This window comes from Papio anubis, chromosome 1 (genome assembly GCF_008728515.1).
Source record: "Papio anubis isolate 15944 chromosome 1, Panubis1.0, whole genome shotgun sequence".
Lineage (NCBI taxonomy): Eukaryota > Metazoa > Chordata > Mammalia > Primates > Cercopithecidae > Papio > Papio anubis.
Window position 1 is genome coordinate 7,841,632 of NC_044976.1, and position 121,522 is coordinate 7,963,153.

General features: G+C 48.7%; 2 protein-coding genes, 1 long non-coding RNA gene and 1 other non-coding gene across 7 annotated transcripts; 1 reads left to right on the forward strand and 3 right to left on the reverse strand.

Annotated features, from left to right (window-relative positions):
- Window positions 1-22,939: 22,939 nt before the first annotated feature.
- On the reverse strand, window positions 22,940-47,776 carry SLC2A7 (solute carrier family 2 member 7). Its single transcript, XM_021935744.2, has 11 exons — window positions 47,284-47,776; window positions 45,956-46,054; window positions 43,918-44,078; window positions 40,212-40,336; window positions 39,223-39,375; window positions 35,552-36,114; window positions 34,401-34,511; window positions 30,412-30,513; window positions 27,570-27,645; window positions 24,714-24,841; window positions 22,940-23,476 (listed from the first exon to the last, which is right to left on the reverse strand). Exons 1-11 carry the CDS (start codon window positions 47,332-47,334, stop codon window positions 23,255-23,257), a joined length of 1,791 nt encoding a protein of 596 aa, XP_021791436.1. The 5' UTR covers window positions 47,335-47,776; the 3' UTR covers window positions 22,940-23,254.
- Window positions 47,777-56,090: 8,314 nt separating this feature from the next.
- SLC2A5 (solute carrier family 2 member 5) lies at window positions 56,091-93,091 on the reverse strand. Of its 3 annotated transcripts, none has more exons than XM_009187851.3 (13): window positions 91,081-91,229; window positions 90,887-90,977; window positions 78,619-78,717; window positions 77,919-78,079; window positions 68,143-68,267; window positions 62,826-62,978; window positions 60,991-61,116; window positions 60,727-60,914; window positions 60,492-60,602; window positions 59,772-59,873; window positions 59,374-59,449; window positions 58,843-58,970; window positions 56,091-58,738 (listed from the first exon to the last, which is right to left on the reverse strand). In XM_009187851.3, exons 2-13 carry the CDS (start codon window positions 90,920-90,922, stop codon window positions 58,535-58,537), a joined length of 1,509 nt encoding a protein of 502 aa, XP_009186115.1. In that variant the 5' UTR covers window positions 90,923-90,977; window positions 91,081-91,229; the 3' UTR covers window positions 56,091-58,534. The 3 variants fall into 3 exon arrangements, with proteins under 3 accessions (XP_009186115.1, XP_031520080.1, XP_009186009.1); XM_009187745.2 differs by lacking the exon at window positions 91,081-91,229 and adding an exon at window positions 93,005-93,091 and having other exon boundaries at window positions 57,916-58,738; XM_031664220.1 differs by having other exon boundaries at window positions 90,887-91,228.
- Window positions 93,092-104,293: 11,202 nt separating this feature from the next.
- Window positions 104,294-110,021, reverse strand: LOC110742810. Of its 2 annotated transcripts, none has more exons than XR_002520921.2 (3): window positions 109,816-110,021; window positions 106,470-106,624; window positions 104,294-104,733 (listed from the first exon to the last, which is right to left on the reverse strand). It is a non-coding gene; the product is annotated as an uncharacterized LOC110742810 (long non-coding RNA). The 2 variants fall into 2 exon arrangements; XR_002520919.2 differs by having other exon boundaries at window positions 106,127-106,624.
- LOC116272346 lies at window positions 104,487-104,656 on the forward strand. The gene has a single exon (XR_004181049.1).
- Window positions 110,022-121,522: the final 11,501 nt, after the last annotated feature.

A 121,522-nucleotide genomic window follows, 5' to 3' on the forward strand; every position in this document is an offset into this window, starting at 1 on the left:
TCTTTGCCCTTCCCTTTCCCTCCCTCCCTTCTTTCTTCCTTGCCTTTCCTTTTCTCTTTCTTTCTTTCTTCTTTCTTTTTCCTTCCTTCCTTCTTTCTTTCTCTCTCTCTTTCTCTTTCTTTCTTTCTTTCTCTCTTTCTTTCCCTCCCTCCCTCCCTTCCTTCCCTCCTCTTGCTTTCTCAGTTTTTCTTTTTTTTTTTTCTTTCTTTCAAGATGTGGTCTCCCTCTGTTGCCTAGGCTAGAGGACAGTGACACAATCGTATCTCACTGCATCCTCAACCTCTCAACCTCCCAGGCTCAAGTGAGCCTCCCAAATCAGCCTCCCAGGTGGCTGGGACTACAGGCACGCTCAACCACACCCAGCTTATTAAACCAGTTTTTTGTTTTGTTTTGTTTTGTTTTTTAATAGAGACAGGGTTTCTTCGCCTTATTGCCCAGGCTGGTCTGGAACTCCTGAGCTCAAGTGATTTGCCCTCCTTGGCCTCCCAAAAGCTGGGAGTACAGGCATGAGCCGCCCCACCCAGCCCCCTTTTTCTGAATAAGGTCACATTCACAGGTTCTAGGGGGACACTCTTTTGGGGTGGCCACTGTTCTACCCTATACAGTTGGTGAGGATGAGTTCTTCTCGGAGGAATTCCAGTTAGTGTATTCAGAAGGAGTCATTTTGCAACCTCAATGAAATAATGGACCCAGAAAATGATCATGATTGGTTTCCAACACTGTTAGATGGGAGATTGATGGGATCTTTACACTATATTGCATTCTATTCTATTCTATTCTATTCTATTCTATTCTATTCTATTCTATTCTATGGATCAGGGACAACCTTTGGAAACACTGAGCAGTGTTAACATCACTGAACACAAAATACGAGTACACCCTGTGCTTCCGGAAACTCAGGCCACAGAAGAATGTGTAATTTGCCATGAAGCAGTAAGCTCCATGAGGAAGACGGGATTTTTGTTTTCTTTTTCACAATAAACTCCAACACCCTGAGAAGACTATCTGGTACGTACAATGCTCAGTGAAAATGTGCTGAATGAATGAATTAGCACTCATATGTAGAAATGCTAAAAATCAAAAACAATTAACAACTCAAGAGAAAAATCATAAGGAGCAGGCAATGGACAATTTACAGGAGGAGAAATAGGAATGACCAATAGTAATTAAGGCAGTGAAAATGAAAACCACAATGAGATACCATTTCACAACCTCAGATTGGCAAAAACTTTAAGGTCTGGTGCTACCAAGTGCAACTGAGGATGTGAAAAATGAAGCAATCTTCATCCAGTGCTGGGAGTGTGAACAGGTACAACCGCTCTGAAAGCAGTTTGGCAAGACCTCATAAAGTTCAACAGGGGCATCTCCTAGAACCCAGAGATTCCACTCCTAGGTATTTACTTTACAGAGACTTGCATGAATGCATAAGAAACAAACATGCTCATCGCAGCATTACTTGTAATGGAAAAATACAGGAAACAACCTAAAAGTTTGTCAATAGGTGAATGTAAAATAATGATGTTTTAGAGATCATATTATGCAGCGGTAAAGACAAATGAACTAGAAAATGAAAATTAGAAATATTAGCATGAAGCCGGGTGCGGTGACTCAAGCCTGTAATCCCAGCACCAAAGTGGGAGGCTGAGGCGGGTGGATCACGAAGTCAAAAGATCAAGACCATCCTGGCCAACATGGTGAAACCCCGTCTCTACTAAAAATACAAAAATTAGCTGGGCGTGATGGCGCATGCCTATAGTCCCAGCTACTCGGGAGCCTGAGGCAGGAGAATGACTTGAACCTGGGAGGTGGAGGTTGCAGTGAGCCAAGATCGTGCCACTGCACTCCAGCCTGGCGACAGTGCAAGACTCCGTCTCAAAAAATAAAAAAAGAAAAGGAAAGAAATATGAGCATGATAGAAATTTACAAACATGGCCGGGCATGGTAGCTCATGCTTATAATCCTAGTACTTTGGGAGGCCAAGCTGGGCCGATCTCTTGAGCTCACGAGTTCGAGATCAACATGGAGAAACCCTGCCTCTACAAAAAATACAAAAATTAGCTAGGCGTGGTGGAGTACGCCTGTAGTCCCAGCTACTCAGGAGGCTGAGGTGGGAATACAGCTTGAGCTGGGAGGCAGAGGTTGCTGTGAGCCAAAATCGCACCATTGCACTCCAACCTGGGCGATAAAGCCAGACCTTGCCTCGGAAAACAAAACAAAAAAACAAAAAACAAAAAAAGAAAGTTACAAACATGTTGAGCAACAAAAGCAAGTCCAGGAAAAGTAGCATAGCATTTATAAAAAGTTGAATAACAAAATAATGATGTACATACACAGTTAGGTGCCAAATCACAATGTTTCAGTCAATGATGGATAGTGTAGTCAATGGCGGTCCCATAAGATGATAACACTGTATTTTCACTGTGCCTTTTCCATTTTGGAATATGTTTAGACCAGAGGAATCACCCAGCATTGTGTTACAATAACACAGTATTCAGTAGAGTAACATGCTGTGAAGCTTTGTAACCCAGGAGCAGTAGGCTACACCACAGAGCCTAGTGTGGGTAGGCTATGCCATCTGGGTTTGTGCAAGTACACACTACAGTGTTCACACAGTGACTCATGACACGTTTCTTAGCACATATCCCTATTGTTTACTGACACATGACTGTATAATGTCAAGGAGACACAACACACAGTAAAGGTAATTAATAAGAAAAACGCCAGGCAGGGGGAAGTGAGTCATGCCTGTAATCCCAGCACTTTGGGAGGCCTAGGTGGGAGGATCACTTGAGCCCAGGAGTTCAAGACCAGCCTGGGCAACATGGTGAGACTCTGTACAAAAAAATACAAAAATTAGCTGGGTGTGCTGGCGGGCACCTGTAGTCCCAGCTACTTGGGAGGCTGAGGGAGGAGAATCACCTGAGCCTGAAAGGCTGAGGCTGCAGTGAGTGTGGTGAACGGATCGGTCGGATCGGATCCGGCGGGCAGGCGGGCGGGCGGGCGCCGGGCGGGCGGCGGGCAGGCCGACCGCTGGCGCCCGCCGGTTTTCCGCCGCCAAAAGAAAAGGCAGGCGATGAGGTGTCCATGCTCAATCAACTAACCTTTGGGAGGCCAGAGACCAGGGGAAGTAGGATCCACAAAAGGTCAGGAGAATCCGGGATCCCTGAGTGAAACCGATCTCTACTAAAATAAAAAGAATTAACCGGTGGTGCGACATGGTCTTCAGGAGGCTAGAACAGGAATCGTGGCGTGACCAGGTGAACTGATAGGCGAATCAGCGCTCCACTCAACCAGGCGGCGGCGACAAAGCGAACCGTCTAAAAGAAAAGATAAAGCAAACAAGCAAGAAGAAAGACGCGAGAATTAGGTATTGCTGTTTATCCCCTTCCCAAAATAAAAATCTGATTACATCATTTTCCTACTTCAAAACTTCCGGTGTTTCCCATTACACTTTTTAAAAAAAATTAATCTTTTATTCAATGTTATAATATAGGTAGTATTAAAAAGTGTGCTATAATCTCTCTCTCTCTCTCTTTTTTTTGAGACTGAGTCTTACTCTGTTGCCCAGGCTGGAGCGAAACAGACCTGTCGATCTTGGCCCACTGCAACTTCCACCTCCCAGGTTCAAGCAGTTCTTGTGTGTCAGCCTCCCGAGTGGCTGGGATTACAGGCATGCACCACCATGCCTGGCTAATTTTTGTATTTTTAGTAGAGACAGGGTTTCACCATGTTGGTCAGGCTGGTCTTGAACTCCTGACCTCAGGTGATCCACCCGCCTCAGCCTCCCAAAGTGCTGGGATTAGAGGCGTGAGCCACCACCCTTGGCCCTCATTACACTTCGAATGAATTCCGAAGCCCTAGCTGTGGTCTGCCTTGTTGGCCCTGGCCGCTTTCTGGGCATCCTCTGTTTCTGCCCTCCCTTGTCTTACTGAGCTCTGGCTGCAGTGTTCCGCAGAGACACCACGTGTGCTCTGGCCACAGGGCCTTTGCACATGCCATTCTCTGCACTGAACATGGGGCACGGATCTCTCCTCCTTCTTGCTGTGTTCTTCACCCACCTCACAAAGGCCACCTGACCATCTTCTGTTTTACCCCAGGAATGACAATGAGCTTGAGAGGATGGCTTCTTTACCCTTGTGCCCTGAGCTGTGAGCCCAGAGCTGAGCCAACTGCTCCCATTATGCTCCTGTTCAGGGAAGGCTCGCCTATGGAAGTGGCTGCACCATGGCTCTAGAAAGAGTGTGTCCAGTAGGAGGGAAGGGCTGCCCTCTGGGTGGAATCATGGTGGTCTCCAGAAATCTCCTCCACTGGATTCCTGGGCTGGAGGAGCCACGTGCTCCCTGCAGCCACCTGGGGCCACTGGGAGATTCTGTTCTGAGGCAGGAGTGCAGTTGCAAATGCAGAAAGCGAGGCTGGGTGTCTGGGATGAGGCAGGCGGGAACTGGGCTCGGCACCAAGCTAGCTCTTGGGACGTTTTATTTACCAGGGTCACTCACATTTATGTTGTGCTTCAAAAGTTCCTGAAAGTTCTTGGGCATGGTGGCTCATGCCTGTAATCCCAGCACCTCAGGAGGCCAAGACAGGAGAATTGCTTGAGCCCCGGAGTTCAAGACCACCTTGGGCAACATAATGAGACCTTGTCTCTACGATAATGAAAATAAAAATAATTTAAATAAACATTCCCGAAAATTCCCATGGATCAGCAACGCCATGAGGGGGGGGATCTCTGATCGCCAAGTTACAGGTAGAGAAACTGGGGCCCAGCTTTCATTAGCAACAGAGCCAGGATTTGAACTCAGGTCTCAGACTCTAAGCCGGTCATCTTCCCACCATTCTATGAGTCCTCCCTTTGCGTTGAAGGAGGAGGACCCAGGCAATACTCCCATATGACTAAAGGATCCAGAAAAACCATTACTTTCAGCACTTACAAAAATAACTTTGAGGACAAACAGCTTGGGTTTCTGAAGCACCCTCAGCCCTGAGCAATCCTAGCACTTTAGGAGCACCGAGCAAGCTGTCATTTTCCCTGCACTTCTCGAAGACCTGGAAGCACAATTGTTCCAACAGTCACAGTTTACAGGGTGTTCACCGGCACTCAGTGTGGTTCTCATGGAGGAATGGCGGGTCTGGCGCTTAGCCTGGGAGAGTCTGCTTTCTGGAAAGGCAAATATGAGCCAGGAAGCTGCTGGTTGGACTGAATCATGCAATGTGAATTTCCTGGGGCCAGGCACGGTGGCTCACACTCATAATCCCAGTACTTTGGGAGGCTGAGGCAGTACGACTGCTTGAGCCCAGGAGTTTGAGACCAGTCTGGGCAACATAGCAAGACCCTGTCTCTACAAAAAATAAACAATTAGCTGGGCATGGTGCTGCACACCTGTGGTCCCAGCTACTCCGGAGGCTGGGGTGGAAGGATCACTTGAGCACTGGAGGCGGAGGTTGCAGTGAGCTGAGACTGTACCACTGCACTCCAGCCTGGGTGACAGAGCGAGACCCTGCCACAAACAGACAAACAAACAAACAAACAAACAGTTTCCTGAGGCGCTACTGTGGCAGACACCCCTCCCGCAGGTCAGGGTTGGGCGGGAGGCAGGTGGTCCCTGTTACTGCCGTGTGAGTGCCTCCAGGTGTGCATTCTGGGAGTGGGTCCCACCTGGGGCAGCAAGGAGGGGGAGTCTAGGGGAACAGCAGGTATTTCCCAGATGCGGAGGCTCAAGCAGGATGAGAGAGAGGTGGGGAGGCCAGGGCAGGTGGAGCAACAGGAAGTGAACAAGGGCCTTTTTTTTTTTTTTTTGAGATAGGATCTCACTCTGTCTCCCTCACTGGAGTACAATGGTATGATCACAACTCACTGCTGCCTCAGCCTCCTGTGCTCCAGCAATCCTCCTGCCTCAGCCTCCCGAGCAGCTGGGACCACAGGTGCACACCACCACGCCTGGCTAATTTTTGTATTTTTCGTAAAGACAGGATCTTGCTATATTGCCCAAGCTGGTCTGGAACTCCTGGGCTCAAGGAATCCTCCCCACCTCGGCCTCACAAAGTGCTGGGATTATAGGTGTGAGCCACCATGCCTGACCCTGAATTTAGTTTAAAAACTAAAACTAAGGGACCGGGCATGGTGGGTCACTCCTGTAACCACAGCACTTTGGGAGGCTGAGGTGGGAGGATCACCTAAGTTCAGGAGTTTGAGACCAGACTGGCCAACATGGTGAAGCCCCATCTCCTCTAAAATTACAAAAATCAGCTGGGTGTGGTAACGCGTGCCTGTAATCCCAGCTAATCGCGAGGCTGAGGCAGGAGAATTGCTTGAACCCGGGAGGTGGAGGCCGCAGTAAGCCGAGATCGCGCCACTGTACTCCAGCCTGGGCGACAGAGAGAGACTCTGACTCAAAAAACAAAAAACAAAAAACAAAAAACTAAAACTAAAAGCAAACCCAAGAAGAAACAGAAGGCCTTCCAGTGCTATTACTTTTGGGCAAACGTTCACTTTAGAAACTACATTGCTGAGGCCAATTTTGTTTTCTACAAACCTCCTAGAAGCTGGAGGGCTCGCGTGGGCCCCCAGCCACAACGGGGCATCCTCTCCTAGGGACAGCAGAAAGAATCGTGTTCTTTAAACAGCCACAAAACCACGTTGTCAGTGGGAAGGAAGTCACTGAGCAACGGCTTCTGGGGAGCAGAAGCTGGGCAGACCCTAGCGGGACCTGGGATCTTGATGCTCCAGTATTGGTTCCTGCAAATTCATGTTGCTCAATAAACGTTTTGAGAAACAAAACATCCCTTAGAAACAGCCGTTAGCTGTTCCATGGTGCCGGCAGTGGGTGTTCCCCTCACTAGTGCCAGAAATTCTGTGAAAGACCTTCTTTGTTGGTGCCATTTTGTAAACAAAAACAAAAAACCCCCCAAAACCTAAAGCAAGGAAGGTTCTTGAACAGATTGGAGGGGCGGAGCAGAACCGGCAGCCTGGACAGAGGAGGTGCTGCCCTCCAGTGGCCTCTGTGAGGACAGCAGGGGCTGTGCCCAGGAGACCTAGGAGATCCATCCACTCCACCCCCTCCCATTTTTCATAGTGCTAAACTGAGGCACAGAGGATCTATAGAGCTCTCCAGGTAAGTTAATAGCATATCAAGGACAAAGGGCAGATTGCATGTCCCTGGACTGTTCCAGTGGGATGTGGGGGGCTCTGGGCATGGGGGTGTTGGTCCCTGTTGCCTCTATGCACTGCTTAAGGAATTTCCAAAGCACCCTGACACCTGGATGATGGGGGTCCTCCACCCCACCCACAGCTGAAGGGACGGTGGGCCAGCGGCCACTCAGGTGCCCCCTCTCAGGCCTCAGTAAGGGACATCTGAATGCCAAGGCTGTGCAGAGGGGACCACGATTGGCACCTGGCCACCCTAAAACTCACACAAGTGCACGCTGGGGAGCAGGCGCTCAGCCCTTCCCAGGAGCGCCGCTGTCCGGGGAGAAGGATGCAGGGCTGGAGAGAAGCAGAGGAGGGCCTCCGGGCTTCAGAGGGGGTCGGCGTCGCGGGGCTGGTGGACGATGACCTGCTGACGAACACTGGACCGGGCTGTACGTCCTGCCCTTGACTTCCACAGAAATTCCCTGCAGCCCTTGCTCGCTTTTCTGCTTTTCCACAAATACACAGTTCCCAACTAAGACAGCACGCCTTTGATTTTGTTGGAGCCTCAGGGACAGGCTTTGCTATCTCCACGTCCTGACAAGGACACTGGGACAAGACGGTGTGCTCGGATACAGCCTCTCAGCGGGGTGCTGGGACCCAGCTCCAATTCCTGCTCTCCCATCGGCCCCTCGGCGCTCTGGAGCTGGACTATGGGACACATCAGCGAGAGGCGGAGGGTGGGGTGCATTTTCCAGGTGGCTCCAGGTAGTCTCAGCTCCACCAAGGCAGGCCCCAGGGCTGAGTTTGAGGGTATCAGGACCCCAGCATCTTCCAAACATGGGGCAAATGCCCCCCACAGTCTGTGTGTCAGAGCTTCCCACCCTCCCCTGACGGCATATTGGGCTTCTGTGGGTGGAGGCTGAGAGAGGCCCCGGACGGCACCGGGCTCAGGGGTGCTGCTCACGCGTTGGCCTGTCTTTGAGAGGGGCCCTGAGAGACGCCTGCTTGTGTACGTCTTAGAGGCAAAGATCCAGATGGTTGGGCACGCTGGCTCACGCCTGTAATCCTTGGGGGGCCAAGGCAGGTGGATCGCCTGAGCTCAGGAGTTCGAGATCAGCCTGGCCAACATGGTGAAACCGTCTCTACTAAAATACAAAAATTAGCCGGGCGTGGTGGCAGGTGCCTATAATCCCAGCTACTCAGGAGGCTGAGGCAGGAGAATCACTTTAACCTTGGAGGCTGAGGTTGCAGCGAGCTGAGATCCCACCACTACACTCCAGCCTGGGTGACAGAATGAGACTCTGTCTTTAAAAACAAAATCCCTTATGGCCTCTAAGCTTCTCTTTGAACATAAAAACACTACAGGGAAAGTTAATTGATGAAGCATTATCACTTAATTAAATCTTAGTGTGAATTAAACAACGGATAGCAAGCAGTTTTATTGTGATGCCTTTGTTTTGGGTTTAGGATGGTGGATGTGATAAGGAGGAAAGGAGTATTAGAGGCAGCTGACTGAGGGAGGCCTGAGGTTGTTGGCTGAGTCACTGTTTCATCTGGGGTAGGCCGGGACCTCAATGTGAAACCAAGTGTTTGCAGAGCCCAGTGGGCCATGTGGCTGCATCTGAGAACTGCTGGGAGCTGCGGATTTGCTGGGGCATCAGCCCAGCTGTCCCCAGGAGGATGGTGGGGGCGGAGGAGGGACACAGAGGAGTGTCCTTCCATGTAGCAATGACACGGGACATCAAGGTCAGCCAGCTCAGGGACTGTGCTCCTTGGGGAGAGGAAGGGCTGGCTCTGGGACCTCTGGGCTCCCTGGGGAGAGGCAGGGCTGGCTCTGCGACCTCTGGGAGCCTGCGTGCAATGGTCAACCTGTGGGGCCCCCCATCACAGGAGGACGGAGCCATACCAGGGATTCCTAAGTACCAGCAAGGGTCTCCAGGGCTCTGTAGGCAATTATTTTTTTCTTTTTTTCTGAGACAGAGTTTGGCTCTGTCACCCAGGCTGGGGTACGATGGCACGATCTCAGCTCATTGCAACCTCCACCTCACAGGCTCAATCACTTCAACCTCCAGAGTAGCTGGGACTACAGGCACAGCCCAGGCACCATGCCCAGCTAATTTTTGTATTTTTTGTCAAGACAGGGTTTCACCATGTTGCCCAGGCTGGTCTCGAACTCCTGACCTCAAGTGATCCTCCTGCCTTGGCCTCCCAAAGTGTTGCGATGACAGGCGTAAGCCACGATGCCCAGCCTGTAGGTACTATTAATAAAATACAAATAGAATGTAAAACCTCAAATCATGGATATAAAAATTAAGCAAAGTTAATCAATACAGCCAAAGAAAAGAAAAATTAAAAAATAGCAAGAACATGTAAGAAAAAAGCATAAAATAAGATGAAGAAGAAAAAACATCAATTGTAAGATAAAAATGGATTAAACTCTGCTATTCAAGGGCAAATATTCTCAGATGGGATCAAAGAATAAAAAACTAGGGCATAGCTAAAACAAGCTGGGTGTGGTGGCTCATGCCTGTAATCCCAGCACTTTAGGAGGCTGAGGCAGGAGGATCTGTTGAGGCCAGGAGTTTAAGACCAGCCTGGGCAACATAGTGAGACCCTATCCCTACAAAAAATACAACAATTAGGTAGGGATGGTAGTGTGCGCCTGTAATCCCAGCTACTCAGGAGGCTGAGGCAGGAGGATCACTTGAGCGCAGGAGTTGGAGGCTGCAGTGAGTCATGACTGCACCACTCCCCTCCAGCCTGGGTGGCAGAGTGAGACCCAGTCTCCAAAACAACTAGTACAATACAAAGTGAAAATAAAAAATATAAAACAACAGACAGGTTGATTTAAATGCAACTGTCATCCAGGCTGAAGTGCAGTGGCACGATCTCAGCTCACCGCAACCTCCACCTCCTGAGTTCAACCAATTCTCCTGCCTCAGCCTCCTGAGTAGCTGGAACTACAGGTGCATGCTACCACGTCTGGCTAATTTTTGTATTTTTGGTAGAGAAGGAGTTTCACCATGTTGGCCATGCTGGTCTCAAACTCCTGACCTCAAGTGATCCACCCGCTTCAGCCTCCCAAGGTGCTGGGATTACAGGCAAGAGCCCCTGTGCCCAGCCAACATCAACATTAATGCAGAACCCAAGGCTAAGAGTAGTAAAGATAGGTTGAAAGAGCAGAAGTAGCACACCTTTGGAATGTGGAGGTTTGATCAAGTTGACATTTCAATGGCACTAAGGATGGCAAGAACACCCAAATCCTAACCTGGAACACCCTTTTCTCCCAGATCTCTGTGAGGGACAGCAGCTGCTCTCCATCCTCCCCAGTTCTCAGTCCGTGTGCTTTGAGTGGGATGTGTCAGCGTGCTACAACCTGTTAGCTACAAGGATTGTTTTCAGGGATAGATGTGATCAAGGAGCCCTATCAAGTCCCATCCCAGAATGTGGGAGGACTCAACCACAACATGCACAAAACTAAATGCATGGTTTCCCCAAAAAGCCTGGTACTTTCCCTGTGACCCCAGATTCAGTAAGTGGTACCACCATCCATCCAATGAAGGAAGTAAAAACCAGCAAACATTTGTAACCTCTCCCTCCCCATCACCCACTCTCCAGTCCATTACTGAGCTCCATTGATTTCACCTCCTAAACGTCTCTCAATTATAGTCTTAACAATCTCCAGCAATCTCCATTTTTCACTGATCTCTCTGTCATCAACCCACCAGCATCTCTTCCCTGGTCTATGGAAGTGGCCCGCTAACTCATCTCCTTACTTCCACACTTGCTTCTCTCTACATTCTCTACATTTGTCTATTCCAGCCCATTAACCAAGCTGGGGTCACAGTCATCTTTTTTTTTTTTTTTTTTTTTTGAGACAGGTCTTGCTCTGTTGCCCAGGCTAACGTGCAGTGGCATGAACTGCACTCAACCTCCTGGGCTCAGGCGATCCTCCCACCTTAGACTCCTGGGTAGTTGGGAGTACAGGCACATGCCACCACACCGAACTAATTTTTATATATATATATTTTTTGTAGAGATGGGGGTCTTGCTATGTTGCCCAGGCTAGTCTCAAACTCCTGGGGTCAAGTGATCCTCCTGCCTTGGCCTCCGAAAGTGTGGGGATTACAGGCTTGAGTCACAGCACCTGGCTCTTTTCTTTTTTCTTTTCTTTTCTTTTCTCTCTCTCTTTCTCTCTCTCCCTCTCTTTCTTTCTTTCTTCCCATTAACCATCCCCACCTTCCTGCTGCTTTGTTCTTTAATGAACTATTTTATTCAAGACCTTTGTTTTCAGAGACAGAAAACCCAGAACACACAGGTTTTAGCAACACAAGGAACCCATTGTTTCACCTACCAGAAGAATCCAGGGGAGGCCTGGCTTCCAGTACAGCCGGAGCCCAGGATCCAGAGCGCAGTGTCAGATGTGCGGTCAGCCTGTCTTGGCTCTGCCTCCTGTCTGCAGGCTTTGCTCTCAGGTGACCAATCCCCTGAGTGGATCCCTGAAGCTCCAGGATTCCAGCCTTGCAGCCCAGCCATCCAAGAGCACTGGCATAGAGATCCCTTCTCTGAGGTGGGACCCTGAAGACAGTACCATGGGTAAAAGATTAGGGAAGAAGCCTACCCAATAAAGGGAGATGGCAAGGAAACCTGACATCAGGTTGCAGATCTGGGTAAAGCACGCTGCTGATAAAGACATACCTGAGACTGGGCAACTTACAAAAGAAAGAGGTTTAGTTGGACTTACAGTTCCATGTGGCTGGGGAAGCCTCACAATCATGGTGGAAGGCAAGGAGGAGCAAGTCACATCTTACATGGATGGCAGCAGGCAAAGAGAGAGAGCTTGTGCAGGGCAACTCCTCTTTTTAAAACCATCAGATCTCATGAGACATATTCACTATTATGAGAAAAGCTTGGGAAAGACCTGCCCCCATGATTCAATTACCTCTACCAGGTCCCTCCCACAACATGTGGGAATTCAAGATGAGATTTGGGTGGGGACACAGTCAACCCATATCAAGGGAGAAAGGTAGCCTTTGAGCATTTGTAAACACCAGCTGGTCCTTCCCTGGCTTTACGGTTCAAATCCACATGGCTGCAATTTAAAAAGGGCATAAAAACAAACCCTAAACTAAAACCTCAATGGCACCTCCTGGTGTCTAACAGAAGCAATCACAAAAACATTTTGGGGCCGCTGTAGATATTTGAATATGATGGGGCTATTAGATGATATTAAGGAATTATTTTAACTTTTGGTATGTGAAATGAAAGTATTATATAAAAACATGACTTTTTATTTATTTATTTAGAGACAGAGTCTCACTCTGTTGCCCAGGCTGGAGTGCAGTGGCGTGATCTCAGCTCACTGCAACCTCTGCCTACTGGGTTCAAGTGATTCTCCTGCCTCAGCCTCCTGAGTAGCTGGGATTACAGGCATGCACCACCACACCCGAATAATTTTTGTATTTTTAGCCTTGTGATCTGCCAACCTCAGCCTCCCAAAGTGCTGGGATTACAGGTGTGAGCCACTGCACCCAGCCCATGACTTTATTTTTTAGAGATCCATAGTAAGATATTTAGGGATAAGATGTCATAATGTCTATGACTTACTTTACAGTATTTGAGCAAAAGAGGATAGGGAGAAGGGGAGGAAATATGGCACATTTCATTTTTTTAATTAAAAATATGTTTTTAAAAAACGAGATGGGATCTTGCTATGTTGGCCAGGCTGGCCTTGAACTCCTGGCTGCAAGCAATCCTTCACCTTGGCCTCCCAAAGTGCTGAGATTATAGGAATGAGCCACTGTGCCCGGCCCAAAATGTTTCTAAGGTTTGGTTTTTAAAGGAACCATTACTAAGAGCAGGTTTTCATGAAAGGGAAGTTTCTAAGAGCTTGAGGAGACTGGGGCTTTTTGAAGCCTGAGAAAAGAGGCCAGCCACAGGTAAAAAAAAGACAAAGAAATGAAGTCTGGGCTGAGTGTGGTGGCTCATGCCTATAATCCTAGCACTTTGGGAGGCTGAGGTGGGAGGATCGCTTGAGCTCAGGAGTTCAAGACTAGCCTGGGCAACATAGTGAGACCTTGTCTCTACAAAAGATACAAAATATTAGCCGGGTGTGGTGGCACGTGCCTGTAGTCCCAGCTACTCAGGAGACTGAGATGCAAGGATGGTTTGAGCCTGAAAGACAGAGGCTGCAGTGAGCTGAGATCGCATGACTGCCTCCAGCCTGGGCCACAGAGCGAGACCTCAAGTGGCGTGTGCCTGTAATCCCAGCTACTCGGGAGGCTGAGGCAGGAGAATTGCTTGAACTGGGAAGGGGGAGGTTGCAGTGAGCTATGGTGGCACCACTGCACTCCAGCTTCGGCAACAGAGCAAGGCTCTGTCAAAAAAAAAAAAAAAAAACATATATATATATATATGTATATGAGAATGTTGAAAGAAGTATTCCTACTGGAGGCAGAAAGTGAAAAACAGCTAAGGTCTCTTCCAATGTTGAAACCCAGGATCTTCTGAAGAGGCAGGGGGAGTATCTGAAAAGTGACTGAGTCAGTCAACCCAGGAGGCTCTGATGCCAGAAGTTTGGGGGAGTTCCCCGAAAGAAACCTCCACTGTGTGGGATCTACCAGTTCCCTGGGCACATTCCCCACAAGCTCCACGGAGGACTCACCAGGCAGTTAACTGACATGCAGACTGGCTTTCTGAGTGGCCCGGCCACCAGCCAGGGAATAAGGGCTGCCTCATCCAACTTGGAGGGGGCTGCCCATTAGAGCGCAACAGCCCCAAGGCCCTGCTCCCTACCCCTTCCTGACCAGGAGGCCTGTCAGCCTTGGCAAGGCTGGGACTGTCGGAACCCCGCTGGGCAACGCTGGCTCCATCAAATTCCTGGGCTCAGGCTCTTCATCTGCAAAATGGGGTGGTGACGCCATCGCCCCTGAGGCTCCTCCACCACCCAAGTGCTGTAATTGTGGATTTCAGACAAGGAAGTGGAGGCCAAGCCTAGAACAATTTAATCACTAGAACTGTTCTAGAACAGCCCAATCACTCTGGGTCGAGCTGAAAACAGCACAATCTGGATGACAAGAAAGCCTGAATTATATCGTAATTACACTCCAGAGAATGTTTTCTTTTTGTTTTTGAGACGGAGTCTTGCTCTGTCATCAGGCTAGAGTGCTCACTCTAACCTCTGCCTCCCAGGTTCAAGTGATTCCCCTGCCTCAGCCTCCCGAGTAGCTGGGACTACAGGTGTACACCACCACGCCCGGCTAATTGTTTGTATTTTATTACAGACGGGGTTTCACTATGTTGGCCAGGATGGTCTCAATCTCCTGACCTTGTGATCCACCTGCCTCGGCCTCCCAAAGTGCTGGGATTATAGGCTTGAGCCACTGTGCCCAGCCACCCAGAGAATGTTCTCTTTATTCAAGGATACAACTTATGGCAAATTAATTGTTGATCAAGTTATTCACAAGAAGAGGTCCTATGACTCCTGCATTAATATATACTGAATTTTCAATCAGCACTATTTTCTTCTATGCCTAAAAATGGAATTGCTCTGGTTTTTTGAGTGACATTTTCACTGGAGGGCTTCCAGTCACTCCTGCAAACTGCCTAACCTGGCACACCACGCCCAGGTGTAATCGTGAATCCGAATGAGTGGGCTGAACTAAGAGAACGCCACCAGGCCTCGCCCTGAGCCCAGGCTCACGCTTTGCCCTCCTGGGAACCTTGGCCTGTGCATCTTTCCTTATCTGTGGAGTCACGTCTTTGGAGCACCTGGGCTTAGGAAGAACGATTAGTGAATCCGTGTGAGCCAAGCAAAGTTCAAAGACCTGCCCAGTCTTCATTTCCAAACAATCTCATATCTATGAGACTGTGGCCGGCAGAGTGACTCAGCCTGACCCCAGCCTCAGTAACAAACTCTGACAAGGACACGTGGGGAGAGGCTGCAGCTCTCAGAACTTGGAGCCATGGCCACCTGACCCCCAAAGGACACCCGATAAACAAGCATTTAGTGAACACCCACTGGAAGTGCTTACAAGGCACTAAGCTGAGCACCGTCAGGAACCTTGATCTCCAAGGCTGCACCACCTCTGTGGTAGGTGACGGAAGGGAATGCTTTTCCCATGCAACGGCCTAGGAAAGAAATCCCAGAGACATTTAGGGACCGGCTTTAAGGTCATGATGACTGTGGCCAAGCGGAGACCAGATTTCGTATCTCCTGATTTTCTTTTCTTTTTCTGTTTGTTTTGTTTTGTTTTGAGATGGAAGTCTTGCTCCATCACCCAGGCTGGAGTGCAGTAGCACGATCTCGGCTCACTGGAGCCTCTGCCTCCTGGGTTCAAGCGATTCTCCCCACCTCAGCCTCCCAAGTAGCTGGGGTTACAGGGACTCACCACCACACCCAGCTAATTTTTACATTTTTAGTAGAGATGGGGTTTCACCATGTTGCCCAGACTGGTCTCGAACTCCTGACCTCAGGTGATTCACCTGCCTCAGCCTCCCAAAGTGCTGGGATTACACGTGTGAGCCACCACACCTGGCCAGATCTCCTGATTTTCAAGGTCACACGTCTCCCCACTAGGTGCACAAACGCCAAGAGACAGCGTGGCTTACTAGCATATATTTTAAAAATATTGGCCGGGCGCGGTGGCTCACACCTGTAATCCCAGTACTTTGGGAGGCCCAGATGGGTGGATCACGAGGTCAGGAGATGGAGACCATCCTGGCTAATACCGTGAAACCCTGTCTCTACTAAACATATAAAAAATTAGCCGGGCATGGTGGTGGGTGCCTGTAGTCCCAGCTACTCAGGAGGCTGAGGCAGGAGAATGGCGTGAACCCGGGAGGCGGGGCTTGCAGTGAACCAAGATCGCGCCACTACACTCCAGCCTGGGCAACAAAGTGAGACTCTGTCTCTAAATAAATAAATTTTTTTGGCCAGACGCAGTGGCTTATGCCTGTAATCCCAGCACTTTGGGATGCCAAGGCAGGCAGATCACAAGGTCAGGAGTTCGAGATCAGCCTGGCCAACATGGTAAAACCTTGTCTCTACTAAAAATACAAAAATTATCCTGGCATGGTGGCAGGTGCCTGTAATCCGAGCTACTCAGGAGGCTGAGGCAGGAGAATCGCTTGAAACCAGAAGGTGGAGGTTGCAGTGAGGTGAGATCGTGCCACTGCATTCCAGCCTGGGCAAAAAGGGTGAAACTCTGTCTCAAAAAAATATATTTTTTTGTTTAATTAATTTATTTTTTAGACACACAGTCTTGCTTTGTGACCCACGCTGGAGTGCAGGGGTGTGATCATAGCTCACTGCTGCCTCAAATTCCTGAGATCAAGGGATCCTTCAGCCTCAGCCTCCCAAGTAGCTGGGACTACAGGCGTGTGCCATGACACTTTCCCAATTTTTAGATTATTTGCAGAGACAGGGTCTCATCATCTCAGCCAGGCTGGTCTTAAACTCCCAGGCTCAAGTGATCTGCCCGCCTCAGCCTTCCAAAGTGCTGGAGTTACAGGTATGAGCCACCATACTTAGCCTAGAAAATATTTTTACAGTTTTTTCTCTAATTTAAAATGTACATGTGATATTTTGACATATACACACATTCATGAAATGATCACCTCAGCAAGATAATAAATATTTCATTGCCCCCAAAAGTTTCCCCAGAGAAACACTGATTTGTTTTCTGTTACTGCAGATTAGTTTGCATTTCCTGGAATTTTATACAATTGAAATAATATAGTGGGCACTTTCGGGGGGTGTTTCTCCTTTCCCTTGGCAGAAGTGCTTTGAGATTCACGCAGGTTGCAGAGCATGTCAATAGTTCATGTCTTTTTATTGCTGAATACAATTCTCCCGTGTGGCTAGGTCACCGTTTGTTTATCCATTCACCCTGATGTACTTTGGTGGTGCTTCCAGTTCTTTGGCTATTCTAAATGAAGCTGCTACGAGCATTTGTGTACCTGTCTTTGTTTAGACATCTGCTTTGGTTTCTTTGGGTTAATACCTAGGATTGGAATGGCTGTGTCATGTGGTAGATGTACACTTAACTGTTTAACAGACTGGCAAGCTGTTTTTGGAAGTGGTTGGACCATTTTACATTTCTACCAGGCATGGACCCGCGTTCCAGTTGCCCCTCGTTTTTATCAAAACTTGTAGTCAGTATTTTAAATTTTAGGCATCCTATAAGATGTGCAGTGGTGTCTCATCGTGATTTTAATTTACATAATTACATAATTACTAATAATGTTGAGCATCTTTTTTTTTTTTTTTGAGATGGAGTTTCACTCTTGTTGCCCAGGCTGGAGTGCAATGGCGCAATCTCGGCTCACTGCAACCTTCGCCTCCTGGGTTCAAGTGATTCTCCTGCCTCAGCCTCCCTACTAGCTGAGATCACAGTCGCCCACCATCAAGCCAGCTAATTTTTGTATTTTTAGTAGAGATGGAGTTTCACCATGTTGACCAGGCTAGTCTCGAACTCCTGACTTGGTGATCTGCCCGCCTCGGCCTCCCAAAGTGCTGGGATTACAGGCATGAGTCACTGTGCCCGGCCAGCTTTGAGATTTTCTTATGCATTGTACATTTGTACTTCTAGATACTAGTGCTTTCTTAGATATGTGATTTGCAAATTTTTTGTGCCTGTCTGTGGCTTGTCTTTTCATTCTTATAACAACTTTTCAAATAGAAAATTTTATTAATTTTGTTGAAGTCCAATTTATCAACTTTTTCTTTTATGGATTGTGCTTTTAGTGTGTTGTGTAACCTGAGTTCACAAAGATTTATCTCCTATTTAGAAGTTTTATAATTTAAGGTTTTAATTTGGTCTCTGTTCCAGTTTGTGTTCATTTGTTTATAGGATGTGAGGTAGGAATTGCAGTTGATTTTTTTGCATATGACATAATCACTCCAGCACATTTGTTGGATATGCTGTCCTTTCACCACTCAATTGCTTTTGTTGGAAAATCAGTTGTCTGAGGCCGGGTGTGGTGGTTCACCCCTGTAATCCCAGAACTTTGGGAGGCCGAGGTGGGTGGATCATTGAGGTCAGGAGTTCAAGACCAGCCTGGCCAACATGGCGAAACTCTGTCTCTACTAAAAATACAAAAAATTAGCCTGGTGTGGTGGTGGGCAACTGCAATCCCAGTTACTTAGAAGGCTGAGGCAGGAGAATTGCTTGAACCCGGGAGGTGGAGGTTGCAGTGAGCCGAGATCATACCACTGCGCTCTAGCCTGGGCAACAGAGCAAGACTTTGTCCCAAAATAAATAAATAAATAGGAAAGTCAGTTGTCTGTATAGGTGTGGATCTATTTCTGGATTCTTCCTGGCGTTCCATTATCTATTCACTATTGTTGCATTAATACCACAAATGGTTTTGATTACTCTAGCTTTACGATAAGCCTTGAGGTCAAGTAATATTATTCCCCCAAATTCAACTCTCTCAAAGTTGTTTTGGTTATTCTAGTTTCTTTGCATTTCCATATAAATAATAGAATCAGTTTGTCAATTTCTAACCCCACCATCCACCACCTCCCCACCCTCTGCCAAAAAAACCCTGCTGGAATTTTGATGGAAATTGTTTTTAGCTGGAATAGATCAATTTGGGGAGGATTAAGCCAATCTTGCATTCCTGAGATAAACCCTACTTGGTTAAGATATATTATTGTCCTTATATTATTGGAGTCTGCTTGCTAAAATATAGTTACTAATTTTTGTATCTCTGTTCATGAGTGATATTGGGTTGTAGTTTTCTTGTAATGTCTTTAGTGCCGTTTTGGTATCAGAGTAATTCTGGCTTCATAGAATGAATTGAGAAGGGTTCCTTCCTCTTTAATTTTCTGGTAGAATTTGTGTTAAATGAGTATTATGTCTTCTTTAAACGTTTGGTAGAATTTACCAGTGAAGCCATATGGGCCTGAAGTTTTCTTCCCTTCTGGGAAGGTTTTCAAATTATAAATTCAATTTGTTTAACTGGCTTAAGACTATTCAGGTTATCGATTTATTTTTTGTTTGTTTTTTTGCCCGGCTAATTTTTGTATTTTTTAGTAGAGACAGGGTTTCACCATGTTGGCCAGGCTGGTCTCGAACTCCTGACCTCAAGTGATCCCCAAAGTGCTGTGATTACAGGCATGAGCTACTGCACCCAGCCCAGGTTATCTACTTCTTACTGAGTAAGCTTTGGTCCTCTGTGTTTTTCAAGGAGTTTGTCCATTTCATCTAAGTTGTCAAATTTATTGGCATTCCAGTGTTCATAACACCCCCTTACTATCCTGTCCCGTGGCTGTATTCTACTGGGCAGAAGCCAGTTAGCTTTGTCCAGGCCCAGAACCTATTTCTCCACTCACACCAACTACAAAGACCACCAGATCATCTTCTGTTTTACTCCAGAGCGCAGCAAATGTATTTGGGTGGCCCTGGGCTCACTCAGCCAACACTCTGGTGGTGACTTCTTCACTGATTTGCTCTCATACCATTCACTGGGTTACTATGAGACCTGGACATTCCCTTCTGTGGACTACAGGAAAGGCTGTGGGAGCAGACGTCCAGCAGGGTATGTGACCCAGGAGGGAGGCATCCTCATTCGGGAGAGGAATCACATGGACTCCTGGAATTCCTGGATGAAGACACCTAGGGTGCCTCAGCCACAGGACCTGCTGGAGCCACACCTCGGACCTGCTGGGGACTCAGTCATTGGTGCAGGGCTCTGTACAGATCCAGACAGAGAATGGGCCCAGTGGAGGCTCTGGAATGATCATGCAGGGGACGCAGCTGTCAGATCCATTTCTAACAGCAGCCATGAAGATGAACCCTGACCTTTGTGAAATGCTTCATACTTACCAAGCATTTCCACCTGGTTTATGTGAGGCAAAGATTATTGGCCTCAATTAGAAATGTGCAAAGTGAAATTAAAAGACCTTAAGTAACTTAGGGACTGAATGGGTGAAAAATGTGAGACCCAAAGAAAGATATTGAGATGATTTCAACTATCTCTGCAAATTCTTCTGACACACTCCTCTATTCAAAAGAGGCCAGGTGCGGGGGCTCACTCCTGTAATCTTCAGTGCTTTGGGAGGCTGAGGTGGGAGGATCGCTTGAGCCCAGAAGTTTGAGGCTGCCATGAGCCATGATTGTCACTGCACTCCAGCCTGGACAACAGAATGAGACCCTGTCTCTAAAAGGGGTGGTCTAGGCTGGGCGTGGTGGCTCATGCCTGTAATCCCAGCACTTTGGGAGGCCAAGGCAGATGGATTACCTGAGGTTGGGAGTTCAAAACCAGCCTGGCCAACATGGTGAAACCCTATCTCTACTAAAAATAGAAAAACTAGCTGGGCATGGTGGTGCACACCTGTAATCCCAGCTACTTGGGAGGCTGAGGCAACTGAATCACTTGGATCTGGGAGGTAGAGGTTGCAGTGAGCCGAGATTGTGCCACTGTACTGCAGCCTGGGCAACAGAGCAAGATTCTGTCTCAAAATAAATAAATAAATAAATAAAAATAAAAGGGGTGGTCTAATTCTCATCACAACCATCCTTCCCGCCACTATTGTGGGCTGGAGTGACTGACTAGCATCTAGCAAACAGCATGTGACTTTCTTGGTGTGTGCATGACTCTGTCTCCCCTGCCCCGTCACCCCCAGGAATGCAGCTCCCCAGGTGTGAGGAGCCCAGGCTGCGTGTCAGTTTCGCTGCCCTCCAGCACCAGCGATCAGAAGCAGAAGGAGCCTCTAGACAGCTCTGCTCCTGGGCTTCCGAGTCTTCCAACTGAAGCCCCAGATGTCAAAGAGCAGAGACAAGCCATTCCCACGGAGTCCTATCTGAATTCCTGACCCACAGGAACCAGGAGACACAACAGCTGTCATTGTTTTAAGCCACTAAGTTTGGAGGCTACAGGGCAACAGGTAGCCTATAATATGCAAAGTGACAAGCCCGCCAACGGGAAAAGACGCACAGTGATTCCAGAGCCCAGAGGTGAGAGGACCTCCCACTGGACAGGACAGGAGACGTTCTTAAGGCTCATTCGAGCTGGGGTTTGAAGGCAGGGTAGGGCTGTGATTGTTTGGAGGAAAGGCATATGAAAGCACCCCAGGGAGAAAGGCACAGAGGATTGAAAGTACTTGGGGTGGTGGCGGGAAACCCACGTTATGACAATGGGGTTCCAGCCTTATCATCTCAAGTGACAGAGTCAGCCTAGGATTCCAGCAGGCAGTGACATGGTCAGGCCAGAAGGCAAGTGCTTTTTTATTTTTATTATTATTATTTTTTGAGACAGGGTCTCACTCTGTCACCCAGGCTGGAATGCAGTGGCATTATCATGGCTCACTGCAACCTCTGCCTCTCCGGCTCAAGCAATTCTCCTGCCTCAGCCTCCCCGAGCAGCTGGGACTATAGGTGCACATGACCGCGCTGGTCAATTTTTGTATTTTCAGTAGAGACAGGTTTTCACTGTGTTGCCCAGGCTGGTCTCGAACTCCTGAGCCCGGGTGACCCACCCACTTCGGCCTCCCAAAGCGCTGGGTTTACAGGTGTGAGCCACCGCACCCAGCCCTGCACCTTGTTTTCAAGGAAGATATCATCTGCCCTGTCGGAGGGAGAGGAGGAGAGAGAGTGGACTGGGAATGGTCTTACTCCCTCGCCTGCGGCCCCCGTTGTGGGGGAAAGAAAGACAGATCAGACTGTTACTGTGTCTATGTAGAAAAAAGAAGACATAAGAAACTCCATTTTGTTCTGTACTGAGAAAAATTCTTCTGCCTTGAGATGCTGTTAATCTGTAACCCTAGCCCCAACCCTGTGCTCGCAGAGACATGTGCTGTGTTGACTCAAGGTTTAAAGGATTTAGGGCTGCGCAGGACGTGCTTTGTTAAAAATGTGTTTGCAGGCAGTATGCTTGGTAAAAGTCATCGCCATTCTCCAGTCTCGAGTACCCAGGGACACAATGCACTGTGGAAGGCTGCGGGGACCTCTGCCCAAGAAAACCTGGGTGTTGTCCAAGGTTTCTCCCCACTGAGACAGCCTGAGATATGGCCTTGTAGGAAGGGAAAGACCTGACCGTCCCCTAACCCGACACGTGTAAAGGGTCTGTGCTGAGGAGGATCAGTGAAAGAGGAAGGCCTCTTTGTAATTGAGCTAAGAGGAAGGCATCTGTCTCCTGCTCGTCCCTGGGAATGGAATGTCTCGGTGTAAAACCCGATCGTACATTCTATTTACTGAGATAGGAGAAAACCGCCTTATGGCTGGAGATGGAGACATGCTGGCGCCAATACTGCTCTTTACTGCACTGAGATGTTGGTGTGAAGTCAAACATCAATCTGGCCGATGCGCACATCGAGGCACAGCACCTTTCCTTAAACTTATTTATGACACAGAGCCCTTCGTTCACGTTTTCCTGCTGACCCTCTCCCCACCATTACCCTATAGTCCTGCCACATCTCCCTCACCAAGATAGTAGAGATAGTAATCAATAAATACTGAGAGAACTCAGAGACCAGTGCCGGCGCGGGTCCTCCATATGCTGAGCGCCAGTCCCCTGGGCCCACTGTTCTTTCTCTATACTTTGTCTCTGTGTCTTATTTCTTTTCTCAGGCTGTCGTCCCACTTGACAAGAAATACCCCACAGGTATGGAGGGGCTGGCCCCCTTAACCCTGTGATCGACAGGACAGAGCTAGGCACGCGGGCTGGGATTCACAGTGCAACCTGCAACCACAGGGTGGAGAAAGGAAGCCACATCGCCAGGAAGGCAATGGCATTCAGACCCTTGGACTCCCTGATCGATGCCATGATGGCAGTTTGGGTCTCCATAGCAATTGTGGAACTTGAAAAGTTTTACTTTAAAAAAATGCCTCTATACATCAATTAAATTTTGGTGCCAATGTAGAATTGGAAAATCGAGTCTTAACCAATCAAAATTCACGTACCTGCCCCTTCCCCCAGGTCATTCGTCAGCGGTTAGCCTTGGAACTTCTCAGCTTAATGTGCATGATTGCGGGTATTTAATAATATCCATAATTAAATTAAATGGGGGCAACAACAAAAGCCTCAGTGCTACTATCCTCCCCAGAGCCTGGGGCTAGGAGGTCCATTCTCATAGAAGGAAGCCTGAAATATGGGCTCCCGTCCGTCCGTCATGCAGGGCCACTAAAAGAGAGTTTCCTTGGCAGGAGAGAGTGTGGGAGGCCCAGCATCAATGGTTTCTTCTTTCTTCTCCTCTGGAAGCTTCACCCTGTTTCTCTTGGCAAAAATGCGGTTTATCTCCACAAATGTTTTGCCCTTGGTCTCAGGAATAACCACGTAGATGTAAACCGCAGTGAGGAGGCAGATTCCGGCAAATATGATGAAACTGTAGGCACCGATGGCCTCCTAGACCAGGAGACGAGAAAGAGAGGAGGGGGCAGAGAAAGACAGGGCTGATCCAGCCAGGCACGGTGGCTCACGCCTGTAATCCCAGCACTTTGGGAGGCCAAGGCAGGTGGATTACCTGAGGTCAGGACTTTGAGACCAACCTGGCCAACATGATGAAACCCTATCTCTATTAAAAATACAAATATCAGCTGGGCCTGGTGGTATACACCTGTAGTCCCAGCTACTCGGGAGGCTGAGGCAGGAGAATCGCTTGAACCCAGGAGGTAGAGGTTGCAGTGAGCCAAGATTGCGCTATTGCACTCCAGCCTGGGCAACAGAGCGTGACTCTGTTCCCAAAAAACAAAAACAAAAACCCTCAAACAAACAACTACAAATAACCAGTGCTGGTCGAGGCCTTTGTGAGTCCATAAAGGAGTTGCTTGGTGGCCAGTTTTGTTTCGCTCCTGGAGGAATGATATAGCTAGAAAATTGTGATAACTAAAGATTGTTTACAGAAAAAAAAAATCTAGAAAATTGGATCCCCCTCACCCTATTATCAAAAAGAAGCTGGTCAGGTGCTGTGGCTCACACCCATCATCCCAGTGCTTTGGAAGTTTGAGACCAGCCTGGGCAATATAGCAAGACCCCATCCCTAAAAAAAAATTAAAACAATAGCCAAGTGTGGTAGCCCATGCCTGTGGTCCCAGCGACTTGGGAGGCTGAGGTGAGAGGATCACTTAAGCCTGGGAGTCGAGGCTGCTGTGAGCTGTGTTTGCACCACTGCATTCCAGCCTGGGTGACAGAGCAAGGCCCTGTCTTTAAAAAAAAAAAAAAAAAAAAAAAAAAAAAGACGCTTAACCTTTTGACAATAGGAGTTTAAGGCCTCTGTGCCCTGAAGGTGCTGAGAGCGCAGAGTTTGTGGCCCAGCTTGTCTTTGGAACGAGGAAGGAGGCGGTGGGGGATGTGCTCCCTGGCTCTGGCTTTGTTTGCTTTCTGCTACCTTTGAGCTCCGCGGACCAGAGCCCCTAAGCAACAGCCCTTTACAATTTCAGTGGGGGATCACCCTTCAGTAACTGGGAAACCCGTGTCTTCAAGCGTTTGGAGGCAGTGGGGCCACGTGTGTCTGTGGACCCTTGGATGTGTCTGAGAGCCCGTCCCCACCTTGCTGGATTCCCAGATGTGCTTAGCGGAAGGGGAATACAGCTTACTCCCTGGAGGCCGGGTGGAGCGGACTGGGAAAGGGGCCCTCGCTCACCTGGATGGACGGGAACAGGAAGCCCACGATGAAGTTGGTGAGCCAGTGCACCGCCCCGTCCACCATGAACGCTGCCCGCCGGGAGGACTGCAGGAAGATCTCGGTCCTCACCACCGAGGGGACAGGACCTGGAGGTCGGAACAGGATGGGTGGGGCGGAGAAGGACCCAGGGGTCCCCCAGGGCCGGCGGGGCGCGGCCCACTCTGGCCTCAGACCTAGGTCCCTTAAGAGCCCCAGCTGGGATTGCGGACTGGAAAAGAACTCTGCCTTTACCCACAAAACCAGGGTGTGATCAGGGCAGGAGCTGGAAAGGTCCACTTTGCAAAGGCTGGTTGGAGAGCCTAGAATTGAATTTCCATTGCTGCTGCTTCAAGGCCAATGACCTCCACGAAGGTTTGCAGAAAGTTAATGGATGGGAAGCTTCGTGGGAGCAGCGGGAGTGAGGCGGCTCCAGCTCACAGGCAGAGCTTTCTCAAAGAGCTTCCTCTGCGCTGGCGTCACTGTGACTTCAGACGGCCCGCGCTTGGGAAGTGCCGCCCTCCTATGGCGGATCTGGGTATGGCAGCGCCTGAGGCCTACACCTTTTCTTGGGCAACTGTTTTTCATTATCGCCTCCTTAAACAGCCTTGTCTAGGCCGGGCGCAGTGACTCACTCCTGTAATCCCAGCACTTTGGGAGGCAGAGGCGGGCGGATCACGAGGTCAGGAGATCGAGACCATCCTGGATAACACGGTGACACCCCATCTCTACCAAAAAAAAAAAAAAAAAAAAAAGACCTAGCCGGGCGTAGTGGCGGGGGCCTGTAGTCCCAGCTACTGGGGAGGCTGAGGCAGGAGAATAGCTTGAACCCGGGAGGTGGAGCTTGCAGTGAGCCGAGATGGCGCCACTGCACTCCAGCCTGGGCGACAGAGTGAGACTCCATCTCAAAAAAAAACAAAAAAAGAAGCTTTGTCTAGAATGTCTAAAGCCATTTTTGTTCCCTAATCGCCACTCCCATGAAATTTTAATACTGTGTGTCTGTTTAGGTCCTGCATATATACATATCTGTAGCTTTACGCAAAGAAAGAGGAAGATTCTGTCCCTCCTCTTCCAAGCTTCCCACCCACGGTTAGGTGGTGAAATGGCCTCATTGAAAAGGCCGGGTCTCACGGATCACTTGAGGTCAGGAGTTTGAAACCAGCCTGACTGACATGGTGAAATCCTGTCTCTACCAAAAATACAAAAATTAGTACAGCGTGGTGGCGTGCGCCTGTAGTCCCAGCTACTCAGAAGGCTGAGGCAGGAGAATCCCTTGAACCCGGGAGATGGAGGTTGTGCTCCAGCCAGGGCAACAGAGTGAGACTCCGACTCTAAAGAAAAAAAAGAAAAGAAAAGAAAAGAAAAGAAAAGAAAGAAAAGAAAAGGCCTGATCTCCCTGGATGGCCATGGAGAAGAATTCAAAGCCCCTGAATGAAGCTGGGAAATTAAAAGCAAACTCTTGCAGCCCAGTGAGGTGGGGCCCGGGCCCCTTCTCCAGGGCCCTGCCCCCAAGGGATGCCATCTGTCCTGCCTCCCTCCTGTCCACCACAACAGCAGCAGCCAACAGTCCTTAGGCCTAAGTTGAATGTCAGATCAGCCCATGCTCTGACCTCGCATCTGCTGGCACACCTGATCACCCCTGTTCTTGGAGAAGAATCATGGCTTGCTCCAGGTGACACACAGGCAGTGGGGGCAGAATGGCTTGGAACCCGGCCAGGTCTCCTACACACACTAGCGCTTTTCCTTCGAGGTTCTGCTGCCTCCACGTTTGAGGTACACTGGGAAGGCGTCTTGCTCTAAATCCCACCCCCGCAACACTTTTTTTTTTAGACAGAGTCTTGCTCTCTTGCCCAACCTGGAGTGCAGTGGTGGAGCTCAGCTCACTGCAAACTCTGCCTTCTGGGTTCAAGTGATTCTCCTGCCTCAGGCTGGGACTACAGGCGCCCGCCACCACACCTGGCTAATTTTTGCATTTTTAGTAGAAACAGTTTCACCTTGTTGGCCAGGCTGCTCTCGAACTTCTGACCTTAAGTGATCCGCCTGCCTCTACCTCTCAAAATGTTGGGATTACAGGCATGAGCCACCGTGCCAGGCCTAAATCCCACTTCTTAAATACCCTTAATATAACTATGTGGTCTCGTTCACGTGCCTGACACAGCACAGTGTAAAGAGGTATTCCGCCAATGGGTGTTGAATGAATTAATACCTTCATTTTGGTTTATGGACAGTGCCTTCAAAATGAACATTCTTCAGGGAATGTTATTAGAGTCTTCACAGTCAGGGGTGTCTCTTCCCAGGCAGGGAGAAGGAGGTTCAAGTCTCAGGACACACTGGGGAAGGAGTCTGGAGTCTCAGAGGCTGCCCAAGAGGTGGGCCCAGGTGGAAGCCCGAAGCCACTGGCAACAGGACATTGGGGACAGTGTAATAAGGGACTGTAGCTGGTGGTCAGCAGGGACCGAAGGCAGTTGAGGCTTGGGTGTGCTGTGGGCTTGGAGGCTAAAGTGAGTGTCTGGAGGGTATGGATGTAAACGGAGGTGCCCCAGGGGGGTCTGGACGGCACAAGCTCCCTCTCTGCAAAAGCTCATCTCCTTGTTGGGTGCCAAACCTGAGTCTGGGGGCCCCTGGGAGCCACAGATGATCAGTGGGGCACTGGCCTGGCTGACGCTGGTTGAATGAATGAACATGGCCTGGAGTGCCATCAAGGCTTAGAGCTAAGAACGGGTGGGATCTGCATGAGCACGTCCATTCACTCAGCAAATATGTGTCGAGCATCGACTGCGTGCCAGGCCCAGGAATGGACCAGGATGGCCAGGGCGAGGGCAGCATGCAGGTACTCACTGGGCCCAATGGAATGTCCCGCGATGTAGGCAAAGACACAGATGATGCCGAGATAGGACAGCTCGGAGACCTTGTTCTGTGGGGAGAGGTAGGGTTGTCTGGGCTGAGGCCAGGAGCCCCACGTGCAGAGGGGTCCACCTGCAGGTCCCACCTTCCTGCCCCAGGGAAGAGCCGCACCTAGATGTCTGGGCACCTACATGGACCTCAAGGGCTCTGTGGGCAAGAGAGGAAGGCCAGTGAGAACCAGGCCTTCTCGCCTCCCAGAGGGCTCCCTCCAGCCTCACCTGATGAGCGTCATGGAGAACGAGGGACACCTACCTTTGAGTTATTTTCCTGCCAGGTGCTATTCTCCGCACTTTACAAATCACAAATATTAACTCATCTCATCTTTGTGATACTCCTCTGCCCTCTGAGCGACTCTATGATTATTTCTTATTTCTTCTTTTTGAGACAGACTCTCACTCTGTCGCCCAGGGTGAAGTGCAGTGGCGCAATCTTGGGTCACTGCAGCCTCTGCCTCCCGGTTCAAGATTCTCCTGCCTCAGCCTCCTGTGGCTGGGACTAGAGGCGTGCACCACTACGCCCAGCCTATATAATTGCTTCAATCCCACAATCACGGAACCAGAGCACAAAGGGCTCTGAACACAGACTATGAGGAATCTTAGTCCCTCAGGCATCAAGCAACGGCTGAAGTCACCCAGTCAACATAAGTGAGCTGAGGTCCGGACTTTCTCTACCACTCTCTGGAGACTCCTAGGACCCCCGGACCAGTGGAGCCGGCAGATCACCATCTCTGCTCCCAACTGCCGGGAGAACAGCCAATGCAAAACCAGGTCAACGGACTTCAGCCAAACTAACCAGGTGCCCCCAGATGAACTTCCCAGGGAACCCTGTAGTCACAGTTATGAGACAGCCTCAAGGGACAAGCGAGCTGGATGGTGAGGTGAGAGAGGAGGCCCTGGGAGCTTCCAAGCAGAGAAGCAACACGATCTGATTCATTTTCAACATAAAGAGAAGGCGGGTGGGTTGGGGGCCATTCAACACATCAAACAAAAGCGAGGCTGGCTGGGTTGGTGGGGCCACCCTGGACCCAGTGTGAAGCCGGCAGCTGCTGGTGCATTTTCAGGCAGAGCCCCTGGTCGGACAGAAGGAGTGAAAGAGCCACCGGGGATGTCCCTAGGTTTCGGAAATGTCACTGGCGGTGGTCTCTGCAGGTGGCGCTCAGTCGTGATCACCTCTTTTCACTTCCTAGAATCCCTATCTACTAAGAACTTACTTTTTTTTTTTTTTTAGATAGAGTCTCGCTCTGTCACCCAGGCTGGAGCAGTGCTGCGATCTCGGCTCATTGCAACCTCTGCCTCCCGGGTTCAAGTGATTCTCCTGCCTCAGCTTCCCGAGTAGCTGGGATTACAGGCACATGCCACCACACCCGACTAATTTTTGTATTTTTAATAGAGACGGGGTTTCACCATGTGGCCAGGCTGCTCTCGAACTCCTGACCTCAGGTGATCCACCTGCTTTGGCCTCCCAAAGTGCTGGGATTACAGGTGTGAGCCACCGTGTCTGGCTGAGAACTTACACTGGTTTTAAAATTAGAGAAGGAAGTTCTTTCCAAGGGAAACTTTAATTAAATTGATTTATGAGCGTCACTAACACTGTTCCTCTCCAGGCCTTGCTTTCCCCGCAGGCCCTGGCCTCCTGGTGATTCCCTGAATCCTCCCAGTTCTTTGCTGCATGAAGCTCTCTGCACTCCCTGGTGGTTAAGGACAAAGTCATTGCAGAGAGGGCAGCTTGGAAAAGAAGGAAAAGAGCAAAGATCTTGTCTCTAAATGACAGAATGAGCTCCTCACACATTCTTGTACTCATGTGCAATTGCATTGCTGATATATTTTCCATTTGAAAGGGTTCAGGGCAATGCTGCGGTTCCTGCACAAGCAACAAGAGCAGAGAGGCTGCCTCAGAGACACGGAATGCTGATTGCTTTTTAAAGATTTTGTATCATGCCACACCATGTATTTTCCTCACTTCCGTAGAACGTGGCTAATACATACAGGCTGAGAACACTGCAAATTAAAATGATGTACTTCTTGTTTGGGTGGTCTGCTGTGTTTTAGTCTTACTGAAATATGATTCCCAGTTTTTTGGGTTTTTTTGTTTGTTTCTTTGTTTTTGAGACAAGGTCTCACTGTCTCCCAGGCTAGAGTACAATGCTGCGATCATGGCTCACTGCAGCCTTGACCTCCCAGGCTCAGGTGATCCTCCTACCTCAGCTTCCTGAGTAGCTGGGACTACAGGTGCACACCACCACACCCAGATAACGTTTTGTATTTTTTGTAGAGATGGGGTCTCACCGTGTTGCTCAGACTGGTCTTGAACCCTTGGGCTCAATGGATCCTCCTGCCTTGGCCTCCCAAAGTGCTAGGATTGCAGGAGTGAGCCACTGTGCTCAGCCTCCTTCTACCTCTTGAATGGGATGACTTCTGGTCTTACCTCTCCTCAATCCACACCTGTTCACTGCCCACAGATGTTTTCTAATGCGATTGAACCCTTGCATGTATGCATTGAAGCACGTACTTTATTGCACACTGTCCTCCTTGTTTCTCTTTCCCATGACAGCTGGACCATCTGTCTAGTTACTTATTTGCATGTGCAGGTGTAGGTGAGTGAAGCCACCTGTGACATTCACTTCAGGATGGGGCATTGCAAAGTACGTTTCCAGGCAGGACGCACGCCATCAGTGGGACGCAGAACCAACCACTTGGTGCAGCGGGCGCAGTTCAGTCAGGGGATCTCCTACCCCCGCCATGACTCCCCACCCAGGGGGCAGGAAATGAGGTCAGACCTGAAATAGGAGCACCACCGTCAGCACCAGGCAGGCAGAGCCGCAGATACCATAGCCGGCCAGCAGGAGGCGCCGCCGTCCCAGCCGCTCCACCAGGATAGCCTGGAGGGGAAGGGGGGCGGTGAGGAGCTACGTTGGCCTGGCGCCCAGGATTCTTGGGCAGAGCCTCCACTTCCTTTTGCAGGCCCCTCTTAGGTGACCCTTTCTTTCTTCTTTCTTTCTTTTTTTTTAAACGGAGTTTCGCGCTTGCTGCCCAGGCTGAGTGCAAGCAACAGCGTGATCTTGGCTCACTGCAACCTTCGCCTCCGGGGTTCAAGTGATTCTCCTGCCTCAGCCTCCCAAGTAGCTGGGATTACAGGCATCTGCCGCCACGCCCAGCTAATTTTTGTATTTTTCGTAGAGACGAGATTTCACCATGTTGGCCAGGCTGGTCTCGAACTCCTGACCTCAAGTGATCCTCCCACCTCAGCCTCCCAAAGTGCTGGGATTACAGGAGTGAGCCACCTCGCCCCACCTTTTAGGTGTCCCTTTCTTACCCCTGCTGCCTGCATGTGGGATGGAGGCTGCTCATTTGACATGGGTCAGACATTCATGCTCTTCACCGCCACCCTTCCTTGTTCTGGTCATTTCCAGATCTCCTGGATCTTGGCTCCCTGCACCTCTGCCACCCACTGGAATAACCACCTTTTCTATTTTCTGTGTTTGATGCTTTGACATCTTGGGACCTTGATGGCCCTGGAGGGACTACCCTTCCCACCCCACCGATAGCAAACAAACCGCTGTCTGGGAGTGCCTCTTTCATCTGCAAACCAATAATGCAGGCCCACACCCCAGGTCCTCCTTTGCTGAACTTTCACACTCAAGGCCAGCACCACTTGCCCTAACACCCTGGGGCCCAGGGGCCAGGCAGCTGGGACAGTCCCTGTGGCCCCCAGCCTGAGGAAATTATTCACACCAGCTACTCCTAAACCTGCTCACCCTGCCTCACCCGTTCCTTTCTGTGGGAACCACAGTAAAGGTTCATCCTCACACTTCCCCTTCATGCCTCTGCTTCCTGACCAACCCTGGGGCTTCCCCGCAGGCCCTGCATGGCGTGGACTGCGCCCTCTTCATGGGATCTGTGAGGAACAAACTGTCTTTCCAGCAGCAGCCACCTCCTGATCTATTGGCCTCACCACACCTGAATAGGAATAAAATCCACATTTAAAAATAGCCCCTGGGCTGGGCACAGTGGCTCACACCTGTAATCTCAGCACTTCGGGAGGCCAAGACAGGAGGACTGCTTGAGCTCAGGAGTTCGAAACCAGCTGGGTCAACACAGTGAGACCCTGTCTCTCCGTTTAAAGAAATACATAAATAGGCCAGGCGCGGTGGCTCAAGCCTGTAATCCCAGCACTTTGGGAGGCCGAGGCAGGCGGATCACGAGGTCAGGAGATCAAGACCATCCTGGCTAACACGGTGAAACCCCATCTCTACTAAAAAATACAAAAAAACTAGCTGGGTGAGATGGCGGGCGCCTGTAGTCCCAGCTACTCGGGAGGCTGAGGCAGGAGAATGGCTTAAACCCAGGAGGCGGAGCTTGCAGTGAGCTGAGATCCGGCCACTGCACTCCAGCCTGGGCGACAGAGTGAGACTCCGTCTCAAAAAAAAAAAAAAAAAAACATAAATAAAAAGAATAAGAATAAAAATAGCCCCCTCCTATTCGCTGAGGCTCGACATTGAGGCCATCTGGAATCTGGGCTCACATCATGGGGGGCCCCTCATCTCCCCACTTTTCCTGATGGACTGGCCCCTCCACTCAGCCAGCTCCTTCTCCAACATCCAAGCCCAGACCACACTCCCTGTGACCAGCATTCTTTCGACTTCTTCCTTCCTTTTCCATTTCTATTTTTTTTTTTTTTTTGATGGAGTCTCACTTTGTCACCCAGGCTGGAGTGCTGTGGCGCAACCTTGGCTCACTGCAACCTCCACCTCCTGGGTACAAGCAATTCTCCTGCCTCAGTCTCCCGAGTAGCTGGGATTACAGGCGTGTGCTACCACGCCTGGCTAATTTTTATATTTTCAGTAGAGATGGAGTTTCACCATGTTGGCCAGGCTGGTCTGGAACTCCTGACCTCAGGTGATCCGCCCACCTCTGCCTCCCAAAGTGCAGGGATTACAGGCGTGAGCCACCACACCCGGCTCCTTTTCTATTTCTAATACCATTTCCATTCTACTCCATCCCTAATGGCTGACCCAGTGCCAGCCCTGTACAGCCCCTTGACTCATGTTAACTGACTCATGTTCTCCCAACATCCCAACAGACAGACTATCACTGCCATTCAGGAGGGCCAGATGGGAGCAAAGTGCACCCCCAAAATCGGAGAAATACTGTCAATTTCACGCTCTACGCCTGGTTCCCAGACGCTGTTCCTTCAGGGAGAGGGGAGCTGTATTTTTCTGGCGTGGGTTGCTCCAGGTAGGATGATGGGGAAGCAGGTCCTAGTTATGGTCATTTATCCCCAAGGAGGAGGACTCTGAGGATAAAGGATGGATCCTGCCCCAGAGGAAAACCGAGGATGGGGCCACGGAAATCCAGCAGGAGGAAGGGGCTGAGACTTCAGCCTGGGGACCTCCGTCCTCTTCCCTTAATTTTCCTATAGGCCTCTCCCGCTATTTTCCTTAACTTCTCCCTCCCTGCCCTTCTAAATCTTCTGAGAGTTGATTGGAACTTAAACTAGCTCTGGGGAAAATATAAATAATAGATAACTTTATTAAAAATGTTTACCATCACTGGCAACTCAAGAAACAGGAATCAAAATAATCAGAAGATAACTTGAAAATGGCCTAGGGAAAGGAATGCCATGATCATCTCACCCTTTTCTTTCTTTCTTTCTTTCTTTCTTTTTTTTTTTCTTTTTGAGACGGAGTCTCACTCTGTTGCCCAGGCTGGAGTGCAGTGGCACAATCTCGGCTCACTGCCAGCTCCGCCTCCCGGGTTCATGCCATTCTCCTGCCTCAGCCTCCTGAGTAGCTGGGACTACAGGTGCCCACCACCTCACCCAGCTCATTTTTTGTATTTTCAGTAGAGACGGGGTTTCACCGTGTTAGCCAGGATGGTGTTGATCTCCTGACCACGTGATCCACCCACCTTGGCCTCCCAAAGTGCTGGGATTACAGGCGTGAGCCACCGCACCCGGCCCATCTGACCCCTTTTCATACAACATATGTATCAAAGCACAAGTAGCTCAGATTTTAAATACTGAACTCTGAAATAATGATATTGCACCAACGAAAAGTGTTATCTGCATTCGAATACCATGTATTGCAGTCACCATAATGATTTCTACAAAGGAAGAAACTTGGATCTGAAGGTTTGTTGTTGTTGTTTTTAAGACAGAGTCTTGCTCTTGTCACCCAGGCTGGAGCGCCGTGGCGCCATCTCAGCTCACTGCAATCTCCACCTCCCAAGTTCAAGTGATTTTCCTGCCTCGGCCTCCCAAGTAGCTGACATTACAGGTGCCTACGACCATGCCTGGCTAATTTTTGTATAGAGATGGGGTTTCACCATGTTGACCAGACTGGTCTTGAACTCCTGACCTCAAGTGATCCACCCACCTCAGTCTCCCAAAGTGCTGGGATTACAAGTGTGTGCCAGCACACCCAGATAATTTTTTTTTTTTTTTGTATTTTTAGTAGAGACTGGGTTTCACCAGGTTGGCCAGGCTGGTCTCAAACTCCCTGACCTCAAGTGATCCGCTCGCCTTGGACTTCCAAAGTGCTGGGATTACAGGCGTGAGCTGCTGCGCCTGGCCAGATCTGAAGGAATTTTGAGTTTTCTGGTCAAAGTCATGCAGGTAATTAGTATGTGTGCATCCTAAAGTCCATGTCCCTTAAGTGACCCCGGGACCAGGGCCACCGGCACTCAGTTGACTCTGTGGGGCTCCTGTCTGCCGGGGGGCACCTGCCCAGAGACCCTCCTGCAGGAAAGATGCCTCCTGCTCACTCACCGAGGTAAGGGTCATCACTATGTTGACCACGCCAGAACCCACTGTTACATACTGGGAGTAGGCGGCCTCCACGCCCGCAGATGCATAGATGGTGTCCGCATAGTAGTTGATCTAAGCAAAAACACAGGGCTGTCAGGAGAGGCCTGAAGACCCAGGACACTGGCTTAACTTTCTCAACTCAAGCCACACACAGTTCTGCAAGCCTGGGTTGGGGACCCTGGGACAGGAAGGAGGCAGCAGGTGGCGGAAAAAAAGAGGCCTGACCTGGAGTTGGGACACCAGGGTGGAGCCCAGCGCTGCCCTGGCATCCGGGGTCACAGCTCCTCCCTCTCTGAGCCTCAGGTTCCGCGTCTATAAAACGGGAGTCGGACCACACGACCTCCAAGAGCACTTGTCCCTCCATCGTTCAGTTACTCTAAGAGCTCACATCCCAAAGCATGACTTCTTACCTCTCACTCTGGGCCAAGCCAACTGTAAGTTCCGTCTGTCTTCTGGCCCAGTGCCAAGGACACTGGCATACACAGCCCTTTGAAAAGCCACGTGTGCCATTCCACATCTGGTGGCTCCCACCTGGGCCGTCCACCCTCCCATGATCACGGGTTAAACATCCATGAATCCCTGGGGCCAAGGCCACCTCTTCCTGACACGCCACTGGAGTAACCGGGTCACCCACCCAATCTCCAGTGGTTTAGCTTCTGCCAGATCTCCACCCTTCCCCCACACCATGGTTAGATACAGTTATGGCCAAAGAGCCACGGTCGCAGAAAGCGATGCCACAAACATCACAGCCAAGCGGGCCCAAGGTGGGCTCCTGACCCAGGCTGGGCCTACCAACCCTGGCCTGGTGACCTGAGCTTGGACCCAGGAGACCTCAGCTCATCTCAGTCTAGTTGGTCTCTTGTATAGAGGGGAAAGGACTATTGGCAGGAGGCATTCCTTCTGGGGAAACAGAGAAAAATGAAGGTGGCATGTGGGGAGAGGCAGAGCAGGGAGGCAGAGAGGACTGAGTTTTCTTCCTGACATCTGGCCCTGCCTGGGCTGATCCTGACCCTGCTGCCAGGCCAGGCCTCTGTGGGTGGAACTGTGTTGCTATCCATGAAGGGTCTGGGTCTGCTTCATCTGTCTCCCCGCCTGGCCACCGTCCCACGTACCGCGTTGATGCCCGACAGCTGCTGGCCGGCCATGAGCACGATGATGGAGAGGAGCTGCCAGCGCAGGGACTGCAGGGCGCAGAGACGCAGCACAGACAGGTGGCCCTCAGCGCGCTCAGCCTGGGCCTCCGCACGCATGTCCTCCACCTCGGCCTCCAGGTCCATGTGGCCTCTCAGCCTCCTCAGGGCTGCAGAGAGCAGAACCACCCCCTCAGAGGGCCGTCTCCCTGCAGGCTGGGCCCCAGGTCCCCATGCTGGCCCTGAGCTCACCATTCCCTGACCTGACCTTGGCCGTGCCCCCAATTGCCACCCCCACACCCTGTTCAGCTCCCAGCTCTCACCCCTGACCCATGGCAACCCTGCCTCTGGCCCTGACTGTGGCTCTACCCGGCCCCCGGGGTGGGCAGGGCCTGGGAGAGTGGCCTGCAACTTCATACCTTGTCGTGCTGCAGCTTCATCTCCTTTCTGAATCAAGGAGTAGCGAGGGCTCTCGGGGAAGAAGGGCAGGGTCAGCAGCTGCAGCAGGGCGGGCACCCCTGTGAGTGCCAGAAGCACCGGCCAGCCTGCAAGGAGCCAAGGACTCAGGATCCCGGGGCCTGGGCACCCACTGGCCCACCCACCGCTGTGCTTGGAAAGTCACGCTCCTACGTGTGAACCAAGGACTGTGGGGACTTCGTTCCCACCAGGGTCCTCCTACAAACAGGTTCCACATTCAAAACAGAGGAAATCATTATCATTATAAAAATTTATGTGTCATTAATTATTTTGCAGGAAGAACACCGTTTCTCTAAAGAATAGGCAATGATTTAAACACTTGAATCCCGGAGAAAATGAGCTCAGTCTTGTTCCTACTTTTATAGCTGGAAAGGGGATAATCTCTGCCTCATTAGGGCCATGGTAGGGCAGGGCCATGGTAGGGCAGGGCCTGGACCCTGCGCTGGGTCTGAGTGAGCTCCTTCTGGATGGCTTGGGCTAAGGAGGGGAACTGAGATTCCACTAAGAGAACAGGGTCTCCACCCGCCTCCCACCTGCTGGTATGGTGGGAAGTGGACAAGTTCTTTTTTTTTTTGTTTTGTTTTAGACAGGGTCTAGCTCTATCAGCCAAGCTAGAGTGCAATGCAGTGATCATAGCCCACTGCAGCCTCAATCTCCCAGGCTCATGCGATCCTCTCACCACAGCCTCCTGAGTGGCTGAAACTACAAGCATGCATTACTGCACCTGGCTGGGTTTTTGTTTTTTGTTTTTTTTTTTAATTTTTAGTAGAGACAGGGTCTTGCTATGTTGCCCAGGCTGGTTGTGAACTCTTGGGCTCAAATGATCCTCCTGCCTTGGCCTCTCAAAATGCTGGGCATGAGCCACTGCACCCAGATGACAAGTTCTTTAACATCTCTGAGCCTCAGGCAAGAAGTGGCGAGGGATAAATGAGACGCAGGCACTAAGCGTCGTGCACCATGCCTTCCCCAGCTGATGTCTCTCTAATTGACAGTTTCATATTCAGTCGCTCTGGGCGGTTTAGGAATCATTTCTGCTAATGATCTTTCGTGGAGCACCCACCAGGTTCTGAGTCTCTGAACCTTTTCAGGGTACTGTGGGGATCACAAAGACATAAATCCGCCCATTAAGGAATATGTGCAGAATTTGGGTCACTCAGAAATGTGTATAAAAAACCCCGGCCAGGCACAGTGGCTCACGCCTGTAATCCCTTCACTTTGGGAGGCTGAAGCAGGAGGATTACTTGAGCCCAGGAGTTAGAGACCAGCCTGGACAACATAGTGAGACCCTTGTCTCTACAACAAAAATAGAAAAAAAGAGCTGGGCATGGTGGTGCGTGCCTGTAGTCCCAGCAACTTGGGAAGCTGAGGCGGGAGGATCGCTTGAGCCTGGGAAGTCAAGGCTGCAGTGAGCTATGACTGCACCACTGCAGTCCAGCCCAGGTGATAGTGAGACCAAGAAGGAAGGAAGGAAGAAAGGAGGGAAGGAGGGAAGGAGGGAAGCAGGGAAGGAAGGAAGAAAGGAGGGAAGGAGGGAAGGAAGGAAAGAAGGAAGGAAGGAAGGAAGGAAGGAAGGAAGGAAGGAGGAAGGAAGAAAGAGAGAGAGAGGAAGAAAGGAAGGAAGAAAGGAAGGAAGGAAGGAAGAAAGAAAGAAAGAAAGAGAGAGAAACAGAGAAAGAAAGAGAAAGAAGAAAGAAAGGAGAAACCCCACTGGGTTCATGGGGCTTTTATTGCTGGCTGCATTCATTCAGGCCTGCTTGGTGGTCCATCCTCTTATCCTCTTTCTCTCCACCCTCCATGAGTGTCTCTCACTTTCTCCTGGTGGGGCTCTAAAAACAATACCCCAAATGAAGGCCTCAGCAGCACCCTCAGAAGGAAAATTTTTCTCTGACTTTCTCCTGTCCCCCTGTCTCAGTCCCATTTCCCCTGAGGCTAACCCTAGAAACCAGCATCCCTAGGCAGGATTCCTGGACAGGTCATACAAACCAGATTCCCTTTCCTCAAAACCAGTTCCATAAAACCTAAAAATATTCTATGTAAAAACTGGCCATATGGGTGGATCACCTGAGGTCAAGAGTTCGAGACCATCCTGGCCAACATGGAGAAACCCCATCTTTACTAAAAATACAAAATTAGCCAGGCGTGGTGGCTCATGCTTGTCATCCCAGCTACTCAGGAGGCTGAGGCAGGAGAATTGCTTGAACCCGGGAGGCAGAAGTTGCAGTGAGCTGAGATCGCACCACTGCACTCCAGCCTGGGCGACAGAGTGAGCCTCTGTCTCAAAACAACAACAACAAGAACAACAAGAACTGGCCGGAAGGAAGATCTCCGACCAATGCTGTTGGCTGTAGGTCATAAGAGGCCCCCATTCTGCAGAGGGTCCGGCCCCACACTCAGAAGGAAGGAAGGCTGCACAGAGACCAAGAAGAACCTACACAGACTGGCCCCGAGGGGTCTCCCCACTCGTCCATTCACGTCGGATCAGACCCTTTTTGTCCAATTCTATTTCTACTTGGCTGTCCATACTGTGTTGAGCCTGGACTAAAACAGACAATTTCCCCTCTGTCTCTGGATCTTCACTCTGAAGGCTCCGCGAATCTGGTTAAATACGTTTGCATGCCTTTTCTATTAATCAATCCGCTTCGTGTCAGTGATTTTTCAGCAGACCTTTAGACGGCCACGTACCTCTCTCCTAAATCTCCACCACGACCCCCACTCGCTCTCAGGCATCGATCTTGCCTCCTAATTCACTGGGAAGATAGAGGGTGCCAGAAGAAAACAGCCACCCAGAGACAGGGATGGCGGCTGCGAACCTGCTTGCCCCCCATTGACGTCCCTCTGTACTGGGCCATTCCTATGGCAGCCGAATTACGCTGACATTTTTCGCGGCTTGAAAGAAACCTGTTCTCTTGACCTCGCTTCCCCAACTTCTCTCCTTCCCTTTATAGCAAAACCTCTACCTGCCTGGAAGCCCCTGATTCCCATTCCCAAGCACGATTCGTCCCTATCACTCACCAAAACAGCCCCGAACAAGATCACCCATCCCGTTGCCCACCACACTACCCAACACCTGACCCTAAAGTCACCTCTCAGGCCTCATCTGACTCGATCCGTCAGTAACACCCGGCACAGCTGAACGAGGGACTGGACCTAGTGTGACCTCTGCGGCTGCCGGTTACCTTCCGGGTTGCCCAAGATGACCTGGAGGCTGAAGATCTGTGCTAGGAAGACTCCAACGATGACGAAAACCTCGGTCATTGTTCCCAACAGGCCTCTCAGGTTCTTGGGGGCCAGTTCTCCCAGGTACATGGGAAGGGCGCTGTAGGAGATGCCTGGTTTGGGCACAGCAGAAATCAGGGCAGGCAAACTGCAAACACGGGAACCTGAGATGCAATTCAATTCCATTTCCTAATCCCGGGGCTTCTCCGTGCTGTCAGCCTCTCCGTGGAGATGGAGCTAGGCCAACCTTGACTGTTTAGTTTGGTCTTATACCAAAATCCCTCCAGAATCCTCAGCCCCCATGGAGGCATCACCAGGATGTGATGAGACCTTTTCCTTTCTAGCCGCTGGGCTGGGCCGCTTGTTACAGGGGAGGAGCCTAGGCCTCCGTGTATCCCTGGCACTTAACGATCAAACTTCTGCTTTGGTCTATTTTCTGATTTTTCTAAAGCACAGACTGCTTGTCTAACTTTTATTAATAGAAGAAATTACTGTAGTTAAGAAACTACTGAGTTTAAATTGTCCATCTTGCTTGGAAGATACCTTGTAAAACCTTATTGGTTATTTGTACTTCAAGGTGAAAGTGTGTTTCTAAAGATCCTTAAATAAAGGGAAGGGGCCAGTAAGCATGAGGCTTGACCAGGTACAGTGTCTCATACCTGTAATCCCAGGACTTTGGGAGGCCGAGGCAGGAGGATCACTTGAGCCCAGGAGTTTGAGATCAGCCTGGGCAACTTAGTGAGGCTCTGTCTCTAAAAAAAAAAAATTATTTAATTAATTAACAAAAGCAAGCACGAGGCTTGCAAGGTCCTGGGAATGCAGATGGGAGGATGTCTTGAAATGAAAAGAGGCAGACAGAGCCAGCCAGACACCTCGTCTGCTCCTGCTTCCAGCCTTGGCCAAAGAGACTCTTCCCCCAAGGCTGAGCCGGAGCCTGGGCCCCAGGTACCTGCACAGACTCCCAGCACCACTCGGGAAAAGATGATCAGCTCAAAAGCCTTGGCCACTTTGCTGACTCCCATCAGGATGGCGGGGACGATGGCAAAGATGTTGTTGATCAGCAGGGTCCCCTTTCTGCAAAGACAGCGAGCCCAGAGGGCAGGGGTGCGTGGACGCCGTGGAAGCTCTCCCAACACCAGCTCCTATTCCGCAGGCGGTCATTACAGAGGCACGGGAATGTGCCCGAGAAAGAGCTGAAGCAGGGGGCTGTAGACTGAAGAGTGTCCCCCAAATTCCTATGTTGAAGGCCTTAACCCCAGTGTGATGGGATCAGGAAGAGGGGCCTCTGGGAGGTGAATGGGTCATGTGGGGCCCTCACCATGGGATAGGAAGAGACATATAAGAAACCACTCTCTTTTTCTGCCCTGTGAAGACACAGCCAGGCTGGGCGTGGTGGATCAAGCCTGTAATCCCAGCACTTTGGAGGCTGAGGCGAGCGTATCACTTGAGGCTAAGAGTTCGAGACCAGCCTGGCCAACATGGTGAAACCCCATTTCTACTAAAAAAACAAAAGTCAGCCAGGCATGGTGGCACATGCCTGTAATCCCAGTTACTTGGGAGGCTGAGGCAGGAGAATCACTTGAATCCAGGAGGCAGAGGTTGCAGCGAGCCGAGATCGTGCCACTGCACTCCATCCAGAGCCACAGAGCAAGACTCCATCTCAAAAAAGAAAAAGAAAAAGAAAAAAGACACAGCGAGAAGAAAGCTGTCTGCAAGCCAGGAAGAATGCCCTCCCCAGGAAACAGATCTTGAATTTCTATCCTGCAGAACTGTGAGAAGATAAAAGTCTGTTTACGTCTGTGGTTGTAGCAGCCGGAGCGGATTAAGACAGATTGGGAAGAAAGGGCGAATGGGCAGACGTCCCGGGAAGGAAGACTTGGGGTCAGCGGGGGTGGGAGTTGGGGAGGGGAGCATTCTAACGATTGGAGCTGCCTGAAAAGGGGAGGGCAGGAACAAAGAATGGGGCTGCCCCGGGAGGTAGAGAGCTTCCCGTCACTGGTGGTATTCAAGCTGTCGCTGGTGGTTTCTAGACTAGACACGATGACTGTCAGGAATGTTGAACAGGGAATTCCTACAACGAGTGGGGTGCGGAATGGGACTACGTGATTTCTAAGATCCCCTCCAAGGCTGAAAAACCACAAGCCTGAGAAGGGCAGGGAGTGCCTGAGAAACAGCACTACGCTGGGTGCGTCCTGCTGCCTCCACGATCCACTCATCTGCTTGACTCCATGCTCTAGGTCCTATGCCAACCTGCAGCAATGGCTCCCGTGCCCCCCTCCCTTGCCTTTGGCTTGGGTTTTGCACAGGAGAAGAATGGCAGTGGACCAGAAAGAGGGCAGAGAGCTCCTGAGCTGTGGGGTTGCTGGCTGGTGCATCCTGATATTCTTTTTTTGTTTGTTTGTTTTTGAGATGGAGTCTTGCTCTGTCGCCCAGGCTAGAGTGCGGTGGTGGGATGTCGGCTCACATGATATGGTTTGGCTGTGTCCTCACCCAAATCTCATCTTAAATTCCCACGTGTTGTGGGAGGGACCTGGTGGCAGGTCTTCCCAGTGCTGATCTTGTGGTAGTGAGTAAGTCTCACCAGGTCTGATGGTTTTATAAGGAAGAGTGTTTCTGCACAAGCTCTCTCTTTGCCTGCTGCCATTCATGGAAGATGTGGCTTTGCTCCTCCTCTGCCTTCCGCCATGACTATGCCTTCCGCCATGACTCCTCCTCTGACTTCCACCTCCCCAGCGACGTGGAACCGTGAGTCCATTAAACCTCTTTCTTTTGTAAATTGCCCAGTCTTGGGTATGTCTTTATCAGCAGAGTGAAAATGGACTAATACACTCTGCCTCCCGAGTTCAAGTGATTCTCCTGCCTCAGCCTCCCAAGTAGCTGGGATTACTGGCACGTACCACCATGCCCAGCTAATTTTTGTATTTTTTAGTAGAGACGGAGTTTCACCACGTTGGCCTGGCTGGTCTCGAACTCTTAGCCTCGAGAGATTCGCTCACCTCAGCCTCCCAAAGTGCTGGAATTACAGGTGCAAGCCCCCATGCCCAGCCTGGTATTCATTTTTTATTTCCTCTCTCCACCTCCAGGGGGAGGTGCTCCCTCCTTGCACCCCGACAGGTCTGGGGGTGATGAAGCTGTCAGCAACCCCAGGACTACCTTTGTGATTGTCTCACACTTTGCACACATCTTTGAGGGCCGCTGGGACCCTGAGTGAGTGTGCTGAGTGAGCCAGCCAGGAAGGTGGGGTTTTGGTGCCAAGAGGAGGGAGCGGGTGGTAAGGACTCTATGAAAATATCCCAGGTTGGCAACACTGAAGACTGGCCAGGGCATCCACAGATAAGCAGGCTGGTGTTCTCAGGCCACTTTTCTCTCCCTGGGGCTGCCACAGCCTTCAGGAGCAGCCACCAGAGCCCAGGCCCTGATGGGGGAGAGTCGGCCAGCCAGGAGGCCCAAAAAGACTAAGCAGCCCAGACACGTTCCCACCCTTCTCCGGACTCCCAGCCCTTCCTGGTGACTAGGAGGGGAGGCTGGGGCTGTCAGGACCCCAGTGGGCAAGGCTGGCACCACCACATTCCTGGGCTCAGGCTCCTCATCCGGAAAATGGGTTCAGACAAGGAAGTGGAGGCCAAGCCTGGGCTTCCAGAACAGTCCAATCACTCTCGGTCTAGATGAGGACATCACAGTCTGGATGACCAAAAAAAAAAGCTTGAATTATGGTATAATTACATTAGAGTCAACAGTTTCTTCATTCCAGTGCATAATGTATAGCAAATTAATTGTCAATCAAGTATTCGCAAGAAGAGATCCTGTGAGTCTTGCATTAATTAATAGATAATTAATTTTCAATCAGCACTATTTTTTTTCTATGCCCAAAAATGAAATTGCTCTGGTTTTTTGATTGACTTTTTCACTGGAGGGCCTTCCAGTCACTCCTGCAAACTGCTTAACCTGGCACACCACGCCCAGGTGTAACCGTGAATCCGAATGAGTGGGCTGAACTAAGAGAACGCCACCAGGCCTCGCCCTGAGCCCAGGCTCACGCTTTGCCCTCCTGGGAACCTTGGCCTGTGCATCTTTCCTTATCTGTGGAGTCACGTCTTTGGAGCACCTGGGCTTAGGAAGAACGATTAGTGAATCCGTGTGAGCCAAGCAAAGTTCAAAGACCTGCCCAGTCTTCATTTCCAAACAATCTCATATCTATGAGACTGTGGCCGGCAGAGTGACTCAGCCTGACCCCAGCCTCAGTAACAAACTCTGACAAGGACACGTGGGGAGAGGCTGCAGCTCTCAGAACTTGGAGCCATGGCCACCTGACCCCCAAAGGACACCCGATAAACAAGCATTTAGTGAACACCCACTGGAAGTGCTTACAAGGCACTAAGCTGAGCACCGTCAGGAACCTTGATCTCCAAGGCTGCACCACCTCTGTGGTAGGTGACGGAAGGGAATGCTTTTCCCATGCAACGGCCTAGGATAGAAATCCCAGAGACATTTAGGGACTGGCTTTAAGGTCATGATGACTGTGGCCAAGCAGAGACCAGACTTCGGATCTCCTGATTTTCAGGGTCACACATCTCCCCACCAGGTGCACAAATGCCCAGAGACAGTGTGGCTTACTAGCGTGAATTGTAAGTGGGAGCAGTGAACCTTCTGTTTACCTGCCACAGCTATCAACCAGCAGGCCCACGATCAATGACCCCAACAAGCCGCCCAGAGGAAACATGGAGACGGTGCAAGACCATAGAAGCAGCATGAGCTTCCCGTCCATGAATGTTGCATGTCGCTCAAAGTAGGTTTCATTATAAAATGACTTGAAGACCTGCAAAACATTGCCCCATCCACAGCTAAGAATATTGGGCAATTCATGAGAACGAGAAAGTGTTCTCAGTGGTCACCTGTCATTGTACAGAGAGGTTTTTCTGCTAACAACTGTAAGACACAGTTAAACCCGCTGATTCCCTACTATTACCTGAGAATCAAAAAAGCTACTGTATGGTGGATTGAGATGAGAAACTAGGCTAAACAAAAAGATTGTTACAAATTCACTGTTAAAAAAATTTACTTTTGGCCGGATGCGGTGGCTCACGCCTGTAATCCCAGCACTTTGGAAGGCCAAGGTGGGCGAATCATGAAGTCAGGAGATCGAGACCACCCTGGCAAACACGGTGAAACCCCGTTTCAACTAAAAATACAAAAAATTAGCAGGGCATGGTAGCGGGCGCCTGCAGTCCCAGCTCCTTAGGATGCTGAGGTAGGAGAATGGCGTGAACCTGGGAAGCGGAGCTTGCAGTGAGCCGAGATTGCAGCACTGCACTCCAGCCTGGGCGACAGAGCGAGACTCTGTCTCAAAAAAAAAAAAAGAAAAAAATTTACTTTTGGCTGGGAATGGTGCCTCACATCTGTAATCCTAGCACTTTGGGAAGCCAAGGCGGGAGGATTGCTTGAGGCCAAGAGTTCAAGATCAACCTGGTCAACATAGGGAGACCCTGTCTCTATTAAAAAAATAGAAAAAAGAAAAAAGAAAAAAAATTTAAATTTACTTTTGAGAGACTTACTCTGCCAGAGGCACCACAGGAAATATTCTTCTTCTTTTCTTTCTTTTTTTTTTGAGATGGAGTCTCGCTCTGTCACCCAGGCTAGAGAGAATGGCGTGATCTTGGCTCACTGCAACCTCTGCCTCCTGGGTTCAAGTGATTCTCCTGTCTCAGCCTACTGAGTAGCTGGAATTACAGAGACCCGCCATCATACCTGGCTATTTTTTGTATTTTTAGTAGAGATGAGGTTTCACCATGTTGGCCAGGCTGGTCTTGAACTCCAGATTTCAGGTGATGAGGTGATCTACCCGCCTTGGCCTCCCAAAGTGCTGGGATTACAGATGTAAGCCACCACGCCCAGTCCAGGAAATATTTTTACTAATTGTGTGACTTCAGGCAAGTTATAGAAACTCCAGAAACCTTAATTTCCTCATCAGTTATGGAAATAAGATGTACCTTATAAGGAATGTGTTAGCATCAAATGTGATTAAGTCGATGGTACATTGCTTGACTTAGAGGTTCCATCCATGGTAAAAATTGTAAGTACACTAATATATGTATCTATATGTAATACACACATAAATATAATACAGTGTATGTAGACATGCTAATATATGTATGCAAGCTTAAGCATATACACATACCAAGGTTATGCCTGTGGTCAGTTCTCAGTCCCCATCTGAACTCATCAGCACAGGCTGTCCCTCCCTCCTTAACTCTCATCCTTTACTAGACTTTGGGGACACTCTGCCCTCAGGTTCTTCCACACCTGACAAGGGCCCCTTCTCTTTTTCCTTTTTTCCCCTTTGCCCCAATCCCTAAGTGCCACTGAGTTCAACCTTTGACCCCATTCTCTTTCCAATCAACAAGGGGCCTACCCAAGGTGAGGGCAGTGGGACCTGAGGCCCAAAAAGACTGGGCTGGGAATCCAGGTCCCCCAGCATCCCAATGTGCCTGGAAAGGACGACACTCCAGGGGGAAACACCTCCTGCCACACCCTGGTCTCCAGGGGTGGGCATCCAGGGTACTAGGACAAGATGGCTGCTCCCAAAGGCAAGATGGCACCTCCTAGAGGCAATATGGCGGCCTCCACAGAGGAAGATGGTCGCTAGCTTCCACCCACAACCACAGTCAGTTGCTGTCCGGTCCACCTTGTGCCCACCTTGTGCGGAGTGTTGACCACAGAGAGGTTGTAGCCGTACTGGAAGGCTGAGCCAAAGGCGGCGCTCAGTGTCGCCAGCAACAGCGTGGGCTGGAGCCGCTGTGGGAGACAAGTCCAAGGTCGGGACGCTGTGGGCTTGGGCCTCAGGAAGTGGAGTGGCTGGGCCTCCACCTCCCTCCAGCCTGGGCTGGAAGTGGGGGACGGGAGAGCCCAGGCTGTGCCCCAGAAAAGAGGAGGAGGTGGCGCAGAGCTGGGGCTTTTCAGGGCTGAGAGGCATGAGGTCTCTGTGTGCATTCATTCCCTCCTTGAGGATGTATCTGAGCATCTCCTATGTGCCTGGCCCTGTGCTAGGCCCTGGAGGCCAAGTGTGAAGTAGGAGATGCTTTAGGAAAAAGGCCCAGCAAAGCACTGCCTTTAAGAAGCTCACTTTCTAGTGAGGGGAGCCCACCCTGTCTGAAAAAGACAAAGATGGTAATTCCAAATAGCTAGAATGCTGTGAGGATAATAAAACAGGGTGATGGATGGGGTAGCAGCCTGTGGGGAATGAGGGACTGTGTTCAATAGAGTGGGCAGGGCAGGGAACCCTCTCTGAGCAGATGCCCTTTGAGCCGGAACCAGAGTGGATGAGAGGGAGCAGCCGCGTGAGCATCGTGGGGAAGAGCATCCCAGACAGAGAGACTCACTGCTTGCCTCTGGCTCTAGAACAGACCCTTAGGAAAACCCAGGCAATCCCCTGTGCTCAGGGCCAGGGCTTTCCATGGTTGCCACAACACCCAGGGCAGCTTGGAGGGGAACTGGCCTGAGGTCCAAAGTCTGAGGAGCAGGTGGGTGGGGTCGGTGACCATATCCTAGAGCCAAGGCCCTGGTGCATGCCCCGCCGCACTGCCCCCTCCACCCCCAACTCCTGTGCCGCATGTCCTCACCCCAATCCTCACACTTAGCTCCCTGGCTGCCCACAACCCATAGCTCTTCACACCCAGGAACAACCAGACTGAGAAGGGCAGGATTCGGGCATTCTTCAGAGGCCATCTCCTCTCGATCTTTAAGGGTGGGGGAAGTGGAGGGGAACAGGGGTGGAAGGGAGAGAGGCATCTTCAGCGCCATCCGCTCTCCCAGCAGTCACTAAGCCACTCTGACCCATGTCTGAGCCATGAGGTTTGAGCACAGCTGCTTCTCCACCTGGCTCGCCCAGGCCTGGTTATCCTGCAGGAAAGGGAAGCACGCTACCCCCTCCTTGCTAAAAGCATTCCAGGGCCTTCACCTCCCTCCACAGGTCTGCACAGCTGGTGGGAGAGGGACAGTGACAGTTTCCTAGTCTTGGCACTTACCCCCTCCCTGGATGGAATGGGTGGAGGGGTTCCCGCCTCTTTGTTCTCCATCCTTGTTCGGGTGGGAGAACAGGTGTGCTCTACCTCCCTGCTCTGCACCAGCCACCTAAAGACCGACGATTTCTCCCCTGGGCCTGCCTGGCTTTATGATCCTTTTGCTCTCTGGACCCTGCTGACTTTCCCCAGGAGCAAATTCTCCTTGGAAGTGTTGATAAGACACACGTTGCCAGTACACAAATCATACACAGCATGAATTTCATCTTTGCACCCACCAAGCCCCAAACCAAAAGCTCCCCAGTTGCAGCAAGGAGAGAGAAAAAGCATTGCCTGACATTGGTCCGTAGAAGTGAGGACTTTCAGAAACCCAGTGAGGCTGTGACCTGGATCTAGGATGCTGCTTCTGGGCATTTTTCCATGTATGCCTCTTTTTTTTTGAGATAGAGTCCTGCTGTGTCGCCCAGGCTGGAGTGCAGTGGCGCAATCTCGGCTCACTGCAACCTCCGCCTCCTGGGCTCAAGCTATTCTCTTGCCTCAGCCTCACGAGTAGCTAGGATTACAGGCATGTGCCACCACACCCAGCTTTTTTTTTTTTTTTTTTTTTGTATTTTTAGTAGAGATGGGGTTTCACCTTGTTGGCCAGGCTGGTCTACAACTCCTGACCTCCAGTGATCCGCCTGCCTTGGCCTCCCAAAGTGCTGGGCTTACAGGCATGAGCCAAAGTACCTGGATTTTTTTTTTGTTTTTACTTTTATTTTAGGTTCAGGGGTATATGTGAATGTTTGTTACATAGGTAAACTTGTGCCACGGAGGTTTGCTGTATAGATTATTTCATCACCCAGGTATTAAGCCCAGTACCCAATAGTTGTCTTTGCTGCTCCTCTCCTTCCTCCCATCCTCCAGCCGGAAGTAGACCCCAGTGTTTGCTGTTTCCTTCTGTGTGTTCCTAGGTTCTTCATGTATGCCTCCTCTTGTGCATTTGGACTAATTGTCCATTTAGGGGAAAGAACAAATTAGACACTTTCAGAGAAATGTAGTTATTATTTCGAATTACACTTAATAGTGTTAAATAAGTCAATAAAATATTGGACAAAGGTGCTCATTTCAGAATCATCTCTACCAGCATTATTTAAAAAAAGTAGAGAATGACCGAATAAATAAGAGTAGCTAACTGACTGGAATGCCAGACTTCTGTTTCAAAGGATAATTATGAAATGTAAGAACATGGAAACATTAACATGTTTTTTAATTAACATGACCTTTAAGAGAAGTGATCAAAGCAGAATACACATAATATACCTGGGGAAGCCCAGCGTGCCGTGGCTCATGCCTGTAATCCCAGCACATTGAGAGGCTGAGGTGGGTGGATTGCTTGAGCTCAGGAGCTCAAGACCAGCCACGGCAACATGATGAAACCTCATCTCTACCAAAAATACAAAAATCAGCTGGGCGTGGTGGCATACTCCTGTGGTCCCAGCTACTTGGGAGGCTGAGGTAGGAGGATCACTGGGGCACAGGAGGTTGAGGCTGCAGTGGGCCATGATCTCACCACTGTACTCCAGCCTGGGTGACAGAGCAAGAACCTGTTTCAAAAAAAAAAAAAAAAAAAGGATACCTGGGGGAAAAATGTGTTTGCCCATGGATGGTAACAGGTGGGGTACATGACAAGACTGAGAGAATGAGAGGTCTTTATTTGTCTTTATCCTGCTCCTGACTATGTTGTAGGTATTCTCTCTATCTCTCTCTCTTTTTTTTTTTTTTTTTTTGAGACAAAGTCTTGCTCTGTTGCCCAGGCTGGAGTACAGCGGCATGATCTTGGCTCACTGTAGCCTCTGGCCTCCAGTGTTCAAGCGATTCTCATGCCTTGGCCTCCCAAGTAGCTGGGATTACAGGTGTGTGCCACTATGCCCAGCTAAGTTTTGCATTTTGTTTGTTGGTTTGTTTTTGTTTTTTAGACAGAGTATCACTCTATCACCCAGGCTGGAGTGCAGCGGCCAGGAAGAGGAGGTGGTGCAGGGCTGGGGGCTCTTATGGTTGAGAGGCATGTGGTCTCATATGCCTTGTCTCACTGCAACCTCCGCCCCCTGGGTTAAACTGTTCTCCTGCCTCAGCCTCCCAAGTAGCTGGGACCACAGGCATGTGCCACTATGCCCAGCTAACTTTTGTATTTTTAGTAGAGAGGGGATTTCATAACGTTGGCCAAGTTGGTCTTAAACTCCTGACCTCAGGTGATCTACCCACCTCGGCTTCCCAAAGTGCTGGGATTGCAGGTGTGAGCCACCTTGCCCAGCCATGTATTTTTAATAGAGATGGAGTTTCACCATGTTGGCCAGGCTGGTCTTGAACTGCTGGCCTCAAGTGATCTGTCCACCTCAGCCTCCCAAAGTGCTGGTGTTAGAAGTGAGAGCCACTGTGCCTGGCCTATTGTAGGTATTCTCTAAAGGGAGAGGCATTTTCTCCACTCTGCTCCTCCCTCCCTTCTGAGTCCTCACCAGCAGGGTCATTAACATTCATATTTTTACTAATAGCCTGTTCAAGGTAATGTAAGCTTTTTTTTTTTTTTTTTTTGAGACAGAGTCTCGCTTAGTCGCCCAGGCTGGAGTGCAGTGGCGCGATCTCAGCTCACTGCAAGCTCCGCCTCCCAGGTTCACGCCATTCTCCTGCCTCAGCCTCCCGAGTAGCTGGGACTACAGGCGCCCGCCGCCTCGCCCGGCTAATTTTTTGCATTTTTAGTAGAGACGGAGTTTCACCGTGTTAGCCAGGATGGTCTCGATCTCCTGACCTCGGGATCCGCCCGCCTCGGCCTCCCAAAGTGCTGGGATTACAGGCGTGAGCCACCGTGCCCGGCCGGTAATGTAAGCTTTTTATAGCATGCTTCTAAAAATTCTCGCAGCCTCTTCTCATTGTGCAATGCTAAAGCCATTTACATACTTTTAAGTATTTAGGTGTTAACAGAAGCACTCTACTTCCCAATACCAAGATCTCTATATTAGTTTTCTATGGCTGCTCTAACAAATTGCCAAAAAATGCAGTGGTTCAAAACAATACAAATTTATTATCTTAGGGGTCTATGTATCATAAATCTGACATGGGTCTCACTGGGCTAAAATAAAGGAATCTGCCATATTATGACACAGCAGGAAGGTCCTCACCAGATGCAACTCCTCAATCCTGGACTTCCCAGCCTCTAGAATCATGAGCCAAACGCACTTCTGTTGCTTGTAAATTCCCTAGTCTGTGGTATTCTGTTATAGCAACATAAAATGAACTAAGACATCTGGCAAGAGCAGGGACCCCAGCCAAATTTTCACAGATGGCTCTGGTGACCCACTTTGAGTTCAAGGGTGCAAAAAGGGAAAAGGCATGGTGTTTATCTTCCTGGTTACACTGTAAATTCCTGAAGACAGAAGACACCATATATGTATCACTTGCATGTCCCAGTGCTCTGCAGAATGTAGGATGACAAGAGCAGCCCCTCAAAAAGTACTGTTAGGGTCAGGTGTGGTGGCTCATGCCGGTAATCCTAACACTTTGGGAGTCTGAGACTGGTGGATCACTTAAGTTCAGGAGCTCAAGACCAGCCTGTGCAACATGACGAAACCCTGCCTCTACAAAAAATACAAAAATTAGCTGGGTATGGTGGCACATGTCTGTAGTCCCAACTACTAGGGAAGCTGAGGTGGGAGGATTGCTAGAAACTGGGCGTCGTGGAGGTTGCAGTGAGCTGAGATGGTGCCATTGCACTCTAGCCTGGGTGACAGAGTAAGACCCTGTCTAAAAAAAAAAAAATGGAAACACATAAGAAAGGGGGGAAAAAAGCACCCAATTCACTGCAGAGTAGTAGGAGGGGAAAAGGAAAGGTTCAGATGAGAGTGTCAGGATCCCAATTACCTGCTTTCTCATTCTTCCTGCAGGAACTAAAAAACAGCCCTTGAGAAAGCAGATTGAAGGAGACAAGACTCAGTCTAACTAATATTCCAGATTGGAACTTCAGCTCTCCTTTCTGAGAGCCCTTCTGTAATGGAAATGGCTAGTGTACCACGCACTGCGCTGCCCTTGTTTCTGATGTTTCTGTCCTAGTGGTTAAGCCACTGAGCAATACCAGGACACAGGGCAATGGAGTGAGATTTTCACGAAGAAAAATCTATTCAATTTAAAAGACTGAAATTTTTCCCATGATTACGTCCTGTCTAGATAGTAAAATGCCCTTTCTTTTAAAACATTGTTTCCTCATTTTGATTGTTGATAGGAGTTCATTTTTTAAAAAAATTATATATATATATTATATATATATATATATATATATATGCAAATTAGAGACAGTGTCTCACTTTGTTGCTCAGGCTGGTCTCAAATTCCTGGGCTCAAGCAATCCTGCTGGGATTATAGGCATGAGCCACTGCACCTGGCCTTTTTAAAAAATGTTTTTATTTGCAAAATAGAGGCAGCCCAATGTTAGTCTACCAAATTTTGGTATGTGACATCTGGAAGTGTGAAAAACGCTGGTCAAACCTACCTTCCAACTGCCTAATTTGGGTTATGAATATGTCACCTGGGGACTGACAACTCCTCCCCAGATTCACTCTTTCTTGCTCTGTTGTCAACCATTTAAAATCCTCCTCACTAAGACTCATTCATTCAAAAAACTCTGAATGAACCCCTACTGTGTGCCAGTCACTATTCCAGGCACGGTGGACACAGTGGTGGGCAAACAGGTCTGAACCCTCTTCAGCTGAACTGTCTTCACCTCCATCTCTCACCTCCCAAGTGTCCTGACCTTGATCCCATCCTAGGGACTTAGCATTGTTATCTGATCTTTGAAGTGTCGATTTTCTGGCCAGAAACCTCTGTGGCCAGTGGTGCCTTTGCCTGAGTTCTTGTCCTGCACCCAGGAAGAAGGAGGTATGCAGATAAGTGGAGAGTGAACAAGATGAAGAAGAGCTTTATTGAGTATTAGAACAGCTCAGAGGAGACCCACAGTAGGTAGCTCCTCTCTGTAGGCAGATTGTCCCATCAAGTGTTCAGCTGTCAGTAGAGAGGAGGCCCTGGAGGGGGTAGCTCCTCTCTGCAGTTGGTCGTCCTGTCGTCTCTCCATCCTCTGCTCTGTTCTGGCTGAGCCCGGGGCTTTTATGGACCTCAGAGGGGAGGAAGTACATGCCGATTGGTCCATGGGGGGCCATAGATGGGCCCAGAAAAGGCATCACAAGTCTGCAGTCCAGTCCACAGGACTGGCAGCCCAGCCCCCAGCCTTTAGGCCCTCCCTGGCCTGAAGGTGGGGTCTTACAGGGACCCATCCGCTTCCACTCAGGAACCTGTCTGCCTCCCACAGCCATCTGTGGTGCCTATGTTGCTTGCAGTAAGGGGCACCTGTAGGCCAGCACCGAGCCACCCTCAGCCCCCCCTTAAGCTTCCCCTCTTACACTCATCAGTGCCCAAATTCCAGAGGGGACCAAGGCAGGAGGGGGCTGGCATGTCGGCACTTCCCAGGTTGTGTGCACACCCAGCTGAGCTGTGACAGTGCCCAGGCTCAGCCCCAACCCGTCTCCGAGATTGGAGTAGAAGCCAGGCAGTGGGAGCAGACACCCCCGAACCTCTGGGAACAGAGGGGAGGGGTGGGAAGGCCTTGCTGGGCCCCTGGAGGTGCAGAATGCAGAGACACCCAGGGCCTGCAACTGGCAGGGGGGCAGGTGGCGGCTGCAGCTGCCCCTGGGGAGCTCCCACCCCCATGAACTCAGAAGGGGCGGGGCTCCTACTTGTCCCTAGCTCCTGCTGGCTCTGGGGCATGCAGTCCTGGCAGTGCCTCTGAGATCAAAGTGGGCGCTGACAGCAGGGAGAAGCCAGGCAGCAGACGCAGGAACTTCCAAGCCTGTGAGGGCGGGGGAGTCTTTCTGGGTCCCCAAGAGTGCGGGGATGCCTGAGTCTGTAGCCACGGTTTGGGTGGCTGCAGCACTTTGGGAGGTGGGGTTGAGGTGCCTCTTGCCTGCTCCATGGAGCAGAAGGTTAGGGTCTACAGCTGTAGGTTGGGTGGCTGCAGCAGCACCTGGGGAGCTCCTGCTTGCTCCATGGAATGTGCAGCCTGGGCTGCACCTCCCTGCTGCCGCTGGTGTGATGGCAGCGACAGGCCGTCTGGAGTGGCTGCTGCCATCACAATCCCCTGACATTATCTCATTCTCCCAAAGTGTCATTTCTCAGCTTTCACTGATCTTTGCAGGCAGCTTGGCCCCCAGTGGTTTCCAAACTTTTAAAATCATGCCTCCCCATCAGTAAGAAAATGTTGCCTACAAACCTCCAATATATGTCTACTTATTTATTTTTGTTTTAATTTTTTTTTTTTTTTTGAGACAAAGTCTCGCTCTGTCGCCCAGGCTGGAGTGCAGTGGCGCCATCTCAGCTCACTGCAAGCTCCACCTCCCGGGTTCATGCCATTCTCCTGCCTCAGCCTCCCTAGTAGCTGGGACTACTAGGCGCCCACCACCATGCCCGGCTAACAGGGCTTTGCCTTGTTAGCCAGGATTGTCTCGATCTCCTGACCTCGTGATCCACCTGTCTTGGCCTCCCAAAGTGCTGGGATTACAAGCGTGAGCCACCGCACCCAGCCTATGTTTACTTCTTTTTTATGTTATATATGTGTATGTGTTCTGTGAGTGACATAACACCCACTCAAGCAGGAATAGCAAAGGGAAGAAAGAAGAGTGAACAATAACTAGAGCTCCCATTCTTTCTTTTCTGCCTCAGTTGCAGTCTTCACCCTAGCAGTCTACCTTCTGCCCCCACACTACCCCTGCCAGCACTCCCTGAGGTCACTGAGTCATTGAATCCAAGGAGGACTCTTTTTCGGGTCTCAGCAAATGGCAGAGCTGGGCAGCTCAGTCCTCTCTGCTGGCTTTCCTGTACCCCTTGTTGGATGGTGCTCCATCTCCTACCTTAAAAAACAGTTATTCATTTATTTATTTATTAGAGACAAGGTCTTGCTCTGTTGCCCAGGCTGAAGTACACTGGTATGATCATGACTTCTAGGCACAACCGATCCTCCTGCCTCAGACACCTGTGTTGCTGGGACTACAGGTGTGCACCATCATATTCAGTTAATTATTTTTATTTTTACTTTTTGTGGAGATAGTGGGGGGCGAGGGTGTCTCACTATGTTGCCCAGGCTGGTCTCCAACTCGTGACCTCAAGCAATCCTCCCACCTCAACCTCCCTAAGTACCGAGATTCGGGCATGAGCCAGCACACCCAGCCCACCTCCCACCTTTCATCTTCTCGGTTGGCAAACCTGGGTCAATCTTATACAAACATGAGGCTTTAACCTATTCTCAGATCTTTTGTAAGGATCTGATTTCCTTGCTGTCTCCTGGGCTCCTTCAGACTCTTTTCCGGAGCGGCTGGAATGATTTCTTAAATTGCAAATCAGATCAGGATACTCTCTGGCTCAAGTGAGACAGTGACCTCCCGACACAATCAGAATAGAATCTCTGATGCTCCTGGGGGCCTACTGAGTGTCTGCGCAGTGCCCCCTTCTGCCTCCCCAACCCTCTATTTGCCCCAGCATCACTTGCCTCCCGTCATTCCCTGAACCATGGCCAACCCTCTCTCACAAGACGTTTGAATCTGCTGCCCCCCAGCCAGCCCCACTCCTCTTTCTGTGCAGCTGCTCCTCTACCTGTCACCCCTTGGGCTAATCTACTTTTCTTCACTGCACCTCTCACTCAGGACCTGGTCCCAGGGCCTGGAGCTGTGCCTGGCACACAGTGGGTGCTAACATATGTATAATTTCCCCAATCCTATGTGCCTGCTCCCCTGAGCTCCAGAGCCACATGCCACCTTCCTTCTAGATATTTTCTGTGTGTCCCATGATCTCCTCCATCTCAACATGTCCAAAAAGTATATATGACCTTCTCCTAAAACCTGCCACTCAGCTCTTCCAGCCATTCCCCATTGGCCCATATTAGAAACCTGGCAGGGACGCCCGACTGCTCACTGCTGAGGGCTGAGTGGACCCCAAATCCTACTGACTCTCTGAATGCTCCCTCAGATTCGTCCCTGACTACTGCTGGCTTTGCTGGGCCCTCATTATTTACCAGCTTGTCTCCCTATCTGAGCCCCACCCCTTCACATGAATGCCAGGTGCTCCTGGAAGCTCGGTCATCACGTAACCCCAGGTTGTCTTGACAATGAAGTTCAACTTGGCTCCTGGGACCCACAGGATCCACTACAGCTGCTCCCACCCTGCACCCCTTGCCACCTCTCTGGCTTCACTTTCAGACCAAATAACTTGTAGCATCCCTCAATACCTCCACACCTCTCTGTGCTGTCTGCTGCCTGGAATGCCCATCCCTCACCTTCCTATCATATCTTCTCCAACTGGAGAAATCGTACTTGTCTTTCCAAATTCCTCACCTCCCTTCTATATTCCCACATCTCTCCTCCTGCTGTATTTTACTAACCCATGTGTAGATGCTTATCTGTAAATATTTGTATATGTAGCCTGAATCTATATTAAACTGCACGTGAGTTCATACCAAGGTCTCCAAGTCTACTTGGAGTAGAGAATGATCTACTACCACATGGATCATTCGTGCTCTCTCCCTGCTTATCTGTAACCTCCCACTGCAACTGTGAAATGGCCCCACCATCTGCCATCCATTTACTGGATTGCTCAATCCTAGTATACATGCATAGTGGTCTCTCACTATATCTTATTTGTGAGTTTATTTGTCCTCAAGATTAATGCTTATTCCCAAGCACTTAAAAGTACTTAAGAAAACTAAATACATGCCACTGATCCAAACACCATAAACATATAAAGTCATTTAATTCTCACAATGGACACGTGAGACATTTATTATTAGTGCCATTTAACAGAAGAGAAAACCGAGATACAGAAAACATAAGTAACTTTCCCAAGTTGCACAATTAATGTGGCAGAATCAAGGTTTGAACCCAGGGAGCAGACATCCAGAACCATGAACTTCACAGCCTCCCCTGTGTTAGAGGTGCTGCAGTTTCTTGACTTCTGATATTCTAACCTGGCCTCTCCTCAGTTCTGAGAGCCTTCATCTTTGATTGTTTCTGTGCCCCTTCCAGCCTGCAGAACCTTGCCACAGAAGGCCAAGGATGGTTCAATCACAGTGTTCTATTTACTTCCTCTGGGCCCGCTTGTGAGTGGGTTAGCTTGTTGCTGGTGGAATCTCCATTCCATACCCACAAAAGGTGCTCCCAAGTCCCACTGATGTCTTTCCTGGCCACCACCTGTGCCACCCAACTACAACTACAATTGCCATAGGCCATTCAGCACTTTCAAGGTTTTATCCATATTTTTGCACATACACACACTCACACTCACACCCTTTATTCATATGTCTAAGAAACGCCTCCAGCTCTCTATATTTTTGGGGAGAAACCTGTGTTAGTCCATTTTCATGCTGCTGATAAAGATATATCAGAGACTGGGTAAATTGTAAAGAAAAAGAGATTTAATAGACTCACCATTCCACATGGCTGGGGAGGCCTCACAATCATGCCAGAAAGCAAAAGGCATGTCTTACATGGTAGCAGGCAAGAAAGAATGAGAACCAAGCAAAAGGTGTTTCCTTTTATAGAACCATCAGATCTCATGAGGCTGATTCACTACCGTGAGAACAATATGGTGGAAACTGCCTCCATGATTCAATTATCTCCCACAGGGTCCCTCCCAGAACACATGGGAATTATGGGAGCTACAGTTCAAGATGAGATTTGGGTGGGGACACAGCCAAACCATATCAAGACCCCACTCCTTCTCCCTTCCTCCCCTACCACAGTCTCAAGATTTTAAGACTCTTCAAGATTTCACTACATACCTGAGGACATTTGGAAGCTTCCTCAATCTTACATTTATTTATTTATTTGAGACAAGTTCTCATTCTGTCATGCAGGCTGGAGTGCAATGATGTGATCATGACTCAGGGCAGCCTTGACCTCCCAGACTCAAGTGATCCTCCCATTTCAGCCTCCCAAATAGCTGGGACCACAAAGGCATGTCACCATGCCCAGTTAACTAAAAAAAAAATTTGAAATGGGATCTTACTGTGTTGCCCAGGCTGGAGTATAGGGTGCAATTTCAGCTCATTGCAACCTCTACCTCCCAGGCTTAAGCAATCCTCCCACCTCAGTCTCCAGAGGCCCTCTTCTAGATGCTGGGGATTCAGGCATAAACAAAACTGACCAAGCCCCTGACCTCAAGGAACTGACACTCGTGCAGTCAAACTGCCTGAAGTAGCTGGGCATGGTGGCTCACGCCTGTAATCCCAGCACTTTGGGAGGCTAAGGTGGGTGGATCATGATGTCAGGAGATAGAGACCATCCTGGCCAACATGGTGAAATCCAGTATCTACTAATAATACAAAAAATTAGCTGGGCGAGGTGGCGGGTGCCTGTAGTCCCAGCTACTCAGGAGGCTGAGGCAGGAGAATGGTGTGAACCCGGCAGGCGGAGCTTGCAGTGAGCTGAGATCCGGCCACTGCACTCCAGCCTGGGTGACAGAGCAAGACTCTGTCTCAAAAAAAAAAAAAAGCAAAAACAGAAAAAAAAACCTGCCTGAAGCAGCAAGGAACTTCCTCCTGCCTTCCACTTGCTCACAGAACAACAGCACATCTTGTTGAAAAGTGATCAGATTCATTTTATTGACTACACAGAAGCAATTCCATTTTCCACTAACAATATAATTTAGGATGAAGAATTCTGACTCAGTGTCTCCACAGGAACCTCTTCCTCAGCTTTCTGGATGTCATTGTTTCTGCATTACACCTTCCTAGACGGGTATTTCTGGAAAAGGATCTGGTAAGAGGATGAATTTGGCTCTAAACAAATGCCCATGGCCCCGGAAGACCTGTTGGGGCCACTGAGTTAGTTTCTCTGGCAAAATTTGATTCCTTCCATCTCGCCACTATAGTAACTGCTTTTGTTATGTTACCAGGAGCCACACAAAGGCTGACCCAGCAAGGTGGAGCCATGTTACCAGGAGCCACACAAAGATTGATACAGCAAAGTGGAGAACCAGCTGTTTGCTTGACTCGGGGCTGGTGACAGGCCAACCTGGAGAGAGACAGCCCAGCTTTGCACAGTTCCCACTGGGGTGGGAGGCTGGAGATGAGGACTGCATTCCACATCAGAGTCATTTTATTTCTGGATATTCACAGACAGCTAGAAGTCAGAAAAATAAGCCAAAGGGGGAAGCCCCTGGCAGACCCGCTCCACTGGCTTCCTCTCCGGAGTCACTGTTCCGAAGCGACAGGTGGAAGCTCTTTCAGTTCCTCCTTTTCCGGGTGCACTTCAGACACCTTATTCATCTTGGTGAAAATCTGGTTGATCTCTATGAACGTCTTGGCCTTGGTCTCAGGGACAATCAAGAAGATGTAGATGGTGGTGAGGAGGCAGATCACAGCGAAGACAATGAAGCTGTACGGGCCAAGGCCCTCCTGCAGGAAGAGGGGCAGGTGACATGTGTGGGACACGGTTCGCCCACAAGCTCGCACTCTACTGCATGGGGATCTGCTGAGTGTGGGCCCCGGGCCCCATTCACCTGAATGAATGGGAAGATCAAGCCCACGGCGAAGTTGGAGAGCCAGTGCACGCTGCCCCCCACCATGAAGGCGGATGGCCGAGAGGACTGCAGGAAGATCTCAGTGATGAGCAGCGCAGGTATGGGACCTGTAGGGGAAGGAGAGCAGCCTCCCTGAAGGCAGAGTGGGCCCGAGTCTCCCAGGCCTGGCCATGCAGACCCATCAGGTAGCTGGCCCCGGGGCAGCAGCGTCTTTAGGACTCTTGGCCATGTGGGGCAGCACGTAGGTAAATGGCAGTGTACACGGACGGCAGGCCAGCAACCACCCGTGAGGCCCACTCTGCTGCCTGCACAGTCTGTGTGTTCCTACCCACACCACCATTTTACCATTTCACTTTCATTATGTGCCACCCACCCCCTTGCAGTGGGCAGGGGAAGAGATGCCATTTCCGGGCTGCACTGGCCAGACCTGGTGTCTCTAAGGAGCTCCAGCCAGGAGCTTCTGGGACCGGAGGGGGTTGTGACACCCTGAGGCCAGCTTTGGGTACGTACTGGGCCCAAGGGCGTGTCCTATGACGTAGGCGATAACACAGACGATGCTGACGTATGGCATCCAGGACACTGTGTCCTGTGGAGAGAAAGCAGTTGGTTCACCTGGAGCAGATAAGCTAGGACGGGACCCCAGGGGGCCGCCAACCTGCCCTGGTGGGTGGAGGATGGCACCTGGCTCCTCCCCCAGCAGTGCCACCTCAATGAGCCACTGGGAAATCAGCTGAACGTGGGCTATGAGCTGGCAGGACACGTGGTCCCCAGATGTCTGGCCGGTGGTATTTGCTAAAACAGCTCATTGTGACCCCTTTTCCTTTTAAGGCAGGTGGAGGCGCAGGGTGGGAGGGGCACTGGTCTTTCCGGTACAACTCCGGGCTCCTGGGACCCTGGCCCGTCCTCACCTGTAGTGCCAGAGCCGCAGTGAGCACGCAGCAGGCTGTGAGGCAGATGGAGAAGCCCAGTAGCAGCAGCAGCCTCCGACCCAGGAGCTCCACCACAAACACCTACAGGAGGGTGGCAGGGCTCGGGGGAGGCCCAGCTTCACTCCCGCCAGCCCCCTCCAATGGGGCAGCTATGAGGAGAGCTGGGCGGACCGGGTGCCCACCCGTGTGCTCGCACACTCACACTCACATGTGCAAGACATGCCCTTGGGCAGCCAGCGGGAAGTCGGCTGTGGCTGTGATGCGGGACCCTAGCTGCCCACCCTTGAGACTCAGCTCTAGGACCTCCTAATCCCACAACCCTGAGCCTCAGGATTCCTGCCCTCTGGAGGCCAGATGTCTGCATGCAACGGAGACGCTGCCCCCACGGAGCCTGCTCCCATCCCCAGGTGGCCGAGCCTCACTCCGGGTACCCTGGGCTCGGAGCCACCTAGCAGTGGGCGCTGCCCGGTCCAGGCGCCCCTACATCCCCGTCAGGTGGTGGCCCTGGGCCCGGTACGGCTCGGCAGCCTCAAGTGTGAGGGGCCGGTGCGGGGCCACCTCCCACGCGGAGTTTCCGTAGTAGGGGCTGGGCCTCCACGTTTTGGGGCCACCGGCTGCCTTCTTGGCGGCGCCGAGGCTGGGGCGTGGGGGCCCCAGGGGCCTTGGGTGGAGGCTGCGGGCCACTCCCAGGACACTCACGGCGCAGATGGTCATGACCACGTTCACGGCCCCGGTGCCGGCCGTCACGTACTGCACGTGGTCCTCCTGCACGCCGGCGCTCAGGTAGATCTGGTCCGCGTAGTAGTAGATCTGCAAGGCAAGCGCGGGGCTGGGCGGCTGCCCGGAGGAGGCGGCCTCGGCGCCGGGACCCACGCCCGGCGCCCCAGGACCTGCGCCCCGCGCCCCCGGAGTCCTCCCGCAGCCCAGCCCATACAGCGTTGACGCCCGACAGCTGCTGGCCGGCCATGAGGACGATGACGGACAGCAGCTGCCAGCGCAGCGAGCGCATCCGGAACAGCTTCAGCACCGAGATGAAGCCCGCGGCCTTCTCTGCCTCATCCTCCTGCCGGATCTCCGCCACCTCCCTGTCCACGGAGTCCCAGCCGCGCAGCCTCTGTAGGGCTGGGGAGAAGCGGCACCGTCGAACCACGGCTGGGGGGCAGAGCCTGGAGGCCGCCCCCGTCCGAGCCCTCGTTACCTTTCTTGGCGGCCTCTTCGTCTTTCTTCTGAATCAGCAAGTACCTGGGGCTCTCGGGGAAGAAGGGCAGCAGAAGGAGCTGCAACGCCGCGGGGACCCCGGTCAGCCCCAGCAGGATTGGCCAGCCTGGGAAGAAGGCAGCGAGCTGGCACCAGCGGCCTCCCCACCACCCCGAAGGCGCCCTCTGCAGAGCCGGCCCCAGCGCCGTCATCCTGAGTGGGGCGCAGCCTCCAGGAGGGCACAGGCTGCCCAGCCCTAAGAACAGCAATTCCCAACGGTGGACACTCGGGAAACACCTGCGGCAGGGCTCAGCAGGGACGCACCCCTGAGCGCATCAGACGGACCACACCGACGAGGCCGGCAATACCAAGTGCTGGCGAGAACGTCCCCGTGTCCTTCAGATGACAGTCTTGCAGGGGCTGGAGGAGCTGGGCATACCAGGCCTGACCCAGCTGCCCACTCCCAGCTCTATGTCCAGAGAAGCCAGGCCACCAGGATGCCTGAACTGGAATGGTCAAGGCAGCTCTGATTATAGAAAGGACACCGGAAACAGTGGGAATGTCCTTAACATTCCACGTAGAGGGGACACATGGGCTGGCCGCACTCAGGAGTGGAATTTGGTACTGTGAATGCATCTCACAGACCATGTGTTGAGGGTTGTAAGGGCCACACACTGTGAGGCCCTTACAGAAAATTCGGAAATGGTAATATTAACCCTGCCACTGCCAAAAGCGAAACTAGAGGCAAAGCAAAACAACGAAGCCCAGAGCTTCACAAATGCCTAGAGCGCCATGTGTGGTTCTGAGTCCGGCTCTGGAGCTCCCTGAGACAGGAACCCGGCTTATTCACTTCTGGTCCCAGCTCCTGATGAGAATGTGGCACCTTGGCGTAAGTGTCCCCAACACATGCAGGAGTGAAGGAGAGGCCGGAGCACGTGGTACTTAAACAGGGACCTAGGTCTGTGCCGCTGGGCTTGCATCCTCATGAGACCTTGGACCAGTTTTCCAACCTCTCTGTGCCTGTGATGCACCTGTACAGTGGCTATGATACTGGTACAGGCTTCATAGGGCTGCTCTGAGGAATACCTGAGTTACTAAAAGAGACTTGGCACTTGGCCCACGAGAAGCACTTTCTACAGAGAGTGTCTAAGCAGCACAGAGCTTGATGATCCACTTGACTGACTTGCAGGCAGTGTGTGGAACCCTGGCAGGAACTGGCTTGTGTTTTGACTGATGGGATGACTGATGAGAGTTTAAAGGGAAAGTCATGCAAAAACAACCCTGGTTACAGGTGTCTGTGCACCTGCCACAGGTCAGGCCCCGGGCTGTCTTGGGGAGGGTGGAGGTAGGGTCTGGGATGTCTTCACCACCTCCCCCATGGGGCCACGCCACCCTGACTCCTGCTACTTCTCTTTCTGGTCTGCAAAATGGGATAATCACCGAGCCCCAGGCAGCAGCGTTGCTGGGAGGGTCCTATGAACTGATGCTGGGGCCGCCCCAAGCACAGAGCCTGGCACACTGGTGGCTGTCATTGCTATGCCACAGGCCTCCATATGGACAGCCGCTGAGCAGGCAGAGAAGCCAATTACTCAAAGCCACCTCATCCATCTCCTAAGAGGGACTAGATAGTAAACACCGGCCAGTCCATCATTGCCCCTTTGTCCAGGGCCTGCTGTGTGGACTCAGGACAGCATGGGCCCCCCAAGGACATCCAGCCTGTTAGAAGAGACCAGTTTGCAGAAAGTCCTGTCCTGTGGTGGTAGCTTTGGAACACAAGGAGGGGGTCAAGGGTGGTGGTGAAGGGGTGGGGGTGGTCACGAGATGTCCTGAACTCACCATCTACGTTTGCAAGGAGATTCCGAAGACCAAAGATCTGGGCCACAAGGATGCCAACAGTGATGAAGAGCTGGGGCACCACCCCGAGAGCCCCCCGCAGGTTTTTAGGGGCCAGCTCCCCTAAGTACATGGGGACCACGTTGGAAGATAAACCTGGGAAGAGGTGAAATAGAAACACCATCAGGAAAAATTAGTCTGGCAGGGACAAGCTGTCTTCAAGTATATTATTCTTAGCAATAACATTATTTGGGAACTCTCTCAAAACTGCAAAGAAGAAAGCAAACACCTCTTTTAATTCTCAGCCCTCTGTACTTTAAGGAAAGAGAAACAGATCAAAGGAGCTATGCACGGGGGCCCTTGCTTTGGCCCGTATCATCTGGGGACACTGGCCAACTGGATTTATGGCCTTCCCTGCTCCCTGGCCTGAGTCTAGACCAGCTCACATTTCTGCTTTTTGAGGAGGATCTGTTTAGTAAAAGGCAAGGCAGCTGGGTGTGATGGCTCATGCCTGTAATTTCAGCACTTGGGGAGGCTAAGTGGGGAGGATAGATTACTTGGGGCCAGGAGTTTGAGACCAGCCTGGGCAACATAGTGGAACCCTGTTTCCACTAAAAATACATATATATGTGTGTGTGTGCACGTAATATATATATAGCCTGTGTGTATTTACATATGGCGTGTGTGTGTATGTGCGTATGGCCTCTGTGTGTGTGTGTATAGATATACATATATATGTGGCCTGTGTATGTGTATGGCCTGTGTGTGTGTGTGTGTGTGTTTATGGATATGGCCTGGTGTGTATGTGTGTGTGTATATGGCCTCTGTGTGTGTGTGTGTGTATATATATATATATATGGCCTGGGTGTGTGTGTGTGTGTGTGTATGGCCAAGGACCCCTAGCCCCCAGCTTTACCTAATAGGAACAGTAAATAAACCAATGCAGAGATACTTTCATACACCTTTAAGAACAAGTTATATGTCTTACTAAGCATTAAAAATATCAATACCTATTATAGAATATCTGCATTTCTGGGATTTCTGTAATGCCTGGACTACTTCCGAATCCCCAGTATTTAAACTTATAAATTTTCCCATCGTACTGGAATCTGGTGGAGGGAAAACTTACTCTATTTTATAGAATGAGGTGCTGCCTGATGTTAATTAAAAAACATAGGCAGAATTTAATTTTACAGTTTCCAAAGTATTTTCACATATATTGTCCTATTTAATTATCCTAAAAGCACATCCAGAGGCTGGGGATGGAGAGGAAGTTTCATGAGTCCAAGTATCAGGTACCAAATCCTGAGTCAAACAGAGGCTCAGGGACATGGGTCTCTGAAGGGAGACTCTCAGGAACAGAGTTTGGAGTGAGCAGAGGTTGGAGCTGCTGTTGATGGCAGGGTATTTGATAGCACTGAGATAGGAGGGTACCTGAGGCCATGTTTTCCTGCTTGGCAATTCTACCCACAGACGTCTCTGCTTAGTATTTCAAAAGAGACATCACAGTTCATTAATACCGATTCTTCCTCATTTTCAGAGCAAAGAGGGGCAGTCGTTAAAGCAGCTCTTAGCATGTCTAGGTGGGAAGAGGGAGTAACACCTCAAAGGCCCAGGGCAAAGGGCCGCAGAGGAAGGGAAGGCCTCCTGGGAGCTGAAGTGGGAGGCTGTGTCCTCACCACTTAACAAGAGCCACTTAGCGGCAAGAGAATCTTGGTGAAGGACATCAATGAAGGGTGAAACCTCAGGAGGTTTGTGAAGAGATGGGGTTACCTGTATGTTGGTGGGAAGCAATCTCTATTTTTGTCTTTACAATGACTCCACTAGGACCTTCGAGCCAGCCAGTTCTGATACTAGAGTCAGAGCAAAGTGGCTTTTTTTTTTTGAGATGGAGTTTCGCTTTTGTCTGTAGTCCTAGCTACTCAGGAGGCTGAGGCACAAGAATTGCTTGAACTTAGCAGGTGGAGCTTGCAGTGAGCTGAGATTGCGCCACTGCACTCTCCAGCCTGGGCAATTAAGCAAGAGTCCATCTTAAACAAACAAACAAACAAACAAAAAGTTTAAATTCCTCTGAGCCAATGAATACCTTCAGTCTTCCTGCCAAGAAGTTAATTAATAACAAATCAGTGAGCTGTGAGCATGTTCCAGTCAAAGTCATACTCGTCTTGGCACCCCCCTTGTCAAGGTAGTTGTTACTTCATTTTAGAGTGAGCAATGTGGTTCTTGTTCATATGAGTGGTTTTATTTTTGTGTTGGTTTGTTTTGTTTTTGAGACAGTCTTACGCTGTCTCCCAGGCTAGAGTACAGTGGCGCGATCGCAGCTCACTGCAACTTCCCCATCCCGGGTTCAAGCTATTCTCGTGCCTCAGCCTCTCTGGTAGCTGGAATTACAGACCTACTCCACCATGCCCTGCTAATTTTTGTATTTTTAGTAGAGACCGAGTTTCACCATGTTGGCCAGGCTGGTCTCACACTCCTGACCTCGAATGACCCACCTGCCTCAGCCTCCTGAAGTGCTGGTATTACAGGCATGAGCCACTGCACCTGGCCATATGGGTGGTTTTAAAATGAGTGTCTAAGCAGCACATAACTTGATGATCCACTTTGCTGACTTGCTGGAGGTATGTGAACAACTGATGAGAAATGAATTATGCACCCAATGGCCACTGTTCTCAAACTGTGATCTGAGGACCCGGGGATCCCAAGACCTTTTAAGGGTATCTGTGAGATCAAAATTATTTTCAAATAATTCTGAGATGATATTTGCTCTTCATTCTCTTTCTCTCATGAGCATATGGGAGTTTTCCAGAGACTTCCTGCCAGGCCACATCACAACCGACCTGACCCAGAGTATGTCTGAGAATTCAGCTGTCTTCTATTAAACCAGACATTAAAGAGATTTGCAAAAATGTCAAACAAGGCCACTCTTCATGTAACAGGCTTATTTTAAGAAAATGAATTAATATGTTTCTTGGTTGCCATTTCTAATACAGTAAACATTGATCAATGTAACCCACATGAGCAAAAGCTCTTTGGAGCCCTCAATAATTTTAAGTGTGCAAAGGGGTCTGAGACCAAAAACTTGGATAACTACTGACTTCTGAGTAAAGGCTGGGATTTTTAACTGATTTGTTATCTATTGGAGCCTAATATTTCTCTGCTGGAAACAATTCTGTATTGTTAATGGTCAATAGAAAAGTGAGTGGACCTGCTCACTGCTGGCAACTTTTAGGAATCATCTGTTTTTCAAAATGTTGAGCCCACTGCAGAAAAACCCCACAGGTCAGGGCAAGATGGCAGAGACCAGCCGGGCATGGTGGCTCACGCCTGTCATCCCAGCACTTTGGGAGGCCAAAGTGGGTGGATCACCTGAGGACAGGAGTTTGATACCAACTTGGCCAACATAGTGAAACCCCATCTCTACCAAAAATTAGCTGGGTGTGGTGGCAGGCGCCTGTAATCCCAGCTACTCGGGAGGCTGTGGTAGGAGAATCGCTTGAACTCGAGAGGCGGAGGTTGCAGCGAGCTAAGATCACGCCACTGCACTCCAGCCTGGGCGACAAGAGGGAAACTCTGTCTCAAAAAAAAAAAAAAAAAAAAAAAAAAGATGGCAGAGACCCAGCCAGGTGCTCTCAGGGAAAGCCGAGCACGAAGGGAAGCTTGCCGTGGGGCTCACCATCCTCCCTTTGGTATGACTTAGTCTCTGTTTGGGAAATGTCTTCTCATCTTTTTTTCACGTCTCTGTTATTGCCAATTAATCCCAGCTGAGGGGTTTGTGGACAGCCAGCCAAACTATCCATTTGTCTCTATCCCTGCATTTGAAGGAACGAATGAGAGTTCCTTGGCAATGTCGGGACAGTGACTGGAGGGAGGCAGTGAGGCACCTAGGAGGGGCTCCCTCAAAGGACCCACCCTCTACCTGTAGGACCCTGAGAGTTTCCACCCTAGATGCCTCTCCCCGCCTGACCCTGAGAAATACTGCCTACTAACGATGCCAACTCAGGGAACGCCACTGGCATGGCTGTACCCTCATCTCTCTTCAGTGTGAAGCAGTTACGGGAGAGTTTTCTAAAATCACCACTGTGCAGCCTGGCAGCCTAGGCTTGGAAGCAACAGAGTGGGATTAGGAAAAACCACCTCCCAGGTTGTTAGATGAGAGGACTCAGCGAGTCAGCACCGCTCAGTAGGTGGGCATTTCAGGAAGAGAACTCAGGATGCCCTTGGCAAACTTTAAATTGCCTTATAAAACTTAAAATGTGGCATTGTTAGCACCTTTCTGGTAGTGGAATTCATATATAAGATTGTTTCTCAAGCTTTTTTGGCTCTCACCCACAGTAAAAAATATAGAAATACATTTTTCACTGCAACCTGGTTCTCGTGTGTGTGTGTGTGTGTGTGTGTGTGTGTGTGTGTATCCGAAACAGAAGTGGGCAATACTTATCTTTACTACACATAACACAGTCTCTTCCATTTCATTTATTGGTTTATATATATATTTATTCATCTTTGAGACAGAGAATGTGGTTTGGCTCTGTGTCCTCACCCAAATCTCATCTCGAATTGTAATCCCCATGTGTCAAGGGAAGGACCTGATGGGAGGTGATTGGATCATGAGGGCAAGTTCTCCTGTGTTGTTCTTGTGATACTGAGTTTTCACAAGATTGGATGGTTTTATAAGGCAGTTTCCCTTCTCTCCCTCTCTCTCTCAGCTGCTGTCATGTAAGACAGGTCTGCTTCCCCTTCCATCATGATTGTAAGTTTCCTGAGGCCTTCCCAGCCATAGGGAACTGTAAGTCAATTCGACTTCTTTTCTTTGTAAATTACCCAGTCTTGGGGAGTATTCTTTACAGCAGTGTGAAAACAGACTAACACACAGGGTCTCACTGTGTTGCCCAGGCTGGTCTCAAGTGATCCTCCCGCCTCGGCTTCTAGAGTAGCTGGATTGCAGGTGTGAGCCATTGTATCCAGCTATTCTATTTTTAAAAAGAAAATGCTGCTTACTAAACAGGTATCACCACCCACTAACTGGTCGTGACCTGCAGTTTAGAAAATATCGAGATAAAGGATTGGATTGGAAGGACCCTTCCCAGGTTAAGATTCTGCATTTCAGTCTTTCAAAGACGTTTCGTTGTAGGAAGCATCACAGTAAAGCTCTAAACCTGAGAACCAGGTAGGGCTCAAGCATCTATTTCACAGTAGAAGCATAGGAACAGCTTTCTATACATTTCAGAGATCACAGATTGGTTCTAGTCCCTGGGAACCTGTTGTCCTCCTCCTTGATGACCCTCACAGAATGGCAATATAGCATAGTATTGTTTACCTGCACATATTCCCACCAAAAGTCTGGAAATAATGATAAGCTCAAATGACTTGGCGACTTTGCTGCATCCCATTAAGATCGCAGGCACGATAGAAAATATGTTGTTGAACAGCAAGGCCCCTTTTCTGCAGAGGACAAAATATCAGTTAGTTTGGCTTAAGTATTCACTCATTCATTCAGGAAATGTTTCTGGAGTGTCTCCTCTGCATAGGCTTCAGCAGTTACAGCAGTGGCTTTACTGCTGTGTGTTTAGCTCTCTGGGACCTGAGACTGATACAGGTCAAGTGCATGGCCTGGTGTGGGAATACTCTCTGTGTGGGGAGCAAATGGAAATGACCATAGTCCAGAGGGCATCAGTGGTGAAAATGGAGGGAAAGGGCTCTGTATTAAGATATAGTAAAAGGTTTTTGAAATCATTAGCTAATTTATAATTTTGGTGTAATCTTGAAAGCCAACCCCAAAATTGTCCTGGGTAAGGATATTAGAGGAAAAGAAAAGTATAGATCCATCTCACTTATGTCAACATAGATGCCACAATCCTAAATGAAATCTTAGTAGATTAAATTCAACAGCATATACAAAAATATTTCAATGTCTTTCACCATAGTAAAGATTATATTGGGGCCAGGCACAGTGGCTCACGCCTGTAATCCCAGCACTTTGGAAGGCCGAGGTGGGCAGATTACTTGAGGTCAAGAGTTCGAGATCAGCCTGGCCAACATAGTAAAACCCTGTCTTTACTAAAAATACAAAAACTAGCTGGGCGTGGTGGCAGGTGCCTGTAATCCCAGCTACTCTGGAGGCTGAGGCACAAGAATTGCTTGAACCCAGGAAGTGGAGGTTGCAGTGAGCTGAGATCGTGCCACTGCACTCCAGCCTGGGTGACAGGGCGAGACTCCATCTCAAAAAATAAATAATGAATAAATAAATAAACATTATATTGGAAGAAAACATTGGATTATCTCAATAGAAGCAGCAAAAGAAGTCAATAAAATTTAACACCATTGGCCGGGCGCAGTGGCTCAAGTCTGTAATCCCACCACTTTGGGAGGCCGAGACAGGCGGATCACGAGGTCAGGAGATCGAGACCATCCTGGCTAACACGGTGAAACCCCGTCTCTACTAAAAAATTGATAAAGCTAGCTGGGCTAGGTGGCGGGTGCCTGTAGTCCCAGCTACTTGGAAGGCTGAGGCAGGAGAACGGCGTGAACCCAGGAGGCGGAGCTTGCAGTCAGCTGAGATCCGGCCACTGCACTCCATCCCGGGCGACAGAGCGAGACTCCGTAAAAAAAAAAAAAAAAAAAAAAAAAAAATTTAACACCATTATGATTTTTAACTTTTTATTTGTTTATTTAAAAGTTGGCCTAAGTTTCTTTCTTCCTTGCTTTTTTTTTTGAGACAGTCTCGCTCTGTCACCCAGGCTGGAGTGCAGTGATCGCAGCTCACTGTAACCTCGGTCTGCCATGTCTAAGTGATTCTTGTGCCTCAGCTTTCCAAGTAGCTAGGATTACAGGCACGTGCCCCCACACCCAGCTAAGTGTTTGTATTTGTAATAGAGATGGAGTTTCCCCCATGTTGGCCAGGCTGGTCTCGAACTCCTGGCCTCAAATGATCTGCCTGCCTCAGTCTCCCAAAGTGCTGAGATTATAGGCATGAGCCACCGCGCCCAGCCATTTTTTTTTTAAACCAGCCTTAACAAACTATACATAGAGGAACTTCTTTAAGCTGATGAAGGAAATCCACCTTAAACCTATATCAAACACCACACTTAATGAAACTTGGAAAGCATTCCCATTTAAGTCAGGAACAAGCCTACCCTGGAGATCCTGACAGAAGCAAAGCAAACTTCTCTGCAGGGGCCTCTCACAATGGAGCCCTCATGATGAGGACCCTCATGATGGACGAAGCCGTGAGCGAGTGGTGCTCCAGCATTCCTAAACACTGAGAAACTCGCCACACATGAGAGCCGCTTACACTAACAGCACACCTTCAGACAACAGAATCAGACTGTGACTATAAAATGTTTAAAATGATTAGTGTCATAAAATAAGGAATCCAAATGGTACTATATTGGAGAACCGACATTACCTGACTTCAAGGCTTACCATAAAGCTACAGTAATTAAGACAGTGTGGTGCTAGTAAATGAACAGGCAAATGGGCCGGGCGTGGTGGCTCCCGCCTGAAATCCCAGCACTTTGAGAGGCCAAGGCGGGCGGGATCACATGAAGTCAGGAGCTCAAGGCCAGCCTGGTCAGCATGGTGAAACCTCGTCGTCTCTACTAGAGCCGCGTGCCTCTAATTCCACCTACTCGGGAGGCTGAGGCATGAGAATCGCTTGAACCTGGGAGGCGGAGGTTGCAGTGAGCCAAAATGGCACCACTACACTCCAGCCTGGGTGACACAGCGAGACTCTGTCTAAAGAAAAAAAAAAAAAGAATAGACAAATAGATCAATGGAATGGAACAGAGAGTCCAGAAATAGACCCACATTAAGTCTAGTCAACTGATCCTTGACAAAGGGGCAAAGGGAACACAATGGAGAAAAGACAGTCTTTTCAAAAAAAATGGTGCTGGGCTGGGTGCAGTGCTCATGCCTGTAATCTCAGCACTTTTGGACACTGAGGTAGGAGGATCACTTGTGTACAAGAGTTCCAGACCAGCCTGGGCAACATAGTGAGACGCCATTTCTAGAAAAAATAATAAATTGGCCAGGCACAGTGGCTCACACCTGTAATCCCAGGACTTTGGGAGGCCAAGGTGGGTGGATCCCCTGAGGCCAGGAGTTTGAGACCAGCCTGACCAACAAAACGAAACCCTGCCTCTACTAAAAATACAAAAAAAATTTAGCCGGGTATGGTGGCACACACCTCTAATTCCGGTTACTCAGAAGACTGAGGCTAGAGAATTGCTTGAACTCAGGAGGCAGAGTTTGCAGTGAGCTGAGATTATGCCACTTGCACTCCAGCCTGGGTGACACAGCAAGATTCTGTCTCAAAAAAAAAGAAAAGAAAAGAAAAGAAAAAAATCAAAAATTAGCTGGGCACGACTGGTGGTGCGCTCCTGTAGTCCCAGCTACTGGAGAGGCTGAGGTGGGAGTACTGCTTGAGCTAGGAAGTTTGATGCTGCAGCAAGCTGTGATTGTGTCACTGCACTCAGCCTGGGTGACAGAGTGACACCCTGTCTCAAAAACAAAAAACAAAAAACAAAAAGAAAAGAAAATGGTGCTGGAACAACTGGACATCTATATGTAAGAAAATGAATCTAGACATGAACCTTAGAATTTTCCCAAATTTTAATTCACAGTGGTCACAGACCTAAATATAAAACGGAAAACTATAAAACTTCTGGAAGATAGCATAGGAAAAAAAAATCTAGACAGTCTTGGGTTTGGCGATGACTTTTCAGATATAACACCAAAGGCATAATCCATGAAAGAAAGAATTGATCCTTAAAATGAAAGACAGAAAGTTAGAAAATATAAAATCTGTAGCCAATAAAGACAAAAAGGGAAGTTGGGTAATAGTCTTAATACCTGACAAAATACAATTTGAGATAAAAATATCGTAAAACACAGAGGTGTTATATGCATTATAAAGAAGTAGAAGAAATAACAGCAAAGAAGATGTAACTGTCATAAACAGAGACGATTCCAACACAGCCTCAAAATACATACAGCATCAACTGGACTGATTAAATGCCAGGGAGGAATAGGTAAACCAACAATTTTAGTCTGAAGTTGCTAATGTGATCCTCTCAAAATAGTAGGTCAATTCACAAAGAACAAGCTAAAGATAGGAACCAGTGGCATATCAAGGAGGGAGGTGGACATTTTAAGGTAGTACACCCCTCCCGAGCAATTGTCTATAATTTTATAACAATAATAAGTCACAATAAAGTTTTATTGCAAAAAGAAAGAAAGAAAAAGAAAGAAAAGAAAGAAAGAGAAAGGAAGGAAGGGAGGGAGGGAGGGAGAGAGGGAAAGAAAGGAAAGAAGGAAAGAAAAAGATAAGCTGGTCTTCATTAAAATTAAAACTTCCTGCTCTGTGTAAAACACTGTTAAGAGGAGGAAAAGACAAGCCACAAACTAGGAGAAAATATTTGCAAAAGACATACCTGAAAAGCACTGTTCTCCAAAATATACAAAGAACTCTTAAAACTCAAAAAGAAAACAAACAACCCAATTTAAAAATGGGCCAAAGATCTTAACAGACACCTCACCAAGATACGCAGATGAGAAATAAGCATATGAAAAGGTGCACCACCTGATGTGTTATCAGGAAAATGCAAATTAAACAATAAGGTACCACCTGTCAGAAGAGCAAAAACCCAGAACTCTGACACCACCAAATGCTGGAGCAACAGGAACCCTCATTTGTTGCTGGTGGGAATGCAAAATGATCTATCTACTTTAAAAGACAGTTTGGCAGTTTCCTATAAGACTAAACATACGCTTATCTGTACTCATATGATCCAGCAATCACATACTCCTTGGTATTTACCCAAAGGAGTTGAAAACGTGTATCTACACAGAAACTTACATGTGCATGGATGTTTACGGCTGCTTTATTCACAATTGCCAAAAGTTGGAAGCAACCAAGATGTCCTCTGGTAGTGAACGGATAAAGTGTGCTACAACCAGACAATGAAATATTCAAGCCATGAAAAGACATGAAGAAGCCTTAAATACATATTAGTAAAAGAGGCCAATCTGGGCCAGGCGTGGTGCCTCACACCTGTAATCCCAGCACCTTGGGAGGCCGAGGTGGGTGGATCACGAGGTCAAGAGATTGAGACTATCCTGGTCAACATGGTGAAACCCCATCTCTACTAAAAATGCAAAAATTAGCTGGATGTGGTGGCATGCACCTGTACTCCCAGCCTCGGGAGGCTGAGGCAAGAGAATTGCTTGAACATGGGAGGTGGAGGTTGCAGTGAGCTGAGATCGTGCCACTGCACCTGAAAGGCCTAGGCTGACAGAGTGAGGCCTCATCTGGAAAAAGAAAAGGTCAATCTGAAAGCTCTATCAGGAGGTAAGAAGGAGGGAGGGAGGGAAGGAGGAAAGTGGAGGAGAGAGAGAAAGAGAAAGGAAGGAAGGAAGGAAGGAAGGAAGGAAGGAAGGAAGGAAGGAAGGAAGGAAGGAAGGAAACAGGACGAATGGGGGAACTATGGAGATAGTAAAAGCATCAGTGGTTGCCAGGAGTTAGAGAGGAGGGAAGGATGACTAGGTAGAGCATAGAGGAGTCTTAGGGCAGTGAAACTACTCTATATGATACTATAATGGTGGACACAAGTCATTACCCATAGAATGTAATGTACAACATCAATAGTAAACCCTAATGTAAACCCTAATGTACACTATGAACCTTGGGTGATGACATATGTCAATGCAGGTTTCACCATTTGTAACAAATACACCGCTCTGGTGAGAGATGTTGATAAAGGGGGAGACTATGCATGTATTGGAGGAGAGGGTATATGGGAAGTCTCCGTAGCCTCTTCTCAATTCTGTGAGCCTAAAACTGCTCTTTAAAAATAAAGTCTACTTTCAATGGCAGGATATGGTGGCTCATGCCAGTAATCTCAGCACTTTCAGAGGCCAAGGTGGGAGGATAGCTTGAGGCCAGGAGTTCAAGACCATACTGAGCAACATAGCAAGACCCCATCCTTGTAGTCTCAGCTACTAGAGAGGAGGACCACTTGAGCACAGCAGGTGGAGTCTGCAGTGAGCCATAATCGCGCCCCTGCGCTCCAGCCTGGGTGACAGAGTAAGACCCTATTTCTATATATATATATTTTGAGATAGGGTCTTACTCTGTCTATATTTTATATATATTTCTATATTAAAATATACATTAAAAATACATACGTAATTTTTTTTTTAGGCAGGGCGCAGTGTCTTATGCTTGTATTCCCAGCACTTTGGGAGGCCAAGGCAGGCAGATCACTTGAGGTCAGGAGTTCAAGACCAGCCTGGCCAACATGGTGAAATCTCATCTCTACTAAAAATACAAAAATTGGCTGGACATGGTGGTGGGTGCCTGTAATCCCAGCTATTTGGGAGGCTGAAGCAGGAGAATCACCTGAACCCAGGAGGTAGAGGTTGCAGTGAGCCAAGATAGTGCCATTGCACTCCAGCCTGGGTGACAGAGCGAGACTCTGTATCAAAAAAATAAACAAATAAAAAATAAAATAAAAAATAGTACTATAAGAAAGAACAAAAAACTATAAAACAAAGTTATGTAAAACAATGATGAAAACAGATTTTAAAAACAAATAAATAGAACTTATTGAAATGAAAAATATAATCATTAAAATTAAAAACATAGCAGGTTTATTATATCTGAAGAGAAAATTAGTGAATGGGAAGGTAGACCTGCAGAAATTACCTAGAAAGCACCCGAGAGAGATAAGAAGATGGGAAATATGAAAGATTCAAAGACATGGAGGAACTTCATGGAGTTCTAGAAGCAAAGAATATAGAAAATCGGGGAGGGGCAATATTTGGCTGAAAAATTCTCAGAACTGATGACAAAGACATGAAACTTCAGACAAGGAACCACAGTGACTCCCAGGATAAAGAAAACTAAATCCTTGGTCCTTTACGATGAAACTTTATTGAAGGACATGTAAAAAGACCTGAAGACAATGGAAAGCTCTAGTTTGCTCGTGAGTGGGAAAGGTCAACATTGGAGAGATGTCAGTTTTCCTCAAGTTAATTTATAAATTCAGAGCAATGCCAATCAGAATCTTTCTTCAGGGATTTTGAGAAGCTGACTTAAAATTTTAAATGGAAGAGTAAAAGAACATGAATAACTAAGATAAATTTGAGAGCAACTGACTTTCCACTTGGAAAAATAAAATAAAATTAGTTCTTTCTCATCACTCAATATATACAAAATAAAACACCAGATGTATCTGGAAAAACAAAATTGTGAAATAAATTTTAAAAATATAGAAGAGGCTAGGCGTAGTGGTTCGTGCCTATAATCCCAGCACTTTGGGAGGCCAAGGTGGGGGGATTGCTTTAGCCCAGAAGTTTGAGACCAGCCAGAGCAACATAGTGAGACCCTGTCTCTACAAAAACTAAAAAATGAGCTGAGCATCATGGCACACCCTGTAGTTCCACCTGTTTAGGAGGCTGAGGCAGAAGGATCCCTTGAGCCCAGGAGTTCAAGGCTGCAGTGAGCTGTGATCGTGCCACTGCACTCCCACCTGGGTGACAGAGTGAGATCCTGTCTCACATACATATATTTACAGTTTTTGCTTTGTAAGTGTCCCCAGTTGAGAAGCAAAATCTATAAATTTGACCACTTGAAGACTTTAAAATTTTGCATAAAAAAGGTACTGTATCTATGATTAAAAAAATAAAGCAACAGATTGAGAAGATATTTTCCCTAAATAACAGAAGTAGAGTGTAGACATTACTTGCTCATGCTCAGAAGTGAAATGTCCTGGGTTAGACTCCTGGCCACCTTCCAGCTGTGTGATCTTGGGTAAGTTACAGTGTCTCTCTGTGCACATTTCCCCATCTTTAAAGTGGAGTGGGGATTAGCCAGGTGCAGTGGCTCACACCTGTAATCTCAGCACTTTGGGAGGCCGAGGCAGGCGGATCATGAGGTCAGGAGTTTGAGACCAGCCTGGCCAACATGGTGAAACTCCGTCTCCAATAAAGATACAAAAAATTAGCTTCGTGTGGTGGCGTGCACCTGTAATCCTAGCTACTCGGGAGGCTGAGGCAGGAGAATCCCTCGAACCTGGGAGGCGGAGGTTGCAATGTGCTGAGATTGCGCCATTGCACTCCAGCCTGGGTGACGGGGCGAGACTCCATCTCAAAAATAAATAAAAATAAAGTGAGGATTGTAATAGTACTTCTAAACCCAGTCAAGATAGTGCCTGGCACATAGGAAGTCATTAATAAAAGTTAGTTGCTACTGTTATTTAAATAACACCGGCCACATGCGGTGGTTCACCCCTGTAATCCCAGCACTTTGGGAAGCAGAGGTAGGTGGATCACTTGAGGCCAGGAATTTGAGACCAGCCTGGCCAATATGGTAAAACCCTGTTTCTACTAAAAATACAAAAATTAGCTGCGTGTGGTGGTGGCCACCTGTAATCCCAGCTACTTGGGAGGCTGAGGCAGAAGAATGGCTTGAACCCAGGAGGTGGAGGTTGCAGTGAGCCAAGATCGCACCACTGCACTCTAGCCTGGGCATCAGAGCAAGACTCTACCTCAAAAAATAAAGAAATAAATAACACCCACAAATACTTAAGAAAACGGCAAATAGCCAAATAGTTGTTTATCAGACTCCTAACTAGACAGCTCAATTAGCAACCTTCAGCACCGTCTGTGGACCAAATGGCGTGCTCTTCACTCAAGAAGTGTCCCACAGGTCTGATTCTGAGTGGAGGGATGTTCTGTTCCATGAAGGCCCACAGGGAAAATTGTGGGTTCAACACTAACCTCTCAAGAAGATGTTAGATCCCAAAGCTGCGGCAGTGTTTTTTGTTCGTTTGTTTGTTTTTTGAGATGGAGTTTCGCTCTTGTTGCCCAGGCTGGAGTGCAATGGTGCGATCTTGGCTCACTGCAACCTCCGCCTCCTGGGTTCAAGCGATTCTCCTGCCTCAGCCTCCCGAGTAGCTGGGAATACAAGCACCCACCACCATGCCCAGCTAATTTTTGTATTTTTAGTAGAGATGAGGTTTCACCATGCTGTCCAGGCTGGTCTCCAACTCCTGACCTCAGGTGATCCGCCCGCCTCGGCCTCCCAAAGTGTTGGGATTACAGGCGTGAGCCACTGCACCCGGCCGTGTGTTTTTATTCTCAGATTCTTTTCTTGAAACACTGGAGGAGGAGTCAGAGTCTGGGTTACTCTGGGCTCACTAGATCTGTGACCTCACTCAGCCCCACGTCTCCTCATCCCTGGAGGGGTTGGACGAGGGGACCTCTAAAATTCTGTTTCTAACTAGGTCTTCCATAACGTCCACGGAATTTACACGGGGGAGCGTGATATCTTAAGGACACTTTTTTGGAATAAAATATGGCATTTCTAATGTTTCCAGAAATAGGGGCAAAGATACAGCCCTGACCCCTTTGTTCAGGAGGCTGGTGTCACAAGAGAGATGTCCTAGACAACACTGTGGGGACAAAAGGGCAGTATGAGCCAAAGCAAGTCCTGGGTCTCCACAAGCACTCACGGCTTCTTCCGGGTCTGCCTGAGAGCCTGTAGATCCCCGGCCACCCCTGCTTCTAAGCCCCGAGACCCTCCTGCCTAGGTCCCTAAACACTGTCAATATCTGGTCTTCTTTTCTGACCCCATTAGAAAATAAAAATGACCAGCCAGGCCCAGTGACTCACGCCTGTAATCCCAGCACTCTGGGGGGCTGAGGCGGATGGATCACCTGAGGTCAGGAGTTTGAGACCAGTTTGACCAACATGGTGAAACTCCATCTCTACTAAAAATACATTAGCCGGGTGTGGTGGTATACACTTGTGATCTCAGGATCAGGAGGCTGTGGCAGGAGAATCACTTGAACCCAGGAGGCAGAGGTTGTGGTGAGCCAAGATCGTGCCATTGCATTCCAGCCTGGCTGACAGAGCAAGACTCCATCTCAAAATTAAAAAAAAAAAAAAAGAAAAGAAAAAGAAAAAGAAAAGAAAAATGACCACAGTGGTTATTATCCTAGTCTCATGATAAGGATTTCAGTTTTAGGCCTATGTTTTAGCTCTGATGGGGGTCTATGAGTTTCAGGGAATTAAAAATTCACCTTCCCTTACCTGCCAAATTTATTCACCAAGGGGCCGACCAGGAGGGATCCGATAAACCCTCCGAAGGGAAACATGGACACGGTTACAGACCACAGCAATGTCAAGGGGAAGTCTTCTATGAATTCACCGGTCCTACTGTAGTAAGTCTCATTGTAAAATTGTTGCATGAGCTAGGAGACAAAGCAAAACAGAACACCAAAATAATTTGCTCCGGTTTTGCAGGAAGAATACTAGCTGTTAGGACACCCAGTGAAATAACCTGGGCACACAGAGACCAGCCTTATTAACCGGGGGGTGATGGGAGGCAGGACAGAGCTTCATGAGCAGCAAGCAGGGTGGGCACCCACGGGGAGGACTGGGAAACCTCTGAGCAGCAAACCACCCTTGGTATTTCTCAGCCAGAAAGAGATGACTCCAATTTTCCAATCAGTTGGGAGACCCCTGCCCCCTCTGGATTCCCTCTAAACCGCAAGGCCACAGAAGATCTGAGCCCTGTCCTGGAGCCCAGCCCACTGTGTGTCCATCCAGACCTGGCCCATCCCAAGAGCCATGTGCCTGCGAATTCCCTCGGGTCTGTGCTGTCTGGAGGGTGTTTTCCTCTCCCTTTGCTTGAGGACAGCTGTGTGAATAGCCCCACACTGGCCAGTCCCACCCAGGCAATGGGCTGCTTCAAACGCCCTCCCACATCTTGCTCACCACGGTGACCTACCAGGGCTGGAGAGTTGACAGCAGCCACGTTGTACCCATACTGGAAGGACGATCCGAAGGCAGCTATCAGGGTTGCCAGGGCAAGCACAAGCGTCAGCCTCTGCAGAGATTGCAGCTTAGGTCAGGAAGCAGCCCCAGGGTTCCAGGGCCCTCCCGCTTTACTTCGGTTTCATAGAAAGATGTAACAGAATCTGAAGATCTGTAGTCTTGAGACTACTCCATTCCTTGAAACCTACCCTCAACCCACCTTGGGTTATAGCAGGCTTTCTCAACCACGGCACTTTTGACACTTGGGGTCCAATAATTCTTTATTGTGGGGGCTGTCCTGAGCACAGCAGGATGTCTACAGCATCCCGTAAACATGGTGCCAGTAGCACCCCTCTCCCCAGCTGCGACAACCCAAATGTCTTCTGACATTGCTAAGTGTCCCCCGGTGGGGAAGTGCCCCCATTTGAGAACCACTGGATCAGAAAGAAGCTGAAACCTACTTCTCTAACACTGCAGCTACTGCAGCTGATGTTTGAATTGCTCCTGTGACATTCCTACCACGTGGTGGCATTTGTCAACTGCAGCAAATGTGCTCTTGCACCATCTCAAACATAAACTCCCGGAAAAATCAAACAGAAAAAAAGAAATTTTTAGCTATTTAGGGCCACTGAAAATTTCCTTTCAGACAATCTGTAATGACAAGAGGAAATTGATTAGTAATGAAGAGCGGGAGACAGACATGGAGAGAGCTGTGGGCTTAAAATCTACAGGCCTCAGTTTTGAATCTACCCATTGCCACTTTTCAGCTTAATTTCCAGGATCTTCAGTTTCCTCATCTCTAAAATGAGGACAATCACACTCCCTCGCAGAGTGTTTGCCAGGATTAATTACGACCATATCTAGCTGCAGAGGTGACTCTGCTGTCGGAGAGAGCTTAGGACGCTGCGCTGCTCTCTGACTTGCCATCAAAAGACCTTCTCCCACCTACTCTGATGGAGAGCCCCCTTTCTTTTTTTTTCTTTTTTTTTTTTGAGATGCAGTCTCTGTCGCCCAGGCTGGAGTGCAGTGGCACAATCTCGGCTCACTGCAAGCTCCGCCTCCCAGGTTTACGCCATTCTCCTGCCTCAACCTCCCGAGTAGCTGGGACTACAGGCGCCTGCCACCACGCCCGGCTAATTTTTTGTATTTTTAGTAGAGAGGGGGTTTCACCATGTTAGCCAGGATGATCTCGATCTCCTGACCTCATGATCTGCCCGCCTCAGCCTCCCAAAGTGCTGGGATTACAGGCATGAGTCACCGCACCCGGCCAGAGAGCCCCCTTTCACAGGTGACACAGGTTCATGCTCGGCCCTCCAGTGACAAGACGAGCACTATCCCACTGAATCTAAATCTACAGAGATTCTCTTTTTTTTTGAGACAGGGTCTTGCTTTCTTGCCCTGGCTGGAGTGCTGTGATGCTATTATAGCTCACTGCGACCTCAGCCTCCTGGGCTCAAGTGATCCTCCCACCTCAGCCTCCCGAGTAGCTGGGACTATAGGTGCATGCCATCATGCCTGGCTAATTAAAAAAATTTTTTTATAGAGACAGAGGTCTCATTATATTGTCCAAGTTGGTCTCCTCCTGAGCTCAAGCGATCCTGCTGCCTCGGCCTCCCAAAGTGCTGGAATTGTAGGCATGAGCCACTGTGCCCAGCCTAAAGAGGATGTCTTGACACAGGTAAGTGAAGAGCCAGATAGGGAGAGAAACAATGATCATTCCTGCCTTGTCACGGGGCCCCAGACGGGGTGGAGTGAACCTCTGAAGAGCACACCTGCAGGAGCCCTGCTGAAGAGCAAAAACACACTACACACACCACACACACACACACCTCACACACACACACCACACCACACACACTACAATAACTACCAATAATCATACACACCACACACAATAATAATAACACCAATACCAACACCAACAATAACTTCAATAACAACTGGCCACCAACACACACCACAACAATAACAATAACCACAATAACTCAACACCACAATAACACACCAAAACACACCACAATAACACCACACACACACTGGCCAACAACTAACAATAATAATCAATAACACCACAATAACAATAATACCTCAATTCAACAATAATAACTACAATAACAACAACAACACCACACACAAACAATAACACCACAATTGACACCACACACCACACAATAACACCGGCCAACAATAACACAATAACACACAATACACACACTACACACACACTACACACTACACACATACACACACTACACACATACACACGATACACACACTACACACACGATACACACACTACACACATACACACACACACGATACACACTACACACACTACACACACACTAATAACGATTACACACACTACAATAATACACCACAATAACACCACAATACCACACATACACAATAACAATGAACACACCCACCACACACTACAATACCAATAATAAACACACCCACACTACACACACAATTCCACACAGACTACACACAAACACAACTCATACCACACACACACTACACACTCACGCACAATTCACTACCACACAAATACACCCACACTACACACCACGCAAGTACACACACCACAATAATACACCGCAACAATAACTACCAATAATAACTACAATAACAATAAACACACCCACACCACACACACACCACACAATTGCAAATACCACACCACAACAATAAACACCTCAATAATACACCTATTCACACACCACACAATAATAACGCCACAACACCACAATAACAATAACAAACATCAACTGCCACCAACTGGCCAACAACAACAATAATCAAACAAGTATCAACACCACAACAACGCATCACAATAACCACAACACACCCTCACAACACCACACCAATATCATTAACAATAACTTCACACACACCAATAACAACAACACAGCAATAACACACCTCACAACAACAAACACACACAATACCACAATAACACACCACAATAACTCAACACCAATCACAACAACAACACCACAACAATCACCACAACAACAACAACTCAACAACAATACACAACAACTACAAATAACAATCAACAACAAATACGTACAACAACAATCACACACACAATACACACACACTACACACATACACACACTACACACATACACTACACACACACTACATACATACTACACACACACTACACACACACTACACATACACATACACCCACATGTACACACCCACACTACACAGCCACACCCACACACACTGCACACCCCACACCCCACATGCCCCCACTACATACACACACGCCCCCATGTACACATAATACACACACATGCCCCCCACATATACACACACACACTACACACACTCCCCACATGTACACAAACACTACACAAACGCCTCCACATGTACACACACACTACATACACACACACACACATACACGCACCCCATATGTACACACACTACACACCCCACACCCCCACATGCCTCCACTACACACACACCCCCCACACTTCTACACACCCTGTACACACACTCTACATCCTAATTTCTAATACATACATGCGTACACACACACACATCATACACACATACCACACACATACTCCCCACACACCACACACATACACACCCACCACCCCCCCCACACACATAGGCACAAATACACACATCACACACACACCACACATATAGACATACAGGCCACACACTCCACACACACACACACCTCACACTCCACACACACACATACCCCACACACACACCACATACAGCCCACCCCACACCCACCCCCCAACACACATATGCACACACAATAGACTTGGCTCACCTCCCATCTGACTGGCTCTGTATATTCATTCATTCACTCATCTATTCACCATTCAATCACTCAACACACTGAGCGCCCAGTGTGAAGCAGGCATTGCTCTAAGTGTCAGGGATATAGTGGTGAACAAACAAGACAGACAAAAATCCTTCCCCCATAGATGTTCTACCGCTTGATTGTGTTACAGAAGAGAGAGGGGTAGGAGTGGGGGGAAGAAAGGGAAGAAAATGTTGATTAAAAATTTTTCTTCTGGGCACGATGGCTCATGCCTATAATCCCAGCACTTTGGGAGGTTGAGGTGGGTAGACTGCTTGAGCCGAGGAGTTCTCGGCCAGCCCGGGTAACATGGTGAAACCTCGTCTCTACTAAAAATTCAAAAATTCGCTGGGCGTGATGCGCATCTGTAATCCCAGCTACTCAGGAGGCTGAGGTGGAAGGATCACTTGAGCACGGGAGGCAGAGGTTGCAGTGAGGTGAGATCTCACCACTGCACTCCAGCCTGGGTGACAGAGCGAGACCCTATCTCATCAAAACAGCAAAACAAAACAAAACATCTGGGTGTGATGGCAAATGCTCGTAATCCCAGCACTTTGAGAAGCTAAGGTAGGAGGATCGCTTGAGTCCGGGAGTTTGAGACCAGATTGGGCAACATAGGGAGACCTGTCTCTACCAAAAACAAAATTAAAAATTATCTGGGTGTGGTGGTGAATATGCCTGTGATCCCAGCTACTCAGGAGGCGGAGGTGGGAGGATCGCTCGAGCCCAGGAATTCAAGGCTGCAGTGAGCTATGGTCGCACCACTGCACTCCAGCCTGGGCAACAAAGCGAGACCCTATCTCAAAAAAAATAAAAATAAAAAGTTCTTTCCTAATTCGCTTCTCAGTAAGATGAAACTGCAACCAGCTTCATTCACACAGCCAAGTGTAGCTCTTGACCACTCCCTCAGCCTGATGCGGGCCCTAAGGTTTGAAGTCCTTTGGGGTCAGGGGTGGGGTTCTGGCCAGCAGCACAGTCAACAAGCACAGCCCAGCTGGTGGAGGTGTCTGGTTCCCAGGGCTCATGCCCCAGAGTTGGGGGTTCTGCCAGGCACCATGGATAGCCAGCTCCCTGACTGCTTTGATGGGATCCCGGCAAAAACGATCAGAGAGACTATGGAGGAGAGATCAGAGCGACTAAATGACCAGGCTATAGAGTCTCTGAGGATAGAGCATTCAATTCACCCTCCATTCTTTCACTTCCTCCCTGAATTCAAGCCACAGGCACATTCTGTGGGCGCCGCAGGAATCATGGCTCACTCTCCTGGAAGTAGCAAAGTTATTCTGGGTGGGTTCTCACTAACCCTGCTGGTCCAACCGTCTTCATTACACAAACACATATGGCCAGGTAACTGGACTCCAGGAAGCACAGTACCCTCCAGTGAGCAAGACGGCTGCCCCCAACAGACTATTGTCCAGTGGTAAAGACACACATTAAGAAACTACATGAGAATGTAATAAACTGTAACTGTAGTAAGTACTAAGAAGAAAAACACAGGAGTGGTTAAAAAGAGAGGTCTGGGGAGCAACATCTCAGCTGAGGAGAGGAGGGGGAAGAAGAGAGTGGTTCAGAGAAAGGGAACAGCCTGTTGGAAGGCCTGCGGCAGGCGGAGCTCGGAACCTTTGAGCATCTGGAATTTGGCCAGTGTGGCTGGAGCGTGGGGAAAGGAGGGCAAGCCGGGGGGAGCGTGGGGAAAGGAGGGCAGGCGGGGTGAGGGCCATAGAACAGACTGGCTGTTCCCTCCATGTGCTCTGTAGCCGGGAGTGGGATGGAAGGATTTGGACTTTTAAAAAATTATTTTAAAAGGCGCAGTGGCTCATGCCTGTAATCCCAGCACTTTGGGAGACCAAGGCGGGAGGATCACTTGAGGTTAGGAGTTTGACACCAGCCTGGGCAACATGGTGAAACCCCATCTCTACTAAAAATACAAAAATAAGTGAAGCGTGGTGGCACATGCCTGTAGTCCCAGCTACTAGGGAGGCTAAGGCAGGAGAATTGCTTGAACCCAGGAGGTGGAGGTTGCAGTGAGCCGAGATCACGCCACTGCACTCCAGTCTGGGAAACAGAGCAAGACTCTGTCTCAAAAAATAAAAAATTACTCCAGCTGCTACGTGCAGAGCAGAAGGGAGACCAAGGATCGGGTTACTACAGAAGCCAGCAGACAGCAGATGGGCACTTGGGTAATGGAACGGGCCACGGTAGGGGTTAAAAGTGCCAGCTTTGACGACTATTGAGGATGCGAATTAAAAAGACTTGGTATCCCATGAGGAAAACGCAAATAAAAATCAGCATGTGATACCACTTCTCAGCCTGTGAGTTCCACTTAGAGAGTTCAATTTTTTCAGATTCCACATGTAAGATGATGTGGCGCGTGTCTTCCCGTGCCTGGCTTATTTCACTCTGGTGATAAATTGTATACTTTTACATATTAACATGTACTTTGTGTGTGTGTGAAGAGACAGAGTCTCGCTTAGTTGCCCAGACTGGTCTCTATCCTCCTGCCTCAGCCTCCCGAAGTGCTGGTATTACAGGTGTGAGCTGCCACGCCCAGCCTGTATACTTTATTTATTTAAATTGTTTTTGTTTTTGTTTTTGTTTTTGGAGATGGAGTCTTGCTCTGTCACCCAGGCTGGAGTGCACTGGCACAATCTCAGCTCACTGTAGCCTCCACCTCCTCAGTTCAAGCCATTCTCCTGCCTCAGCCTCCCGGGTAGCTGGGATTACAGGTGCATGCCACTGCGCCTGGCTAATTTTTGTATTTTTAGTAGAGACAGGGTTTCACCATGTTGGCCAGGCTGGTCTCAAACTCCTGACCTCAAGTGATCCACCTGCCTTGACCACCTAGAGTGCTGGGATTATAGGTGTGAGCCACCACACCAGGCTATGATTTACATTTTTTATAGAGACAGGGTCTCACTATGTTGCCCAAGCTAGTCTTGAACTCCCGGTCTCAAGCAATCCTCTCACCTCAGCCTCCTAAAGTGCTGGTTTTATAAGTGTGAGCCACAGTGCCAGCCGAGGCCTGTGTACTTTAGAGGGGTGAAATTGTATGGTATTGAGTTATAGTCTCAATAAAGATGCACATAGTAGAAAGAAGGCTTAAGCCCTCTTTCTTTCTTTTTTTGCTTTCCTGGAGGGGGAACAAAAAGAATTTGGTACTGGGCTGGATTAGGGCATAAGGAAAAGGGAGGGGCTGAAGAGGATGTGTGGGTCTCTGGCCAGCCTGTTAAAATGAGAGACCCCAGTGATCCCCAGCCATGACCGGGAGGGGCTCTCCTTAGAGGCTAAGGAGGTTGCCATGACTCTGAGCTGTGCTGCAGGGAGAAACCAGAAACCACATTCCTCATGCTGTCAGTAAACCAGTTTCCTGCCTTGCATAATACAGAGAACATTTTAAGACTTTAGTAATAACCACCACCCCAAGAAAGAAAAGAAACTTTTGGGGGGATGTGCACCCCTTTAAATGATCGGTCCAGCAAAGTTCTGAAATACGGCAGCAGTCACATCTCATTCCCATGTGAGCTAAGTCATCTGCCTGCTATGTGGACTCTACACTGAGTGTTGCCACCAAGTAGCTGTAAATTAGCCTAATAATGCCATACACCAGATACCATAGCACATACCCTACAGTCAACAACGTAGGCCGGGCGTGGTGGCTCACGCCTATAATCACGGCACTTCGGCGGGAGGCCGAGGTGGGCAGATCATGAGGTCAGGAGTTTGAGACCAGCCTGGACAACATGGTAAAACCCCGTCTCTAATAAAAATACAAAAAGTTAGCCGGGCATGGTGGCAGACGTCTGTAATCCCAGCCACTTGGGAGGCTGAGGCAGGAGAATTGCCTGAATCTGGGAGGTGGAGGTTGCAGTGAGCCGAGATCGCGCCATTGCACTCCAGCCTGGGTGACAAGAGTAAGATTCTGTTTCAAAACAAAAACCAATGCATAGCCTATCACTACATCAATGTCATTTCTCTAAACCAGTGAGAATTCCTAACAAACAACCAGTAATCAGTCCTCTCCTGATTTGTCCTTTTTTCTTTAAAAACTTGAACCTCTCCTATGCTCTCCAAAGTACTTCCCAGTGTTTTCCAGGGCTCCAGTCCTCAACCTTGGCCCCAATACACTCTCTACATCAATTTTGCTTCAGTTTCTTTTTTTAGGTCGACGATCCTCAAGGCTGACCTTCTGATAGGGTGCGATTCAAAGTCACTGGGAAGGAAGCCCAAACCATCTCCCTTAGAAATCCATCTTGAAGTTTCTGTTGTCAGAGAGACATTCTTTCAGTTCCAAACTTTTCCTTGTTAGGAATCTCCAGTCAGAATGCAAACACCCCTGGAGTAGTTAGGATCGGTACTTCAAGCTCTGTCACTTTATCGCACTGTTAACTCAGTTTCACAAACAAGTAGCGGGAGGGACAGGGAGAGATGTTAGCCGCTGTAGTGGTTTGGAGCACAGCTTCTGGAGCCCAGGAGTGTGGGATCGAAGCCTGGCTCTGCCGGGCTGTGTGGCCTTGGGCAACTCCCTGAACTTCTCAGTTCCTTCACCTTTAGAATGGGGATAATGGGCCTGGCCTGGTGGTCCACGCCTGTAATCCCCGCAATTTGGGAGGACGAGGCAGGAGGATGGCTTGAGCCCAGGAGTTTGAGACCAGCCTGGGCAACATAGTGAGAGCTCATCTCTACAAAAATAATTTAAAAACAAGGCAGGAATATTGCTTGAGCCCAGGAGGCTGCAATGAGCCGTGATTGTGCCACTGCACTCCTGCCTGGGTGATAGAGCCAGATCCTGCCTCAAAAAATAAGTTTCTTTGAGGATAATGATACTGCCACAGGAATAAATGAGTTCACAGATATAGAACACTTAGGACCACGCCTGGCCTGTGGCAGGTGTTACAAATGGGTTAATTAATTAATCTATTAATTACAAATGATTATCAATGAGGACCCAGAGAGCACGGAGGGGTGTTAGTTGCTCTAGGATACTCAACTAGTTGCTGGTGGAGCCACTCCACAAAAATGTGTCTTTATTTTCCAAAGGATTTTGGCGTCTTTGTATTGAAGTGGGGAACTTTATTCAACAATCCTTTGTTTTTTTTAGACGGAGTCTCACTCTGGCTGGAATCACTGGAGTGCAGTGGCTCTCTCTCTGCTCACTGCAACCTCTGCCTCCCAGGCTCAGGCATCCTCCCACCTCAGCCTCCAGAGCAGCTGGGACTATAGGCGCAGTCACCATGCCCAGCTAATTTTTGTATATTTTGTAGAGACCGAGTTTTGCCATGTTGCCCAGGCTGGTCCCAAACTTGTGGGCTCAAGCAATCTGCTTGCCTCAACCTCCCAAACTGATGGGATTACAGGCAAGAGCCATTGCACCTGGCCCTCAATTCTTATGTAGTTGTAAAGTACCTTGTTGTATCTTTTTTTTTTTTTCCCCAACCCATTTATTTTTTTTTCTTTCAGACCAAGAGTCTTTTTTTCCTGGCAGAAAGTCCTTGGTGCACATCTGACAGATGTCAGTGTTTGCCCTCTACATAGGAGAAAAGCAGGGCTGAGTGCAGTGGCTCAGGCCTACAATCCAAGCACTTTGGGAGGCCGGGGCAGAAGGCACCCTTGAGCCCAGGAGCCCTAAACCAGCCTGGGTATAAGGAGACACCGTCTCTTCAAAGTATTTAAAAATTAGCCAAGCGTGGTGCTGCATGCCTGCAGTCCCAGCTACTCTGGAGGCTGAGGTGGGAGGATTGCTGGAGCCCAGGACTTCAAGGCTGCAGTGAGCTATGATCCCACCATTGCACTCTGGCCTGACCAACAGAGTAAGACCCTGTCTCAAAATTTAAAAAAATAAATAAATTTTTAAAAAAAGAGAAAAGAAAGAAAAAGAAAAGGCCAGTGAGGCCACTGCCACACACTACTGAGGGGTAGGGAGTGGCTCCACACACTGCCAGACACCCTTCTCCCCAGACGGCGCAGCCTCTGTAGCCTTCGCCTGCCCCCGCATTTCTCCTTGGCTCCTACATCCCCTCTCGGCTGCACTTAATGGTTTCCCAGATTCTTACAGACTATTGGAATCGCTTCCTTTGGAGTGTTTCGGGAAGCCCAACACGCCCTGGCTTTCTCCCCAAGGGGCAGGCTGCTCTCAGGAGGGGGAGCCCATCTCCACCTTCATCCCTCTGGCTCAGAAGAGGCTTCCTGTCCTGGAGGGCTGAGGCAGCGGGCAGCTGGGGTCAGCCCACGCCTCTCGCATGTGGCCATCTGAATCATTTCCTTTCGCAATGTGTTACTCAGTTTCAGGGCCTGCCACGTGGGGGTGTTTCCCTTCCTTTCTACAGCGGCACATGGGGGACGTGGGGAACGTGGCAGTCGTGCCTTTCTCTGGACAGCAGAGGACCTCCCTGACCCCCAAACACCTAAGTCCTCATCACCTCTGCTTCTTTTCTATAACATGGAGGTGATTAACACTTGATTTGTCTAACACTTTCTTAGTCGTGAGACAAACAAGATGACCCAAGTGAAGGGCCTGAGTAGATTCCAAAGCAGTGACTCCCAGTTGAGGGCTGGGAGTTGATTCTGCCCTCTCGGGGACATTGGTTGTCACTCCTGGGGGAGGCACTCCTGGGGGAGGCACTCCTGGGGGAGGGTGCTACTGCATCTAGAAGGTAGAGCCAGGGAAGCTGCTAAACATCTTGTAACACGCAAGACAGCCCCTACAACAAAGCATTAGCCAGCGCCAAATGGCAATCATGCGGAGGTGGAGAAACCAGCTCTAAAGAATGATTGAAAAGTAGTAACCTTTACAAAGGCCAGGCATGGTGGCTCACACCTGTAACCCCAGCACTTTGGGAGGCCAAGGTGGGTGGATCACTTGAGGCCAGGAGTTCTAGACCAGCCTGGCCAACATGGTGAAACCCCGTCTCTACTAAAAATACAAAAATTAGCTGGGTGTGGTGGTGCATGCCTGGAATCCCAACTACTCAGGAGGCTGAGGTGGGAGGATTACTTGAACCCAGGAGGTGGAGGTTGCAGTGAGCCGAGATTGTACCACTGTACTCCAGCCTGAGTGACGGAGCGAGACTCTGTGTCAAAAAAAAAAAAAAAAAAAAAAAAGAGAGAGAGAGAGAGAAAGAAAAGTAGTAACATTTTACGGGGAACTCAGTCTGTGCCAGGTACTTTACATGCATTGTCTCATTTAATTGCTCCAGCACCGTATGAGGCGGTATGGTTATTACTCCCATTTTACATATGAGAAAACTGAGACACAGAAGAGTTAAAGAACTTGCCCAAGTCCCACAGCTAGAATAGGATGGAGCAGGAATGAATCCTGGGGCTTCTACTTCCCAGACCCACTTTTTTTTTTTTTTTTTTTTTGAGATGAAGTTTCGCTCTTGTTGCCCAGGCTGGAGTACAATGGTGTGATCTCAGCTCATTGCAGCCCCTGCTTCCCGGGTTCAAGTGATTCTCCTGCCTCAGCATCCTGAGTAGCTGGGATTACAGGCATCTGCCACCATGCCTGGCTAATTTTTGTATTTTTAGTAGAGATGGGGTTTCACCACATTGGCCAAGCTGGTCTCGAACTCCTGACCTTAGGTGATCCACCCGCCTCGGCCTCCCAAGACCCAGTCTTAATCTATGTGCTACAGAGCATGTTTCCAGTCTGCCTATGGTGAGGGTCTCACATCCATGCCTGAACAAATGCTGTTTTGCAAAAATGTGCACTGCTTTCCTCCACTCCAAATACAAGCAGATGCTATTGTGATGAACAAATGCAAATTCTTTTAAAGTGTTAATAAGTCAATGTTACTTTTCTGACATTATGCATTTTCCTCAATCAAGGGAATCTAGAAAGTAAACTGCAATTATGTTGTGGGAGTCCATGAAAATCTTTCATCTCTAAAACAAGGGACCCTCAGTATCTAAAAGGCAGGAAACCTACGTGACAGATCTGAACTAAATTCAAATCTAGCAACGCCTTCTCTGAGTTTGTCTTGCTTTTGTGCAGCTCAGCTTTGTTACTTGCTGAAAAGGTTAACTAACTGCCCTGAAGCCAAAAGCAAAACAAAAGCAGAGCAAAACATCTCACCAAACATAGACGGATTTTGCAGCTAACATGTTTGGTTCAGGTTGGGACAAATGAATCCTTTGGGTCTCTTCCATTCAGTTACAGATCCTGCTTTTAAAGGCTGTTCCAGTAGAATGATTTCCACAGAGCATTGGTCTCTAAACCTCTCTCCTCCCTATAAAAGACCACCTCCTGGACAAGACTCCCCCTCGCCCCACCATGATCCCTCCCAACACAGAGTTCCTTCTGCAACACCAGGAGCCCCCCAGCGACTCTCCAGGAAGGCTGAACGGGACCTGGCAGCCAAGCCTGCTCTTGGCCCCTTTCCCTGAGCAACACACTCACCCCTTCTTCCTTCATGCTCTGATCCTGTTGCTCCATGCTTGCTCTGGAAGGGCAGAGTGCCGCTCACCTTTTAGCCAAAGTAACGCGTGCACTGAATGGAGAGAGAAGACATTCTGGGTGCACTTTGGCCACGCCAAATAACAGCCAATAGCATTTTTATAGCCAGACTAAGTCAGAATAACCCTTTCAGGAACCTGGTCTTCCTTTCACTTCTGCTTTTAAATGAAACGTCTGGGGTTTGGCTAAGCAAGTGGGTGCCCCCTGGGGACTGCAGGCCCAGCATTGTCCTGATGGAACAGTCTGCGGTATTTCCCCATTGCTAAAGTCTCTACCAGTCAGGCTCATGGTGAGTGACTGGAAGGGTTATTTCTGTCAGGAACGCGTGGCAAACAACAGCTGTCATCCACCCTACACGACACCAGGTAATACAAGGGCAACAGATTGGGCCACTAGAGACCTCATAGACGCTGTCCCTGCCAGGAAAGCTACAGTCAAGTCTCTCTGGTGGAGAGTCAGTTTTGCCCAAGTAACCGTGCAACACTGTTTGGGGAAAGTTTCTCATTTTCCGTTTTTTTTTTTTTTTTTTGAGACAGAGTTTCGCTCTTGTCCCAGGCTAGAGTGCAGTGGCGTGATCTCGGCTCACTGCAACCTCCGCCTCCCGGGTTCAAGCGATTCCCCTGCTTCTACCTCCTGAGTAGCTGGGATTACAGGCGTGCACTACCACGCCCGGCTAATTTTTGTATTTTTAGTAGACACAGGGTTTTGCCATGTTGGCCAGGCTGGTCTCGAACTTCTGACCTCAAGTGATTTGCCTTCCTTGGCCTCCCAAAGTGCTGGGATCACAGGCATGAGCCATCGCGCCCGGCCTCTTATTTTCCATTTTAAGGAGCTCAGAATGACCTAGAGATGTTACTTTCTGTGTATTCATCACTACTGGGAAGGTGGTAAATACCTCAAACCCCTTTCCAGGCAGGGCAGGGAAAGTGAGTCACAGTTGCTGGTCCAGGTCCGGCCATCTCAAGGCCAGGCCACTGTCAGTCCCCTGTGCTTGGCACTCATTCAGCTGTCACAGGGCATGCCAGAGTAAGTGGCCAAAATCCAAAGTCTCACAAGCCCCGCAGGTTTTCATCTTTACAGGACATACTCCCTGTTTTATTTGCTGTGGCGTAAATCCAGTTACTTTAGTGATTCACTCCAAATCTCATGCATCTTTAAACAAGCAGAGACTGGGAGCCTGTGTTGGGCACTGTTCCTTGCATTAGCAGCAAACCCTCAGGGTTGCTCAGGGTGGGAGACTGTGAGAAGCCTAGCAGTGTGGCTGTCTGTGTGTGTGTGTGTGTTGATGGGGGGTGGGGGAGGTCCCTATTCACAAGGGAGAACTCAGCATTCCGTTTCACCAGCTTCACTGCATTTTTCTTCTGTGTACCACTGTCCTAGCGCACTGACTTGTGACTAAGGCATAGCAAGACCAGAGGTTTCCAATTATTTCAAAGATTTAGAAAAAGTTTCCAAAGAAAATGCACTTTAATTGCAGGGATAGGATGGGAAGAGGAAATCACCGATGGGGGAGTGAGGAGACGGGTATAGGTGAGCAATCCAACAAAACGAAGCATCCAGGCCGGGCGTGGTGGCTCACGCCTGTAATCCCAGCACTCGGGGAGGCCGAGACGGGTGGATCACCTTAGGTCAGGAGTTCGAGACCAGCCTGACCAACATGGTGAAACCCCGTCTTTACTAAAAATACAAAAAGTAGCTGGGAGTGGGGGCAGACGCCTGTAATCCCAGCTATTTGGGAGGTTGAGGCAGGAGAATCGCTGGAACCCAGGAGGCGGAGGTTGCAGTGCACCGAGATCATGCCACTGTACTCTAGCCTGGGCACAGAGCAAGACTCCATCTCTGTCCTCCACCCTCCCCTCAAAAAGAATCGTCCAAAGTTTGCAGTCATCAGTCACCTCAAGTGCATGACACCTGCTTCTATCTAGGCCCAGATCTTCCACTTCTCCCTGCCTCTGGGAGAGGGGGTAACTAAAAACGGGGGTCGCTGGCCGGGATGCGGGGACAGTGGGCCAGGCCCTCGGGCCCAGAGGGGATCATCCCGGGCGCTGCAGGCCGCAGTACCTGGTTCCTGCCAGTGACAGGGCGTCGCAAGCACAGCCATGGATGACGTCACCAACGCTCGACCCCTGCTTCCGCCCTGGAGGGAGCCGAGCGCGGGGAAGAGGACGCGGCGCGAGGCCGTCACGACGCCAGGCTGCGGGCCGCTCAGTCAGTCCCTCCGCCCGGTGGACCTGCGGGCTCCAGGTAGGTCCTGTCCCTGCCCAAGACCCCTCTGCCTTAGCCCGGATCCCCCTCGGCCTCTGCCTCAGCCTCGGTCCCCCTCTGCCTCAGCCCAGATCCCCCCCAGCCTCAGCCCGGGTTCCCCTCTGCCTTTGCCCGGGTTCCCCTCTGCCTTTGCCCGGGTTCCCTTCTGCCTTTGCCCGAGTCCCCCTCTGCCTTTGCCCGAGTCCCCCTGAGCCTCAGCCGGGGTCCCCTTCAGCTTCTGCCGGAGTCCCTCTCAGCATCGCGTGGGTCCTCCTCCTGGCCACGGACTCCCAACCTTTGTGGTGGGGGGATCTGCCTCCAGGCCCCTGCCTCAGGCCGCCATTAGACCAAGGCCTGCAGGTTCCGAGAGCAGGGCGGGGTGGGAGACTGTGAGAAGCCTCGTGGCTCAAAGCTGGAGGAGGGGGATGGGGGCGGTGGGTGGGACTCTGGGGAGGAGGGTGGTCCTGGCAGACCTGAGGCAAGAGGATCGCTTGAGCCCAGGAATTCGATCTTGCCACTGCACTCCAGCCCAGGTGACAGAGCAAGACCCTGTCTCTAGAAATAAATAAAAATTAAATTAAAAATTAAAGTTCCCTCTGTCTGTCCAGAGGTGAACTGAGGAGGGGACAAGAGACCGCTGGATTGGGGAGTGGGGAGGAGCAGTGGAAGGTCTTTGCCGTAGCCCAGGTGAAAGAACAATGTGACTTGGACCAGCATGGGGATGGAGAAGACAGAAGTAGATACACTTGAGGGATATTGGTGATAGGATGGGGGAGAGGAAATAGGAGCGTTTTTGTTACTGTTAATAATAAAACAGAACTAGGCCAGGCGCAGTAGCTCATGCCTGTAAACCCAGCACTTTGTGAAGCCGGGGCAGGTGGATCACTTGAGGTCAGGAGTTCGAGACCAGCCTGGCCAACATGGTGAAACCCCGTTTCTACTAAAAATACCAAAAAAAAAAAAAAAATTATCTGGGCATGGTGGTGCGCACCTATAATTCCAGCTGTTTGGGAGGCTGAAGCAGGAGAATCTCTTGAACCCGAGAGGCGGAAGTTGCAATGAGCTGAGATCGCACCACTACACTCCAGCCTGGGTGACAGAGTGAGACCGTCTCCAAAAAAAAATGTAAAACAGAAAAGTTACCTTTTTGAATTAGAATGAAAAGCAAATGTTTTATATAAGAAAAATTTAACCAGGGCAAAATACTGTGTTAGCACCACACCACAAAACAGGCAGGCACATCTCTGGGTCCTTCTGTGACCAGATAATGATACCAGGACTTCCGTCACTACTGGCCTCACCTCTGCTAGGAATGTTCTAGAATTTTAAAGTTTTGCCATGGGCCTCTTTTGTACAGGCTGCTAATGACTTCTCCTCATCCATAAATCCATTTGGTCAGTGCCTCTTCTGTAGTAATAGAATTGGGAGCAAGATCTGTGGCTGCCCAAAATAAAGACATTTCCCCATTGCTCTTGCAGTCAGTACAGACATAAAGTTCCGCTTAATGCAATGTATGCAAGATGCCATATGGCAGGCAGCTTCCAGAAACTTTGCTCTCTTAGCTTTGCCTCTTTCTCCATCCTGCTTCCTGGAATGGAGATGCCACCAGCTTGGGCCTTGAGATTGAAACCACATAGGACAGAGCACCAAGCTAGGAGAAGCTGGGGCCCCTTCCCCTGTAGAGCACCATCCCAGCTCCCCACCACCAACCTGACTTAGTAGGGAAGAAAAATACTTCTCCATTTTGTTTTCCGTTACTTGCAGCTGAAACTGTTTCCCCCTGGTCAAACTGTTAAATGCATGCCTGAAAATCTGTTAGGACACAAAACAGGAAGATATTCTACCAAAGCCCCTGGTGGTACAAATGGCGGAGTCTGTTCTGCCTCACTCGGTAAGTGCTTCTGCGCTGTGAGTTAGTTAGTTCATTTGCAGATGGTAAACAAGAGAATGCTGGCCGGGTGCGGTGGCTCACACCTGTAATTCCAGCACTTTGGGAGGCCAAGGCAGGCAGATTACAGGAGTTCAACACCAGACTGGCTAACATGGTGAAAACCGGTGTGTATTAAAAATACAAAACTTAGCCAGGCTTGGTGGCGGGAGCCTGTAACCCCAGCTACTCAGGAGGCTGAGGCAGGAGAATCGCTTGAACCCAGGTGGTGGAGGTGGCAATGGGCTGAGATCGAGCCACTGCACTTCAACCTGGGTGACAGCGCAAAACTCCATCTCCAAAAATAAAAAAAAAATGAAAGAAAATAATACTGTCAGTAGAATGCAGAAACTGTGTTTGTGTTCTTAGCAGCATGTTCATATAATAGTTTGAGGTGGTGGTGGGGCGGAGAGGGGCAAGCATTGTGTCAACGAAAGAGCAAGGCTTAGCAACGGTAAACCAAAAAGTATCTCAGACAGGTCTCGATCAATTTAGTAGTTTATTTTGCCAAGGTTAAGGACATGCCCAGAAGAAAAAAGCAGAATCTCAGAAACAGTCTGTGGTCTGTGCCTTTCTCCAAAGATGAGTTTGAGGGCTTCAGTATTTAAAGAAAAGCTGGCTGGAGGGGAAAGAGAGTATGGTAATCCACATGTTACAAAAGAAAACGTACAAGTAGAGGAATCATCATTTATATGTCTGTCTCTTGCTCAGTAAATCAGCACTTTACATAAGTAAGGTGAACACAGAGTAGCTCCTTGTGGGGATATTTAACCTTTATTTGTCGCTGTCTGCTTAGGAACAAAAGGAAAGACAGCTCTTTGCATGACTCAGCTTTCAGCTTAATTTTTTTCCCTTTTTGGCAGAGTGAATTGGGGTCCTGAGTTTTTTATTTTCCTTTCACACAACGTATGAAGACCTTAAAGAGAAAACGGTGCAAATTCTGCAGGGCTCTGGGCTGGTTTTGTGATTTCAAGAAGCGCTTTCTCTTGTAATCCCAGAATTTTGGGAGACTGAGGCAAGAGGATCGCTTGAGCCCAGGAGTTCGAGACCAGCCTGGGCAACATAGGGAGACCTTATCTCTACAAATAATAAAAAATTATCTGGGTGTGGTGATGTGCACCTGTAGTCCCAGCTACTCGAGAGGCTGAGGCAGAAGAATTTCTTGAGCCAGGGACTTCAGGCTACAGTGAGCTGTGACTGAGCCACAGAACTCAGCTTGAGCAACAGAGTGAGATCCTGTCTCAAAAAAAAAAAAAAAAAAAAAAAAAAAGAAGTGCTTTCCAGGCTTTCTGTGGAGTCCTAATTAGGGAAATGGAGTCAGGTTGGCAGCACCAGGGGAAAGCAAAAGGGAAAGCAAATAAGCTATAAATCTGCCTTTCTTCATGGTCCAGGACAGATAAACAAAGAGGAAGCAGATGAGTTATAGGTCTGTCTGTGTTTATGTCCCAGGAAGTGTAGCCCTCCTGAACAAATAACACACATAACTCACAAACTTCCCGCTTAACATGGACCGCCTCAATTTATCAAACATCCCGGCTGACAGAAGAAGGCAGGTTAGCTCCTGCAGCCGTGGTGTTATCCGTCATCCCAAGAACCGTCCTATAAAATCTCCAGCAAGCCTTTGTTTCCTTGCAGTCTGCTCCTCTTCTGCTGATACCGCCCGTTGCCTCCTTGCAACATATTTTCCTACTTTCTCTAACAAATCTATCTTTCTCTACCTACAACTGTCTTGGTAAATTCTTTTACTCCCGTGCCACTGGTCCAGACAGTTGTCACTGCCCTGTGACCCTTTCAATAATCTTAAACTAAATGGTGGAGTTAGGAGGACAGCTGAAGACATTTTAATATGTAATTTGTTTGTTTTAACTGATTGTAGCCTGAATTGGATTTTCAATTCTTTTTTTTTTTCTGAGGCAAAGTCTTGCTCTTGTCCCCCAGGCTGGAGTGCAATGGCATGATCTCAACTCACTGCAACCTTGGCCTCCCGAGTTCAAGCGATTCTCCTTCCTCAACCTCCCGAGTAGTTGGGATTACAGGGGCCTGCCACCATGCCCAGTTAATTTTTTGTACTTTTAGTAGAGACAGGGTTTCACCATGTTGGTCAGGCTGGTCTCCAACTCCTGACCTCAGGTGATCTGCCCGCCTCGGCCTCCCAAAGTGCTGGGATTACAGGCGTGAGCCCTGTGCCTGGCTTTTTTTTTTTTTTTTTTTTTGGAGATGGAGTCTTGCTGTGTTGCCCAGGCTTGGGTGCAGTGGCACGATCTTGGCTCACTGCAACCTCCACCTTCCAGATTCAAGCGATTCTCCTGCCTCAGCCTCCCGAGTAACTGGAATTACACACACGTGCCACCACGCCTGGCTAATTTTTGTATTTTTAGTAGAGGCGGAGTTTCGCCATGTTGGCCAGGCTGGTCTTGAACTCCTGACCCCAAATGATCTGCCCTCCTTGGCCTCCCAAAGTGCTGGGATTACAGGTGTGAGCCACCGCACCTGGCCGGATTTTCAATTTTGATGAAACAGCTCTACTAGGAGTGAAAGACCCAAAGATCCTAATCTGAGAAGAGAAAGCTGTCCACCCCATGGCAGTGGAGATCTGCCCTAGCTGCTGTGCTTATCAAGACTGCATTTATACTTGTTTGTGTTCAGATTGTAAAACTGCATAGGATTCAAATGGTCCTTGCCAGTCCTTTCTCCCCTTAAGCCCTGTTATTTTTATGTGTCACTTGGCAGAATGTCTTGTTCTTTAGGAACATGTATCTCACGTGATAGCAGAAATGCCTACATGTGCCTTTGAGGCATAAAACAGGGTTGTTATCAAGGTGGTATCTATATTTGCCTTGCTTGATTGATGGGGAGAGGAAATGGCTCTTGGCCACACCCACTTATTAATCTAAAGGAAAAAACTGAGGTGAAATCCATACAAGTAGAGAGTTTATTTGGGCCAGGTTTGAGGACTGCAACCCGGGAGCACAGATTCAAGTTGCCCTGAATGTATGTTCCTATCAGCAATAGTTACAAGTGTGGTGGTTTTTTTTTTTTTTTGAGATGGAGTCTCACTCTTGTTACCCAGACTAGAATGCAGTGGCATGATCTTGGCTCACCGCAACCTCCGTCTCCTGGGTTTAAGCAATTCTCCTGCCTCAGCCTCCCTAGTAGCTGGGATTACAGGCGCCTGCCACCACGCCTGGCTAATTTTGTATTTTTACTAGAGATAGGGTTTCACCATGTTGGCCAGACTGGTCTTGAACTCCTGACCTCATGATCTGCTCGCCTCGGTCTCCCAAAGTGCTGGGATTATAGGCGTGAGCCACTATGTGCAGCCTTACAAGTGGGTTTTTAAAAGAAAAAAGGAAGGCTGGACACAGTGGCTCATGCCTCTAATCCCAAGCACTTTGGGAGGCTGAGGCAGGCAGATCGCTTGAGCTCAGGAGTTCAAGACTAGTCTGGCCAAAATGGCAAGACCCCATCTCTACAAAAATACAAAAATTAGCCAGGCATGGTGCTGCACGCCTGTAGTCCCAGCCACTTGGGAGGCTGGAGTGGAAGGATCGCTTAAGCCTCGGAGGCAGAGGTTGCAGTGAACTGAGATAGCGCCACTGCACTCCTGCCTGGGCAACAGAGTCAAAACCTGTCTCAGAAAAAAGAAAGAAAGAAAGAAAGAAAGAAAGAAAAGGCCGGGCGCAGTGGCTCACGTCTGTAATACCAGCACTTTGGGAGGCTAAGGTGGGTGGATCACCTGAGGTCAGGAGTTCGAGACCAGTCTGGCCAACATAGTGAAACCCCATCTCCACTAAAAATACAAAAACAAAGAAAAAAAAATAGCTCAGCGTGGTGGCGGGCACCTGTAAGTCCAGCTACTTGGGAGGCTGAGGCAGAAGAATCATTTCAACCTGGTTGCAGTGAGCTGAATTTGTCCCATTGCATTCCAGCCTGGACAACAAGGGTGAAACAGGGAAAGAGGGAAGGAGGGAGAAAGGGAGGAGGGAGGGAGGAAGGCAGGAAGGAAGGAAGGCAGGAAGGCAGGCAGGCAGGAAGGAAGGAAGGCAGGAAGGCAGGCAGGAAGGCAGGCAGGAAGGAAGGCAGGCAGGAAGGAAGGCAGGCAGGAAGGAAGGCAGGAAGGAAGGCAGGCAGGCAGGAAGGAAGGCAGGAAGGAAGGCAGGCAGGAAGGAAGGCAGGAAGGCAGGCAGGAAGGCAGGGAGGCAGGGAGGGAGGGGCAATGGGAATGTTGGTCCTGATCCAGACCCCAAGAGAAGGTTCTTGGACTTCGTGTGAGAAAGAATTCGGGGTGAGTCCATAGAGTAAGGTGAAAGCAAGTTTATCAAGAAAGTAAAGAAATAAAACAAGGCTACTCCATAGGCAGAGCAGTGGTCTGGGCTGCTCAGCTGATTATACTTGTAATTAGTTCTAGTTCTTTGCTAAACAAGGGGAGGATTACCCACTAGTTTTCTGGGAAAGGGGTGGACAATTCCCCAGAACTGAGGGCTCCTCCCGCTTTTAGACCATATAGGGTAACTTCCTGAGGTTGCCATGGCATTTGTAAACTGTCATGGCACTAGTGGGAATGTCTTTTAGCAGGCTAATGTATTATAATTAGCATATAATGAGCAGTGAGGAAAACCGAGGTCACTTTCATCACCATCTTGGTTTCAGTGGGTTTTTGTGGCTTCTTTACCACATCCTTTCATCAGCAAGGTTTTTGTGACCTTGTGCTGACTTCCTATTTCATCCTGTGACTAAGAATGCCTTAACCTCCTGGGAATGCAGCCCAGTAGGTCACTGCCTCACTTTACTCAGTCCCTATTCAAGATGGAGTCACTCTGGTATCAATGCCTTGGACAGGAGGAGGGTAAGGGATACAAGACTACATATTGGGCCGGGCGCGGTGGCTCAAGCCTGTAATCCCAGCACTTTGGGAGGCCAAGACGGGCAGATCACGAGGTCAGGAGATCGAGACCATCCTGGCTAACATGGTGAAACCCCGTCTCTACTAAAAAATACAAAAAAAACTAGCCAGGCGAGGTGGCGGCCGCCTGTAATCCCAGCTACTCGGGAGGCTGAGGCAGGAGAATGGCGTAAACCTGGGAGGCGGAGCTTGCAGTGAGCTGAGATCCGGCCACTGCACTCCAGCCTGGGCGACAAAGCGAGACTCTGTCTCAAAAAAAAAAAAGACTACATATTGGGTGCAGTGTACAGCGCTTGGGTGATGGGTGCACCAAAATCCCAGAAATTACCACTAACGAATTTATCCATGTAACCAAAAACCACTTGTATCCCCCAAAACTATTGAAAAATATTTTATTTAAAGAGGAGACAGTTCTTTACCAAGAATTTACATCAAAACCATGTAAACTGTAGATTGACTCTACATTGTTCTTTGTACCATGAATTCCAAAACCCTGAAGAAAATGGGCGAGGCAGCTATCAGGAGCAAAGTATCTTCAAATAACTGCCCTGGACGTGGGTGGGGAAATGACTCAAGTTCCCACTCACATCTCTCTGGGCCTAATAAATTTTGCGAACCTCACAGGGCTCACACTGCTCGGCTGTTTTTCTTTTCATTCCAGGTTTAGATAAAGGAGGAATCATTAACAGGTCAGGTGGACCTGACCACCCCACAGTGCTCTTGTTTTGCTTTTGGCACAGGCAGTGTTTTTTGTCTGGGGAAGGGAGAGGGGTGCATCCAGTTGGTTGACACAGGACCTCCCAACCCGGGTGCCCACATGCGGTGTCTCCCTCTTCCTCTTTTGTGAAAAGCCACACCCCACCTTGGGCATGCCACCTGGCCGCGGGAACCCAAGTCTGCAGGGAGGGGCCAGAAAACGTGCATCTTCGAGTGTATCTTCCTTCAGGAGCCAGTTCCTTATTCTGTCCTCACTTGAGCTCCCTTCCAAGCTCCTACTAGATGGCCCCGAGGCAGAGAGGTTGCTGATCACACTTTGACATGCCTGGGGTGTAAACTTCAGAGACATGACAAGGTGCCTATGTGTTTTCTTACCAAGAACAGAATTTGACCTCGCCTATCAGGGAGTGCACGTGCCCAGGAAGGGCGTGCTCCTGGAGAAGCACAGGCAGAAGGCATGAAAGCCGGGGCAGCAGAGGCTCTTCAGGACTCAAGGGGCTTCTGTCAGTTACACATTACCCTGAATAGACACTCCTCTTTTTATTTTTGATTTATTTGTTTATTTTGTTGAGACAGTCTCATTCTGTTGCCCAGGCTGGAGTACAGTGGCGTGATCTCGGCTCCCTGCAACCTTTGCCTCCTGGGTTCAAGCGATTCTCTTGCCTCAGCCTCCTGAATAACTGGGATTATAGGCGTGAGCCACCATGCTCAGCTAATTTTTTGAATTTTCAGTAGAGATGGGGTTTCACCATGTTGGCCAGGCTGGTCTTGAACTCCCAACCTCAGGCGATCTGCCCGCCTCGGCCTCCCAAAGTGCTGGGATTACAGTTGTGAGCCACCATGCCCAGCCGATACCCCTCTTGTTAAAAATACCATAACATAATTTTAACTTATCATTTTAACTGTGTTTTTTAAAATAAATGTGCAGTTGATTTGTGGTAAGTATATTCACATTGTTATGAAACAGATCTCCAGAACCTTTTCATCTTGCAAAACTGAAACTCTATCCCCATTAAACAACTACTCCCCATTTTCCCTCCCCAAAGCCCCTGGTAACCACCATTCTACTTTTCTGCTTCTACGAGATTGGGCACTCACGATACCTCATGTAAGTAGGATCATGCAGTATCTGTCTTTTTGTAACTGATTTCTGAAGACTTAGAGCATGTCTTCATGAGTCCTTCCTGTTGTAACATGGAACAAGATTGCCTTCCTTTCTAAGGCTGGATCATACTCCATTGTGCACACACCACATCTGGTTTACCCATTTATCTGTCAGCAGTCACTTGGGTTGCCTCTATTAATACCTTTGGCAATTGTAAGAAATGCAGCTATGTGCATGGGTGTACAAGTATCTCGATGAGCCCCCACTTTCAATTATTTTGGATATGTACCCAGAAGTGGGATTGCTGGATCACATGGTAATTCAAATTTTTAATTGTTTTCAGGAATCACCATTCTGTTTTCCACAGTAGCTACACCATTTTACATTCTCACCAACAGTATATAAGAGTTTCAGTTTCTCCACATCCTCACCAACACTTGTTATTTTCTGGGTGGTTGTTGTGTTATTGTTGTTGTTGTTTTTGGTAGTAGCCATCCTAACAGGTGTGAGGCGATCTCTCATTGTGGTTTTGATTCGCTTTTCCCTAATGATGAGTGATGTCGAGCATCTTTCCACGTTCGTGTTGACCATCCGTACATCTTTGGAGAAATGTCTATTCAAGTTCTTTCCTAATGAGACCACTCTCTTGGATCACAGAAAATGAGACCAGGCAGGCCATAAATAATATCCAGTGGTGTGCAGGAGCCAGCTTATGTATAATGTGAAAATAAACAATTCAAAATCAAAGCTGTTGGAAATTGGAATTATTTTGAGTCTTAAAGGAAGGTGCTTATGGACCTTTAACCCCTCTCGCCTGGGCCGACAGGTGTGAGTCACTCCGCCTGGTCATGAATACACTCCTTTCAACTGGATTCCGATTCTTTAGATCATTTCAGGTTGCCAATAACCTCATCAAAATGAAAAACCGGCGGGCGAGGTTGCTCACGCCTGCAAACTCAGCACCTCAGAGGCTGAGGTGGGCAAATCACTTGAGCTGAGGAGTTAAGACTGGCCTGGGCGATGTGGTGAAACTTCATCTCTACAAAAAATACTAAAAAAAAAAAAAAGCTAGCTGAGGGTGATGGCACATGCCCTTGTTCCCAGCTCCTCAGGAGGCTGAGGTGGGAGGATCACTTGAGCCTGAGTGGTCAGGGCTGGAGTGGGCTGTGATCATACCACTGCACTCCAGGCCGGGCAACAGCATGAGACCTTGTTTCAGGAAAAAAACAAAAAACAAAAAACACGACCAGAACAAAACCCACACTTTTGTGCCTCAAAAGACATTGTCAAGAAAGTAAAAAGATGAGCTGGGTACAGTGGCATGTGCCTATATTCCCAGAGACTTGGGAGGCTGAGGCAGGAGAGATCAGGAGTTCAAGTCCAGCCTGGGCAATGGAGATAGACTCCTTCTCTTAAAAAAAAAAAAAAAGTGAAAAGACAAGAGACCAAAAGAAAAATTTTTGCAAATCATATATCTTATAAGGGTCTGGTATCTAGAATATATAAAGACCTCTTACAACTCAACAACAAAAGACAAACAACCCAATTCAAAATGGGCAAAACACTTTTGAATAGATTATTTTCTCCAAAGAAGATATGCAAATGACCAAGAAGCACTTGAAAAGATACTTGGCATCATTACTCACTAGAGAAATGCAAATCAAAAACAAAATGAGGCATCATTTCACACATTAGGATGACTATCATACGTAAAAAAAAAAAAGGAAATTAACTAGTGTTGGTGGTCAGGTGAGGTGGCTCACACCTATAATCCCAGCACTTTGGGAAGCTGAGGTGGGTGGATCACTTTAGCCCAGGAGTTCAAGACCAGCCTGGGCAACATAGCAAAACCCTGTCTCTACTAAAAATAGAAAAATTAACCAGGTGTGGTGGTGCACACCTGTAATCCCATCTACTCGGGAGGCCGAGGCATGAGAATTGCTTGAACTCAGGAGGTGGAGGTTGCAGTGACCTGAGATTGCACCACTGCTCCCCAGCCTGGGAGACAGAGCAAGACTCTGTCTCCAAAAAATAAAATAAAACAAATGTTGGTTAGAATGTGGAAAAATTAGAACTCTTGTACCTTGCTGATGGGAATGTAAAATGGTTCAGGTACTGAGGAAAACAGTTTGGTGGTTCCTCAAAAAGTTAAACATAGAATTACCATATGACCCAGCAATTCTACTCCTAGATGTATACCCAAAAAGAATGAAAAACATGTACTCAAGCAAATACACGTGCATATATGTTCGTAGCAGCAGTATTTACAATCGCCAAAAGGGGGAAACAGCCCAAATGTCCATCAGTGGATGAACAGATAGGCAAATTGTGGCACATACACAATGGAATACTATACAGCTATAAGAAGAAATGAGCCAGGCACAGGGGTGCATGCCTGTAGTCCCAGCTCCCCAGGAGGCTGAGGTGGGAGGATCACTTGAGTCCCAGAGTTCAAGTCTAGCCTTGGCAACATAGGGAGATCCTGTCTCTAAAAAGAAAAAAAAAAAAAACAGAAGTACTGATACGTGCTACATGAGCTTCAAAAACATGCTGAGTGAAAGAAGCCAGACAGAAAAAGGTTGTATATTGTACGATTCCATTTATGTGAAAAATACAGAATAGGTAAATCCATAGAGAATGCAGATTGATGGTCTGGGAAGAGGCTCCTATGTTGTTGAACCTGCCCAGTTGTGGGTGTGCAGCCCAACTCTGACCTGAGTAAATTCCCAGAAGTCTTTCCTGTATTTTGAATTTGTAGTAACAGCTGTGGGCATTCTAGCAGCAGTTTGATGATCATATATGATACCGCAAACAGGACAAAAAAATGCAGATTGGTGGTTGCCAGGGACTGGAGGCAGGGGTAATGAGAAGTGACAGCTAATAGGCACCTTTTCCTTTTGGGGTGAAGAAATAGATGAAGTTATTCATTAATTGTGCAACCCTGTGAATATACTAAATGCTGCCAAATTGTTCACTTTCAAATGGTTAATTTCATGTTATGTACATTTCACCTCAATAAAAAAAAGAAATCAATACTAACCTGGGTAACACAGCAAGACTCTGTCTCAAAAAAAATTTTTTTTAAAGACAACTGTTTTGCTGGGACATCATTTATCTACAACTTACAGAACTGTAAGCTCAAATGCAGTGCAAGGGCAGGGCCCTGCTGAATCGGGAATAATATGCTTTAAGCAATGCAGTTTTCCATGAAAGCGCACACTTTTCTCCATGGTTTGAACCCTGCCATGGTGAAAATGAGACAGGAATAATACAGGGTGATCGCAGGAGAATAGAAAATTCCAGGCAGCAGTTTTGCATGACTAGCAAAAGGAAACCATTGAAATAGCTGCAGAAGTAGGGGCCCTGAAAAACAGGATGTGGGCCAAGCTGGCTAAAGCCAACTGGAACCAATATAGCGCTGGATTTGACGTAGGTTTCATGTAGGACCTCATTATACGCTCATTAACATACTAAACCCTGCCAGGTTTGGTGGCTCACGCCTGTAATCCCAGCACTTTGGGAGGCTGAGGCGGGCGGATCACCTGAGGTCAGGAGTTCAAGACCAGCCTGGCCAACGTGGTGAAACCCCATCTTTACTAATAACACAAAAAAATTAGCAGGACATGGTGGTGCATGCCTGTAATCCCAGCTACTCGGGAGGCTGAGGCAGGAGAATCGCTTGAACCCAGGAGGTGGAGGTTGCAGTGAGTTGAGATCGCACCATTGCACTCCAGCCTGGGTAACAAGAGTGAAACTCCATCTCAAAACAAACAAACAAAAACATACTAAACCCACATCCACCAGTGCCATGACAGTTCCTGGGACATCCATATTTGGCATAAAACCAGGTAACACCACAATTTTGAGAAACTCTCACCTTTTTCCAGGAATCTTCATAAATATCCCACCCCTTGGTTAAAGAAACCCAGAAAGGTGGCAGCTCCAAAGCCCGCTGGATGCAACTCTCTTGCGTAGGCCCGAACTCTCCTTTCTTGAGTGTGTACCTTTTGCTTTGCAATAAACCTCTGTACTTTCACTATTTTCTGACTTGTCCTTGAATTCCTTCTAGCAAAGGGGTCAAGAGCCTAGACACCACCTGGGGTTAAGGTCCCACTGGCGTTTGGGGACCTCCCCTAGTCCACTGGCATCAGAAACATTACACAAATCAGCTCACACTATAAATCAGCACCCGGCCCACCATCCCAGCCTGTTGAACATTTTCCAGCACATCACGGACTCTGGTACTACATCGGGCACCAGGTCCAGATAACACATCTTGCATCTCACCTGGGATCTTGAGGAACATGCTATAGAAGCCAGCAGCCCTATGGGGGCAGCCACACCACGTGAGCATCGGCCACACCCTTGGCGACCCTGGAACCAGACCATCCTCCAGCCCCTGTTGGTCTGGAAACCTGCAACGGCCCCATCACTTGGGAACTGGTTAGAAAAATGCAAAATCCACTTGATTCCAGATCTGCTGAATCAGAACCTGCATTTTGGCCACATCCCTGGTGTTTCAAGCTCACATTTAAGTTCAAGAAGCTCTGCTCTGGGCTTTTCCTGAATGCGGCACACCAGTGATTCCTCCTGGCCCCAAGGCCTCTGTGCCCAACCAGGGCTGACTTACCCCTGGCCTTGCACAGCACCCCCAAGGCTCTCCTTGGTGTTGATGTGGGCACTGGCTGACTGCCGACAGCACTCCGTGCCTGCTCTCTGACTCTGTCCCGTGTCTGCTTTTCCTCCTGGGATAACGTGGTGCTGGTGTTGATGAAAATAGTCAAACTGTAAAATATTTTTAGAGATTTATTCTGAGCCAAATACGAGTGACCACGACCTGTGACACAGCCCTCGGGGGTCCTGAGAACATGTGCCCAAGGGGGTCAGGGTACAGCTTGCTTTTCTACATTTTAGGGAGGCATGAGACATCAATCAAATACATTTAAGAAATACATTGTTTTGGTCCAGAAAGGCGGGACAGTTCGAAGGTAGGGGAGGGTTCTTCCAGGCTCTAGTAAATTTAAACACTTTCTGGTTGACAGTTGAATTTGTCTAAAGAGCTGGGATTAAACAGAAAGGAATGTCTGTAAGATAAGAGGTTGTGTAGACCAAAGTTTTATCATGCAGATGAAGCTTTTAGCTAGCAGGTTTCAGAGAGAATAAGTTGCAAAATGTTTCTTACCGTCTTTAAAGTCTGTGTTGTTCATGCTGGAGAGATTTGATGAGATATGTTTGAACCCCACTTCCACTATGGCCTGAAACAATCTCTCAGGTTAAGTTTTAAGAGCCCGGGCTGAGAGAAGTTCATTCAGATGGTTGTGCAGGCGGGCGGGGGTGGGGGGAACTTAGAATTTTATTTTTGGTTTACACTGGAGTGACAGTGGTGCAGTACGGGGCAGGTTTGTTCCCCTCCAGGCGAAGACAAGTGCTGGCTGCAGAGAGGTTTTATCTGCTGGTATTTGAGAAGCTTTCCCTGATGCAACAGGCCCAGGCAAGTTCAGGGTTCTGCTTTCTGCCAGGGAGAAAAGCTAAAGGGAGGGAGGGTCTGATCCCATCTCTGGCATCATGGTCCTAAGAAATTGCTGGAAATGCTTTCCTCATTAACAGGTACTGCCCAACAAGAATAAATCTTCCCTCCCAGGTCTCCTATTGACTGCTGAGGGTGGGCCTGGGTTCCTGGGAACAAAGGAGGGGTGAGGTGGGACGGGGAGTTCAATCTTCATGATCACTTGGGTAATGCAAGAAAGGCTAACTAGCAGGGATAATGACAGCTGGGCTTTCTCTAGGGCTCTTTCTCCAGCTTAGTCATTGCCTGAAGTGTAATTGCCCGGATGGGTTCTTCCTACCGGCTACACTGACAAAGTCAATTGACTGAAACCATGGCATTGCAGTAAAGAAAGAGTTTAATTGCTGCGAGGCCAGCCACGCCCTAAGGGAGAGGGAGTTACCACTCAAATTAATCTCCCTGAAAGCCAGGGATTTTCTTTTCTTTTTTTTTTTTTTTTTTTGAGTTGAAGTCTCACTTTGTTGCCCAGGCTGGAGTGCAGTGGCACAATCTCAGCTCACTACAACCTCTGCCTCCCAGGTTCAAGTGATTCTCCTGCCTCAGCCTCCTGAGTAGCTAGGATTACAGGCATGTACCACCATGCCTGGCTAATTTTTGTATTTTTTTAGTAGAGATCGGGTTTCACCAAGTTGGTCAGGTTGGTCTTGAACTCCTGACCTCAAGCAATCCACACACCTTGACCTCCCAAAGTACTGGGATTATAGGCATAAGCCACTGCGCCTGGCCAAGGTTAGGGATTTTCAAAGATAGTTTGGTGGGCAGCAGACTAGGGAATGGGTGCTATTGATTGGTTGGGGAATGCCATCATAAGGGTATGGAAAATGGTACTGGTGCTTGATGGAGCAGGAGCATCACCATCTTGAACAAACACCACCATCCTAAGTTCCACTTAATTAAAAAACCCCTAAATCCAGCCCCAAAACACCTAATGGCTAATGTCAGCCTAACCAGAAACATTCCAACCCTAAGATAAATCCCTCTCTGACCAGAAACATGCCAACCCCAAGGTCACCTCCCCTGTGACCATAGACATTCCAACCCTGCAATAAACTTTCCCTCACATAGAAACATTCTGAACCTATGATAAGTCCCCTTTTTCAAAACCCTTAAATATTCTTAGTCTGTAAGAGAGAAGAACTCTCTGACCTAACTTGTCCAGAAGCCCCTCTCAGGTTTGTTTTCTCTAAAATAAGCCTGTCCTTAACTGTCAAGCCACATTTTGTGTTTCTTTCTTCTTTCTTTAAGTCTTACATTTGGTGCCACAACCCAGGATGGGTGCTGGCAGCAGCGGCTCTCTTGCAACCCAGGAGGCAGTGGGCAGCAGCAGCCCTCATCCTGAGCTAACTCCTGGATCCTGAGAGCCTCTGGAAACCCACCCTGTATTTTCTCTTACTTCACTTTTCAAGCGATTTGTGTAAGGAGGACAACTAATCTGAAGGAGATTGCAAGGCTCGGGCCAGAGCTACTCTCTGATGGGCTCTCAAAACCCTCGGGTATCAGGAATCCACCTCCAGCTGCCCACAACAGGTATTTCACTCTCTAGCCCTTGTTCCCTCTTCCTTCCTCTTCTCTCTCTCTTCCTCATGTGGCTCCAGTCCAGGAGGCCCTCTGCCAATTCCAACTAGAACATCCAACATTGGACACTCATCCAGCCAACTGGGAAAATCTGCCTTCCCCTGGCTTTCTTGCAGTACCTGGGAAAGTCAGGTCTGCCGTCCTGATCCTCAGAGGGCCAATGGGACTAAGCTAGAGGAAATCCTGGGGATGCCCAGTTTCTTCTCAGCTTAACTGTCCTCTTTAGAAAGAGGATACTGGGTTTCTGTCTTTTGTCTGGGGATGCCTAGAACAAAAACAGACACACTCAGTTTCCTCTTACCAGCCCACATGGCTGCCAAAAAATCCCACATTCCTAGATCCTCCCCACTGGGCTGTCTCCTTTGGAACCTCACCAAACCTGGCTTACAGGGGAACCTAAAGCCAAAGCATTTAGTTTTTTATTGCAACACAGCCTGGCCCTAATACAAATGAAATAATGACAGTTGATGGCCTGAAAATAGCACCTTTGACTTTCAAATTCTCAGGGACCTTAACAACTTTATAACCAAGAATAGCAAATGGCAAGAGAGTCCCTATATTTGGGCTTTCTTCTATCTTAGATCCCAACCCTCCTTATGCCAAGCTTGCACCCCTCATGAAATACCTCTTCTTAATGAAAATCCTCCCTGAGTCTTTCCTTCCTCTGGAATTCCTTCCTCTGAAACCCCTTTTGACCCTGCAGATAAACCCCCGCCCCGTATTCACAACCCTCTGCATCCGCTCCTCACCCACCCGAACCCTCCACCCAGCTGGCCCCTCCTGCTCCCAAGCCTTTAACGCCAAACCCCCTCCCTCCTCCTTCTCTACCTATTACCTGTTTGAAAACTACTTCAGCCCCTTGGGTGGCTGCAGTTTGCCAGCCACCCCAGGTGGTGGCTCAGCATCTGGCCAACTGCCGCTCTCCCCCGCATTCTTCACCTGTTACCCACTCAAAAACTACTTCAGCCAGGTGCGGTGGCTCATGCCTGTAATCCCAGCACTTTGGGAGGTCAAGGTGGGCGGATCATGAGGTCAGGAGATTGAGACCATCCTGGCTAACACAGTAAAACCCCGTCTCTACTAAAAATACAAAAAAATTAGCCGGGCATGGTGGCATATACCTGTAGTCCCAGCTACTCGGGAGACTGAGGCAGGAGAATTGCTTGAACCCAGGAGGCAGAGGTTGCAGTGAGCCAAGATGGCGTCAACTGTACTCCAGCCTGGGTGATAGAGCGAGACTCCGTCTCAAAAACGACAACAACAACAAAAACTACTTCAGCCAGTCAAGTCACCCCTGCCATTCTTCCTCTCTGGAAAGTGGTTGGGATTAAAGGCATCGCTTTCGTTCATGTCTTTTTCTCTATCTCTGATTTGTCACAAATCAAACAGCATCTGGGATCTTTCTCTGAACATTCCTCTCATTATCGCAAGAAATTCCTGCCCATAATTCAATCCTTTAATTTAACTTGGCATGACATTTATATAATTCTAACCTGCACCCTCACTTCTAATGAAAAAGAGTGCATCTGGAGTTTAACTGAAACACACACAGATAAACTCCATAATTAAGCCCCCATACAAAATCCAGTGGCTAATGATGCAGTTCCCCACCATAGACAAAAATGCCCATAAGGCAACTAATTATGAAAAACTTAGAGGAATTACACAAGAGCTCCAGGAAAATCCTGCCCTTTTCTTTTTTTTTTTTTTTTTTTTTTTTTTTGAGACGGAGTCTTGCTCTGTCACCCAGGCTGGAGTGCAGTGGCCGGATCTCGGCTCACTGCAAGCTCCACCTCCCGGGTTCATGCCATTCTCCTGCCTCAGCCTCCCGAGTAGCTGGGACTACAGGCACCCGCCACCTCGCCCGGCTAGTTTTTTGTAATTTTTAGTAGAGATGGGGTTTCACCGTGTTAGCCAGGATGGTCTCGATCTCCTGACCTCGTGATCCGCCCATCTCGGCCTCCCAAAGTGCTGGGATTACAGGCTTGAGCCGCCGCGCCCGGCCTAATCCTGCCCTTTTCTTATCACACCTCACTGAAGCTATGCTAAAACATACCATTTTGGACCCAGAATCTAGAGAAGGTCAAACTTTTCTCCACCTCCAATTTATTTCCCAATCCGCCCCAGATATCCAGAAAAAATTACAAAAATTAGAGGAAGGTCTCCAGACATCTTGGTGGGACCTCGTAAATGCAGCCTTTCATGTCTTCAACAACAGAGACGAGGAACAAAAAATTTAAAAAGACAAGCATCTCTGTTTAAAATACCAGATGCTTGCCCCTGCTGTCCAAAAGTCAATTACACAAAAGCCTCCCAACAACCCAAAAGAAAACTTACTTCCCCACCTCTCTGGGAGTCTGTTTCCGATGTGGCAAACCTGGACACTGGCCAAAGGCTTGTCCTAACTCCCGCTGTCCACCAAACTGTGCCCAGCTTGCAGTCTTTGGGGACACTGGAAAATGGACTACCCACAACAGGAACACCCTCCCTATTTGGGTGCCGCTCATAATGAAGCCCCCTGACCATCACAGGAGGAAATCTCTTCAGTGCTGGTGCTGCCCACGGAGGACTGAGGGTGCCCAGGATTCTTCACCCCGACATCTAGTGAGTCCGTGGAACCCAGCGTAATTTGGACGTTATCCATTAAGATTATTTCCTTTCTTTTAGATACTAGGGTGAGCCTATCAGTATTAACTGAATATGAAGACCCATTAGAACATTCATTCGTTTCTGTTGGCATGAAGGGCATACAAGAAACCAAACACTGCCACTATACTTCTCATTTCAGTGAGTCACCCTCACTCACTGTTTTTTGGTCATTCCTCACTGTCCCACTCCTTTATTAAGAAGGGACATTCTACACAAACTAGGGGGAATCATTCATTTATCGGCCCTACACCAAAGCCACTCTTATTTATTATTATGTCAAGAACAGAACCCCTCCTCAGACATTCAACATCAAACAGACTTAAATCCCAAATTCCTCAGCCAAGTAAACGCCATAGTATGGAACACTGACTTCTCCATAATAACTACCCACCATTCTCTAATCCAAATTTCACTGAAGAATCCTAAGCACTATATAGTGGTCCCACAATATCCCCTCAATCCTGAATGGATTACGGGGACTCAAGCCCATCATCTCCCAACTTTTGGTTGCCAATATTTTAATCGCCACCCATTCTCCCCACAATAATCCTATTCTCCCAATAAAAAATGGGATGGCTCCTATAGACTGGTTCAGGATTTATGACAAATCAACTCCGCTGTTGTTTCTGTTCATCCTGTTGTCCCAAACCCCTACACCCTCCTATCATGAATTCCTCCCAACACTAGCCACTTCTCTGTATTAAGCCTTAAAGATGCCTTTTTTTACTATCCCTCTACATCCCTGCTCTCAAAATCTTTTTGCTTTCACTTGGACTGATCCTGACACAGGCTGCTCCCAACAACTCACCTGGACTGTCCTCCCCCAGGGGCTTAGGGATAGCCCTCACTATTTTGGTCAGGCACTTCAGTTAGACTTCTCCCAACTACCTCTACAACATAGCATTTTGCTTCAATATGCGGATGATTTACTCCTTTGCAGCCCTTCCCTAAAATATTGTATTCAACACACCACCAAGCTTTTAAATTTTTTGGCTGAATGTAGGTACTGGGTATCCAAAAGAAAGGCCCAATTAACATCTCCAAAAATTTCATACCTAGGACTAATCATAACGCCAAATACCCAGGAAATTCCGTCAGCACGAAAGCAATGTGTTCAATAAATCCCATTTCCTAAAACAAAAAGGGACTTACTTTCCTTCCTCGGATTAGTGGGATATTTCTGAATATGGATAGCAAATTTTGCCATTATCGCTAAACCCCTTTATTAACACAATAAAGGAAATTTTAACCAACTACTCACTCCCACCTCAGACCTTTTATCATGCTTTCTTGCACCTAAAGTGTGCCTTATTACAGGCCCCTGCTTTAGGCCTTCCAAGCCCCCTAAAACCTTTTCATCTATATTTACAGAGTTCTCATAATCAGGCCCTCAGGCTACTAGCCCAACCCATGGGAAACTCCCTCCAACCAGTGGCATATTTTTCAAACAACTAGACCCCATTTATAAAAGCTAGCCCCTTTGCTTAAAATTTTTGGCCACAGGCCGGGCGCGGTGGCTCACGCCTGTAATCCCAGCACTTTGGGAGGCCAAGGCGGGTGGATCACGAGGTCAGGAGATCGAGACCATCCTGGCGAACATGGTGAAACCCCGTCTCTACTAAAAATACAAAAAAATCAGCCAGGCGTAGTGCCGGGCGCCTGTAGTCCCAGCTACTCAGGAGGCTGAGGCAGGAGAATGGCATGAACCCGGGAGGCGGAGCTTGCAGTGAGCCGAGATCGTGACACTGCACTCTAGCCTGGGTGACAGAGCAAGACTCCGTCTCAAAAAAAAAAGAAAATTTTGGCCACAGCTTCAATAATTAGGCACAAAAGCTCATATTCTATGAACCTCTTCAGGTATTTCCTCCTTCTCACAGTCTACAAGATATGGTCAGCCTTAAGTCGCTCACCCCCATCTCATCCTCTCATGTGCAAGCCCTGTATTCAACTCTCCTTTAACCCTCTATCTCTCTTCATGATACCCCCTGCCAATCCCACCACTCTTATCTTCAACGCCAATTTAAAACCCCGATCAACACTCATGCTCTAATCTAATTGAAAGTTCTCTCACCATGTTTACCACCTTATTTCCACTCACATAAAAGGAGCCCCAGATTGGTTTATAGATGGGAGTGCATCAAAAAACCCTCCCTTCAAAGCAGGATATGCCATCATTGAAGGGTATCATGGTAATATCCACTTTCTCCCACCTAGAAAAGTCACAGAGGCTGCTCCCTTGCCTCTGGGCACATCCTCCCAACAAGCAGAACTAGTTGCCCTAACAAGAGAACTAGCTCTAGCAAAAAACACACAAGTTAATATATACACTGATTCTAAATATGCCTACAACATTCATTCCAATGCTCAAATTTGGAGTGAGTGGGGCTATCTCACGGCTCAGGGAACCTCTATCATTAATGGAAAATCCATCCATCGTCTATTAACGGCAGCTCTACTTCCAGGAAAGGTTGCAGTTACCCATTGCAACAGACATCAATCAGACAAAAGCCATATTTCTTTAGGGAACTATGAGGCTGACTTGGGTAAAACATGCCTCAACCAATCACCTAATTCCCCAATATCTATTTCCCCTCATACAACATATTCCCTCTTTTTATCCAGAACACCAAACACAACAACTAATCATGGTGGGGGCAAAATTCAAACCCCCCCATACTAGTTCATACAAAACAAATTAGTCCTACCTGACCCTGAATGAACAACTCTTCTATGGGACATTCACAACCTCTTCCACACTAGCCATTCCTCTCTACACCATTTCTTAAGTTTCCATATACTCTTAACCCCAGATATAAAGGAAGAGTTAAAAGCCATTTCCCATCAATGCTCTATTGAACAAAAAGCTTCACCCCACTCCAATACTAAACCCCCTTCTTTCCCAACCCACCAAGCCAGGGGACACCTTCCAAGACAGGATTGGCAAATTGATTTTACCCATACGCCCCCAATAAAAAGGGTTCAATTTCTTTTAGTTCTGGTTGACACCTTTTCAGGATGGGTTGAGGCCTTTCCCACAACAAACAAGCTTCTACTGTCGCCTCCAAATGAATAACAGAAATCATCCCCGGGTTCAGGGTGCCTCTTTCTCTTCAATCTGATAATGGTCCTGAATCCATTTCTCAAATTACTTAAACACTTACAGGAGCCCTACAAATCACTTGGAAGCTACGCATCCCCTATCGACCTCAGTCTTCAGGACCTCAGTCTTCAGGAAATTTCTAAAAATTTGAGCGCTCCTATGTAAGCCTCTAATGCTCAGACCCTTTGAACTCACGTATAGGAGACCACTGCCTCTTTTGCTGCACGTCAGGGTCAAGCCCCACCTCTACCAACCCCTCTCGCTTCCCCTCTTCTGCATACCGTCCACCATTTCATTTGGGAACATGCTGACAAATACCTGCCACAACCCATCACCAACTCCTCTAATCCCTTCCTACAGCTAGGAGACTGGGTTCTAGTAAAAGATCTCAGCCCTACCCCCAATCTCCACTTCACACTTAAATGGAAGGGACCTTATCAAATCATCCTTACTACACCCACAGCATCAAAACTCCAGGGACTCCCCAGCTGGTTTCATTTCACTTCTCTCAAGAAAACAGACTTCCCTTCACCACATACCCAAACAACCAAATCTAAAACCTCTTCAGCCTTCTCTTTTAGCTCCATGACACTGACTTCCGTTCGCCTCACCCAAATCCCGGAGGAAAACGAGGAGGAGTCCACATATAAGCTGCTTATGTCTCTTTCTCTCCCAAACTTCCATCACTTCCTAACCAGCCTTACTACAGACCTTCAGTGGTACCCTTACAAAACTCCAATTGTACATCCTGATCAGCTCCTCACTGTTCTGTGGGACCTATGGCTTCAAGGAGCTTTCTGGCACTTTACTCCTACCCAAATAACTTTTTTCTCTTTTTGCTTGTTTCTTTTCTTTTCTTTTCTTTTTTTTTTTTGTTTGTTTTTTGTTGTTGTTGTTGTTGTTGTTGTTGTTGTTGTTTTGAGATGGAGTCTCGCTCTGTCCCCCAGGCTGAAGTGCAGTGGTGCCATCTCGACTCACTGCAAGCTCCGCTCCCAGGTTCACACCATTCTCCTGCCTCAGCCTACCGAGAAGCTGGGACTACAGGCACCTGTCACCACGCCCGGCTAATTTTTTGTATTTTGTAATTATTGTATTTTAAGTAGAGACAGGGTTTCACTATGTTAGCCAGTATGGTCTCGATCTCCTGACCTCGTGATCCACCCACCTCAGCCTCCCAAAGTGCTCGGATTACAGGCGTGAGCCACCGCGCCTGGCCTACTTGTTTCTTTCAATATAAATTTCCTGATCACATCAACCTCACCAATACAACCACTCCCCACTGCTCAAACTAGAATGTGCTATAAACCTTACACAATCTCTCTTGCAGCAAACTAACTGTTCCTTTGCCTCGGAGTCCCGGATGTGCTTACTACTGTCTTCCTCAGCTTACACAGCCCTTCCTGCATCCCTTCATGACCTTTTAACAAGAAACATAACCCTAATCTATCAACTCCAAATGGAGCTTCCTTTTTGGAAAAAGCTGACATGCTGGTCAGCAGTTATCCCATTTCCAGGGCAGATCACGCCAACAAATTATTTCAAACCTATTACAACTCCCTACCACCCCTGAAGCCCCAAGGCCCTCGCATTGAAGGGCCCATAACTGAACACACCCCCCTTTTATAACAAGACTCACTTTGCTTTTCAGCCTCTGGGGGAAGTTTCCCTGTAGGGTCCTTAACGTCTAACCAATGCAGCCACATTATCATTGTTAAGCACCCCTCTGACCATCAAATTAACCGGGTTGACTACTAAGTACTGCCTGAAGCAAACGGAGCATTCCTGCAATGGCTTGTTTTACAGCCTCTCCCCTGACCTAACCTCTGCTTCCCCTAGTGCCCACCTTTTTCTGTGGCTCAATATCAATGGTGCAACATCCGACCGGATTAAATGTGTAAAAAAAACTTCTCCGGACGGGCGCAGTGGGTCACGCCTGTAATCCCAGCACTTTGGGAGGCCGAGACGGGTGGATCACCTGAGGTCGGGAGTTCAAGACCAGCCTAACCAACATGGAGAAACCCCATCTCTACTAAAAATAGAAAATTAGCTGGGCATGATGGTGTGTGTCTGTAATCCCAGCTACTCGGGAGGCTGAGGCAGGAGAATCACTTGAACCCGGAAAGCAGAGGTTGCGGTGAGCCAAGATCACGCCATTGCCCTCCAGCCTGGGCAACAAGAGTGAAACTCTGTCTCAAAAAACAAAAACAAAAACAAAAACAAAAAAAACCCTCCTCCTGTACTCCTCCTATATCTCTACTATAGTAGGTGTATCTCCTTGGCCTCCTCCTTGTCCACCTGGAGTAAAGAACCACAAGAAAGAAAAAATATCCCATCTTTAATTCACTTATTTTCTTTCCATATCTTTGCCTATATTTATGACAAAGGCTTATTCTTTTTGTGTGGCACCAACACATATCTTTTTCTCCCCACCGACTGAACCCGAACCTGTACCCTAGTTTTTATTTCTCCCTCCATTGGCCTAGTTCCTCCTAATCAGCCTTTACCCATCCCATCCATCCAGTATGTTAGAAAAAGGAGGGCCATCCAAGTCATTCCTTTAATGGCTGCCTTAGGTATAACCTCTGGGACTGGGTTGGGAGCAGGAGGATTAGCCACTTCCTTAACATACTTTAAAGCTCTGTCAACAAAACTGCAGAATTCATTAGAAGACGTGGCCCAAAGCCTTATACGAGTCCAAGACCAATTAGACTCCTTGGTTGAAGTAGTCCTCCAAAATAGACGAGGATTAAATCTTATAACGGCTGAAAACTGGGGCCTCTGCCTCTCACTGGGTGAAGAATGTTGCTTCTGTCTCAACCAATCGGGCCTAGTAAGAGACGCTGCTAAAAAAACTTAAAGAAAGGGCTAAAAAGCTAAGAGAATACCAAGACAGCCAAGTAAATTCTTGGTTTAAACACAAAATCCTAACATGGGTCATCCCATTCCTGGGCCATCTCCTAATAATATGCCTAGGACTAACGTTCTTACCCTGTTTAATTAACCTTTTTCAAAGATTTTTTAACCAACAGGATCATGGCAATCTCACAGCCAATTACCCAAAAACATCTACAAACAGAGTTACTCCTGTAATCAATCCGAAATCAAAGAACTCTCTGTCTCCCGTCCCCCAGCCCTCAGCAGGAAGTAGCCAGAAAGAACACACCACCCCTCATCCTTTTTATAACTATAGGGACTGGATTGACACAGCAGGAGCATCGCCATCTTGAACAAACACCACCATCCTACGTTCCTGTTGATGAATGAAAAACTGCCTAAATCCAGCCCCAAAACATCAGCCTAATGGCTGATGTCAGCACAACCAGAAACATTCCATTGCTAAGATAAACCCCTCTCTGACCAGAAACATGCCAACCCCGAGATAGGCTCCCCTCTGACCAGAGACATTCCAACCCTGCAATAAACTTTCCCTTACATAGAAACATACCAAACCTATGACAAGCTCTCCCATCTTCCAAAACCCTTAAATATCCTTAGTCTGTAAGAGAGAAGGGCTCTCTGACCTAACTCATCCAGAAGCCCCTCTCAGGTTTGTTTTCTCTAAAATAAACCTGTCCTTAACTGTCAAGCTACATTTTGTGTTTCTTTCTTCTTTCTTTAAGTCTTACAGTGCTGAGTCCTCCTCTGGGTGGGGCCACAGGATGGGTTGAGTCATGAGTCCAGGTAGAGTTAGCCATCATCAGAAATACAAGTCTGAGACATCTCAAAAAGTGAATCTTAGGTTCTACAATAGTGATGTTACTTATGGGAGTAATTGGGGAAGTTATAAATCTTGTGACTTCTGGAAAAATGGCTGGTAATCATTTACCTGTGTCTACATCTTAGCAGAATTCAGGCCCCTCTCAATCCTAACCTTGTGGCCTTTCATTAGTTTTACAAAGGCGGTTTAGTTTTGAGAAGGGCTATTACCATCCTTGCTTTAAGGTTAAGCTCTAAACTAAATTTCTCCCAAAGTTAGCTTGGCCCATACTCAGGAATGACCAAGGGCAGCCTGGAGTTTAGAAGCAAGACAGAATCAACGATGTCAGATTTCTCACACTGTCATAATATTTGCAAAGGCAGTTTTAGAAGCACTGGATCTCATTTAAGCCTCAAAATCACCCAATTTTAGATGAACCTGCAGCTGAGTGAGGTCAACATTTTCTCAGAGTAATATAAGGATAAATAATGGGTCAGTGCAGTGGCTCACGCCTATAATCCTAACACTTTGGGAGGCCGAGGCAGGCGTATCACCTGAGGTCAAGAGTTCAAGACCAGCCTGGCCAACATGGCAAAACCCCATCTCTACTAAAAATACAAAAATTACCTGGGCATGGTGGCACGTGCCTGTAGTCTCAGTTACATGGGAGGCTGGGGCAGGAGAATCACTTCAACCCAGGAGGTGAAGGTTGCAGTAGGCCAAGATCACACCATTGCACTCCAGCCTGGGTGAGAGAGCAAGACTCCATCCCCCACTCCCCCAAAAAAGGAGAAATGACAGAGTCCACTTATTAGCCTTCTGGCCAAGATCAAGTATAATAAACAATGGAGCCATAGTTGGAACCCAGTCTCTCTCTTTCCAGAGTCTCATCGTTCACAAACCTGGTCATCGGGACTCTCCTTTCCTTGGAGATTCAAAGCCATCCCCTTGGCTTGTCTACCGTAAGATGACTTGATAAACACACAGATGCCTTCATCAATATCACTTCACTATGCCCAGGAGATTCTTGTCCTGCAAGACAAATGCTGCAAATAACTTTATGGTTCACTTCAGGAACTTCCTGGAAAGATTCATCAGCTCTTCAATAAAAAGCATCCAATGATAGCTTAGACTCAAAACTCATTCAACTCACCACCAGCAAATCCTCATCATGCTGTGTTCACTTATGTGAAAGGATTACATCATGACTTGCTAATTCCAAGGAGGCTGAAAGACTCATCTGAAACTACATGTTTTGATCTTTAAAAATATGGACTGGGTGTGGTGGCTTACATCTGTAATCCCAGCACTTTGGGAGGCAGAGGCAGGTAGATCACAAGGTCAGCAGTTCGAAACCAGCCTGGCCAACATGGTTGAACCCTGTCTCTACTAAAAATACAAAAATTAGCCAGGTGTGGTGGCGCATGCCTGTAATCCCAGCTACTGGGGAGGCTGAGGCAGGAGAATTGCTTGAACCTGGGAGTTGGAGGTTGTGATGAGCCGAGATTGTGCCACTGTACTCAAGCCTGGGCGACCGAGCGAGACTCTGTCTCAAAAAACAAACAAATAAATGAAAAAGAATAAATACCCCAATGTTGTTCTCTCCTACTCTGAGACCCTGCTAGTGAAACCACCACTGCAAAATTATGACTGAGATGGTGAAAGAGATCTGACCTAACCAACTCCATCTTCCCTTCTGACCTCCAAGCTGTTCTTGTTCATTCCTGGGCATGGGCTTTGAACTAACCTGGGGAGGAACTTACAGTTTATAGTTTAGAAAAAAGAAGATAACAGTCCTTTTCTCAAGGTAGACCCCCTTCTTGTTAGCCAAAAGATTAGAAATTATGGTTGAGCAGTCATGCAGCTGAGGATTCAAGATTCTGACCCTCCCCAAACTACTCCTAGGCATAACATCACTGTTGTAAAACCTAAGGTCAGTGCCTGAGACATTTGCAGACCCCACATCTGATGGATCAGCTGGCACCACCCAGATCGATAAACTGGCTCATCTTATCTTGTGGCCCCCACCCAGGAACTGACTCAGCACAAGAGGACAGCTTTGACTCCCTGTGATTTCATCTCTGACCAATCAGCACTCCTGGCTCACTGGCCCCTCCCCACCCACCAAATTATCTTTACAAACTCGATCCCCAAATGCTCAGGGAGACCAATTGGAATAATAAAAAAACTCTGGTCTCCCACACAGCTGGCTGTATGTGAACTACTCTTTCTCTACTGCAATTCCCCTGTCTTGAAAAATTGGCTCTGTCTGGGCAGCAGGCAAGGTGAACCCACTGGGTGGTTACACTAGGGCCCTGCAATAGGAGTGCCTTTCACTCCCCTGGTAAGCACCAACTTTGTCTTGTGTACAGGCAGTGCCAACTCCATGGGCCTGTGACCTGTGCAGTTTCCAGGATCCTGCCCACAGAAGGGCAACTTCATATCTGGCCTGGCACAGGGTAAACACTCAGGAAATGCCAGCTATTAGCTAGTGACAATGTCCTAATCCCACCACATCTGGAAAATCCTTTTCCTCATGGAGCCTGGATTCTGGACTCTCCTCCAACAAGTGAGTAATTGTTTCTAGACCCACGTGCTTCATTCAGAAAGTGGTCCACCTTTCCCCCAAAGCTTCCCCTGCTATAGCTTTTCCTATGTGCAAGGCCTAAGCCTCAGCTGCGTGCTGAGCTGACCCTTGGATACAGCCTGACTCTGTGCCAGGAGCCTGGCAGGCTCTGGGGAAAATGCCTGGTAGAGTGGTCCCTGGAACTTACGATCTCTGCAGAGACTGTGGCATCCCAAAGACCCGCTTAGAAGGCTATAGGAGCAGAAGGAGGTGACCTTGTGGGGTGTGGGCTGCATACAGGCAGAAGCAGGAGGCCAGGCAAGAGGGAACGGTGTGGAACAGTACGGAACATGGAGCCTGGATTCTGAACGCATGCTGCGTTTGCTGGGGTGAGGAAGGCGAAGAGAACTCTGGAAAAGAGGTCACGGAAGAGGTGAAAAAAGGTCACTGAGGGGAGACAGATGGAAAGGGAAAGGCGCATGGCGGTTAATGAGTGGAGGGTCACAGGAGAGGGCTGGGAGGGGACGCTT

Excerpts from the sequence above, each read along its gene's own strand:
- SLC2A5 (XM_009187851.3), bottom strand. The coding sequence starts at position 90,922 with ATGGAGCAACAGGATCAGAGCATGAAGGAAGAAGGG. Across the intron at positions 62,979-68,142 it reads TTTGGTGGGAATATGTGCAG|GTTTATCTTCCAACGTGGTC; the intron begins GTAAACAATACT and ends ACCTCTTCCCAG. Across the intron at positions 58,739-58,842 it reads TGATCTTCCCATTCATTCAG|GAGGGCCTTGGCCCGTACAG; the intron begins GTGAATGGGGCC and ends CTCTTCCTGCAG.
- SLC2A7 (XM_021935744.2), bottom strand. The coding sequence starts at position 47,334 with ATGGAGAACAAAGAGGCGGGAACCCCTCCACCCATTCCATCCAGGGAG. Across the intron at positions 24,842-27,569 it reads GGGACATTCCATTGGGCCCA|GTCCTGTCCCCTCGGTGGTG; the intron begins GTGAGTACCTGC and ends TCCGACCTCCAG. Across the intron at positions 23,477-24,713 it reads TCCTGTTCCCGTCCATCCAG|GAGGCCATCGGTGCCTACAG; the intron begins GTGAGCGAGGGC and ends CTCCTGGTCTAG.